General features: G+C 44.5%; 1 protein-coding gene across 2 annotated transcripts; it reads right to left on the bottom strand.

Annotated features, from left to right (window-relative positions):
- Positions 1 to 28,160: 28,160 nt before the first annotated feature.
- Positions 28,161 to 140,104, bottom strand: BRINP1 (BMP/retinoic acid inducible neural specific 1). Of its 2 annotated transcripts, none has more exons than XM_079962057.1 (8): positions 139,645 to 140,104; positions 98,943 to 99,210; positions 66,407 to 66,597; positions 58,258 to 58,427; positions 54,920 to 55,025; positions 44,825 to 45,061; positions 43,595 to 43,817; positions 28,161 to 29,840 (listed from the first exon to the last, which is right to left on the bottom strand). In XM_079962057.1, the coding sequence occupies exons 2-8, from the start codon at positions 99,158 to 99,160 to the stop codon at positions 28,700 to 28,702; spliced, it is 2,286 nt and encodes a 761-aa protein (XP_079818183.1). In that variant the 5' UTR covers positions 99,161 to 99,210; positions 139,645 to 140,104; the 3' UTR covers positions 28,161 to 28,699. The 2 variants fall into 2 exon arrangements, with proteins under 2 accessions (XP_079818183.1, XP_079818184.1); XM_079962058.1 differs by lacking the exon at positions 139,645 to 140,104 and adding an exon at positions 136,255 to 136,337.
- Positions 140,105 to 144,179: the final 4,075 nt, after the last annotated feature.

Genomic DNA, 144,179 nt, shown 5'->3' with positions numbered 1-144,179 from the left:
GGATCTGCACCCCAGAACTATGCAAGGCGAGCTATAGGGTTCCTGTCTCTGGAGAGATTGGCCAACATTATCAGATCAATCCAGGACATGGTCTAGTACACAAGAGCAAAATTTGAATGGCCTGGAGGGCTACTTTTGTGCAGGGTGCCAAGGAACAGGGTGGGCGGGGGAGGATCTTATCTACTAGTATTTCTTCCTCACACCACAGCTTTGCTTCTGATCCTCAACATAGTGGAGGATGATCCTCCATGCTGATTAGCAGAAGAGGAGAGGATAAATATAGCCCAAAGGAGGTGGAGCTGCTTATCTTAATTTGTCTGACAGTTTAAGATTCATATGCTAGCATTTACCTAATCAAGCAAAATATCTTGTTCAAATACCAACAGAAGCTGGTAAAAGGCACTCCTAGCCACCAAGGATACCTGCACATCTAGCAACAGAGCTAGATGCAGGAGCACCCTGCAAATTATGCCTTTGCTCCATCAGAGAGTAAAGTTCCCAGACTTGAGAACTACTAACCAATAGTCATGGTCCTTAATCATAAACTAATGATGGAGTCTCTGAGACTGTGCATCTATTAAAGAGTGCAACCTACAGGCTCACTTTAGTCTTATCATCTCTTCTAGTTTCAAAGATAATCAAACTTGGGCAGCAAATATTTCAGCTGACATCACTTCTTTTCTGCTCTCTACCGATCACCCCCCCCCCCCCACACACACATGTGTAAACCAATTTGTCTCTGGTGGTGCATAATACCAGGCTAGAAGTGTGTACTGTCCCTTTTCATTGCCAGAGGTCATGGAGTCCTGTGGCTCAAAGACATTCTGAGGGGAAACAAATGAGCACAAACATGATAAATTGCTGGGAAGACACTTTGTTGTGACAAGTAGAAAAGAGGAGATAATGAATTCTAGGTGAAGAGGAATCAAAGGGTGGTGTATGCTTTATCTGGTTTAACTTTCTTCAGCAGCATTTTAAGGGAGAGGAACACATTAAGTGTTAGGAACATAGGAAGTTATCATATACTGAGTCATACCGTTTCTCCATCAGACTAGAAATTGCCTACACTGGCTGGCAGTAGTTCCACAGGATTTCAGGCAGGGGTCTCTCCCAGCCCTGCTTGGAGATCCAGAGATTGAACCTGGAACTTTCTGCATATAAAGCAGATTCTCTGCCCCTGAGCTGTAGTCCATCCCAAGTGTTACATGATGTGAGAGCCACCATTGCTTTCTGCAATTAACTAACTCCCCAGTGTAAATAGGCCAGAGGAGAAATACTCAAGCAGTATCAGATTTGGGGGTGTTTGGTCCCCATTTAAAAAGATGTCAATCACCAAGTTCAAGAAATGAACACATTGATTCCGCAGCACTCATTTTGGAGTAACATCCTTGGATGAGGAAAACAGTGCCCAACCTGTTGATAATAGAATAAATGATGCAAAGAGGGAATTGCAGCCCAAGATAGGAAGAGAGGAGGTAAGGGAACACTTAGCTACTTTAAATTATTTCAAATCTCCGGGGCCTTTTGAGTTGCACCAAGGGTACTAAAGGAGCTTGTGAATGTAATTTCAGAGTCTCTGTCTTTGGGAATTCTTAGAGAAGAGGTAAAGTCACTGCAGATAAATGTTGTCCCCATCTTCAAAAGGGGAGGGGAGACCAGGTAATTACCAACTGGTGAGTTTGAAGTTGATACCAGGAAAGATCCAAAATAGATAATTAAACAGTCGGTCTGTGAGCACTTAGAAAAGGGTGCTGTGATTACTACGACCCAGCAAAGGTTTCTCAAAAACAAGTCTGCCACTATCAGATAAGATATGTTTCACTGCTGCTGGACCCAAAGTATCAGTTAGAATCTTGGGATGTGTGAAGACAGAAATGTATGTGTCCTTGACCATCTTCCTGGGCCAAGCGAGCACCAACAGGATTTCAGTCATTTCCCTAGATGGATGGGTGACACAGCTGAGAAGCTCTGCTGTGGGAGACTGATAAGACCTGGGCAATTTGGGGGCATCACTCATTCTTCAAAGTCAAGAAGTCTCAGGTGTCAACTGACCTTGAAAAATAACTTGACAAGCAGTGCACACCTGTTCAGGACTTGTAAGTCGGGCATACTCCTGAGTAAGTTGGTGTGGGGTTTCAGCATGAGACCCCCCATGACAAAAAATAAAGCCATGTATGGCTCTCATGCACCTTGTTGAAGCTAAGCAGGGCTGGGTCTAGTCAGAACCTGGAAGAGAGTCCACTTGGGAACCCCCATTTGCAGTATCTTGAGTTCCATGAAGGAAGAAAGGCTAGGTGTACACTTTAAAAGGCTGTAATCAATGTAAATTGTACTTTCAATTTCATTGAAATTGGTGAACTAGATTAGTTATGTTAATTTCTATAGGTCTACTCTGAGTAGAACTTAATTGGATGCAACCTATAGATACATGCAGTGACTGTCTGCCTCTCAAAACAAATTCCATTTATGGACTCTCTGAGACTCCTGTGCCTTAAAAAAAAAAAAGGAGAATACAACATTGGTTAGGTTGATAGTCCATTTAATGCATAATGCTTCCCATGCCAATCTTCCTCCGCTAAGTGTCCTGTACACATTGACAGGTCAGCCTGGGAACTGATAAGCATTCCAGAAATGCATTAAAGAGGTGGTCATGGATAAATGCCTGCTTTTTCACCAATGATTTGAGTTTTCTGCATCGTACATACCAGAATCACATAAATATTGGTTCTACACACAGACACACACAAGGGACTAGGCCCTTTTGTACCTTAGCAACCCTAACTTTCAAGGATTTTAACGTTGATTCAAACAGAAATTCTCTTCAGTACCAGCAACTTCCTGATCATAGAAGGCTAACATGTCAGCCCTGCCTCTTCCCCAGGATATACCCAACTGACCTGCTGTGTGTTCTCCTCAAGTAATTTTGCCTGGCTGAAATGTGTTGGAGAAATGTGTAGTTGGAATATAGCCTCTTGTACATAGGAAAGAGTCACATCCAGTGTTCCACTCACTTTTTTTCTGTGGCCCTTCTCATCACTGGCACATGGCCCCTAAAAGGTTGCTCATGAGGCAATTCGGCTCTGGAGCTGGAAAAGGATCCCCCTCCTGTAACATTGTTACAATGTACCGTTCACTTTTAAAATGCATTGAATGGAATAGCAGTACATAATAACAATAACTATGATGAAACGCTAATCAAAAGTGAAGGAAATCTCCTTCCATTAAGGGACTCTGAAGATGTACTTTGAAACAATGAAAGGAACCAATAAAAATAAGAAATGAAATTGAGGTCAGGGGCTCCTTGTAAATGAAAAGCAAATAAACGTCCTCGTAGATGTTGTCTCCATTCCAGACTTCATAGATTATTTCATTGTCATTGCTACCCCTTTGCAGAAAATGAAACACATTTAAGAGTAAAAGTCAGATGAATGGGATTACATTTGGCCTTGATTAAAGGTTCAGGGATTAATTAGTAATGTTTCAGAGTAGGATAGCAATTTTAAAAATGCTAGGATGAAAAATTAACTATTGGTCTTTGAAGGAAAATGTGCTTTTGTCAGCATGGTTGCTACCCCTGCCATCCCCCTGCCCCCCACCAGTTGGGAGTAGCTGGTTTAGAACCATTTTTCTTTTCTCTCTTCCCAGTTTCTGCTGCTTCTTCAACCCTAGCTGTACACTGCAACCTTCATCATGTGTCATGCCTCAGGATTCAGATCTCCTGCTAGCAGATAAGGCATCCAGTTTCATGGAAGATGGCAAAGAGGATAATTTCATGGATGCTGGTTTGGAAACCTTCCCAGGAGAAAGCCCCAAAGACTCCCACAAAAAAGGGGCCCCAGAGACTACTGATGTAACCTGATCTCGTTTTTTGACAGAATGACAAGCCTGGTAGATGAAGGGAACACAGTGGATGTAGCCTACCTTGATTTCAGCAAGGCATTTGACAAGGTGCCCCATGATATTCTTGTAAAGAAGCTGGTAAAATGTGGTCTTGACTATGCTACCACTCAGTGGATTTGTAACTGGCTGACTGACCGAACCCAAAGGGTGCTCATCAATGGTTCCTCTTCATCCTGGAGAAGAGTGACTAGTGCGGTGCCACAGGGTTCTGTCTTGGGCCCGGTCTTATTCAACATCTTTATCAACGACTTGGATGATGGACTCAAGGGCATCCTGATCAAATTTGCAGATGACACCAAACTGGGAGGGGTGGGTAACACCCCAGAGGACAGGATCATACTTCAAAACGACCTTGACAGATTAGAGAACTGGGCCAAAACAAACAAGAGGATTTTTAACAAGGAGAAATGTAAAGTATTGCACTTGGGCAAAAAAAAATGAGAGGCACAAATACAAGATGGGTGACACCTGGCTTGAGAGCAGTACATGTGAAAAGGATCTAGGAGTCTTGGTTGACCACAAACTTGACATGAGGCAACAGTGTGACATGGCAGCTAGAAAAGCCAATGCAATTCTGGGCTGCATCAATAGGAGTATAGCATCTAGATCAAGGGAAGTAATAGTGCCACTGTATTCTGCTCTGGTCAGACCTCACCTGGAGTACTGTGTCCAGTTCTGGGCACCACAGTTCAAGAAGGACACTGACAAACTGGAACGTGTCCAGAGGAGGGCAACCAAAATGGTCAAAGGCTTGGAAACGATGCCTTATGAGGAACGGCTAAAGGAGCTAGGCATGTTTAGCCTGGAGAAGAGGAGGTTAAGGGGTGATATGATAGCCATGTTCAAATATATAAAAGGATGTCACATAGAGGAGGGAGAAAGGTTGTTTTCTGCTGCTCCAGAGAAGCGGACATGGAGGAATGGATCCAAACTACAAGAAAGAAGATTCCACCTAAACATTAGGAAGAACTTCCTGACAGTAAGAGCTGTTCGACAGTGGAATTTGCTGCCAAGGAGTGTGGTGGAGTCTCCTTCTTTGGAGGTCTTTAAGCAGAGGCTTGACAACCATATGTCAGGAGTGCTCTGATGGTGTTTCCTGCTTGGCAGAGGGTTGGACTCGATGGCCCTTGTGGTCTCTTCCAACTCTATGATTCTATGATTTTATTCTATGATTCTATGTCTCCATCCTCTGTACCTGAGGAATTGTTCTGCCTACCTTCTGTGACTCAGAGAGAAAGCCCCTCAGAACCACAGGCAGCATGGAAATAACAGGCTCCCACTGTTTTGACATAGAATCATAGAATCATAGAAAGAGAATCAGAGAAAGTTCTTCCTAATGTTTAGGTGGAATCTTTTTTCTTGTAGTTTGGAACCATTGCTCCGTGTCCGCTTCTCTGGAGCAGCAGAAAACAACCTTTCTCCCTCCTCTATGTGACATGTTTAGGGGCAGCCCCCTTTATGTCCAAGCTGTCCAAGCAGTGGAGCTCAAGTTATCTACCTTACTTCAAGAGTCTCTAAATGTGAGCAGCCTGTTGCCTTCTTGATGTTGTTGGACTACAACTCCCATCATCCCATAGATTGTGCTAGCTGGGGATAATGGTAATCAGTGTCCAGCACAGGTTCCATGCTAAGCTCACAGTTGGCATCCAACTAATTACTGGAGCAATAATCCAAGCTCCCTTTTCTTTTATTTGGTTCACGCCCAGCCTGAACTTGTAACTAGTTCCACACATGATCTGTCCATGGTTCTGATTTCCTATTGAGGTTAGCCAGCACACTCTTGGGTGCCCACAACTGGGTCAGGGTATCATGATGCATGTTTCTCTTTCCTGAAATGTTTTATTGTGAAACCTCTGAGTGATATTTTGTCTTACCTCTTGCTTGCCATGAAAAAATGGTGCTTTGCACATCCCCTCCCCCACAAAGAGAACCCAAAGTTTCATAAGGAAACTATAATTTCTATTATGCTCTGCTCTTTCTCTTTAAAATATTGGATCATTGTGTATTCAGTGGAACTATTACTGCAGTAAAAATGCTTGGTTGTTTTGGTTTGTTTTAAGGAAAATGAAGTAGAAGTTAAACACAGGAATTTCATTCTCCCTTCCAGACCTCAGACCTAGGGCCAAATGCAGCCCTCTATGCCCTGCTATCTGTTCCTCAAGACTCTTCTCACCAATTACCACCCTTCATGTAAGGACCACAGAGTGGTTTACAATATAAAAACATAAAAAAATATGTAACGTTATGAAAAACAAAACAATGATCCCCTTCCCCAGTTTAAAAGGCCATAGATTATTTAATTAGACAAAGGCCTGGGAGAAGAATATTTTTCACTGGTGCATAAAGATATTCAATGAAGGTGCCAGGTGAGCTTCCCTATGGAAAGCATTCCGCAAATGGGGAGCCACCACAGAAAGGGCCTGTTTTCATATTGCCAACTTCTGGACCTTTCATAGAGGATGCACATGAAGAACGGCTTCAGAGGGTGATTTGCCGGGTCCATGTTCAATCATGTGAGGAGAGGCAGTCATTGAGTTATTGCAGTCCTGAGCTGTTTAAGTTTTATGGGTCAAAACCAGCCCTTTGAAATGGCAGCCAGTGCAGTCTAGCAAGTATTGGCATTATATGCTCAAACTGTCTTGCTCCGGTGAGCCACCTGGATGCTGAATTCTGCCCCAGCTGGATTACAAACTGTCTTCAGAGGCAGCACCATGAATAATGTGTTGCAGTAATCTAATTCTCACCAACCCTTCTCTTTTCCTCCTTGAATATTTTTGCTTGAATGGAATGTGTCCTTGATCTGATGCATCTTGCTCGTCATTGATGGAGGTGTGTATGTGTGTGTAAACCTTCAATTTATGCAGTACAAAAATAAGAGCCACATCAATTGATCACTTTGGTCTATGTCCCCTGCCATCACTGGTAATCTGGCCATGGGAGAATATGAACCTCAAGCTGAAACAGTTTTCCTGCCACTTACCCAAGAGGGGGAAAAAATTGGATTAGGCATCACTGGAGACATACTGGACATTTTGTGCGGTATTTACATGGTATCCCATAAAGTCATAATGAGACAGGGCATTAGACAGTATTTGGGTCCACACATCATTTGGTGGTTGGTTTTTGCTGGATGTTCAGATTCACACCACATAGGCAGCTTTCCTTTCCTTTCCTTTCCTTTCCTTTCCTTTCCTTTCCTTTCCTTTCCTTTCCTTTCCTTTCCTTTCCTTTCCCACCTTCAATTGGGTAATTAAAGCAGAGATCAAAAGCAAGAAAGGCATCTGATAGGTGAGGAACCTGAGTTGGGAAAACAATAACTTTGGAATAAAATAAATCCCAATAGCAATGCTCCCTTTAATGTTCAAATCTGGTCAAATCTGAAAAAAAGAATAATTATACATCCTGGTTGGTCATGACTTACTTAAAATCTATGGAAGTATATACCGGTAGTTCTTTAGGAATTTTCCATGAGGCTTTGCAATATTCTGATTGGTTTTTTCTCTCCACCTTCTATTTCATTCTCGGAGTACTTGGTGCAACCTATGGTTCACCTCATTATAGAGTTTTATCAGCATAGCAGTTTCCTTCATCCCCCTCTGCAGCCATGTTCTGACCTCAAAGGCACAATCTCAATGAGGCATATTCAGAAAAGTACAAGTCACGGAGTTCTCTCTCTTTTTCTTCCTTTCCCAAATGTGCAGCTGATTTTTATCATGTGTTATCTTAATTACACAGTTTAAGGGCATGCACAGAAAAAATCATTTCTGGGATTCTCATATTTGCTAATAGAACACTGAGGTAATATCAGAAGTAAAACCTATTTCCAATTCTTTTTTCGAATGTCACCCCCTCCACCTTCTGGTTCTAACCCATTCTGTGAAAATTAAAGAACAAGAGTGGTGGTGATCCCATCATTTTCTTTCCCCTGTTTACGTGCTAATGTCTTTTAAACCATTACTTAGCAATGGGGATTTCAAATAGAACTGCTATTAGTGAGGATGTAAAATGTATTATTTATGCTAGTCATCATACGCTCTTCATAGAATTCATTTCTTTAATCTATTCATCTAAAGCAGGGATGTTAAAAGTGTGAGATGTTTATGAACTACAGCTATCATCATCCCTGACCACTGGACATGTGCCTGAGGCTAATGGGACCTGGAGTTTAGCAATATCTGGTGGGTCCCAAGTTCCTTACCCCTGATCTGAAACAGGGGTAAGTAATCCCAGGCCTACCTCACATGCTTCTTGTGAGGATAAAATATGGAGGGGGAGAACTCTGTATGCCACTTGAACTCCTTGGAAGAAAAGTGGGGTAGAAAAATGATTAATTGAAGCTTGAACCATTTTATAAAAGGGGAAAAAATCTTTTAAACAAGTCAGTCTCAAAGTACCATCAAACTCCTTTCTTTCCATTTCAAAACAAATATGTAGGTTACAAAAATAAAGTATGAAAAAACATGGCCAGTCTTGGAGTGTTGTTAGGTGGGGGCAAATGCCAGGACCTGAGGGCAACAGAAAGCTTGTAAATAGTCTGTCAGAGATCACGAAGCACCTTTTGCTAGGCAATTCCTTTTGGGATAGAAGCTGGGCTCCTGGGAAGGTGAGAGCAGGGAGTTTTGTAACTCCAAGCATCATACATTTTGGCTTCTGGGAAAACAAAATTCAGTTTCACTCCCCGAATTTGGCAGCAAAGTGTGAATACATTGGAATCATGACTTCCAGACACCCAGAGGCTGGAGTTGCATTGTTTGCCTTTCTATTGTTGCAGCTTATCTCACTGTGTCATATGCCTGAAAATTGGAACCTTGCCTCCCCAGGATAACTTGCAGGAGGCAATGAAAGCTTGTACCTCTGTTGCCTTCTTCAGATTTCTTTTATAAAACAGTTCTGCCTGGAATAGCAAATGTGTGTGTGTGAGTGAGTGAGTGAGAGAGAGAGAGATCCATTATCTAATTCTTAACTAACATGAGGCATTATAAAATGAGGAAACCAAACAAGTGTAAAAAGCTATAAAATTCATAACCCTCAACAGTTCCTTCCCCTTTGAGCGCTGAGGCTTGTACCCCTAACCATCTATTCAACCATCAAACTAACTGCTTGGTATTGAATCTGCCTCCCAACACACTCAAAATAAATATTCCCATCTCAAATTCTGCATTCATGTATACTACTGAAAGTGTGGGAATGCATATGGAGAGTAGCAGGAAGTGCACTTCAATGTCATAAAGAGGCTCCATTTTGTTGCAAACCTGGGTTCACTTGTATGCTTTTATTCCAAACCTGATAAATTATTTTCTGTTTGAGATTTTTGTTACAAGGGAGCAGTTGCTGGCCAAAAAAGGTGCTCCTACTTAAAGTTTTATCCCAATCTTCTTCCAAGGAACACATGGTAGTATTCAAGCCATCCACTGGATTTCAACATCATAGCAACAATGCAAGGTGGCTGGACCGAGAGCTAATGCTTGGATGACTGTCACCCAGTCATCATTATGCCTGAGTGGTGATTTAAGCCCTGGTGCCCCCATTCCTAATCTCACTCTATCAACAATAAGGTTGGGTAAATGTTTCCAAACTGTTGTCCATGTTTCTTCATGGCCACATGACAGCTAAGGGTGAAGGCAAAGGCAAAGTGAATGTAGCAATTAATATTAATTTTTACCTTGCGACATTAAGAGAGGCCTATTTCTTGACTTAACAGTGATTATGGTATAAAATTTTGCAGCAATATTGGCAAGGAGACTTAAAGCAGTGCTGATAAATTTAATACATAAAGATCAAACAGGGATTTTATGCTTAAAACAACTGAGAGATAATGTAAGAAGTGTTGAATTCTTATTGAATATTTTGAAAAATTTAGTGACAAACAGCCCTGGTTTTTCTAGATGTTGAAAAAGCATTTGATAATGTTTCTGGAGCATTATGAAGAAGCTTATGGATATAATGGGATTTTGGAATGTGTTTTCAAGAGGGATGAATGTGATATACACAAAGCAATATGCCAATATTATAGTAAATGGGATTTTGTCAGAAAATGTATTATATCAAAAGGAACAAGACAAGGCTGCCCACTGTCACCATTATTGTTCATCTTAGTGTTAGAAGTGTTACATCTCTACATATTCAAGGAAAGTAATGAGATACAAAGTATCAAAGTGGGACAACAAACTTATAAATTAAGGACATTTGCAGATGATGTAGTTTTATTTGCTGAAAACCCATTGGAAAATGTGGTGAATGTGTTTGAGACAATAAAGCAGTTTGGCACTTTAGCAGGTTTTTATTTAATGATAAAACTAAAACGTTGGTAAAGGGGTGGGGGGGACGTACTGCCTAAGATGTTTTTGTTCCAAACTATGCTGATAATATGTAATCCTGGGTATTTCAAATGATGGCAAAAAGAATTGTCAAAGTTTATTTGGCAAGGGAAGAAACCAAGGATTAAATTTAAAATATTAACAGATGCTAAAGAAAGAGGAGGATTCTCACTTCCAAAACTAAAATTATATTATTAAGCAGCCTGCTTGACATATATAAAGGAATGGATGATATTAAAAAATGCCAGATTGTTGGATCTGGAAGTTTATGGCAGAAGATATGGATGGCATGCAGGGCTTTTTTTGTTGGAACTAACAGTAACTCAGTTCTGGCACTTCTCAGGTGTGCACCATTGCCATAATAAGAGAAAAAGGTAGGTGTTCATGGTGAGTTCCACCTCTTCTTTTTTAAGAAAAAGAGCACTGGGAATGCTTACCTGTGGCATGAAAAAAGTAAAGGTCCATAAATGTTTTTCAAATCATTGTGTAATGAGAGGTTTGTTCGGAGTATGGGCCAGGTATAAAAACGTACTTGAAAGAAAAATGCCATTGTGGCTTTCCCCCAGAGAAGCTTGTGCTCAAAAAGAAATAAATATGAAGGAGTAGTGGGAGACTTACAGAGATATATTAAGTTATACTGAAAGTGGATATAAACTTTAAAAATTAGAAAAAAACAAGATTGTAGTCAGGTTGGTTTCAGTATCATCAAGTAAATGAACTATTTAAGAACTATTTAAATGGTTTTATGGAACAATGATCTGATTTTGAAATGGGGCTGCTTGAGAATAATGAAAAATTCATTTCTAAAATGTATAAAATGTAAAGATGAATTGGTTCTGTTGGTTCTCTCTTTTTCTTTTCTATTTTTCTTGTTTTCTCTTTGTATTTTTATTAATCTGTATTGGAAACATTTAGAAAAAGGTTTGGGGACGTGAGGAGAGAGAAGTCCTTTATTTTGGACTGAGGACACACACAGGAAGGGGACAGTTGGAAGAGAGGGGTCCCTGTATGAAAAGCAGAGTAGAAAGGGTCTCCCAGTGTGAGAAACTGGGAGAAGACACAGGCTCCCAGGTGGGAGATGGGAATGTCTACATGTGGATGAAACACAGGATATATATGGTAAATATGGTAAAGGGTCTTACAGGTATTTTCTTTCTCTTTCTCTTCTCTTTTTTCTCTTGGTTTTTATTATCCTTGTTCTGTAGACTGGTCTGATTCTTACTGTATTTATGTCAAAATAACTTTCTGATGGTAAGAGCTATTCTACAGTGAACAGACTCCTTTAGGAGGTTGTAGACTCTCCTACTTTGGAGGTATTTAAGCAGAGGTTGGATGGTCATTTGTCATGGATACTTTAGTTGAGATTTTTGCATTGCAGGGTGTTGGATTAGATGACCCTTGACATCCTTTCCAACTCTACAATTCTATGATTCTATTATTTTAGGAGTGTGATGAATGTACTGTCATTCACCTTGTATTCTTCCTTTGGGTGGTGGTATGGATTCAATCCAGAATGACAGGGAAAGAATGAGCAATGAAAAGGTGATTGTCTTCCTCAAGAATTGAACTCCCCTCCCTCCAAGGGCAAGTTGCCCAAAGGTTCCTTCAAATCACCAATGAGAATTAGGTCTCTAATATTAAGAATATAAGAAGAGTCCTGCCAGATCATGGCCAAAGGCTCATGCAGTTCAACATTTTATTTTCATGGTGGCCAGCCAGAATCCTATGGGAAGCCCACAACTGGGACTTGAATGAAACATCACTATTTCCACTTCTGATACTCAGCAACTGGCAGTCAGGGGCATACTGTCTCTGGCTGTCAAGGGAGAAAAGTGTCATTGTGGCTATTAGCCATTGGTAGCCTTACTGAATTCTTTCATTACTGAAGTCTTATGTACTAAATGTTCTTATCTACACAACACAATTGTCCCTCTTTAGGTGTTTATGTTCACTATTCATCTTGCTTTTTCAGTTCTTTACTAGCTGGGCATGGGTGACACCCAGTATGATTGACTCTTTTCTCCTTTTGACTTGAGCTTGCTTTCATTTCACTTCCACACAGGACTCACGACACACCTCTCTCTTACATTGCTGGTTCTTCTGGATTTTCTGGATAATGACAGTTCCTCCTCTTTGTACATCTCTCTCTCTCTCTCTGTGTGTGTGTGTGTTTGTGTGTGTGTGTGTGCACGCACACACACACATGGCAATTGAAGATAACATCTTATGCATCTGGAAAAAAACAGGCTCTGACCCAGGAAAGCACATGTTATGCTTTCTGGTCCTTAAGGTTCCATCAGTCCCTTTTTACATTTGTACATCACTGATGTATTTCCACTTGAATACTTTGTTCAGCCTTTTTCAAGACTGAGCCATGGACAGCAGTCTAGGGTAAGCCAGATAATGGGAGCTCAATGTCATGTGTCATGCTATGACTCCAGAGACCAGTAGTGATCAAGACTCTGAGCCAGAGTCTCCAGAATCTCTTGCTTAGGATCTGGACATGTCCCAGCGTAGGTTTGGGGTTCTGACATATATTAGCTGCCAGAAGAACCTCCTGTATCTCCAGGGCTTATAGGAGCAGAGCCAGGAATCTCACAGGCGCCTTCCCTCTAGGAACCCAATGTCTCCCATGGGATCTCACTGGTCCAGTAGTGCAGGGGACATGTCAAGTGGGAGTCTATGGAGAAGAGAAAGCATGTCCATCTTCAAGCCTGAGGGTTAGCTCTTTAAGAATCTGACAGTATCAAAAAGTGGGTGGAGCCCAGCAGTGGTAGTCTAGGGGCAAAGGCATAAAAAAGTATTTCTCAGTCTTTGTTCTAGCAAGCTATTCACTCTGTGGTTCTGTGGTCCTGAAGTGGCTGAGCTGGCATCAGACCAGAACAAGACATTTCATATGAAAACTCTCCTCTTACTAGACTGAATGGTGTGTTCCAGAGATCTGTATGGTATAGTAGTTACCTAAAATACTCTTATGAGGCGAAAGCATAGCAATATACTGATCCCATGTTTAGGTGCTTATGATGGACTAGGGACATATTGACATTTTGGAATTGTCTTCAATATCCTGAGAGTATCTGCTGCAGCTTAGTAATGATGATACAGAAGTTGCTGAGGCGCACAGCTGAAGCAAGGTAAGGAAGTCTTTTTGTACTGGACAACTTGAAGCAGACAAAATACCCTAAACTGTACATAAGCCCATCAGAAGCTAAAAGTCCAACCAATTCCCCCACTGTGTCACCAGCCACTTCATTTCCCAGAAGGTAGAAGACGCAACAAGAGGATCTTTGATCTTGGACCTGGTCCTCACCGACAGAGAGGAACTGATGGACAAAGGGGAAGTACTCAGAAACTTGGGAGGAAGTGATCATGTCCTCCTGGGAAGGGAAAGCTGAGAGTAGTCAGGCAGGCACTCTGGACTTTAAGAAGACCAGTTTCAAAAAGCTTAAGGAGCTACTAGGTAAGATCCTATGGTCAGAAATACTTAAAAAGAAGGGAGTCCAAGAAGAATGGGAGTTTTTAAAATGAGAAATATGGAAGGCCCAAATGCAGATATTTCCAACAAGAAAGAAAGGAGTGTGGTGGAGTCTCCTTCTTTGGAGGTCTTTAAGCAGAGGCTTGACAACCATATGTCAGGAGTGCTCTGATGGTGCTTCCTGCTTGGCAGGGAGTTGGACTCGATGGCCCTTGTGGTCTCTTCCAACTCTATGATTCTATGATTCTATGAAAAGTGTGGGGCATCTAGGGAAACTGGTGTGGCTGCATAAGCTTACAGAAGAGCAGAGATTTTAGACTGTCATGTATAAGAAATTGAAGATTCCTGAATTGCAGGTGGTTGAACTAGAACCCTTGGTGTGTGTTTAAAATCTACAACTCTATAATTCTATGATTTTCAGAGTATGTCCCCTGCAGGCAACATGCTGGCCAAGCAAACCCTGCTGAGGCTGCCTGCCTCCCCTCTTCCCCCACCCAACACCCATCTGCCCTGCTTTTTGGCAGCCCTTGATTGCTCTGTATGGGCACCTGGGGCAATCCATGGTTATCTCAACTCAATCCTGTAAAATCTTGGGTCAACCCAAACTGGCCTAATTTGGTCATATTTTTATGCATGAATGGAATAGAGTGATGGAAAGATCACAATGGCGTTATAATTTTGTCATCCTTGTTCAGAACATTAGTGAATTGGGGTTTCTAGCCAGCTAAGTTATATTCAGAAGAGTTCCATTGGAATTAATGGACCTAAGCTGGTAACGTGTATTAATTTCCATGGGTCTACTCTGAGAATGACTAGCATTGAATACAACCTTTGTGTCTCTTTACTGTCTCTCCCCATGAAGTCCCGCATTCATTTAAACCAGTGGCACATTGGACCAGGAGGAGTCAGGGTCAAAAAAGAAATCAGAACCAAAGCGAAACTGAGAAGTAGAATATGATGCAAGAAATCAGATGAAGAGACCAAGTTTTCTTCTTCATGACTAAGAACATTTACCACATCCAGGGAAGCCCCAGGCTGTTTCAGCAGGTTGCATGTGGCACATTTGCCATGGTTGGGTAGATTTCCTTTGTCAAATTCCCAGATGGTTCTATCAGTTGTCTGTGCCCTGTGTTTCACTCTTTCCAATTTCTGGTTCAATTAGGCAAAATAAATATGTATAGATGTATGTACAGTTTGCCATTATGTCAAGACCTGTTAGGTCCCTTCACTCTAAAAAGGTAAAGGTACCCCTGCCTGTACGGGCCAGTCTTGACAGACTCTGGGGTTGTGCGCCCATCTCACTTAAGAGGCCAGGGGCCAGCACTGTCCGGAGACACTTCCGGGTCACGTGGCCAGCGTGACATCGCTGCTCTGGCCAGAGCCAGAGCCAGAGCCGCACACGGAAACGCCGTTTACCTTCCCGCTGGTAAGCGGTCCCTATTTATCTACTTGCACCCGGAGGTGCTTTCGAACTGCTAGGTTGGCAGGCGCTGGGACCGAGCAGCGGGAGCGCACCCCGCCGCAGGGATTCGAACCGCCGACCTTTCGATCGGCAAGCCCTAGGCGCTGAGGCTTTAACCCACAGCGCCACCTGCGTCCTTCACTCTATTTGCATCTATTTACCATTTCTTTATCATCATTGAGTTCACACACTTTCATAAAACACTGCAAAAAATAGCAACCATGATGCCATTACACACTTTTTTCCCATGATGTTATATTGGGGTGTGTGCCATGACTGTGGAATCAGATTCCCAATCTTCAGGAAAATGAAGTAAAGGAATTCCAGAAGTGGAATGGCATACAGACATCACCCTTCGGCTGTGTGCCTCAACAACTTCTGCACCATCATTACTAAGATGCAACCGATACTCTCAGGATATTGAAGACATTTTCAAAATGTCCTGACTCACCTATCACAGAGGCTCCAGTAAGACCAGAGTAGCTTCCTCTCTATCTGAGTGGAAGACTTATTGAGTAGACTGAGCTACTTTCACTGAAAAGGCACCTCCCTGTTGTGGGTGGGGTGAGCAACTGGGATGCAGCTGCTTGCTACTTGATCTCAGTTTGATTGCTGCTGAGGCAAAATCAAAGCTCTGTTTTCCTGAGCTGTGCAACAGGTCCAGTCTGGTGTCATTGCTTTCATAATAATCTCTACATGGGGAAAACACTACATAGAATATTGATGCAATTGAACGAACACATCATTCGAGGGTAGCAATCATAGTTAGTGTGTGTGTGTGTGTGTGTGTGTGTGTGTGTGTGTGTGAATGTATGCACGCAGTGTTTATTCAGGTGGGTGGGCACACTGTTAATATAGAGAAGAGGAAAATGAAAAACCCACCAACAGTCTCTGTCCAGACTTCAGAACAGGAATCCTAATGCATTGGTTCCCCATCATAAACCAGAGCATGTAATTCATAGCTACAACTTCTCTCCCTCTCTCTCCCCACCCCACCATATAACCTCCTGTCATCTAATGATGCATTTATTCTTGTATTTTCTTGATCTCTTTATTGGACAACACGTTGACTGTAGGAGAAAACTGGTAGATATTTTTAATCTGTATGTGTATAAAACTCAAAATGCCAATCAAGTAAGTGAAATATGCAAGTCTCTCCATAACCACCACTTTCACCACCACTCTCCTCCAAAAAATAAGATGAATTAATTTTAGGTTCTGCATTTAAACCTCACTTTGCTAAACTCTTGCACTGATTGTTTTCTTATGCAACCTTCACCATCCCCTTTAGCTTCCCCCTTCTTCCCATCTGGGGACATAAAATAGTAATTACCACATAATTGCAAAAATTAAATTAAATTCCCAGCCTTCCCTTATTTGACCTTCAATGCACTGTGCCCTTCTGGTGATGTTCCAGTAGGCCAGTGATGCCTTCACACAAGCATAGTGGAACATAGTGGAGTGGGTGTTGTTGCTTTTTAATCAGAAATACCAGAGGTTGGATCTTATGTGGTCTTTGGCAGTGCAAGGGTTGTTTCAAACCTCACCTTTGCATGATACACCTGAAAGGAAAGATGTCTTGCCAAATATTCTACCACTTCTTGCAAAACCAAGAAAACAGGTATCACTTCCTCCCTATTAGAGTATTGAGTGATGTGGTCACTTGTACAAGCTTCCACAGTAAGACATTTGTGGTGGAGAGGGGGCCCCGAATGTTGCCCTTAGGATTCTCCCTAGGCCACATCACTTTCCCTAGGCTTCACCTCCCACCAGGTCTTCTCTGATCCCTCCTTTTTTGCCTGGATGGAATATGTCAATAAACTGTATGATACCTCTTGCTTGCCTGAACAGAGAATGGAGAGTGTGTGCATAGAAACATCCGATTTTTTAATAGATAGAAAGTAGCCAACTCTACAAAAATGAGAGTCTCATCAGTTGCTCCATCCACACACTGCCTCTGGTCCCCACTGCTAATAGCAGGTGGTTCTTGGAAGCTTTTTCACTAAGTAATGTGGCCCTAAACCTGAAAAATGTTCCCTACCCTTGATTCTTGGAATGTTCTGCTGGCTGTTGGCTTTCTGCTCATTGTGTTCGGGTTTTTCTTTTTACTCAATCCACTGATGGAAAATTAAAATGAATTCTTCATGTAATCTTATTAAGGTCATACATATTGGAGAAGGAAAGCTCTTGTGCCTTGTGGCAATACTCATTCATGAGAAAGGCTTTGGAAGTAAACCCTGAGGGAAAATGCATATCTTCTGCCTTGTGGGACACCTTCAGGAGAAGAAAAACCCTACACAAATCCAGAGTGGAGTCCCTAAGATGATCAGTGAGGCCAAAAAGGAGGTTTTGTCATCTGGGCAGCCCAAGACCTTCATGCCCAGACTTGCCCCCACTCTCCCCGAAAGGTTACTCTGGCGCTCCTAAAGCAGCAAAGACAAAGCAAGAAGCAGTAGTTACGAGTTACTGGTCTCTACAGACACAGCAGGGGCTGTGATTCTCCAGTGGTTTGACTTCACCCAGGGGATCATGCTCCATTGTCTCTGAAAATGGTCAACAACATGAATATATCCTCATACCACAGCTGCATTGACCTGGAAAACGAGGAAAAGGAAATAATCAAAAGGAAATACATTTCGGATTATTTCTTTCCCTCAGCTTCTCCAGTATATACAAGAACCATCTTCTTCACTGAAGTTCTGGAGCTCATATTCATACAAGGCTATGAACCATTTTCAGGGAATAATGGAATATCTACTTTCTCCTAGAGAGAGGAGAAAACCAATCAGCACATCTCAAAGTATGAAGGAAATATCTTGGTCACTGGCATCTCCTGGTTAAAAGGAAAAGAAATGGCATAAATCAGGCCTTATTTCTTAGGCAGTGTCTGCTTTGGACAGCTGCAATTATTAACCACCAAAATTTCATTTACACGCAACTTTCATATTCTTACAGCAAGGGTCACTGACTAGCTACCACCCATTAGACACAGATGAAGTCTCTGCCTACTGTGAACTAGACGCAACTTCCTCCTTTTTTTTTAAAAAAAAGTACAGAATGTTTTAATAGAACATTTGATATTAATATGTATCTGGTTAAAGAAGAGATAAAACTTCAACTGTATTTAGAGATATTTACTATATTTATAGGTGGTTATGGGGGAGACTGTGGAAAGGAAGGTCTGTTGCTGACCTTTCTTTGCCCATGTATGTCAGGGATGAGGAACCTGTGGATCTCTAGATATTGTTGGACTACAATTCCCATTAGTTCTAGCTGGCTCTGGTCAGTCATAAGGGATGATGATAGTTGCAATCCAACAGTTTCTGGAGGATCATGGGTTCCCTATTCCCAATATATATATGGGCATGCATTACCTATGATGGATAGCTCAGTTGGTAAAGTATGAGACTTAATCTCAGATTCATGGGTTCAAGACCAACCGATAAAAAAAAAATTAAAAAAAAATCCTGCATTGCAGGAGATTGGACTAGATGATTCTTGTAGTCTCTTCTAACTCTATAATTCTATGATTCTTTGTCAGGCATAGGCAAACATGGCCCTCCAGATGTTTTGGGACTACAACTGCCATCATCCCTGACCACTGGTCCTGTTATCTAGGGGTGATGGGAGTTGTAGTCTCAAAACTTCTGGAGGCCCAAGTTTGCTTATGCCTGCTCTATGTGCTCTAGAATGTACATCTACCAGTCTTCCACTCAGAGATCTAAACTACTAAATCAGAGATGAGGAACCTCTGACCCTCTAGAAGTTATTGCAGATACTCAAAGTGTCCCTGTTTTCCATGGACTTGCTGCAGAGGGAAATAAGGGGCAGATTGGGCTCATCAGCTTGGAAGGTAGCAAATCTAGAAGGAAAACTCTGATCCTAAACTACTGCTGCCTTGTGGGATATTGTGCCCAGTGCTTTCCCCCCTAAAAAAAAATGTTTAGGGGTACTCTTATTTTCCTACTCATATTGAAATACTGCCCCTCAATTAGGCCAAACTTAGATTCACAAAATGTTTAGGGGTATGCGTACCCCCCAAAAAGAAAGCACTGGGTAAGCCAGTACTGGTTCCAGTACTGATTCTTGTGGTACTCACTCTTATTTTTATTTTTTGCATGCCTTCAACATTCCCCAGGGGTGGTCGTGGTCATAATTAGATGAGTGTGTCCCAGGGCTGCTGAGTATTTGCTGGATCCTCAACCTCATTGTCCCCACTCCCCCTCTAATGAGTGTCAGGTCCCATCTGTACCACCATTTAAACAGCACATTTCAACAGACTTTAAAAAGTCACTATCCTCAGAGAGCCACAGTTCCCAAAGTAGTTTTATATTCAATATCTCTTCCCAGGGATCTAACAACTCTCAGCATCTTTGACGAACTACAGTTCCAATGGTTGTCATTTGTTTTTGTTTTTTTAGGGAAGTTAGGACTGTTCAAAGTGTAATGCTACGGCTTTAAATGTAGTGGGAAGAATATAGGGGTGTCTCAATAGTGGGGGAGAAGAAAAAGGGAATTCAGAAAGAACAGCCTCCCAATTTTCTATGCAGACTGCAGTTCACTGTGTGACAAATTATTTTTCTTTTCCTCCACTCTCCTCTTTCTCTCTTACACACAGAGTACTCTGTTATTTCTATGCATCTTTAGCCACTTGGAGAACAGGTAGGCTCTAAATGCAATACACAAAATGATGTGGTTTTGGTTTGTTTTCCAGCCTTGCATCAAAATATCAAAAGCCTTCTACAAAGTAACTCAGAGCAGGTTTTTGCAGTGTGACTATCCCTGTTATGTGGAACATCATACCTGCTGAGATACGACAGGCACCCAATATTTGAAGTTTCTGCAAACAATTGAAGACATGTTTGTTTCAACAAGCTTTTCCAGCTGGATGAAAAGGCATTTGCCTTTGGTGTTTACTCTGTATTGTTTTTTTAAAAACTGTATTTAGCTGGGTTTTTTGGGAGGCAGGTAGCACTTAAAAAACTGTTTTAGTTGTTTTTATGAACGATTGTGAAAAGTGGTGTATCAATTAATGAAGTGCATTAAAAATAAAAGCAAAAATTGAAAACAAACAAACTTTGTTTGTGAGCCATTCTGGAACTTTTTAGGGAAGTTCATGTTTTCTTGTAAAAAATTAAATGGAAATGTTGAATAGTAGCCAACTAATTTCTAATCAGAGTAGATCTGCTCAAATTAATGGGCCAAAGTTAGGTATGTCCATTATTTTCAATGGGTCTCCTTTGGGTAGGACTAATACTGCCTTCCACTCATGGTTGCCATCATTACAAAGAATGCCCAGAACATTTTCAGTTTGAGAACATAATCCTTTAAGTGATTCTTCCAGAATCTAATTTGCAAGTTTCAAAAATCTAGTTTTACCTGCAACAGATATATTCATGCTATTTTCATCCTGAGATTTGGGTATGATGTTCGTAGTAATTTGACCTTTCTTAAAGAAAAACACTGTTATTTTCTGTGGCACCACATAACATTGCTGACTCATGCTTAGTTCCCCCCCCCCTCTATTTTGCTCTTTCTACATTGTTTAAGGTTGGAAGGGAGAACGTATTTTTTTCAGGGGGGGGGAGCATAATAAATGCCTCCCTGACTCACGAGGTCACATTTACTCTATGTATTTAAAATAAAAATAAGTAAAGGTGTTCCAAGTGGAAAAGAGAAGCATAAATTCAAGAAAAGAGGTGGGTACCACCAAAGAAAACATCTTAACTGTCAGAGTTCAGCCTCTTCTTTCAAAGTATATCCTGGAACATGATGTCAATCACATTATGCCTTGTAAAAATGCACTACAGTGAAGTGAGTGCTCTCATGCCCAGGTCCTGCTGTCAGGCTTCTCACAGGCATCTGGTAGTCCACTGTGAGAGCAGGATACTGAACTAGATAGGCCTTTGGTTTCACCCAACAAGGCTCTTCTTACATTCTTATAGAAGTGCCCAATGAAAGCCCTTCTGGCTTAGACCAAAGGCATGTCCTTCTCAGCATCTTGATTTCAAGAGTGACCAGCAACATAATTCCAGGGAGCCCACAAAGAAGGCAGTAAAGAAAAGAAAACAAGAAGAGTCCTTCTGTATCAGACCAAAGGTCTGCCTAGTTGTCCCTCCTGCACCTTACAATAGCCACTCATATGTTTTTGAGAAGCCCACAAGCAGGCAATGAAAGCAATCGAAGAATCCCAGTCAGACACTCAGTGGGTACATATTTCTTTCTTTCTTTTTCCTTGTAAGGAGGAAGAGCAGCAAAAGCACTAGGGGAGTGTGACCCTTGAAAGAAATTATGGTCTGGAGTGGCAATTTCTGCTGCAAAAATACTGACAAGCAGTATTGTATGGGGAATGTGGGAATTACTAGAAATGGAAGAATTACTAGTATGGAAGACATCAGGGAAATCAGTCAATGTGTGCTCACTTTACATCCTGTTGAAAATAAGTTGCACTCCCTCCCCAACTCTTAAAAAACAGGTCCCAATAAACTAAACCTTAAAAAAACACAAAATCATTTTCTACCTAGTCCCTGCATTGGGAATGGTTCCTATTTATGCTGATAACACTCATCCTGGGTCAGTAATCAGTGGTCTCCCTGGAAAACCAACTTCAGAGTGAATTTTTGAATAAAGTAAAAATACTGTTGATGTATGGCAATCTTCAGCAAAATCATTATGTAGAAAGAGTTAGATGTGAGCTAGGTTAGCTGAAATTGGGTCCCACTGAAATCAAGTGGAGCAAGTACATGGGGAAAGGCCATAGTTCAGTGGCACAGCCAGCATCTTCAGGTAGGGTTGGCAATGTCCTTTGCCTGAAACCCTGGAGAGCCCTTCCAGTCAGTGTAGACAATACTGATGGACTTTAGATGGACCAAAGGCCCGATGTGGTATAAATAGCTTCCTTTGTTTCTATTGCTCCAATGAGCCATATATCATGCTAGAGTAGTTGTTTTGCATGCAGAACATTCTGAGTTCAGTACCTGGCATCTCCAGGTAGGTTGAAGAATTTCCCCTGCCTGAAACCAAAGCTAAGTGAAGAGCCACAGGGCAGTGAAAGAGCACCTGCTTTGCATGCAGAAGGCCTGAAGCTCAACACTTGGGCTCTCCAGATAGGGATGGAAAAGATTACCTGCCTGAAACCCTGGAGAGCTGCTGCTAGCCAGTGTTGATAATATTGAGCTACATAGGCCAGTAGCTCGGTATAAGGCAACTGCCTGTTTTCCTATGTTAACTGGCACCTACTAAAGACATGAAGACAGGAGTGCCTGGCGTGCTCTGGTCCATGGGGTCACAAAGAGTCGGATATGACTAAACAACAACAACACTAAAGACATTCCTTTATCAACAGGTCTTTTAAGAGAAAATCTTTATCCTAGTCCGCATCTGCATTGGTTTTGAAATTTTTTATATAAGTTTTAATTGTTGATGTTTTTAGTAGGAACCTAGGAAGCTGCCTTATACCAAGGTAGACCAGTATTATCTGCACTGATGGACAGTGGCTCTCCAGGATTTCTGATGCAGGTCCCTCATAGCCTGGAGATGCCATTGGGGATTGAACTGAGACCTTCTGCTTGTAAGGCAGATGTTCAGCCCTTCTCTTGCATTATTGTTAATCATTCAGGGGCTTTCATGGGAAGCAGCTCAGAGAAAATGAAATGAATACATTTGTGGGTTCAGGTCTTCATATTTTTGGCCTTGTTATTTGGCAACGCTATAGTTGCTATAGTCCCCTTTGCCCCTGCATGGGGCAGCGATGCCAAGAGAGTCTCTTCCCAATGATATTGTATGAGGGCTAATTAATGGCCTCTCGTTTCCACAGCAACCTCATGCTTTGCTCTTAGGCTTCCTCCAAGTGGCAATTCAATTGCTTCTACTACCCTAGCATCCATGTATTTCTTAATAAAGCAAGCTGATGCAACTTGCTTGCTCCCACATCAGACTGGCAAAGATAGTAATTGAATTAAGAAAATATTGAGTGGAGGGTAGAGAGGAGGTTTAAGCAGGCTTGAAGCATGTCCTGTTTCCTCTCGGCTTAATATGAGCCTTGCATTCCCCTCCCCATCTCCTCCTTCCCACTGCCTGAAGCAGGAAAGAAGCAGGACATTTCATCTTCTGTTCCTCTGAAGAGTTTATTTTCCTCTGATTTTATCCCACTAGGGATATTTGTGGTAATAATTCATTAAACAAGAAAAGACAGCACCAGAGAGCAATGTAAGAAGTGGTCTTGCCCAGGATATCAATGATGGCCTTAAAAGAAATATTGATAAGTTCTCTGGGACTGCAGAACAACTTTTTCAGACTGAGGGCCACATTCCCTTCTGAGCAACCTTCTAGGGGTCAGTGGTGGTTGGGGGCAGAGGCAAAACTAGTTGGGGCAACAAATGCAAATGTTACCTTTGTGTTAGGTTAGTTTGTACATATGTTCCTCAGGCAAGCAAGAAACATTATGAGAGTTCAAGGGCACATTCCAGTCAGACAAAAACACCCAACGCTTGCACAAAGCACGGCCAGTAAGGGATGTGGCCACGGAGGGTATGTGGCCGAGGGAAGAGTTCCAAATGTTGCATTCGATGCTCAGGCCTGAGGTACCCCATCCTTGCTCTAAGGTGTGCTGACCAGACAAAATATGATTGGGCCAACTTCTTTAAAAACAACAACCAGCTACAGTGGTACCTTGCGTTAAGAACTTAATTCATTCTGGAGGTCCGTTCTTAACATGAAACTGTTCTTAACTTGAGGTACCACTTTAGCTAATGGGGCCTCCCCCTGCCGCCGCGCAATTTTCTGTTCTCATCCTGAAGCAAAGTTCTTAACCTGACGTACTATTTCTGAGTTAGCGGAGTCTGTAACCTGAAGTGTCTGTAACCCGAGGTACCACTGCATATCCATTCAGAACCCTTTCACCTCCCTCTATCGTGTTAGTCACCTCTTGGCAACCCAGAGACCCCCTCAACCCAGCAGCATCAGGAATGCAGCACACGTTCACTATCTGAAAGACTGTATTCCCTCATATGAACCTGCCTGGGTTTTGAGATCTTCAGGGAAGGCCCTTCTCTCAGTCCTTCCACCCTCACAGGCACACTTGGTGGGGACGTGGGAGAGAGCCTTCTTGGTGGTTGCTCCTAGACTTTGTCACTCCCTCCCTAAAGAAACCAGACTGGCTCCCTCCTTGCTGTCCTTCTACCAGGAGGTGAAGACTTTCTTGTTGCAACAAGCTTTGAAGAACTGACTGTTTGAATGAAAGGGCTGGTGCTGTGCTGTTTTTATTGTAATTATCTCTATCTTTTAAGCTATCTCTCTCTCTCTCTCTCTCTCTCTCTCGTTTTAATTCTATTGCTGTTTTAATGATGGTTTTTTCTATGCTTTATCTGTAAGTCGCATTGAGTCCTGTCAGGAAAAAAGGCAAGGTATAAATACATAAAAACAACAACAACAACAACAACAACAACAACAACAACAACAATCCCTTTGACAGCTTTGACAGCTACAAATTTGACAAGACCTTTGGCCTCCCATGCTCCCCTTTCTATATCAGTGGGCAGCTGTGAGCAGTCATTTAGAATTAAATGCCCTGGAACACTCATTGTAGCATTGCTCTAGGGTAGCCTCCACCCTCCTTGCGTACTTCAGATGTTTTGGACTGCAACTCCCAGGACTATAATGGATGGGACTGAAATGAGTTTTTGTCCCAAAAACATGGAGGTCACCATGTTGGTGAAAGCTGAGATAGTGAAGAATATAAGATGGCAGCTTGCAACTGCAAGGCATCTGGGCCAAGAATCCACATTGGTGGACATTAGATAGGCCAGAGATGGGGAACCTTCCTCAGTTCAAGGGCCAGAAACCAAATGCACACCACTCTCCATTCAGGCAAGCAAAAGGTATTAACACAGTTCAAGGATACATTCCAGCCAGGTAGGATTGCTATAGGGTGCAAAGCAGGGACATTGAAGGGCATGGCTTGGACAGGGGATTGGGGGGGGGGTGCATTTGGGACCCAGGTCTAAGGTTTCCTGCCACTGAAGTAGGAAGTGGGAATTTGCAGAGGCTGCTTCTGCAATTTTCACCTGTCCTTCAGCTGCCAGTTGTGTGGGATCTTTTATGATCCTCAGGCAGGAGTGGTCCTAATGCATAGTGAAACTGGTGGGCAACAGCCAATCTGTTACTCTTGCTTCTCCTAGTCACTCTCACTGTTGCCACATGACGTGCCTGATGTTGGTGCTACCCTACATCCTAGCCCCCCAAATGTGGCCTGATTATTTGGGTCTGCCACCATTTCTTAGACTGGTCCCATCTCAAGAGTTATAGGTGTGAATTATGTCTGTGGGGAGGCTGAATAAAGACGCAGATGGAATGACTTAAGGACCTTTCTCCTTTCCGAGTTGAAGCACAATGCTAACACCCCACCCCAAAGTCTTATCAAGAATCTAGAAAGCCTTGTGTTGCTCTTCTGTTTCTGTACTTCAAAGTGTGGTCATTCTGCTGCACAGGGACTGTGCTAAGATGGCACCACTGACCCCCTAGCAGAATAATATTATCTCCCTTACTTGACCAGGGTACCAAAGTTTTGCATGCTCCCACACTCCCCAGCAGCCACACATTCAGTGTTAATGAGAAAATCTGTGTGGGTGTCCATGAATTCACTTTTCACGAGAAAGGGCTATGTGCACATACAGCTGAATATGATACAGCTCTTTGAGAACATAGGAGACTTCCTTGTATAGCCGCAGACCATTGGTCCATCTAACTCAGTAATTACTTCCCTTACTGGCAGTGGCTCTTGAGTGTTTCAGAGACTGTTTTCTTCTAGATCTTCCTGGAGATTTCCGGGATTGAACCTGGGATGTTATGCAGGGTATATATATGTTCCACTACTGAGCCATGTGGTTCTCATGAGCATAAACACTGACCCATGATGCACAATCCCTCTCTCTCTCTCTCTCTCTCTCTCTCTCTCTCTCTCTCTCTCACACACACACACACACACACACACATTATGGGCATGTATATAATGATTTGTATATAGGATTCTTTTCCATTAAAGTGGTGAACATGCACTCCTCAGTACAGCTAGTATGTGTGTTGACTAGCAGGTGAGATCCTGACCACCCCCCATAAATGTTAAGTGACTTTATATGAACACCACTCCAGTCACTACTGTTCCTGCTAGCCAAAATTCTTCCAACCTCAAACCTGGTAAGTCCCCATCGCCACCACACATAAACACATTACAACAGCATCTTTTGCGTAAGCTGGACCAAACTGATCTTCCTCTGGCAAATGATGAAGAGGGGAGAAAGTTCACATGAAGGGATTCTCTACAGATTAATCCTAGTGATGAACCAGTCCCCTCACCTCCACCACCAGCGGCATGGTTCGGAAAAGAGCCAGCAATTACAAGCAGTCACTGGGGAAACGTGAAAAAGAAAAGAAAGACAAAAACTTCATTTCCTCCCCTCTCCCAACAGTTTTAAATTAGTTTCCACACCTAGACAGAAGGAAAAAAGGTGGAAGAGAAAGAATCATAGAATTGCAGAATTGGAAGAGGTCCCTGGGGTCATCTAGGAAGGAAGGAAGGATTTAGGAAGGAAGGATCACCACCTTTTGGGCACTTGAGCACATATGCAAACATGAAAAACTGTCACACACCCCATAACCTATTTTATTGGTCAGAACATTATGCTTCTTTCAAGCCTGCTTTCAGTGAGGGAGAGGTGGTGGCAGAGGCCATGTGGGCTCTACAGAAGGTCTTTGAGGGCACACGTGCAGCTGCTGGTGCCATGTCGTCAACCCGTCATTACTGCTTGCTTACACCATCCCACTGACTTCAAATAAATCCCTCTAAACTCAATAGCCTTAATTCTAAGTAGATGTGCATATAACTGCACTACATGGTTGCCATCCTCCATGTACTTACATGGAAATAAATGTGCCAAGCACCATGAAACATCCATAGGATTTCTTCTTTTCTGGAACTGCCTCCCTCTGCCTATTTACTTCGGATAAAGTCCCCCCACCCACCCCCTGATGATAGGGAGATTCACCTTAGAGTAAATATTCAGAGGACTCAGATGTTGAAGAAAAATGCATTCACGTTGAATTCCAGGCTGTAGAACAGTGGCAGGGAATGTGTGGCCTTCTCGATGAGGAAACTCTGGCCCGGCGACGGTGAAGACAGCCCCCCAAGCCCCTCTATCTGGCCCTTGGGATCCACCCCAGACCACACACCCTCTCTAGATTCACCCTGTTTGGGTGTTTTTGTCTTACTGGGATGCTCTGTTGATGCCTGGCTTTCTTGAGGAGAGAGAGAGAGAGAAAAAGAGAGGGAGGGAGAGGGAGTGTGTATGTACTGTACACATACTAGCTTGCTGTATGAAGGCAAAAACTTCATTCTCATTGCTTTGCCTGCTTTTGTCTCTGTGCTCATCCACCACTATCATGTGGCTCTCAGAAGGTTGCCCCAAAGGCAGAGGCAGAGCTAGCTGCTCTGGTACCTGGAGCCACCCACACCCAGGGACGGGGCTAGCATCCTGGGGGGGGGGTGCCGCCTGCAGTGAGCGGCGAGTGTCCCGGGGCGGTGCCACCCACAGCAAGTGGCAAGCGATGTGGCACGGCGAGGTCACCCCTCCTCAGGGATGAAACCCAGGGCGGACCGCACCCACTGCCACTGCCAAAAAGGGAATGTGACTCTTGGGGTGAAAAGGATTCTTCACCTCTGGACTACAACTCCTGTGATCCCTGATCATTGGCCATATTGGCTGGGACTGACAATAGTTGGAGTCTGACAACATCTGGAAGGCCAGAGGTCTCCTCATCCGTGATGAAAAATAACTTCTGAAAGATATTATCACTGTGGTTTGTAGCACATCCAGGCATTACTGGCTGGGTAAACCCTTAATTCCAAACCATAAAATTATACCCTTTGGCAATGCAAATCAGAGTAGTAGTCATGGTCGTCGTCAAACTCATCTTAGAGTAGTGGGGGAAATGACTGAGAATAAAGCTTCCGTAACACTTCACAAAAGAAATTTCTTTTATCTTTGGCCATTAGCTCCCATTAGGAGAAATGGCAACTCTTGGTACATTTACACAGAATTCTCTCTTTCTCACTCTGGTTTTCTTTCTTTTTGGCACCTGCATAGCTGAAATCTTTACAATTAAGTACAGGGAATCTCAAAAAAGCCGTTTCTGCATGTTCTGTAATTCCCTCCCCCATCCCATATTGTTTACTCCCAATCCCACCGAGCAACACCTCAGCAGATTTTCACGTTCTGACCCTTTTTAATGATTACAGGAATAACTAAACATGCCCGGCAGTTTTACATATTTGCTTGAATGGTTTTCTTTCAGTATTCCAATAAACAAAGACCTTTCCATCACTCTCTCTCTCTCTCTCTCTCTCTCGTATATTAATTACATTTTACATTTTTTTTATTTGTTTAAATCTCTTTCTTTTAACTTCTTTTTTAATGTTGGGTTGGGGGTTTTGTGTTTGTTTTTTACAGCAAAAAGGTGAGTCTGGTAGTACCTAAGTACATAAAGTCTTGGTTAGCAGAGCTTGGCAGTCATCTGGTCAGATTGCTTGAGGATTTCGGTGTTGTACAGATCCAGTGCGTGATTCACACGGATGATCTCACTGTTGGTCAGTTTCAGACGGTGCTTGAGCATACAGGAGAACAGATCCAGCTGGGGCTTCCCTGGTGCTACAGGAGGTGCCAGTCTGTTGATTCGGTCCCGTATATCCAAAAGCAAGAGCATGACGGAGGAGGAGGAGTAGAACTGCCCGCCTTGTGTGTAAGACTGGTTGACCTGTTGCACTGCACTGCGCAAGAGGTCAGCATTGAAGCGCAAGCTGTATCCAAACACCTGAATGTCTGAGATCTTGATGTAGAACTGACGCTTGTTGGGATCAGAGAGGTCCACGGGCCCTTGGCCAGTCTCATTGCGCATCAGGGAGGGCAGCCGAGTCCGGCTGCGTAGGTAGATGTGGACAGTCTCAAAAAAGGTTTTCCACCTGTTCCCAAGCAGCAGGGTCCAGTTATAGCACTGGCTGTTTTGCAAGCGGATTTTCTCCCAGCGTGGGTAGCCAAATTCTCCAAAGGGCATGTTCCAGCCTTCGGAATGACTTCCACTAAATGGGTTAACGTAGACAAAGAACATGGGGTCCAGGCTGCTGTTGCGCATTTGGCAGATGCGCATGGAGATCCCAATCACCATGTGAATGAAGTCCATCCTGTTCTTGTTGCTCTTCAAGGTGAGGGACATGCGCTTGCGCCACCTTGGGTCAAAGAAGGTGTCCAGGCGGATCTCATTGCTGATGAAGGTGGTGTGCACATACAGGCGGGAGTCCATCTTCTGCAAGAGGTACTTCAGCTCCAGGTCCTGGAAGTCCAAGTCCGTCTCAAAGCTGATGAACTGCTCACTGCGCTCTGAGTCCACATTCTGAGGCTCACATCGACCCCGTGAGAGACGGTAGCCCTTGTTGCATGAGCCACAGAGGGATATGTTGGCCAGGCTGCACATGGCACAGCTGTTGTTGCCTCCAATGATGCACGGGATTGGTCGCTGGCACAGGCTGGTGCTTCCATGGCAGACACAGCTCCTCTGACTTTCCAGGAAGGTTCCCCAGAACCCGTTCTCATTGCAGTAGAGCAGGGACTGAACCCGGGACAGCCATTGCTGTATTGTCCTATAAGGGAGAAAGACAGGGGCATGAACTCCAAATTTCTAAAGGCAGCTGTCTAGGGTATCATTTTAACTCAATGCCACAAAGTAGAGGTGAGAGAAATGAAGTAGCTAAGTGGAAGTTGTCAATAGGCAAGGAGTTCCAAAGTGTAGATCCTGCCACATTAAAATACTGATTTCTTACAAGTGCAGAGTAACAACAACAACAACAGTTTATTACTTATACCCCACCCATCTGGCTGGGTTTCCCAAGCCACTCTGGGCAGCTTCCAACATGAGATTAAAAATACATTAAAACATCAATCATTTTTTAAAAAAATAAATCAATCCCTAAACAGCGCTGAGTATTATGTGACTGTTCTGCACTGGGTTGTGTTTAATCCATCAAAGCTCTACTCAGAGTAGACCCATCAGAGTAAGTCATGCCATCAATTTCAATGGCTATACTCTAAAATAGGTATAACACTGGCAACCAACCCATTCACATTCTCTGTGCCCTGCATAATTTCACAAATATTCTCTCTCTCTCTCTCTCTCTCTCTCTCTCTCTCTCTCTCACACACACACACACACACACACACACACCATTCCCCTTTAAACCAGATAACCCATGAAAATGGATTATCGGGGAAAGATTCTGCAACTACCAGCACTACCCATAGTTTCCCTTGCTACAGTTAGAAGCAAGACACTGAGTGCAACCAACCTGTGTGCCAGTAAAATCTTTCAAGAACAATCATACATAAATGTATGCATTTAGTCTACCACCCACCTCACAGATAAGTATATCTTTATTCTGCCTGTCTGACTGCCAGCCAGTGTGGTGTAGTGTTCAGCATGACCATTGGGGAGACCCTCATTCACAGAATCACAGAACTGTAGAGCTGGCAGGGAGCTCTAGGGTCATCTAGCCCAGCCCCCTGCAATGCAGGAATAACTGAAGAGATGGCCATTCAACCTCTGTTTAAAAACCTCCAATGAAGGAGAACACCATTTGGATATAATACTCATCGGCCTACATCTGGAGGGCCATGTCAAGTTTGCCACCCCTGCTTCAGAACTTCAACCTCCTGTCGTTGAATCCCAACCAGATTACAGCCAGCTAGCCCTCTTTTGATGGGATGAACAAGTGGACCACCCTGAACAGAGCAGTCACAGTTTTCCAGGACTTCTTAATTCTACCATCATTTCCTCCTGTTCAAAGTACTCTTTCCAACTCCCCCCTCTTCCCTGGCTGTGCTAATGAATGCCTCATTGTTTCCCCAAAGGCTGAGAGTTCTCAGCAGCTCAGCAGCGACAAGACCCTTACTAATGAGAAATTAGGATGCCATCCCTGCAGATTGGGAGGAGTGATTACAGACGGAGGTTCTGAGAGACGGATTAGTAGGATTCACGGCACCTGCCTAGCTTGACCCCAGAATAATCATTAGGTTGTGTGCTGTATCAAAGGCAGATTTAAAAATGACACAATAGTGCAGAAGAGCAAGGCAAATTGAGGGAGGGAGATGGGAAGGGGGAGGAATCGGGGTGGTAAGACATGGAGTTGGCGTGGGAGGATGGGAAATGGATGGGCATGTATAATTTAAAGAAGACTGGAAACAAGAGGCAGAGAAACGCAGAGACACCAGAACCCCTCAAGATGATGAGGGAGAATGAGGGCTTGGAATGATAAGACTAGATATGTAATTAAAAGATCATTCAACCCAACCTCCAATGCAGGAATCAGAGAATTGTATAGTTTGAAGGGGTCCAATGGATAATGTAGTCCAACCCCCTGAAATGTTTCCTCTCTCCCTCCTCTGCCTCTCATATCATCTGAAACATAACAAGACTTGGATGTGGGTGTGAAGGGTGGGGTGTCTTGAAAACCCCACATGGGACCCTTCTTCTGGCTGACCCAGTGGAGAAGGAAGATAGGACTTATTTATTCATTTGCTGAAATTTATATGCCATCTTTCCACCACAAGGTGTTCAAGGCAGCTAACAACCATTATACTCTATCTGTCTGTCTGTCTGTCTGTCTGTCTATCTATCTATCTATCTATCTATCTATCTATCTATCTATCTATCCATCCATCCATCCATCTATCTATCTATCTATCATCTATCACATCTATCTATCTATTATATACCAAGGAAAGTAAAAGTATCCCAACACAATCTCCTCCTCACCTACCAGTTTACTAAATTATAGATTGCATTTCTATCCCACCTTTTTCTTCAAGGACCTCAAGGTGGCATGCAGTGTTTTCCCCCCTCCCCATTTAATCCCCACAACAGCCCTGTGAGATAGAGGTTAGGCAGAGAGGCAGTGACAGGCCCAAGGGCACCAAGTGGGGAATGGCTGAGTGGGGAATTTGAACCCTGGTCTTCCAGGTTCTAGTCTGACACTCTAACCACTGCACCACATTGGCTCTCAAGCTTGCTCTGGATATGTTGCTACTGTTGCCTGACTTCTCTCTTCATCTTCATATTCACCTTCATCTTCATATACATCTTACAAGCTCTTCCCCTGCCCTGCTTCCTCCAACACCTGTCCTATTTGCAAGGAAAGCTTTCACTCATGAGGTGGGGAATCCTTCTTTTCTACTGGGGGCTGCATTGCTTAAGGGAAGAATGGCTACATTTTCTGGCCCAGTGGGTCAGATTTTTATTTTCTTTCCCCACCTTTGGCCAACTTTGATGGGTGAGCAGGGCCCTATGGGGAAAGCACTGGTGAAGTAGCACCCAACAAGCTTGATCCCTTAACTCACTTAGAAATGAGCAGAGGGTTCGTTCCTGATGGCTGAACTCACCAGCAAGTTCTTCACAGTGTATGGGCTAGGGAATTTGCTTCATGGGCCAACTTGGATCTTCTGGTAGGACCCATCCATGGCTTAGGGCAGGAGCAACATACTCAATAGTTGGTAGGGCTAGAGTCAAAAGTGGGCAGGGCTTCAGCTAAATGTGGATAGGGCCAGAGAAGGTTTCACAAAATCAAAGAAATGTAGAGTTGAAATGGACCATGAAGGTCATCTATGAAGGAATCTTCTGCCCATGGTGGGAATTGGACATACAACCCAGAGATTAAGAATCTCATGCTTGACCAACTGAGCTATCCCAGAAGGAATCCCCCCACCCATCATCCTCTTTTCTCTACAATCCTTTCTTTCTTTCTTTCTTTCTTTCTTTCTTTCTTTCTTTCTTTCTTTCTTTCTTTCTCCCTTCCTCCCTTCCAACCCTCATCTCTCTCTGACAGCCATCGCCCCAGTTTTCCCCCTGTTTGCCACATTAAATTAATTAATAATTCCATACCCTACAACTGTCCCTATTTTCCAGGAACAGTCCCAGAACTACACAAGCCATCCCAGCTTCTAATTTGATTCCATTAAGTCCCTCTTTTCCCCACCAGTGCTGTCACCACTGAACTCAGGGAGGAGGATGAGCTGGCACTTGTCCTGGTGGCAGTGGTGACTGAGAGTATAGTATAGGCCATGAGAAATTAGGCCACAAGCCAGATCTACACCCTCTGCTCCTAGATAGGGGGAGTATTGCAAAGTCTAGTGGCTGTAGCCTGATGTTTCTCCCCTCCTAGGTGTGATAGAGAGAGACACAGTCACTCACTGCCTCAACAGTCAGACTGTTGTTGCCTCAGCAGCTGACAAATGAGTCAGTTCTGCACCCACTAGCCTGGACCTAATTTTCTTTTTCCCATAGCTTCCTGCACAGTGGGGCTACCCATCAGCATTTGCTCTTCCAGGCAGAACCAATTTGCACATTTCATTCTGTGCAGATATAATACATATTCAGCAACATGGAGGTGCACAGGGAACATGAGGCACTTCCGTCCACTGCCCCTCCTGCCAGTGATACAGCCCAAAGCTGCCTGAAAAGGAAGACCAGAAGGAAGGAGAAAATGGAGAGAAAGAGAGTGGGGAGTAAGGAGAAAATGAATCAGCAGTTATGTGCTTCCAGAGGGTTTTGGAAGTGTGAAAGGACTTTTATCACATGTCTCACTTGTGTTGAAGCTGCTAGAGTCTATCACCCCCTCTCCCTCTCCTGCGAGATAGAAGGAAGCCAATGCACTGGATGGGGGGGGGTGCGGACAGAGGCACTGAAATCTATAAATATTGTTCTCACAGAACAAGCCCAGCAACAAAGCCACATCAACAATGGCTAACACTGCAGAACTCACCTTCTTAGTCTCTGCCAAGGACAGCTCCACATTTTTGCTGAAGGCAAGGATGCATTTCAGAAAACACAGAATCTTTTGGCATTTAAAAAGCTAACCTGACATAATGCATTCTGAGAATGCACCTCCGAAGATGGAAGATAGGGAATGGGATCCAATTTATACAGAGCCCTTCTATGGAATCAGAGAAGCTCAGCAAATGACAGGCAAAGCACAGGGGCTACACAATCTGTTAGCCTTTAAGGAGCTGCAATACTCCACCTCCCTGTATTTGATACAGTAGACCAAAGGTTTTCAACCTTTTTGAGCCCACGGCTCTCTTGACCAACTGCATTCTTTCTCCAGCACCCCTGTGGGGCTCAGGGGCCCAGTTATGTCACCCTTGCCTGCAGAGCTGGCAGCCCCTCACTCTTTTTTAAACACCCTCCCTTGTGGAGTGCTCCCTCAGCCTCCTCTCCTCTTCCCTCTCTGAGCTGGTATCTGAGCTGCTCTCCCCCGCCCTGCCCCAAAGAGAGGTGCCCCCTCACACTGCCCCACAGGGGCCTGGGACTTGTCTGTCCATTCCCAACAGCAAGAGCTGGTGGACTGGCTGGCTGGGCTCCTTCGCCCACTTACTTGCTTGCTTACTCTGAGGCCGCCTCAGCTCTTGGCAACCAGCACCCCCTGGCCAGCCACAGAGGCACCATTCAGCTGTAGAAGTCTTTGGGAGGCAGAGATGCGTGAAGACATCAGAGGAAGGAGGGAAGGAAAGAGGAACAGATGCCAGTGCTGCCCACGGCACCCATGACCATCATTCAAGGTACCCCACGGCACACTGGTTGAAAACCATTGCAATAGACCAACAGAATTACCCTCTGAGGATATTTCATGGAGGCGGCGGCGATTCTCTCAGAGATTTTGATTGCTTTATATTTCCATGTCAAAATCAGCACAACTACACCCCAATCTGAAGAAGAAAGGCCATATACCACTGGAGCGGCCAAAGCGAATATAATTGAGAGTTGTGTAGCAACACTGACAAAAAGGGGAGGGAGACTCACAGCTGTCCCCCTCAAAACAAAAACTCTCTTAAACTCTTTCTTTCGCCAGTTAGGTGCACATTCATAGAGGTGCTTTCTGAATATATTCTACGCAGGCAGACTGGCATATGAAACTACGGGACTATGCAAAGATGGCTGGATTGACTGGGAAAACTAGAAATCAGGAGGATCAAAACTTCAATAGAGAATGGGACAGATTTAGATTGTATTTAAAAGAACACGAGGCTCTTTTACTGCAAATGTGACTAACCATTTTCAGCATGAGGGCCAAACTTAAGGGTGAACAGCTCTCTAATGACTAGCAATGGGTTGGGCCAAGGTGTCCAACACACACTCACTCATGTGTGTTAGAGGATACACACACACTCACCACACACAGAGTGAAAATACACAGGCACACACACACACACATTCAGACAGATACATACAGATGTACACATATTCAGGCACCCCATTCATCACCTACAAATCACCAGAGGTGTATGCGTTTGGTGCAAGGGAGGGGGGAGGGAAGTCTTCCCCATCACAGCAATGGGCTAGGAGGAGAGGATGCTCCCTTCCGTCCTCCCCTCCCCTCCCCACATCACAGCATAGCCCACCACAGTGATGGAGTAAAAGAAAGACCTGTGCTTTGTTTTCTGAGCCTCTATGGTTTTCTACTAATGGTTGTGTGCCAGGGTGAGAAGTACTTTTCCAATGTAATAAATGTGTGAGTTAACAGAAGGTTGGCAGGTCACTAGAAGGGGTTTCATGGGCTGGATAGATAACCCAGGAGGCCGATACAGTGGGTATTGATGAACCAGGTTCAGAACCAGCAGGGACCTACTTCTCTCAAGGTTATGAAGCAAAATGTACTCAGCTAAGCAATTTCTGTGAGATGAGCCAGCCTGGCTGTTCCAGTCTTTTAGCGTTTTTAGCCAGTAAGTGAAGCCAGAACTGTGATTGATGAATGAGTTGTTTTGACACTGGGCAAAAGGAATCCCTGGGGTCCTAAACAGCTGCTGTTTTCCCCTCCCCTTTTAGGTGCTTCTGTCTCATTTTCTACTCCTTGGAAACTGTGTTCTTCTTTTCCCCATCTAGCAACCAGGACACATCCTTCCTGTGGTGGGTTTCCCTGAGATCAGGTACTCCCTAGAAATTATTTTCTGCAAATACTACTGCATGATAAGTATGGGTGGATGTTAAAGAACCCCCCCCCCAAAAAAAAAAAAGTAGCACATGGGCTTTCATACTTTGCAAGTGGGTTGGAGGGCTCAATGCACATACAGTGTATTCAGCCAATAAAACCATTTTTGTACCCCGGGGGCTAGATCTGGACCTCAGGCCACTGATTCACCACCCCTGTGCTACAGGCAGCATTCTCCAGAAATAGCTGTGTTAAAATTCCAAGTGTTCCAATATCTGGAACACTTACAACAGTGATCTTCTCCACTTGGTTTGAAAAAAACCTAAGGAGAGTCCTGCTGGATCTGACCAAAGGTCCATCTAGACCAGCATCTTCGCTTCTCACAGCGGCAAACCAGATGCCTCTGGGAATCTCACTGCCTTGGCTCCCACCCAAAATGTGCAGACAGAAGCTCTTACTTGTATTTATTCAGCCAAGTAACAGTACAGACTTGGCAGCAGACACAGCACCCATGAGTCATGATTCAGGAGCAATGCAAGAAGTTCAGAAATGGATGGAAATGCCAAAGGTACCCCCACCATGTTCCCTTCTATACTCATCAAGCTTTCAATGATTGCTCACTTGCAAGACTCTTGTGTTTGAAGGAATGCTGAGATTGCAAGTGCACACTCCGCTGGAGCAGAAGGTCCGCTCCCATCTGTGAAGGTGTTGCCTGGTTCTAAGCCACAAGGATGCATCTAAGACACATTTTCACAGCACTTTGCTTTTTTTAAAAAAAATGAAAATTCATCAGAATTTTAGTGCAAATTTCGCTTCCGGGTTGGCGCCATCGCCAAATGGCGGACTCCCTCCGAGCTCCGGAGGGAGCCTGCTCGGCAGGGGCTGGGTTCTACCGCGCCGGCGACGCGGGGACCCTCAAAAACCATGGGCGTTGAAACCCATGGGCATGGTGACTCGGCGGGCACCGTTTGCGTCCCCCCCGACCCGCGAAGGAGCCTTTTTAAAGGCTGCGGAGCGGGTGACGGGGGGGTGGTGCTGTGAGTCCTCCGCTTCCCCTGCCGAGCGAAGCCGCATGCCATTCGACGGAGAGCGCTGACTTCTTCCATTGAAAATTTGGACTTTAAAAGAATAACCCGTGAGTAATTGGAACTTGGATTAAAAAAGGGGAAAAATTCTTTTTAAATTCGGAGCGAGCGGGGGAGGTGCAAAAAGCAAGTCAGCCTCCCCCCTGTTGTAGAGGAGCAAAAGCAAAGGATTTGACAACTAAGATCGAGTGCAACCTTTTTTTGATAAAATTATTAACTTCGCGATGGAAAATTATAAGACTGGGCTGGAGGAGAAAAGTGGAATGTGAATTAAAAGGCAACCCCCCCCCGGAAACCCCGGGAGCGATCCGTAAGAGCGCCGGGAGAGGAGAAATAGAAGTTTTGACAGCTGTCAAAGGAGCTGTCAAAGCGGAAGAACAAAAAGAGAACTTTGTTACGAGGACTTTGCTGGTCACATTTGTTACAAATTGGATATAAATTGTTTAAAACAAGGAATAATAAGTTACTTTGACTGTTGGGTGTGATCGGGAAGGAAACTGAGCTACTATAATCCCTCTAGAGGAGCTGTGGGACACTACAAGTATTGTTGGCATCAAATTTGAATAGGACTTTTTATCTCCTGGGAAACTGCAGAAATGGAACACTATTTTGTCTACAGAGGTCTACACACTAAAGGAGACAATAGATTTATCTACTGAAGAATGGAAGGGACTTGACGTAATGTTTTGTTCCTGAATAACAAAGCCTCTGCAGAGGAATTAGAAGCTTTTTGGAATTAGAACATTTGTGCAGGAGAGCAGGAAAAAAAAAAAAAAGAGGAGTAGAGAGAACAACAAGAACAACAAGAATAACAAGAACTGGACAAAGTTGGAAGATAGACTCCTTCCAAGATTGGACATGTGAAATCAAAGATGACCAAAAGACGGCAAATACTAATAAAAAGACGGCAAAGCGGACTGGTGAAGGACTGTGGTTTAGATGTGGGAGCTCCAGGATGACAGTAGATATTGACGGACATTGGGAATGCAACCGGGAAAGGGGGGAGGGAAATTTGGAATCCAAAGGGTGTTAAATTACATTTTATTCTTTTTTCTATTTTTCTGTTTATTTTAATCTGTATTGCATACTAAAGAGGGGAACTCGTGGAAGGGAACAGGTCGATTTTAGGGGATGGGAAAATATTTTTTAAATTGGGTTAATGATAAATAATTTAAAATTTGGGGTAAGAATTTGTTGAATCTATTTGAAAGAATTGGAATACAAGAGGGGGAGGGGAGGGGAAGTCCTGGAAGGATGCCAATGAAAATTAGGTTTTAAATTTGGATGTTTTTCTTTTTCTGTTATATTTGAAAATCTTTAATAAATATTATTAAAAAAAAAAAGAATTTTAGTGCAAATTTCTCCTGTAGTGCAAATTTTTCTGTATGTAAATTTTGATGGATTTACACATTTTTGCATGCAGTGAGCTTCCATATTGCACTCACTTTACTTATGCAATTACAACCTTTCATGGGGGGGGGGGATAAAATAAAAAATGGAGATGTGGGGAAACCCACCACCCACTTCTCTCAATTTATTTATTTTTTCCTCACCCATGCACCCAGCAGTTTTCCTCACTTAGTAGGCTTCACTTAGTAGGTGGTAGAGGAAGAAAAAGATGTAGGAAACTGGTGCTTTGGTGGAGTGCCCAGACGCCCCTGCTCAGCGCCTAGCTGCTGAGGGGTAAAATGAATGGACACAACTGTCTGGTATTTGAAATGGCCACAACTTTACTGATTTCAGATATACGAAGCCTTGGCATATGCATTGGGTGTGTATTCCCCTCAGCCCCTCCCCTGCTGGAGGACTGACGCACAACAGGGTCTATGTGGAGGTGGATGCATCACAAAATGCAAGTTTATGTGGATGGCCCCCAAACGCTCAGGTAAGCTCTATGGCCCGCTAGCCCTAACAACTGGCTTTTTGGACAGAGACTTCCCTCCAGATCCCTCTAATGGGGTACCCTGTTAACGTCACCATTAACAGGCGGTGGGTGAGTCACCACTTCACCACACCCCAATTGGATGAAAGACTATAGGATTCTGCCCAAGGCCTAAATTGCCAAAGTTGTGACTAATGCTATAGGGAAGGCAAAACCTGAAGAGCAGGGAAAATTCCTTCCTGGCTCTGAATACAGCACCCATCAAAAGACCACAGCAAAGCCTGGCTAGCCGAAAAGAAATAGTTAGAGCAGTAATCAACTATTAATGAAGGGAGAGGAAAGGTGGGTGACTCTCCCGGCCAACCAAATGCTGTGCTGATTGGTTACATCCCCAACCTGCCATGTATTGGCTCATTTGAAGGATGGGTTTGACGGGAACCCATGAGCCTCTGTGGTGGCCAGAGGGGATGGGGAAACATTCAAAAATCGCACTGTGTGTCATGTGAGAGAGGAGGCATCGCACTGGGCCGCAACCGACAAGATGGTAAACGGCCATTCTACATGCGATCCTAGCTGAATCCCACAAATATTTCAATATATCGTTTTGAACATCTGATCTGACTTTGCAGAAGCTCCTCTTCAACATCATATTGCCGTTTGCCGTATTTCATCCGCCTGCATCAGCTACTCTCGCATTCTCACAAAACGAAAAAAGCAAAGCAAAACAAAACCCAAAGCACAACAGGCCCATAAATCTTCAGTCAAGCTCAGAGCTCTTAAATCTATTACTCCCCTCCACCCTGCAAAGTTAGCAGCCTTCCCTGAGGCAAACTATGCATCAGCCTGCCCATTCAGAAATCACACAAACAGGTCAGCAAAAAGAGAGAGAGAGAGAGAGAGAGAGAGAGAGAGAGAGAGAAGAAAATGAATCCAGCATTTGATTCAATTTCCATTTGAGTCACTTTTAATTTTATTTTTTTAATTAACTTCATTTGCTCTGCTTGTTTGGCAAACAAAATCTATAGATAAAAAAACAAAAAGTGAAACTGGGAGGGAGTATAGATTTTTAAAAATCTGGATTCACACCTTCCTGCACCATTAAAATTGGCTGAACACAACTTTCCCTTTCAGCATTCAGCTCTATTCTGCTTCATTTCCGGAAGGGCAGTTGAGTGTCAGCACGTTCCTTTAGGCTATAATTGAATATAGAACATGCTATTTCTATTAGACCTTTGTGAATGGGACAGAGAGTGTCACGCTGTTAATATAACCACTCCATCTTTTCAAAGTCAGCGGCACATATTAAATGCTGCTGTCTCGGTCGGGGCATTCACACAGTCAAAATTGCCCCAGTATGGGGCCATATTGGGTCTAATTTTGTGCAAGGTATATTCTAGTAAACTCATGTCAGATGTGTGGCAAAGACAGAGGCTGAACAGTAGACCGTGAAGCTGAGTCTGGATATCTGTTGAAGAAAACACACTAACTTTCCCCCCTAAGTTGCTGTCATAATCTGAAACCTAGGCCACTTGAAAAACTGCCTCCTGTTCTAACTGGACTCAGCTTGCCTGCTTCCTAAAGATAGGGGAGAAAATTGGTTCACATTTTAATGTGAACCAAACTAATCATCACTCCCTGAAATCAATGTGTCAACTTTCTAGGCTTGTGGGCAAATTTGGATTTTTGACTGAGTGCAATGGAACCACCATACTCTGGTCACTTGAAGGAAAACAAAGAGAGAGAAAGAGGGTCATGGCACTTCCACTCACTTTCAACTTAGTTAACTTTGAACAACTCCCAAAATGAATAATAATGAAAATCCTATTAGAAACACGAAGGATGCAGAGAGCGTTTGATAATCACGCTATTTAGCTGTATTTCCTTTATTGCAGGGAGTTGGACTAGATGACCCTTTGATTACAATTCTATGCTTCTACAATTTTACGAGTGAGAGCCAGGTGGGAACCAGGACAGTGAGATTCCCAGAGGCCTCTGGTTGGGCACTGTGAAACATGAAAATGCTGGGCTAAATGGACCTTTGGTCTGATCCAGCAGGGCTCTTCTTAGGTTCTTATCACATCAAGTGGAGATGATTGCTGTTGTAACTGTCCCAGATATTGCTGGCTTTGAATACAGTGGTACCTCAGGTTAAGTACTTAATTCATTCCGGAGGTCCGTTCTTAACCTGAAACTGTTCTTAACCTGAGACACCACTTTAGCTAATGGGGCCTCCTGCTGCTGCTGCACTGCCGGAGCATGATTTCTGTTCTCATCCTGAAGCAAAGTTCTTAACCCGAGGTACTATTTCTGGGTTAACGGAGTCTGTAACCTGAAGCATATGTAACCTGAAGCATATGTAACCCGAAGTACCACTGTACAGCTATTTCTGGAGAACAGATTCTTCAGCTATGCCATTCAGTTATTTTAAATACCAGTTACCAGGGATTTCTGGTGGGTTCATGCCCAGTTTACAGGCCACTGTGAGAATAGAACACTGGACTGGATGGGTCATTGGCCTGATCCAGAAGGCTCTTCTTATGTGTCTGCTTCCTGGACCAGATGCCTCCCTACCCCTGGCACAGAAAGATAATGGACACACACACACACATGCACCACACACTTTGCTTTATCAAATGCTGTGGATAAAATTGAGAAAAAGTAGAATACTTCTGAGCACACAGAGCTAAAAGAGGAAGTGGGAAAGGGGTCACTTTTCTGTCTTCCTTTCCCAACTTTATTTACTTCTCCAGAGAGAAAGAGAAAGGAGGCAGAGGCCACATGGGCACCAAGGGCAATCCAGGATTGATGACCTTTGTATGTGTCAAAATTTGCACATCTCCAATTTTGCAGTACAGTCCTCCTACCAACAAAATGGGACAAGGAGAAGCCACTCATCTATAATGCTGACCAAATACCCAGGAGTCTCTTGTATTCATGTACACGAGTAGAGGATAGACAAACCTGTCATTTATCCCCTATCCATTTTTAATTTTTCAAATCTTTTGTACCATTTGCCCCATTTATGAATCAGTTTGCAATTTTTCTTTAAAAATGCATGAAAATTCATAGGCACTTGCATACACATTGCTCCTATTCCACACATTGTCGCAAACAATTCCCCCTAACATAATGCATTTTTGCAGTATTATTTCCAGTAGTGTATACATATTGTGTGCAATTATCTCTAATCTGTACAGTTTTGTACAGACTGATTTCTTGCCCTGTGGACAAGGATTCACAAATATCATTTTGGATTACTAGACAAACCACAATTTTCCCCTCAAAGGAAGATTAGGCAAATCTTACAATTTCAGTTTCTCTCCATTTCTCATTTTTAAGTTCATTTTACCACAAATCCGCATCACTTTCTGAGGGTTTTTTTTTTAAGTCCTCATGAAAATGTATAATTTTGGTGTGAATTTCTCCTAATGCATACATTTTTATACAGTTTTGCATAATCTATGCATTTTTGCAAAGCATTTTCCTTACATAAATCTTTCTTTCTTTCTTATGTTAGTTTCACTAATAGATGCACAGTTTAACCCAGTGTATGCATTTCTGTGTACAGGTAACTCTCATCTTACTCAAGCATTTGGTTCTGGGGGTCCAAACATACAAGAAAAAACACATAAAGCCAGGAGCCCAGGGAAGGCAGATCTCACAGACCTCACAGTTTCTCAGGGCCCTTTCACCATCACCCCAAATCCCAGTAAGCACTTGCCCAACTTTGGAAAGGTGACAGGAGAGCTCTAGGACCCTGACAGAACCCTTGAGCCTCATTTCCAAAGCAGTGGGCATTGCTTATCAACTTTTGGGAATGTGGCAAGAGGGCTCTGAGATGCTGCCAGAGTCCCAGCTTTGTGCAGGTGTATGGAGAATATAAATGGAGAGTGGGTTTCCACAGTTCTCCACCCACCCACCCATTTACTTACTTACTTACTTACTTACTTACTTACTTACTTACTTACTTACCCACCCTCCCTCTACACACCTGCACAAAGCTGTGATCATGTAAGTAAAGTAAGTGAAAATGAAAGTTACCTGTTCATTACTTGGCTGGTGAACAGCACTGCAAAATTTTGAGAACTGTGAATTTAAAAGCATGGCATTGTTTCAGTTCATGTACTGTTTTGCAAAGTGAGTATTACATAGGTTCATGCTTAAATGCAAAGTGAATTGAATTTGTCTCCCTTATGCTCAAGTAAGCATAGAGGGCTATAGAGAAAGCTGGAGTCTTGCCTAATTTGCACCAATGCTCAGATGAGGAAAGAAAGAGCAGTTGTCTCTCCTGCTACTTTTGTTTACTGAAATCTCTGAGCAAATAAAAAAAAAAGATGTGCACCCTTCTTACACAGAAAGTGATATACAATAAGCATGTTGAACTCTTAATGTATGGACCAAACACTCTCTGAATACAGTATATCACCCCTTATATAAATAAGGATGACCAGTACCTTTCTCGCGGCAGCTGGTGGTTAGGGTTGTGCCGGCAACGGATACTGAGGCCGAAAAGCTTGCGGGCAGTGCGCTGGATCTTCTGGCGTTGGGTCTCCATGGAACTCTGCAGGAGTTTGTACTGGTTCTGAAGGTCCCAGTCATTCCCCCAGTGCTGGTGGATACTTCCAATGGTCAGGAAATGGTTGTTAGGTAGCCTCTTCATGAAAGATTTAAATTCGTCTGTGAAATACACAAAGACACATATAAAGCCAAGAACAGAGAAAGGGCAGAGTTGTTCTTGTTCTTGTTTTTTTTATGCCCTCTTTAATTTTCTACTATTTTTTATAGTTTGCCAAACTTTGGGGAGAATATGAAATTATTGGTAGAGCCCATATATTGCATGTGTGAGGTCCCAGGTTCAGTTCCTGGCATTTCCAGTTAAAACAGAGGCAGGAAATCTACCGCTTGGAACTTTCCCCAGGCTACATCCCCTACTATCCTCACCTCGTACCCTCCTTTAGTATTTTGACCTGCTCCCTGCCCAAGAACTCTGATAATGCTTCTTGCTTGCCTGGATGGATGGATGGTGTGGGTGTGGGTGTGGGTGGGTGTGTGGGTGGTATACGAAGGTAAATCTCACATTTCCCCCCAAGCCTGGTTTTGCCAGTGGCACTGCCAATCACTAGTATATAACTCCCCAGAGGTTTGCCCCAGAGCAGAATGTGGCCCTCAAGTTGAAAACAAGGTCCCCCATCCATGAGTTTAAATGATCAGGAACCAGGTGAGGGAAGATATCTCTGCCTGAAACCAGAGAATGGGAAGCCAACATGACACCCTCCAGATGCCATTGGACTACAAGTCCCACATCCAGCATTGCCAGTGGCCATGGCTGATGGGATTTGTCATCTAACAGCATCTGGAAGGCCATAGGTTCCCCATCTTTCCTTTAGTATGTGCAGAATACATTTCCTAGACCAGGATTGGGGACACTGTGGCCATCCAGATTTCCACTCATATCAACCCCTTAGAGCATTGCAGGTCAGGGATGATAGGAGTTGTAGTTCAACAGCATTTGGAGGGCACCATGTTGGGTACTCATGGCCTTATTGATTGTATCTGCCCAAGATAAACTGCTGTCAGTTGGAGCAGATGATACACAGCCAGCTGGGCAGATATCTGGGCCTGGTATAGGGTAGTTTTAGTATGTAATTCCTTTGAAAACCACCTTCTCCTTTCCTCTTCATTACCTGAATTCTCCAGGTCTTTGTAGGCTTCTGTCCAAGATTTTGCCATGTTGGCCAAGGTGTATTCCATGATCTGAATGTCGGTGATGGGACAGTTGCACTGTGGGAATTCTTCTGCACACTGACATCCACACTGGCTGTCTCGGCATATATATTCTCCCTCTCCATTGCACATTATGTAGCTCAATGCTGACTGCACAAATTTCTCTTGTAAATACTGAGGAAAGATTAGCTGGAGGCCTATTGAAAATAATTGAGCGTAAGAAAAGAGACAGTAAAAATTCAAGGTCCAAGTCAACCCTCAACATTCTGAATATCCTGGAAGCTGTACACCCAGCAGGTTTTCCTCCCTTACCAGGCTTTGGGAAGAGAGAAAGAGGGTCACACAGCATCCAAGAGCCCCCACACGACCTCCCCAGACCCCAGTAAGCATCCCTCTGCCTTGCAGCCACATGCGTGTTTCAGGGGCTCCTGACTTTCTGCAATTTCCCTTGTGTGTGTGGAGCCCTAGAACAGAACCTTTGCAAAAATGCCTTGAGTTCCTTGGCAGAAGGGCTGGATGAAAAATGTTAAGCAGGGGTAGGAACACCTCTTGCTTGGGGGGTGAATGTGGTATGCCTGCCTTCTCCCTCTGGCCCTCAGGAGTCTTCCCAGGCCACATATTTTCTCCCTAGGCCACAACCCTCACTGGCCCTTCTTCACACTTCCTGAAGTATTTTGTTTTCCTGGCTGGAATATGCCCTCAGACCAGCTCAGAACATGCCTCTTGCTTGTCTGGATGGAGGACATAGAGTTGGGTGTGAGTGTGTGTAGGAACTAGCTTACTTTACAAAGGCAACACTTACATTTCTTGATCCAGCCACTTTTCCCTCTGATGCCCTGGGATGTGGCCCCTAGCATGCTCCACAAAAGGGAATGTGGCCCTCAGGCTGAAAATGGTTCCCCACTGCTGATGCAGACGATGAAATACTAGCCTGCGACTATGAAGGGAAAATGCCACCTGCATTCATGGACTTTGCTTTCAACATTCACTGGCATATGAATGAATGGAGAAGTGAAAGAAAATGCCCTGGTTTTGTCAGCATTGTTTTCATAGACTCACAGAATCATGGGCATGGGGCTGGGGCTAGGAGGGGACTAGCTCCAGGTGCACATTGAAAGGACGCAAACAAGGCGCTCCCACACAGGGATCCCTGTTCCTCCCCACCTGGCCAGCATGTCCCCAGCCCCAACGTTGGCTGGCTGGGCTCCCTCCTACATGGGCAGGCAGGTGGTACAGCATGGCTCTGCTTAGCTCCAGTGGTGAGAACTGGGCTGGCGTGGCAGGCTCTGTGAACTCTACACACTCCACCCAGTGCACACCTGCTTGGTAGTGTCAGCATTAAGGGTTGGACTGGCATGGTGGGTTCCGTTTGCCCTTCGTGCCCTGCCCAGCACACACCCCGGGTGCTGGGAAATGCTGCAATGCCACTGGATATATTTGTAGAACTGGAAGGGACCCCAAGAGTCATCTAGTCCAACCCCCTGAAATGCAGGAATCTCAGCTAAAGCATCCATGACAAATGGCCATCCAACCTCTGCTTCAAAACTTTGAAGGAAGGAGAGTTCACCACCTCTTGTGGGTGTCTGTTCCACTCCCTAACAGCTCTTGCTGTTCTTCATGATGTTTCGCCGGCATCTCCTTTCTTGTAACTTGAATCCATGGGTTAAAATACTACCCTCCAGGGCAGGAGAAAACAGGCATTCTCCATCTTCCACGGGACATGTGGGTCAAGGAATAAGAATACAAGGTGGTGCTTCCAAGGTCTCTATGTGGAGCCTAAATCCCCTTGTCTGGCCCAAGGCTTGTACAGGCCTACACACACAATGCATATATTTCCATTAGCTTTCTTTAGATCAAATTCTGCAGCTTTCTATTTGTGAGCCAGAGGCTCCAGGAGGAATCCCAGCTGTTTCCTCACACCTGATCAGTTCTGCTTGTCAGACTCACGTCAGTTTCTGGCAGCATGGGAAGCAGTACAGAAAGTGAATCCTTTATGATAATTCCCTTGCCCAGATTTGTCTGGCCTCATCGTCAAAATCTGGGGTTTTCAGGCTGGCAGATTTAAAAGGAGTCTGAGACACCAACAAGCCCCAGTGAACTACAGGCATACAGAAGGTGGGCTGGTCAGTCACCCATCCTGTTTGTGGTTCTGCATGCCACTTTTCTAAAGCTGCCAGCCCACCAGAGGAGAGGGGAAAAGAAGTCAGGATTCACAAGATGGAGCTGGGCAAAAAGGAGAGGACAGTTGTGGGTGCATCCTAGAGTTTGAGTCCTGTCCCTGGGAGGGGTTACTTTAGTGACCTAGAGAGGTTGGCAAAAACCTTAACCGGAAAAGGCTCAGCCAAAATCCACCCCACCCCTGGCCAGGCAAAATTCACAGCCATGTTTGCTGTCTGTGAACAGTCCACTTCCCCTTTTTTTTTTTTAATTTTCATGAGGGCAGGCAGGCTGTGAATGGGACTTATGTGTTCATCCCACTTACTGATTAATGTGCTGGACTGGGAAACCAGTATCAAATCCCCACTTGGCCAGAAAATGAACTGAGTGGCCTTGGGCCTGTCACCATCTCACCTGCTTTCACAGGGTCATTGCAATGATAAAATAGAGAGAGGGAGAACTGGGTAGCTTGAGTTTTCTAGAGGAAAGGTGGGATTATAACTTAGTAAATAAATGTCCAGCTCCTGCTGGGTACCCCATTATCTTACCCAGAAGAAGAGCAGGCATGTTTGCCTTCAGTCTGATTTGGCTCCATTATGATTCTGTGTAGCTGCTAGTCATTATTTCTCAGTCTTGCAGAGTTGCTGCTAGGACAAAGTGGAGCAACTCGCTCCTCTGCATGCCAGCAATAATTTGGCCTCCATGCTGCCTGAAGCCAAATCAGAGTGAGGGCAATAGTTCGCCCCCTCAATCTAGCATCTTGGGTGGGTGGGTAGGGGGGAGAGATGAAAAGAAGACAAAAGTAGGTAAAAACTGAGCAGAAAGGGCACCCAACAAGAATAGGGACCATGGCTACTGTAAGTGCAGCCAGGACACAAATAGCCAGTGAAGAAGGGGGTTAAAAAGGATGAAAGGAGCACAATTTTAAAATAAATACGTAAATAAAATGCCTTATATAGTACTCATATATAGTACTATATGCTATGTAGTGAGGATAAGAAAGGCTGAGGTTCAAATCCTGACTGCAAGGCAGTAGAGGCTGGGCCATATGGCAAATGGGGCACTGCCCTATCAATCACAGTCTGCCCTCTGCCAGCACTTCCCTCTCGCCTGCCTGCCTTCCTACCTAACAACCTGTGTAGGAGGGTCGCTCTGACTGACAGCCTCCTCTTCCTTAGTCTCAGTGTTGCCCCACGCAGAATTCAGCAGGTAGGAATTCTAACCCTAGCATTTCCAACCAACACCAGCCACCACTGCACCAGGGGTGATACTTTCTCACACAAACCTACCTTACAGGGTTGTTATGAGGATAAAAATGGGATGGCTCTATGAGCTCTTCAGATGGAGAGCCAGATGTAGATAATTATGATCTCTCCAATAGCAAGTTCTGGTGATGAGTGCCACCAGGAATGCGGGCACCAAAGAACAGGAGGGAGGTATCAGCACAGTTGGTTTAACTGTAGTGTTTGAAGAAGTTATAGAAAACAACAAGATCTTCAGACTGGAGAATCTGTGGCTAGCTGGCTGGAACCCTGAACAGAAGCACTCTGATAAGGAGGTGAGAAAATGCTGCAACATTTTGTTGCAGGACCCACTTGTTCATATTGGTCATAATGATTCATAGAAAACAGGCCACTCTCTTCTGGGCTGCCTGTCCAGATTAGAACTCCTTGCCCAATGGCAGTGAATCACCCAGTTTTGTCTGACCCAATTTTCAAGCAAGAGGGGAGCAGTGGCAGCTGTCAGAGAGGATAAACATAGCACTGCAGTCAATAGGAATGATATATGGGACACAGCAGGAAAGGGGAGGGCCGTGGCAGCAGATTCAGGTCACGATCTTTTTCCTTTTTTCCTCATAAGAAAAGGACATGTCTAGCGCCTGCAGATCCTACTGAATTGAGCTGGGAGTTATAATCCTTAAGTAGTTTCCATCTCTTCTCTCTCTCCCCATCTCCCTCCTTCCCTACACCCCCCTCCACATTTTGAGAACTTATAGATTCAGCATCAGCAAAACAACACTAGGCAAGTTAGCTTAGAAAGGCACCTCAAGGAAGCAGCATAACAGGGTGAGCTAGCATGCTAACCACCCAATGTCACTGGACTCTAACTCGTATCATCACTGACCATTTGCCATGCTGGCTGGGGCTGATGGAAGACACTGTGGTACAATGGTTAGAGTGCTGGACTAAGACCTGGAAGAGCAGGGTTCAAATCTGCACTTAGCCATGAAACTCCCTGGGTAACCTCAAACCAGTCACCACCTCTCAGCCTAACCTGCCTCACAGGATTGTCACAAAGAATAAAATAGGGAGTGGGAGAACCATGTGTACAACCCCGATTTCCTTGGAGGAATGGTGGGATATAAATGTAATAATACTAATGCTTATAGTACAAGAACAATACCATTGCCTTTAAAACATGGACAAAATCTCTGAGTGTAACACTTCTTTGTAGCATTTGACACTATGCAACAGGAGCATAAAGGAAGAGGCAGTCCTCAAGCTGGTTAATGAAACCTGTAATATACTATAGAATGCCCAAAGAGTTTCTATTTTTCCAAATATTCCCCACAGATTCAGTTGAGACTTTGAGTCATGGGGGCAAGGTCTGGGACCTAGTAGATTAGGGTACATTAGGATCTTGGTTGTGTCAGGAAGGATTTCAGCAGCGCCTAATAGGGGGAATTAAAGAACCTTTTAATGAGGGTGAAAGAGGAGAGCGAAAAATATGGTCTGAAGCTCAGCATCAAAACCTAAGATCATGGCCACTGGTCCCATCACCTCCTGGCAAACAGAAGGGGAAGAAATGGAGGCAGTGAGAGATTTTACTTTCTTGGGCTCCATGATCACTGCAGATGGTGACAGCAGTCACAAAATTAAAAGACGCCTGCTTCTTGGGAGAAAAGCAATGACAAACCTAGACAGCATCTTAAAAAGCAGAGACATCACCTTGCTGACAAAGGTCCATATAGTTAAAGCTATGGTTTTCCCAGTAGTGATGTATGGAAATGAGAGCTGGACCATAAAGAAGGCTGATCACCGAAGGATTGATGCTTTTGAATTATGGTGTGGGAGGAGACTCTTGAGAGTCCCATGGACTGCAAGAAGATCAAACCTCTCCATTCTGAAGGAAATCAGCCCTGAGTGCTCACTGGAAGGACAGATCCTGAAGCTGAGGCTCCAATACTTTGGCCACTTCTTGAAAAGAGAAGACTCCCTAAAAGACCCTGATGTTGGGAAAGAGAAGGGGACAACAGAGGACGAGATGGTTGGACAGTGTTCTCGAAGCTATGAACATGAGTTTGACCAAACTGTGGGAGGCAGTGGAAGACAAGAGTGCCTGGCGTGCTCTGGTCCATGGGGTCACGAAGAGTCAGACACGATTAAATGAATCAGCAACAACAATAGTGGCACCTGGGTGCCATGCACTCTGGTATCAACCCCCCCCCCCCCCCGCAGGCTCAAATAAGACTCAGAAGGAAAGGACGAATCATGTGGGGAGCCATTGTCTGCCCCCCCCCCCACTCCAGGAGCTTCCAGGCTAGAGGGCAAAGCGTTGTCAAAATCCTACAATCCAGAAAGCATTTTAACAATCCATTTTAACAATATCAGAGCCAGCTGCTACAGAATCAGGCAATGACCCTTTGAGAAACAACAAGGGCAGGGTTAACATCAGGTCCAGACCAGCTAACCTTTACAAGGCCTAAGAGTGGCGCTGAGATAACTGTCCTTCGGCGAGTTCCTAGCCAGCATGTGCCAGTGATTTGTTCAGGGTCCTGAAAGGCCAGGGTTTGGGGCCTTTTGTGATCCTGCCTAATCTATCTTGACTTTACCCTAAAAGAGGTGACTCTGCTCCTCGGGACAGAACATTGCCCTTCTAGCAAGTGCCACTGCTTCAACCCAATTTTGCTAGAATTTAAGCTGTGAGTTTGGTGTCTCTGGATGGACTGGAGGGTGTGAAGAATGGCAAATACTCCAAAGCCCAACAAAAACTGCCCCATTTGACTCAAACACATCACCATGAAATCTAACTGCTCCCCACTGAGACCCAGAGAAGGTCAAGCCTTCAGATCTAACCCTGAAACCTGACAACCCAATTGATGGTATCATACGACCACATTGCTCTTTAGTAATAAAAAAAGGAATCAAAACTGGCAGTCTTGATTCACAGTGTAATCCAAACAAGGGCTGAGTGGGTTGCTGCTGTAGTCATTCATACTATCATTCATCCTCTCTTTATTCTTAACATACTTGCTATGGCTAACTGCCATGATTGCAACCACTACAGTTATGATTTCAGATGCTAGTGGACAGCAGCTCCAGCCAGACCAAGCTAATGGCTGGGATGAGTGAAAGTGTAGTCTAACAACATCGGGGGATACACAGTTTCTTCCTACTTGAAATTAGCCTTTGGTCTGATTCCACAAGACTCTTTTTAGCTTTTTCGTCTTCATTTAATTTTTCCCTCAGTTTATAACCTACCTGCACATAGAAAACTAAGATATCACAAAGATGACTAAGCTACAATCCTTTCCCTTGATGAGCAAGATGGGAAGTTTTTGAGTTAAGAGAATTGTCCAAGAGTCTAATCTCCCTCCCTACATTCAAAAGTGGGAGGGCTAGCATCTCCAGCTAAGGATCTCAGGAGCAGAGATGGGTTGGGAAAGGCCATTGCCAGAGATCACCAAGGAGCCACTGCAACACAGAACAGAAAGGGAGCATAAGAAGACCTCTACTGGGTCAGAACAAAGGCCCATCTACTCCAACATTCTTTTATGATAACGGCCAAACTGATTCCTCCCAGAAGCCAAGTGCAACAACCCCCCTCCCTCATTTGTGTTTCTCATGCTGCCTCCAAAAGTGGAGGGAGAACATAAACCACAATGGCTAGCAGCAACTGATAGCCTTATCCTCCATGAATTTGTTGAATCCTATTGGAGATGACTATGATTAAGCAGTATATAAATTGTTGAAATCGTCATCATCAACAACAACTTTGGTAACCAGCACTACATCCTGAAGAAGTGAATTGCATAGTTTAATTCAGTGCTGTGCAAAGACAATAGCAGGCAATGTTGGGAGTGAGGGGGGAAGAGTGTGCTTAACATGACAAAGATCCCATGCCGAACTCCTGGTTAAGGCATCAGGACTGAAAAAGGTTTCAGAATGTCATTGTTAGCAGCACTAGTCAAGATGGGCCAGTGGTGTAACTCAGTTATCAGATAGCTTTGTATGAGCAAGACTAGAAGTGGTTACTTAGCAGGGAGAATAGGATGGGTGCCTTACAATATATCTGCGACCTTTAAAACTACGCTTTAGCCTTACCCTCCTCCTCTCTCTCTCTCCCCCACTACAATCGAGAAGGTGGCTCTCAGAATAATTAGCTAAGATTTTTGACTTTCTTCTCCAGCTGCTTTGCAAGAGCTCATTAAGCATTATTTACAGGGCCACAGGTAATGTGTCTCCTCTGATCTGATTAGCAGCCAAGCACAAACCACTGTCACGAATCAGTAATCTGTTGTGGCTTGAAGGACAGTTTAGGGGAAAGAGCAACGTCTCCAAGATACCACTTACTGTCCTGAGTTGCAAGAGTCTGTAAGGAAGAGGAAAGGAGGAGAAAGGATCATCACAACCAGAATGACATCACGTTGGTCAATCTAGCACAGCTGTAGGGACATAGGAAGCTGCTAGCAAGGGTAGGATCTATCTAGACCAGTCCACACTATATGTATCCTCTATATGTTGTTGGGCTCCAGCTCCCATCATCCCCAGTCAACATAATAACAATAATAACAATAATTTATTATTTTTATCTCACCCATCTGGCTGGGTCTCCCCAGCCACTCTGGGAGGCTTCCAACAAAGATTAAAAATACATTAAAATGTCACACATTAAAAACTTCCCTAAACAGGGCTGCCTTCTGATGTATTCTAAATGTCAGGTAGTTGTTTATCTCTTTGACATCTGATGGCAGGGCGTTCCACAGGGCAGGCGCCACTACTGAGAAGGCCCTCTGCCTCGTTCCCTGTAGCTTTGCTTCTTGCAGTGAGGGAACCACCAGAAGGCCCTTGGCGCTGGTCCTCAGTGTCTGGGCAGAATGATGGGGGTGGCGACGCTCCTTCAGGTATACTGGGAGTTTAATGGCCAGAGATGATGGGAGTTGCCATGCAGTAGTACTACAGGGAGTCAGTCTTGTTTAGACTGACTGACAGTAGCTCTTCAGGACTGCAGGCAGGGATCTCTTCAAGCCCTACCTGTTCTTTCACCTGAAACATTCTGCATGTAAACCACTGAGCTTCATCCCTTTCTCCTGCTGCTCTAGGGAGCAATAGTCTCCCAGGATCTCAAATAAAATTCCTTCTCAGCTCTAACATATGTGGCAGGGATGGCAACCATTGGCAAGGGATCTTTTATAGTAGATTCATTAAGGCTTTAGCCAATCTGTGCTTCAGCGTATCTGTGGTCACAATTGGAAGATGGCATCAGAGTTGGGCTACAGTTCCCATAATCCTGAGCTATTAGCTATGCTTGCTGGGGTTGAAAGGAGATGGAACCCAACAACAGCTGGAAGGCCACAGGAGCCCCACTCATGACTTTAAATCACCACCATCCTCATTGTATGCTTCATTGTATTGCTTTTTCACACACCCTCCCCATAATCTCATTGACTGAGTCAACCAGACTCAGTTAAATTATTTTGCAGAGAGTACCCTCGGATATAAAACGCCACATTGGATGCTTCTGGCTTTGGAATGCTTCTGGCTAGAACCTCTGGATGCTTCTGGCTAGAACTTTTGGCTGGGAATCTTATCATTATTATAGTTCAGGACAGAGAACCTGTACCCTCCAGGTTGTTGGATGCAAAATCCCATCATCCCTGACCATTGGCAATGCTGGCTTGGACTCCAGGGCAAAGCAGGGCAGGCAGATCATTGCACATCAAGGTCCTATGCCACCATCTTATGTCAACCCTTGCCAAAATGCAAGAGTTTCCATGGACTCTTGCTGCTGGGGAACCAGCCAGTGGCACTTCCATCAGCCTACATGTTAGGCAGGTGGAAGGAGGAGCTCCACATTAGTGAAGTGATGGTGGCATCATTTCAAAGACAGAGGCCAGCAGAACTGGATGGAAGGGCACCTTGGCTCAATCCACCACCACCACCCAAGCCCAGCACAAATATAGTTTTGACTGCACCCTAAACCAAACATTTCAAAGTAAGATCATGTTAGGTGTCAGTTGTCCCACTGCCTTTGCATTCCTTGACTGCTGAGAAGAATGATTCCATCCACAGCTTTCCTTATATTATCACAAGTAAAAGGACAAGAAACATGCATCAGCAAAGAAAGAGAAGGAAAAACAGAATATGGCTGGGCTTTAAGGTTCCTAGTTTAGATTATTTGGGTTCACAGAATGTATGAGTAGGGTGTATGATGAAGTAGTATTGTTCTGAGGGCCAGTGTTGGGGGGGGGGCAGAAGCAAAACAAAGGTTGCATAAGCACCATACATTTGAAATACACACATCCGAGTCATCGGAACTATAGTTTACCACTCAAAGCCACAATTCCCAGCACCCTTGGCAAATTACAGTTCCCGTGAACTTTTTTTTTAAGGGGTGCCTTATATGTATAGGGTATATGTAGTCAAAGTTTTAAAAAAGAAACATAAAATATCACAGATTTTCCACCTAAGTCCCCCCTGAAAAATGTGGTGAATACCTGCAAAAATATCACTGAAATTGCCCTTTTACTCCATGTGAACAGGGCAGTGAATTCAGGGTGGGGAATTTTCATTCAATGCTACAAAACTTCAGGAAAAGTCATGGAACATCCTAGAGAGGGAATGGAATGGAGATCAGAGGAACTGACGCCAGTAAGTCCAACTCCTTTCTCCCCTTACCTTGTAAGTGGAGTTTGCTCTCAGCGCTTTGCAGAAGGACAGAACTCACAGAGTCCAGATTGTCGTAACTGTTACAGCCCAATGGGCCTGTCCGTGTTTCGGTTACCTAATGCAGCAGAGATTTTAAAAAGAAAGCAAGCAAAATCATTTCCTTTGCCAACAGTATGTAAAGACTAGGGAATGGTATGTAAGTAGAGCCTGTTGGATCAGAACAAAAGGCCCATATGGTCTACCACTCTGTTCTCATGATGGCCAAATGCATATCTAATGGAAGTCCTCATGCATTACTTGAGGGTAAGAGTTGTCTCTGCATTTGTGATTCCAAGAAACTGGTATTCAGAGGCATTTAGTGCCTCCAGTTGTGAAGGGAGAGCCTTGCCATGGTGGCTTGTACCCATCAATATTTTTTTTTTACTCAAAGAATTTGCCTTATCTTCTTTTAAAGCCTGCCAAGATGGTGGCCATCACTGCCATGTGTAGGAGAGAGAACCACAATTTAACTCTGCCCTCTGTAAAGTTCTTTCGTTTAAGAGTCCTTTCTAAATTTCACAAAATTCATTCAGCTCATGTTATATGGGAGGGAGGGGGGGAAATTCTGTTCACTTTCTACACACCATGAATTTCTCTATGAGGGGGTCATGTTTCCAGAATCCCCTGGGGAATTCCTCTTCCCCATTGCTTCCACACTTGAGGAGGAGCTTAAAGTGACGAGAGTAGTCAGAACAGCTGTTGAGGAGGAACCCTCAAAGTTTGCCTAGGCAGCTAGCTAGCGGAGAGTGTTGTATAGCACTTGCATGTTGGGAGCCAATGTAACTGGGTGCTTTGCCAACAAAGAATTAAAACCCAGTCATTTGTCCTTGTTGGTCCAGGTGTGGGTTGGTCTGGGTGTGGGTTGGGATGCTCACAGGGTTGTTGTGGGGAATAAATGAGAAGGCAGAGAACCATGTGCACCACCTTGAACTTCTCGGAGAAAAGGTAGGATATAAATGCAAAAAAAATTGCAAAGAAACTTCCAGTGGTGGGGTTTTTTTTGGGGGGAGGGGATTGCAGCCTGTAATAGCTTAATTAGACCTTTGCTTGGGGAATGTGACTTCTTTTCTCCCCGCCCCCCTGCTCCATTCATCCAGTATCAGTAGATTGCTTTCACAGATTGAAAAGGTCTTTGTCTGAAGGCCCATTTCTGCTTCTTTTGTCAGCGCCCCTCCGCTGCTACTCTCCCGTGCCTTGTTCTGCATCCCTGACCACCTGTATCTGGAAAAGTATTGTCCAGTCCTATTGTCAGCTCTTGTTGCTGATACACCTGAGAGCCTGTGAAAAGACTTCCAAGCTAAATTGTGCAGCATAAAAGGCTGGACAGAAACAACAGTTACCATTGTGTGAGCTCCTTTCTCTCTGTGTGTGTGCAAAGACACTCCTCTCCATCTCCTATTGCTTCAGCAGCTTCTGTGGTGATTTGCCTGGTTGGGTTTTGTGAGGTGTGCTGAACTTGACATACACGGAAGCTGCAGGGACTGGTTCATTAGGGCAGATAGGGCACTGCCAACTAGTCCACGCCTGCCTGCCTGCCTGCTTACAACCAAACCAGGGGGGTAGGGTGGCACCTCCTTGTCCTCCTAAATCCCTTGTGGAACTCAGCAAGAAAGAGGATGGGAACAAAAGTTGAATTAGTTTGACTGTCTATCAGTGACTCTGGTTCCACCAACTGTTGGCCTTCCTGCCTTCAGCTCTTCCATACCCAATGTGCAACAGCCAGTGGGGGTTTTTCTGGGGGTACTCAAGGGTATGCATTACCAGCACATTTTTTAAAAAGGCTAAAAGTGTGGCCTGAAATGCAGTAATCACAGCTGAATTCCTGGCAGATGGCCACCCAACCTGTTTTAAAACGTCCAATAAATAAGAGCCCATCATTTTCCATTCCACTGCCGAGCAGCTCTAACTGTCAGCAAGTTCTTCCGAATGTATAGTTAGAATTTCCTTTCTTATCATTTGAATCCATTGGTCTGAGTCGTGCCTTCTGGAGCAAGAGAAAACAAGCCTGCTCCATCTTCAGTGTGACAGCCCTTCAGATATTTGAAGATGACTATCATATCCCCTCTCAATCTCCTCTCCTCCAGGCTATACATACCCAACTCCTCAACCATTCTTCATAAGGCTTTGTTTCCTTCTGAGAAGAAAACTGTTGGCTTAACTTTTGTGGGTTTGGGCACCTGTATCTGCAGGGACTGATTTTGAGGAGGAAGCAAAGTGCTTTAGAAACAGAAAGAAAAGAAAATGGGTGTTGTGTTCTAATTGGTGGTGATAGTGGCAACAGTTCCTTTTATTCTTATTCTTATTTTTGCCTTGCCTGTGGTGGTGGGTGGAGCTTCTCAAGACTGCTACCTACTCCTTCCAAATGTTTTGGACTGATGCGGCACAGCAACACTTTGGAAGAACAGCATTTGGAACAAACACATCACCACCACCACCACCAGCAGCAGCAACAAAGGAGTGGGCATCTTCCACCCTCCTCATCCTAACACTTTCATTGGTCAACACTGCCTTTTTGTTTATTATGCACAATAAACCCTTTCCCTCAATTTCTCATTTTTCCAATCTCAAGTTCAGCTATTTACATTTCTGCACCAGTTCCCAATTCTTTATATATGAAAAGTCCTCTTGACATTTCATCAGCAACATAACATGTACTGACCTGGACCCTGAACATTATCTAAAGCCCTTCTTAATGCCTCCTCCACGTGAAGGTGACAACATGAGAACAAGCCTTTTCTGTGGTGGCTTCCTCTTTGTGGAATGCTGTCCCTAGGGGGGCTCACCTGGCTTCTAAAGTTAGCCTTTGGCTAATTAAATAATCTATGGCTTTAAAAAAAAATGGGAAGGTTGTTTTGTTGCTGCTGCAGCGGTTGTTCTATATATTTTGTGTTTCTGTACAGTGAACTGCCCTGTGATCTTTGGATAAAGGGTGGTATATAAATTTAATTAATAAAAAATCATGCACATTTCTCCTTGTATTCAAATTATAATGTATATGCACACTTTCTAATAGTCAATACATTTTTTTTGCACACACTATTTAGTTAGGGAAGTGCACCACAAATTTAAGAGAAGAAATAATTTCAAAGGATGTATGTGTTTAAAATCATTTATCGTTTGAGGAAGAGAAAATCAAGTAGTTTCAGCTTTAAAGGCAAACTGAATCAAAATTCTCCCCAATCCTTACCTGCAACAAAATGCCTCCTAAATGCTGTGATGTTGTTCCTTTCCATCACAATATCAGTACCCTCACTCTCTTTAAATCCAGTTTCCTCAGGCTCAGTGAACACATGCAACCAAAGCCATACCTTGATTGCTCCGGTAGAGATCTGGATCTCATGAAGGCGCCTCATAGTTCCATCCCGGTCCAAGAAATAGGAGGAGGCGAGCTGGTGAAGGGACTCGACACTTTGGGAGGCATTGCCTGACTTTCGATCGAGTCGGCTTTTATCCATGTACATGGTCAAAGCCTCCTCTCCTAGCAGGGAAAAGAAGAAAGCATGAATGCGAGGAAGAGGAAGAAGAGGGGGAGGAGGAGGAGGAATAAGAAAGGAGGAGGAAGGAGAAGGAAGAGATTGGTGAGAAGGAGAAGAATCACAGTGATGATAAGGAGCAGGTGTAAAAGTGTTGCCACATCACTGACACCCAAAGTATGAAAAAGAACCATAAGGAAAGCTTCACATCTCAGTGCAAGCCTGCCATTTTACATTCTCTTCATCGATGTTGTTTTAAACCATAAGCAACAAAATCATCATTTCGAACACTAGGAAGAATCTAGGGTGATGTGGAAAGTGCATGGGATTTTGTGAAACCTGACAAAGGACACATGGAGGATCTCTGCTTCTATTTAAAAAGTAAAGGCTTCTAGTACTTATATGTGCTTGACAACATTGACACAGTGTCTGCAAAACAATAGCACAATTAGGGCTAGGAGTGTTGTCTTGGCAATACGCACACACACCACACACACACAGATTTTTTCCAAACTTAAGTTATACATATGCACGCCTATTTCCTCATATAGTTCTGATGTCAAGTGTACCCCAAACCATCCCAGGTCAGATCAGGGCTACTCTGAAGCATCAAATCAGGTCCTAAATCAAATGGGGGGGGGGGCGACATGCACAGAGCTACTATGGAGTAGCAGTCACTGGGATGAAAGAAGTGGTGTCACAATTGTGAGCATGCCCATTTTCACCTGCAAAAAGCATGGGTGGATATGTTCGAGGAAGGGAGGAAAAGAGCAACACATCACCTCCCTGGAAAGAGCCAGCAACAGTAATCAAGAAGGGTTAATAGATTTTTTCTGCATTATTAAGTCCTAATTTCTCATTTATTAAGCAGACGCAGTGTTCAAAGTCATCTTCCCTTCAGGGCATTCCCTGAAAATTAGCTTTCAGCTCTGCCCACTCCATCCTCAAGCAGATGCAGTCCAAGGAACTGCCTAGCACATTCTCTCTTTACTTCTACTTCTTCTTTTGTACAGAAACAAAAAGAGGGCAGGGTCTTTTACTGGCACTGGGACAAAGGGATTGGCACTGGGACAGATCAGAATTAGGCTGGGAGGGCCAGACATGCTGCAACAAATGAGACCTCCCTAATCTTGTTGAACACTTTCCGCTTCTGGGAAACCTTTGTTGCTGCCAATGAAGAGGTTTCCTTGATATGCAAGTAGCAGCCTCAGAGAGGTGATATTTGCCATGACCATGGAACTTAAAGAACAATTCGAAGACTTCTGCAATTAAGAGCTAGTGTTTTAAAATGCTTCCAGGTGTCCTGTTTATTGAACTTTCATCCACTCAAGGAGATTAGATGGTGTTGGCGATTTAATTACTTTTCTTTCTTATCTGTATACAATGAGGCTGGATGATGTAGCATCAAAGCAAGTGTTGTCCCACACTTCTCAGTGCATTTTCCGGCTGCTCTCCTTATCCCCAGAAGTCTAATCTTTCGGGAAAGTATGGTTGTTGCACAAGACCTCCCAATCACCTATAATTGTGCAACTTGGATTTGTGATTAAATCCCATTTTGTGATTAAATCCCACTTGAAAATAGCAACAGGCTGGAAGAGACACAAGTGTGGTTGTTTTTCCTTCTCCCTCCCAATCTCCCCTTCCTTTTCTGTCATGTCTTTTAGAGCATGAGCCTAAATGCTGCAACCATATTATTACTGATTCTTCTAAGCTACTAAGGGAGTCTTATTTTGGCTGAAAAACGACCCTCTACACACACACATCCATGGTCCCGTGGTTGCTCAGGCTTCCCCTCAGCCACTATCTGCACAAGGAAAGAAAAAAGCACATTAATTGCATCCACACAATTAACACAAGCTCTAATTTAGTCCATTGGTCTACATCAGGGACTGGACTGGGTGTTTCCAGAACTCAGGTGTTAAGCAGGTGGCAACAGAGGATAAGACTATGGCTGTGCACATTTCTACATTCCTTGATTTTCTGATTAGGTTTGAGCCCCACCAGAAGAATCAGGCTTACCATCAAGTTATGACATGCATACACAAAGATGCTGTCACAAATCAAACACTGGAGGGTTATCTCAGCTCATATCCCCCCCCCCCCGAAAATACCATACCATAGTAACAAACAATAACAATACACCCCACCGCCTCTGCCCATAGTTTAAAGGTCCTAGATTATTTAGTTAGCCAAAGGTCTGGGTTTTATAGGTCAAAACAAGCACTTTGAATTGGGCCTGGAACCTAATTAGCAGACAGTGCTGTCAGGCCAGGACTGGATTTTATATGCTCTTTATTGTCCTGGTGAGCAACCAGGCTGCTGAATTCTGCATCATCTCAAGTTTCTGGACAGTCTTTATAGGCAGTCCTACATGCAACATGTTGCAGTAATCTAACCTAGAGCTGTTAGACTTGCATAGGCATCTGGTCTACTCATGTAACAGAATGAGATGCTGGAGTCCTGATATGGAGAATGTGAATATATAAGACAGAGAAGGGGAAGCTGTGCTATTCTTTAACTACAACTCCTGTCATCCTATTCTGCCTTAGTCAGACCACACCTGGAATACTTTGGGCACCACAATTTAAGAAGGATGTTGACAAGTTGGAATGGGTGCAGAGGAGGGCAACCAAGATGATCAAGGTTTTGAACACTAAGCCTTATGAGGAGTGCTCGAAGGAGCTGAGTATGTTACCTGGAAAAGAGGAGACTGTGAGGAGATATGATAGTCAACTTCAACTATATTAAGGGCTGTCACATGGAGGAGGGAGCTTGTTTTCTCCTGCTCTGGAGGGTAGGACTCGAACCAATGGCTTCAAGTTTCAAGAAATGGGATTCCGTCTAAACATTCGGGAAAACTTTCTGACAGTAAGAGCTGTTCAGCAATGGCACAGACTCCTATGACAGGTGGTGGATTCTCTTTCCTTGGAGGTTTTTAAAGAGAGGATGGATGGCCATCTGTCATGGACTCTTTAGCTGAAATTCCTGCATTGCGGGGGGTTGGACTAGATGTCCCTTGGGGTCCCTTCCAACTCTAAGATTCTATGATCCCTGACCGTTGACCATGCTTCCTGTGGCTGCTTAGAGTTAGAGTCCAACGATATCTGAAGCATATTAGAATGGGCAAAAGTGCTCTTGAAAGTGTATCACTTTTGCATTCTGCCTTTCCACCCCAATTTTATCTGGTTATCAAGATAGACAGATGACTCCCTGCTTCAGAAACCAGTTTAGGGCAAGCTATTTCACTGATGAGTTTCAGAGAGATGAGATGTCATTCATAGGTAATGGTGTGTTGATCTGCAGGTCCTCAGTGATCCTTAGTGTGATAAATTAGATCTGAACTAAAACTCACCCCCAGGTTGAGCTCAGTGGTAGAGCCTCACTATCTCTGGGAAGGGCTGTCCTGAAATCTTAGAGACCCTCTGTCAGCCAGTGTAGACAATACCAAGCTAGATGGACCAATGGTATGACTCATAAGGCCGTTTCTTACGTTCCTATATTTGTACTTTTGCAAATCTTGGTATTTCCACTAGTCAGAGGATACCACCCTCTTCCACCTGAATGTTACTGTTTTGGTCGCAACTGTGGACACCATTTTGATGCAAAGGCAGCAAAACATTGAGAGATTACTCACTGTAGAGCTTAGAGGCTTAGTTCTTATCTCTGAGGGAACTGTCTTTTCGGTAGCACTTAAGAACACTAGAAGATCTCTGTTGGATCAGACCTAAGGACTGTCTCAGGTGTGGTGGCCTTTTTCAGCCCAAGGCCCACATTTCCTCCAGGGCAAGTTTACTGACAGTGGTGGGTGGGACCACAGACAAAAAGTAGGTGGAACAAATAATGCACCTACATTTGGCTAGTTCTCTCTCTCCACCCCCCACCCCCACCCCACCCCGACAAGCAAGAACACATCCCAGGCAGGGGAAAATGCTCAAGAAGGCTACAAAGTAGGGTTGGCGGCCAGTGTGGCCTAGGAAAAGGGGGTGTGGTCTGGGGAAGTCCCAAAGGACAGACAGAAAGGCTTAGAGGGCTGTATTTGGCCCCTGTTCCCCACCACGTCCTATCTGTCCATCCCACAGTGGACAGCCAGATGCCTTTGGGAAGCCCCCCCAAGCAGGACACAAGCACAATGGTTGCCTCCCTCTTATAATTCTCAGCAGCCAGTACTCAGAAACATGGAGACACTGTATAGTCATCATTGCTAGTAGCTACTGAATTTGTGAGTTTGCTTAATCCCCTTTTAAAACTGTACTATGGGATTTGCTTTAAGGTGTGTGAATAAGTACTTCCTTTTACCTGTCTTGTTCTCTTACTATTCCACTTCATTGGATGACTTTGTTTCTAGCATTATGTGAAAGGGAGAAAATCCTCTACGCCTATCCACTTTCTCCACCCCATGCAAACTTTATACACCAGTTCCCCTCCCTTCATCTTTATACACGTCTCCCCACCTTAATCGCCTTTCTTCTGAGCTAAAATGCCCCAAATGTCATAACGTTTATTCATAAGAGAGTTGATCAGTTGTACTATTGTACTCCAGTGGTGAACAAAAGTGTATTCGGTTTTCCAAGTGTGGTTGCATCATGCAACATGTGGTTGCATGCAGGTGAGGATTTCTATGATGCTATGCTCTTCCAGATCCACCCCCCTCACCCCTCCACACACACACACACACAAAGAATCCACACAGAAAAGTTTCATGTTGGGTAAAAGTGTTCAAAGTCTGCACTTCTCTTTGAACTGATGAACAGTAATAATACGTTGGGGCTATATAGTGTTTACAAAAAATAATTACTCACTGAGTATATTCCAGCATCCCAAACAACACCCCCCCCGCCCCTGCCACCAAAAACCCCCACTCTGTACATAGAAAGCCAATAGGTCAGTGAACATGCTAGGTGTGAACCTTTATCATGGGCAAATGGTTTTCAATTTCCAAGAGTTTCTTTATTCATCACATTATATCCAACCTTTCATCCAAGATGGCACACATGGCTCAACCCCCATTTTATCCTCAGAACGACCCTATGAAGTAGGTTAGGCTGAGTGGTTCAAGGTCAACCAGTGAGCTCCCCAACCAAGCAGGGACTTGAACCTGGATCTCCCTGGTCTGAGCACAGAACCAGCATAGCACAATGGTCCGTACACCAATGAGGGCAATGAGACACAGAGGAGCACTCAACCACCCAACTCCCCATGTACACCCTAACAAAGGATGGCACAAGACTTATGACTTGAGAAAGAAAGAATAATGTGCACACTTAGGGCTTCATTAGTACCCATCAGCACTAAGAAGCTGGCACTGAAATGCCTTCTAGTGTTGTGGTTTTCAAGCTCTTTGGGGGTAAGTACGTTGTCTGCATTATCCCAATGAGAAAGAGGAACTATCAAATGTCAAGAGATGATAGGTTGTATGAATATTCTGGCTGAATTGGGGAAGTAAGTGTGTGTGTGTGTGTGTGTGTGTGTGTGTGAACCTGAAGTCTCCAAATAGGAAAATACTTCTGCTCATAAACAATGCATGCTCCCCAGAGGGTCCCTTTGCCTCATCCTCCTCTTTACTGCCATCAAGACGAATCTTTCATTCCTCTTGCGCCTTTCCCTGGCGGCTCTCCCTCCCCATGCGCTCTGTGCTGGGGGCTGATGGAACGCTTAGCTCCGCTGTCCATCGCCAGCTCTCGTTACAAGCCTGTGCATATTTTAAAGTGTTGTGTCATAAAATCAGGAGCACGAACAAGCCAAGGTGAATAATTCACCATCGTGCCTGAACAAAATTAAAAGTATATTTCACCGTCAAAAGGTCTGTGTTATTTGGAATTTCCAGGGAGATAAAAAGAAAGAGAAAAAAAGGAAAAGGAAAGAAAATTGGATGGTTGTAGGAGGTGAAATGAAGAAGCAAACCCTAGTCCCTCCCTCATGTAAATTCAAGGCACGCAGTCAGATCATCTGCTTGTTTGTTCAGAAAAGTGCCACTGTGTTCAATGCAGTTTAATCTCAGGCAAGTGTGAACTGAATTGAAGCCTGAAGCAACAATCTAAACAATAGGGATAGGGAACCTCAGGCTTCTCTGTTTACCCCTCAGGACTCTCCACAGGCCAAACCTGCTTCCCACAGGTGCTTTTGCATGGCTGGAATGTGCCCTTGTGCAGCAATAGTGCCTCTTGCTTGCATGAATGGAGAGGGGTGTTTCTATGTGTGAAGAAACCTCTGGGTTTTGCATGGCTGGAATACAACTTCATGTTCAAAGTTAAGAGTCAGATTCATTGTTCTGCTTGTTTCTGCATCTGCCCTTGCCAACAGCAGCATGAGGGCTCCTCAAAAGGCTGCACATATGTGAATATGGCCCTCAGTCTAAGCAAGGTTCCCCAGCCTTGTTATACATGTTTACCTGGAAGTAAGTCTCATTGAACTCAACAGAGTTTACTTCTGAGTAGATGTGCACAGGATGAGCTGGCTGGAGTGAGACAAACCACTTAAGAGCATAAGAACAACCTGCTTGATCAGGTCACCTAGTGAAGCATATTGTTCCCACAATGACCACACAGATGCCTGTGGGAAGTCAACAAGCAAGACTTGAGCACATGGGCCCTTTCCTCTTCTGTAGTTTGCAGCAATTGGTATTCAGAAGTATCAATATCTCTCAGCAAAGCGGCACATCAATCAATAGCCTTCTCTTCCATGAATCCATCTAATCTCTTTTAAAGCCATTTGAGTTGGTGGCTACCAGTATCTCCTGCAGAAGTGAGTTCCACAGTTTAACTATCCTCTGAGTGATGAAGTACTTTCTTTCTGCCTGTCCTGAATCTTCCAGAATCCAGTGTTATAAGAGAAGCAGAAAAACTTTTCTTTGCCCACTTTCTCCATGCCATGCATAATTTTAAAAAAAACTTCTAGCATGTCACTTCTAACCCACATTTTCTCCAAATGAAAAGCCTTGTAGGACACTGCAGAATTCCCATGGTGCTGAGCAGAAGCCTCCTATAACTGCTTGCTGCAAATTGCCCTGGGAGTGGAAAAAGAAGCACAGTGATCCCAACACCCACCTCCCTGAGATGCTCCAGAAGGATACTGTGGTCAACAACATCAAAAGCCATTGAGAAATTGATAATGAGCAGGGTTATACTCTCACCTCTCTCTCTCTCTCTCTCTCTCTCTCTCTCTGTCTCTCAATAAATGTCACTAACAAGGGTGACAAAGACAACTAATTGGGGATGCAATGGTGACAGAGAAGTAGGCTTGCTTTGCTGCCAACACTGCCACGTGGTAGACACGGTGAAGCAGCCTCACTCATGTTTGTCAGGTTTAGACAGGGTCCTATACCACCTGCACTCTACTACCAACCCTCCTGCTTCATGGCATGCTGGTCACAGGAATATCAAGGAGACCCATGTGCTCCACAGCAATGATGAGTGCACTCAGGAGCAGTTGTGTAAATGACTCCACACATTTTACCATTCCACAGTGAGACAAGAGACTCAACAAGAGTGTCTGCCATGTCAGCTGAAAAATCCCCCAGAGCATTCAGGATTCCACCAATCTTCTAGGGCAGACCAACTCAGTGGGTCCCCCACCATTGAATATGTGGTTTTTCAAAACAAACAAACAAACAAACAAACAACAGTATTCTCATAAAAATTAATCATAAGTGCAGTTTTCCCTGCTTAAGGACACATTTGTGTATAAAGTTTTGACTACTATATACATTTTTATTTTTTTTGCTAGTAACATTCCTTTCTGTTTGTTATTTTCACTAATTATACACACTTTCCTTTAATAGATTGGTTGGAAAACTGAGCTGCAAAGCCTGGAGCAGTGTGAATTTCACAGGATACCTGTGTTTTGTTTTGTGCATATGTTGAGGAAATGCAAAATCAGCTAAGTTCACTTTGGAATGCAAACACAACCAATATCCTCCCCCATCCTTACTCACCAACCTCCTACCCCAAACCCTTGTGGGAAAGGTACAAACCTCACTGCCACCTACCTCCCAAAGTAGCAGAGATGAGTATGTGTGTGCCGTACTTTTTGATGATGGTATCAATGAACTGCTGTGTTGTGGGCCTCCTGCCCAGCAGGCGGATGCTCCTCTGGAACTCAGGCATCAGGGGGACGGGATTGCGGAGCAGGTCTCTCCGCTCGATGGCTGTGTTCCTCACCTTCCAACGGGCAAATTCCCTAAGCGACAACACAGGAACACAACAAAGGTGAGGTTCCAAGTCCAGGCAGGAAAGGCAGACCACTGGGGAAATGGCTTGTGGAGGAACACAAAGGGGAAATATTGTGCAACTTCACCGCATCTTACACCACTGGAGAGATACAGAGGCACATTTCCAGGGCTAGAGCTAAAAGGTTTGAGGGCTGGAGAAAGGGGAGGCAAAAGAAGGAGAGGAGGAGAGGAGAAGGAAAGATATTATTTTGATATGTATTGATTCATCCCATAGTAAGAACTAGACATCCCCTAGATGTGGAGGAAACCATTCACTTGACAGAATGAAACTGAACATTGCTCAAGGGGTGAGAGGATGAATCTAGGATTTTTCAACCAAGGAATGTGAGTTTTCTGAGCAGTGCTCTGTGCCTGTATTTCAGGGACTACACTTGATCCAAGGAACCTGCAGTTCTCCAAATGTTGTTGGACTCCAACACCCATCAGCCACTAGCCAGCATAGCCAATGGTTATGGATGATGGGGGTTGGAGTCGAGACACACTGAAAATTATGGACATGATTAACTTAGGCCCTGTAGTTTCAATGGGTCTACTTGGAGTAGAATAAAGTTGGCTACACCTCCCCCCCAAATATATATATATATATATATCTGGATGACCACAGGTTCCCTATCCATGGACTATACCATTTCACAATCTTTGAGAAACAGCTTTCAAGTTTGTTTGTATAGCTCTGTCTGAGTATTGATTAGTGTTTCATGGGTGAACTGACTGGTCACAGATGAACAAAATCTCATTCCAGACTATAGGTTGGACAAGAACTTTCCAAGGAAACAACATTAGATTTGTGATACCCCAAAACATTTGCAAGCTGGGCAAATTGTATCCTGAACCAGACCCATACGGATTTTGATAACTTAACCACTGGCAATAGGCAGGCGTCACAAGGGAATTCACATAAAGTCCATGATAGTGATATGAATCCCAGTGCCCTTATTCTGCAGCAGCGAATCCCAAGTTTTGCAAGAAGGTCATACCTTCCTGAGTCCTCTGAATGAAGACGGACAAGTGAACTAATCTATAGATGGTATCCCAAGGCACAGAGTGGGCAACATCACTTTTTCATTTGTCTTTCACCTAATGACAACCCTGTCAAGTAGGTCTTAGTTATCCTCATTTTTAGAGTGGCCACTTGCCCAAAGCCCTTCAGTGACACAATGGCTTGTTGCCCATCTAGACTGAGTTCCATATTCTATCCTCTCTGCCTATTATCTAAACTGACAGATTTATTTTTAGAGAAGTTAAAATATTTGGGAAGATTAATGCTGAATCAACCATTACAAACTGTATATAAAAATAATCAGTGTCGCTTGAAATGCCTATTCAAATCACAGTTCACTGCCATCTCCCTGCTCCCAGTACTTCAGCTATGTGTTTTGGTGTCAATAATAATTCAAAAATATACAAGGCTACATTTTATATATGTGTGTGTTCTGCCCCTAACAAAGGAATAATAGCATCCATTCATACATGTGCTGCAGACAGGTGTGTTAAGTACTGTGGGTTGTATCTGTTAGTCCTACTAGGAAAACACCCTTTGAAATCAATATACATGATCAATTTACTTCTATTAATTTCATTGGGTCCACTTTCAGAAGCACTAACAATGAACACAAACTTATATATTTTCCTAAAAGGAAGTGAGCGAGCCCAGCCAGCACCTCAAAAGCCAGCTGAGTCCCTCCTTCCTCTGATTAGACCACTCCAGTGAAGTAAAGTCAATTCCACATACAAATTTTAAACAAAACGAACACAGGAAATCTAAACAAGGCTGCACACTTCTGACTATGCATGTTAATTTGAATGATGATTCCATGAAAGTCAATCTGTTTGACTTCACAGAAAATATTTTAATTTTCTCTTTCAAAACTTCAGCATCTGAGATAAAGCTTCCCACTTCCCAAAAATGCACACTGGCCCTTCTCTGCCCTTCCCCAGTTGTTTTCATTTCCCAGTACCACTCCTCCTCCTCTGCTCCCCCTCCACTCCCTCAAAAAGGAAAAAATAACCCGCCTAAATTCATGTGGTTCTTCCTTTGGGTGCTGGGAAAAAAGTAGCCACTTCAATTCACCCTAGAGGCATAAAATAGCACACTTTTTCTTTCTGTTACATATAAACATTTTACCGAGCCGTACCTTCTGTCCATCTAGAGCAGAAGCTTTCGACCTTTTTGAGTCCACAGCTCCCTTGACCAACTACATTTTTTCTGCAGCTCCCCTGTGGGGCTCAGGAGCCCAGTTATGTCATCCCTTGCCTGCAGAGCTGGCAGCCCCTCACCCTTTTTTGAACACCCACTCAGCCTCCTCTCCTTGGGAGTCCTCCGGGTAGCTGCTGCTGCTACCCCTGGACTTGTCTGTCCATTCCCAGCAGCAAGGGCTGGGGGATTGGCAGGCTGGGCTCCCTCGCCCGCTTGCTTGCTTGCTTACTCCGAGGCCGCCTGAGCTCCTGGCAACCAGCACCCCCTGGCCAGCTGCAGAGGTACCGTTTGCCTGTGGAGCTTGTAGCCAGGGCTGCTGCAAAAAACAGCTGTGCGAGCCTTTTGGAGGCAGAGACATGAGAGGGCATCAGAAGAAGGAGGGAAGGAAAGAGGGACAGAGGACAATGTTGCCCACGGCACCCATGACCATCTTTCAAGGTACCCCATGGTGCCATGGCACACTGGTTGAATCCTGCTCAGTGATGCTGAACCTGGGACCTTCTGCATGCAAAGCAGGTTGCCCAACACATGAGTTACAACCCTTTCCCTAAGGTTGGGCATTTGCTGTGGATGGCAAGGAAAATCTGACTACAAATAAAAAATATGCTGCCACAGCAAGTAAATGCAAATTGATTGTGACATGGCAAATATTTCACTGTTTTGCTTTGTCAGCATGCCCAGAAATAAGTGCAACAACAAGGAAGCAGGAGTTTGGGGGAGCAATTAGGTTTCGTGGGGAGTTTCCAGAAACTATCCCACCTTAGCATTGATTCGTACTCCAGCAAGATGGTCAGGAACACCTGGCCCTTCTGAAGCCAATCAAAAAAGGAACTAAACAGCCACACGGATCCAAGTTAAAACTGGATAGCTGCTGATTCCTTATATTATTACATGGGAGGTGGAAAAGGGTAATGAATGGAATTGTGTATATTTAACCTGGAAAAGAGGAGACTGAGAGGAGATATTATAGTCATCTTCAAATATCTTAAGGGCTGTCCCATGGAATATGGAGCAAGCTCGTTTTCTCTTGCTTTGGAGGGTGGGACTCAAACCAAAGGATTCAAGTTACAAGAAAGCAGATTCTGACTAAACTTCAGGAAGAACATTCTGATGGTAATAGCTCTTTGAAAGTGTAACGGGTCTCCCATGAGAGTTGATGGACTCTCCCTCCTTGGAGGTTTTTAAGCAGAGGTTGGATGGCCATCTGTCATGTATGATCTCCCCACTACAGCTCAGTTAGATGAGTAAGGTGCTGATAAAACCAAGGTCACAGGTTTGATCCCCATATGGGACAGCTGCATATTGCCGCATTGCAGGGTGCTGGACTAGATGACCCTCTGGCGCCTTCCAACTCTACAGTGCTGCAGTTCTATGAATGTTTATAATGCATCATGGCTGGGTTGCCCATTTCCACTGATACTGGAACTGTGTGGCTTGGATTTAATTCTAGGTTCAGGGTAGGGAAGATTTTCCAGCCTGAGGGCCACATTCCCTACTTGGCAAGCTTCCAGCGGAGACATGCCAGGGATGGGTGGGGGCAGAGGCAAAAGAATGGGAAGCCAAATACTGTAACTTTTACCTTTTTCACAGTAAGCTACCTTCTACACTCACACATCCCTATCTGTCCGTATGAAGCAGGGTTGGTGAGGCGCGTCGCATGGAGGAAGCCCCAGGGGCCGGACAGTAAGTCCCAGAGGGTGGATCTGTTCCACTCCATCAGGTATGAGATTTCCCTTCCTTGCTCTAGGGAAAGGTTGCTGAGTCAAGAAAATGGTAATCCAACCAGGTTACAAAAGATAGACAAGGGGTGGTCTAAGAAGGGGTTTCACCAGCAACATCCAGAAAAGCTAAGAATTTGATAACTGCCATGCTGCTCAGGCCCACCCTGCTGCACTCACGAGGTACATCCTGGTAACCCTTAAGTGAAAGGACTTTCCTAGACAGCAGTGCCAGCAACAGGCTTAGGCATGATTCTACTCAGTAGATACTCAGTAGTATCTAGGAAGATGGTTCTGGGAGTGGAGGGTTAAATTGGCCATTGGTCCCAACCATGCTGATAGACAGGTCCTTGTTGTTCATCCTCACCCTTTGAATCAGAGGCATGAAACCTGCGACCCTCCAAACGTTGCTCAACTCCAACTCCCATCAGCCCCAAATGTGCATGGATGATGGGAGTTGGAGCTGAATAATTTCTGGTGGGCCACAGGCTTCCCATTACTGGAGTACTGGGCAATATGAATAACCAGGGTAATACTGCCACTCTATTCTGCCTTAGTCAAACCCCACCAGGAATACTGTGCAGGGGAGGGTGACCAAAATGATTAAGAGTCTGGCAGCCAAGCCTTATGGGGAATAGTTGAGGGAGTTGGGTGTGTTTAGCCTGGAGAGGAGCCCAGCTCCTGCCCACCTAGCAGTTCGAAAGCACCCTTAAGTGCAAGTAGATAAATAGGTACCGCTTTATAGAGGGAAGGTAAACAGTGTTTCCGTGTGCTGCGCTGGTGCTGGCTCACCAGAGCAGCTTTGTCACGCTGGCCACGTGACCTGGAAGTGTCTTTGGACAGCGCTGGCCGCCGGTCTCTTAAGCAAGATGGGCGCGCAACCCCAGAGTCGGTCACGACTGGCCCGTACGGGCAGGGGTACCTTTATCTTTACCTTACCTAGCCTGGAGAACAGAATGAGAGGGGTTTGGCTAGATGACTCTTGGGGTTGCTTTCAACTCAACAATTCTATGGCAGCCCTAGCTAGAAATGTCAGGAATTTAACTGGGGTCTTCTTCATGCAAAACATATGTTCTAAGCACTAAGCTATGGCTCCTCTGCACTGATAATCCTTATCAGTGCTGGATTGGAGGGAGTAGAGTTATGGGTCTCTCAGCTTTAATATCTGGGGTGGGGGAAGCATCTACACATTGGTTTCTGGAGCCACCTGGGACTGCTTGCCTGCCTGAGGTGAAGAGAAGTTGCAAGAATTTGACCTTGTTTCTTGTCACAGCAAAAGGCAATGTATACTTTGCCCCAAGGCACTGCCACACTAATGAGCACACAATAAAGCCTGCACAGGTTTTTAAGAAGAACAGGGGGGAATGGTGGGTGCCACCAGGGACTGTTGGGATGCTCATTAGCAATATGCTCCCTCAAGGGGACAGAGAACTGGAGGGAAATGCTGCAGAGGAAGGATAAAGTTCAAAGCCTGGGGGGCATGGAGTTTGCCCTCTGGGGAACAGGAGACTCCAAGGGCACGGGAGCATCTAACATAAGTGACGAGTCCACGAAGGAAAGGCCGTCAGAGAAAATTAAATACTCCATCTTCCAACCACCGCACAGGCCAGAGGGCATGAAGGGGGAAAGAAATTAGATCAGCGTGAAACCTTGGGGTTGTTGCTTGATACCACGAAAAATAAAGGAATTAAATACAACAATTGAAGAAAAATCCGAAGTGTGTTGAAAGAGAAATTCAGAGCTGGAGTATGCAAACCCCAGGAAAACTAGGCTGAAGCCAGATCTTTGACTACAAGCTCTTCTGGGGGGGGGCTGGGGCTGGGGGGCTGTCTTTTGCTACTGAGTTGAGTTAGGTGGGTTAAGAAGAATGGCATCGTGGCCCCCATTGCTACCCCTCCCTGTTTATTATTCAGCTTCCCCAGCATCACCCAAGAGGTACCATCTGCTCTGTGCCACCCACAGCCTGATCTGTCAGCCGGTGGCTTTTTCGACACATGCTCACGTCAATGTTTTTCTATTCCTAGCATTGCCTCCTTTGCTGCTGGGTCAGCCTCCTACTTGCGTGATTTACTGCATTTAACACTGCAGTGGCTAGATTTCTTTCTTTCAGCTTCTGAAGCAACCAGGAGAAATGAGGAAGCCTGAAGGGTTGGAGGGAGTCCTTTGCACAGAACAAAATGCCCTACTTGAAAAGCCACTTCCATGTAGAACATTGTGAAAATTGGGCATGTAGCCCATACAAAGGAATGCCAGTGTGGTGCCTGTGGACAGAACAGTGTCCTTGAGAACTTCTCCAAGCATATACGAAGTCTCTGAGCCTGCCTACGAACACAATGCACTCAACTCACTCACTGCCCCACTTGTCATTGTTTCCTTTTTCTCCCTTAAGAAGTACATAGAGCTGGAGGAGGAAGATGGAAGAGCAACACCCTTCCGTACTTCCTCTTTCAGCTTTATGTGCTTTTCAAGGTTCAGATTAATTTGGCTGGATCCAACTTTTACCCAGATTCCATGGGAAAATGAGGTGAAGGGTGGTGTGTGGGTGGGTGTGCGCTTTCTCTCTTTCTGTTTGTGCTACTGATCTGGCGTAGAGAATGGAGACTCAAATGGAGAAGTGACCTAAGAGACTTATTCAAAAATCTAAATGGGACCAAGGACTTAGAAAGGTCAGGGACTTGCTGACCAAGTTTCCTGGATGTGTGTCTGTTAGACATGAAGTGTGGCTTGAATTTAAACAATTTAGCTATCAGTAGAATCACTGAGTTGGAAATTAACTCAAAGGCCATCTAGCCCAACCTCCTGCTTATGCAGGAAATCCTGTAGGAAATTTGCTACACGGCATCCCATTCTAGGCAGGCTTATCATTCAGGGACATAAGAAGACCTCTCCTGAATAAGACCCAAATGTTAATCTAGCCCAGCACTCTGCCTCCTGCATTGCCAATCCAGATGCTTCTGGCATGCCTATGAACATCAAGGGGACAGTCCTGCCCTGCAAAATGTAGCAAGCCAGCCCTTCTCTGTTTGGGGCATCTTCTGCTCATGCTGCTGAGTGGGGCCCTGGTCTTCTGCCACAGAGTCCTGCCCTAACAGCATCACTGAGCAGCAGCTGGAGCAGGGAAGAAGATGTAGCAGCTCCTAACTTGTAGTGGTCTGATCCCATTCTGGCTCTGGGCCATCTTCCTGACAGGTGATTTCTCTTGCCTTACTTTACTTGCACAATAAAATCATCTCAGCAGCAAATAATTAGGTCTGACTCATAAAAGGAGGCCAGGCTGTCTGAGCAGACAACACTAGAGTCAATGTCACACTTGTTTGGTTGTTTTTTCGTCGTCCTTCCCCCCCCCCCCCATTTCTTTCTTTCTTTCTTTTTTAATACAGAGCTGGAATAATCCACTTACTAAGAGCTGGCTGAAGGTCACGCCAAACCTATCTCCTCTTAGAAGCAATTTACTACCTGATCAGCATTTCCAAAACTTTCATCTCATCCCCTTGTTCTCTCCTCCTTCTCTCCACAAAAAAACAACCATCACCACCACCTCCTCCTGCTGCATTTTTGGCATCAGATGTAAAATTGTTCCACAACATTCTTAAGTGAATCAGAGATAGGTATGACAAAGTGAGTCCTTTCAGGAGTACTGTAGCAGGTACTAGTAGGTGCACTGGTGCTTGTGGGAACCATGTTGGTGATCCCTAATACGCCAGATACAAAGCTTATGTGTGGTCTCTGCATTCAACTTACTTATTCTTTTAAATCATTTATATTCCCCCCCCCCCCCGTGCCAGTACCCACAAGGGGTCTACAAGGTGGCTATCATTGATATAAAACAATTTTAAAGCACAATCAATTGGCAATACGACAACTCGTATAAAAAATAAATAAACAGAAACCAATAAGGCCACAAATAATGAGAAAACTGCCGCAGTGGCAGCAACAGAAACAGCAGCAGAGACCTCTAAAACAGAAATAAATCACTAAGGCTGCAAGCCTAGGCACATTTACTGCGGAGTAAGTCTCACTGAACTCAGTGGGGCTTAATTCCATGGTAATCAGAGGGTGCTTTGACGTAGCAGCATATTTACCCTAATTAAAATGGAGCAGAGCAATACTGGCTGCATTTAGCTACAGTTTTCATTTATTATTATTTTACCATTTTTACACCCCTCTCTTTAGTAAAAAGGGTCTCAATGCAACTTACAAAATCTAGTGCTGGAGATGATCTCTGCCTTCAGGCTCACAATCAAAAAAGACATGGCACACAAGGAAGAAAGAGGAGGACAGAAGAGGGAAAAGCAAGCTCAGCACAAGTTCTTAAAGTTACGATTTCTAACACTGCAGCTGATGCCAGCAGTTGCTCTGGCTGCCTTGTATTTGATAAAGAACAACCCTGTTCACTCAGATCAAAGCTGGCGACAATGTCCAAGTCAGAAGTACATTCTTACCACACATTCTCCCCCCCACCCCCGGACTATGAAGATCATGATTTGGCTAAAATAGGGGTCAATGGGTGGATTTTGTGGGTCCTTTCCCTTCATGATTTGTGTACTGGTATTTACTTCCTCAAGGGACGTGGGTGGCGCTGTGGTCTAAACCACAGAGCCTAGGGCTTGCCAATCAGTATATCTGAAGGAGCGTCTCCTCCCCCATCGTTCTGCCCGGACACTGAGGTCCAGCTCCGAGGGCCTTCTGGCGGTTCCCTCACTGCGAGAGGCCAAGTTACAGGGAACCAGGCAGAGGGCCTTCTCGGTAGTGGCGCCCACCCTGTGGAATGCCCTCCCATCAGATGTCAAAGCGATAAACAACTACCTGACATTCAGAAGACATCTGAAGGCAGCCCTGTTCAGGGAAGTTTTTAATATGTGACATTTTAGTGTATTTTTCATCTTTGTTGGAAGCCGCCCAGAGTGGCTGGGGAAACCCAGCCAGATGGGCGGGGTACAAATAATAAATTATTATTATTATTATTATAATCAGAAGGTCGGCGGTTCAAATCCCCATGACGGGGTGAGTTCCCATTGTTCGGTCCCATCTCCTGCCCACCTAGCAGATTGAAAGCACGTCAAAGTGCAAGTAGATAAATAGGTAGCACTCCAGCGGGAAGGTAAACGGTGTTTCCATGCGCTGCTCTGGTTTCGCCAGGAGCAGCTTAGTCATGTTGGCCACATGACCCAGAAAAAACTGTCTGAGGACAAACGCCAGCTCCCTTGGCCAGTAAAGTGAGATGAGCGCCACAACCCCAGTGTCATCCACGACCGGACCTAACGGTCAGGGGTACCTTTACCTTTTTATTTACTTCCTCACCCAAATTCTAATTATGTGGGAGTCTAGGTCACATCTCCATAGCAGTGAGTTTCACAATCTCATGGCTGTTATGAAGGATTGTGCTATGTCAAGTGACCTACCTCACCTGACTATTTCAGAATGTAGGATTTGTTCCTTGCAAGGGAGGTGGTGGAAATGCTTCAATGCTCTCTGGCTCCTACTTGCCTCATTTGCATGCAACACTAAGCCAAGCCCAGGAATATCTTCATTCCCCTGGTTATTAGTTTTACTAATAAAGCTAGCACTTCTGCCCCAGTTTCTAATGTTGTTGTTTTTAATGCTGCAGTACCTGTTGCATTATGAAACTGCTTTTTAAATCAATATACTACCATGTCACACTAAATTTTGAATGGTGGGAAAGAACTGTATGCCAGGATACCAGTCCAGATTTCATCACATGAAGTTACAATACAAAACTCCCATTATTTTCTTGGTTGCAAACACATATTTCCCCCTCTGGAAACAACATGGAAAAGAGCACTTCCACTAGACAGTGGCTTTTACGTTGTGTGAAAGATCACATAAAACGTGGAAATGTCAGGAAAACAGAATAATGCACTGTTGGAATGCAGCCTTAAGTTGGGATCCAATCCTTGATACTTTAGTGGGGACATCTGATTTTGAACAAAGAAGTATGACAGTGTAAATAAGAATTTTAATCCTCATCATCCAGAGTTGTCAACGACGTCCAGGGTGGCCAACTGAGAGTTCTGAATTGACATAATGTTTTGCTTTGCTTATTTGCTTGTGCATATTTCCCTTTGGAGGAAGACAGGGAGAAGCCACAGCACAGAATTAAAACGTAAAATAAAAATAAAATACAGGAAATCTAAATAAGGTCCCCTTGTTAGCCTAATCCTGCAAAGCTATAACGAGGAACCCAGTTTATTATAAACAAAAGACTTTCAATCAGCTATATATTTTAACTGACTGTACTGGCAAACACCGTTTTTATAATCTACTACCCTCCATGGCTGGTACTTTAAAACAGTAATTTAGAACATAAAGCCTTGCCCTTGAAGAGCCTAGGGATCCTCTTACTTCATTGCTCAGTGCCCAATCACACAACCTCCTCACCTCTATCAGAGGCTGCCTGCCTCTCCAGCTCACTGATGATATGAAGAACGATGCCCTGAACAACATGCTCCTTCACAAAACCACAGACACGCCTACTCGGTCACATGGAAAGCTAACACCCTCCTCCCCAATATGGTAGGTTTCTGTGTGCGAGGCTGTGTGCGTGTTAAGGAACGTCAATCATGTGGACTTCAAGAGTGGATCCTTGTTTAACTTGCAGATACCACCACCACTGATGACATTGGTGGTGCCATTTGGGTTACATAAATAACATCACTCACAGCCTGCAAAATAGAAAGAATGATTCCTCCTGTGGGTTTCGCATGACCCTCCTTGAAGTGGTGATACTGCAGTGGTGCCATAATGCTTTCACCAGATCTAAGGCCTCATAAACCCACACAGCAGATCACAGGATTCTGCTGTTTTGTTCTACACTGGTTTCATGTCTCAGTGCCATCATTCTCCTCCCACCATGGAAGGGCAGCTGCTTCCTGTATTTAAAGCCTACGGGTTTGCTGAACAACGAGACACGTGCAGTTGCTCGCTCATCTACTATGCCAAAACCCTCTGACTAACTTATCTTCTTATGCCGTTTAGTGTTTCATCCCCACCTGCACCTTGAACTTATTAGAACCCCTCTTTTCACTTTCTACCAGCTGTAAGATTAAAAGAAGCAGCACCAAGTATCCCCTGGATCAGGGTTGCCAACATTTTGGGGATCGTTGGCACATTTGTACTGGACAAGAGCCAATAAACTGCCGCTTGATCCAGACAAGGCTGAGGCCAGATGGATGGGGTGTGGTCTACTCTGAATGGGGTTACATCCAAGGGTTCTAAAGGAGCTTACGGATGTAATCTCAGAGCCTTCAACTGGTTACCCATATGCCATCAGCCAGGCTCAGGGTTTTTGTGTTGAGAAACAAAGCCCTGAACCAGGTACATTAAAGAGCACCTGAGCCCTTCATCCCAGCACAATGTCAGAGATCATCCAGAACAGTGCTGTTAGTTGTCTCCCATGTTACAGAAGCCTGGCTGGCCTCAGCTAGTAGTTGAGCATTTTGAGTCACCAGTTGCATGCTTTGGGAAAACTCTCCCAGCAGAGAGATTCAGCAGACACCTTTGCTTTTGCGTTCCAGAGTCTCTTGAAGGCTCTTTTATGCTGACAAGCCTTTGCAGTTGTTTAACTTTAACTTTTTAAATTAATCAGTCACAATTATGATTGTCTGCATGTTATTTTAATGATTTTTTATGTTTTAACATTGTATACCACCCTGATTTTTTAATGATATGGCCATATAGAAATACTTTTATAAATAAATAAAGTCAGGGGCACAAACTCAGAAATCCCTTCTACTTGGAGTGACCTGCATCCCTTTCTCTCATTTAAGCCTCCAGAATAAAACTCAGAGTGACAGCTGTAGATTGTCTATACACACACTATTGGCATGGCACAATGACACTGCAGAGGCAGCATGGCTCTGAATAGCAGTTGTGGGAATTGCAGGAGTGTTTTCGTGCTCAGCTTCTGCTTGCAGGCTTCTCATTTGGGCATCTGGTTGGCCACTGTGAAGACAGGATGCTGGACTAGAAGGGTCTGTGGCTCTATAAGTTATTAGAGTGGAACCTCTACTCGCGACCACAATCCGTTCCGGAGGCCCGTCCTTATGGCAAACAGGTCGCTGGGAGAGGCGCCGTTTTGCGCAGGTGCGGACAGTGATTGCCCGCTTCTGCGCATGCGCAAACGGCAATCGCCGCTCCTGCGCATGCGTGAATGGTGGCAAATCCACTGGTTACTTCTAGGTTTGCCATGGTCACAACTTGGAACGTCCGCGAGTAGAAGCAGTTGTAAGTAGATGTTCTACTGTATATATCACCCATGGGACACATCTCATTTTCTGTGCTCGCTTCATCTCCAGTCATCTATATTAAATATTTATCTGATGAAACAAACTCAGTATTGCTTGCACATTTTCCCATTACGAGCCTTTATCAAGATACTTCCAAAAGATATTCCCCCTTGGGCCAACTTGACCTGTAAGTATCAGAGCCAGAAACTTCCAACAGAATTACACCTCCTCCCTCCCTCCCCTTTGCCGCTCCCCTCCCCCATGACCTTTTCCTCTCTACATAATAAGATTCTGATATGCTGGAATTTACAGGGTCATAAACATCTTTTATTGAGTGGGGAAGAAGCTGAGTAATTTGGCAGTGCTTCTTCTAATAATAATAAAAAACTTTGGGGTGGGGGATGAGATGATGTTTGACACCAGTAAAGAACTAGAAGAAGCCAACATGTTCATAAGCAGATGATAAAGGATTCCTGACCATTAGGTCCAGTCGTGGCCGACTCTGGGATTGCGGCGCTCATCTTGCTTTATTGGCCGAGGGAGCCATGTGGCCAGCATGACTAAGCCGCTTCTGGTGAACCAGAGCAGCGCACGGAAACGCTGTTTACCTTCCCGCCTTAGTGGTACCTATTTATCTACTTGCACTTTTATGTGCTTTTGAACTACTAGGTGGGCAGGAGCTGGGACTGAGCAACGGGAGCTCACCCCGTCGCAGGGATTTGAACCACCGACCTTCTGATCGGCAAGTCCTAGGCTCTGTGGTTTAACCCGCAACGCCACCCGCATCCCAAGCAGATGATGGTTTCAGATTATAGCTGAGGACAGATGCTGGTGAGAAATGGAGGCTGGTCCAGTAGAGACAACAGGGAAGTGCCCACAGATTGTAGCTGCCCTCACTTGCCTGCCTTCTTAACTTACAACCTGGCTTTGGCCTACAATGCCTGCATACTTAGCACAACCAGTTCAGGAGCTGTTCCTGGCAGCCAGCTTCCTTCTCCTTAGCTTCAGTGTTCCCTTTGTAGAACTCAGCAGAGAGGAGGATAGGGCAAAACTGGAATGAGTTGGTGCTGCCTTTGTCTCTGGTTCTGCCCATCCATGGCCTCCCTGCTTTCTGTCCTACAAGTCCCAATGGGCCCCAACTACCTGGTAGGTAGGTATGTAGATATTGCTGTATTCTGATGAACAGCATAATGTTCACATCACAGATAATGGGGTTGTATTCAACCAAGTTTTACTGAGAGTAGATCCAGTAGGATTAATAATGCTGTATTAGGCACATTCATTAATTTCACTGGGCCTCAGTAGGCCTAGCATTAGATATAACTTGATGCAAGCCTACTATTATGTTTTAAATATATCTCTGTCCCATTCATAAATGAACACGTATCTGCAAATATTTGATGAAGAAAACAGTTCATGAAAGCCAGAGATATTCTCTCTCTCTCCCTCTCCCTCTCCGTGTGTGTATGTCTGTGCGCGCACGCATTTAAAAAATAAATCACCCTTTTTTTTCTTTCCTTTTTTAAAATGGCAAATGCAGACTGACGGATTGCAGCTCAGAAGTGGCTCCAACATTCCTTCCTAGCTGAAAAATGTAGAGCTCTTTTAAAATCAAATAAAAGATGTCATGCACAGAGAAGAATATCCACGTGGGCACCTGGGGGGCCAGCAGTAGTGGAATGACAGACATGCTGTGTAATCCTTTATCCCTCCACACTTCTCTGTCTCTTGAGAAACATCTAAGGCATATGAAGTCCTAAAGCCAAAGGAAAAGGAGGAGCTGGTAGATGTAGAAACAAATCTTGTTTACTCCTATTGTTTTATGTGTGACCAGTTTGGTGCTCTTCAGTCAATTACCTGTCCTGTGACACTTCCTTCATCCACCCTGTCCCTTAGCCAGTTTCTCATACATATGTCTCCACTCTCATCCACAATATATACTCCCTCTTTGCACATTTCTAGTTTAGTGCTTGTTTTCAGTGTCTATTTTTGCAAACTGCCTTCTCTCTCATCACTGAAGTTAGCTTTTCTCGGAGCATTGTCTTCACCTTCACCTGCCTTCTCTCTTCCCAATGTTTTTAGTTTCCTTTCTCTCCCTGGTCTTCTCAGTCTGCCCCACAAAGTCACCCCTGCCCTTACTCTCTGCGTGAGAGAGGTTTTAATCCCTGACAACTGACAAGGTTCCCTTCCCTCACATACTCGGAGCTCCAAGCATCTCATCTGCTTCTTACCGAGCAGCTGAAATGTTTGTGGACATACCATGCCTTCACACCAGTGTATTCAGTTGGTATCGGAGGCAACCCCACCACTATAAGAAGCATACAATAACAGGGCAGACTCCAGTAATGTAAATATGTTTTGATTTCTTGGTTTTCAGAGTCTCTCCCCACTACTCCATTTCTGATCCTGAAGGGATTTATCCAAGCAGCAAGAATGACTCCTTTGTGGAGTTGGCCTTGCTGCAGCTTTCTGTCAATATTTTATTGCAAATGACTATGTCAGCGCAAAGTTCTGTGAAGCGAGATGTATGTGAAATAGTCTCCGAGCACCACAGAAACTGACTCATGGCTTAGAAGTCGAAACATGCTTCTGAGTAAACTAAAAAGGAGCACCAAATACTGCCTGCTGTGGAAGTTGTGGAAACATTAGTGTTATATTTAAAATAATTAGCAACTCTCCCACCTCTTGAACACAAAGATGCTCAAAATGTCCATCAATAGGATTAAGATACAAAACTAGGAGATAAAGGACCTAGTTACAGCTAGCATGCACCAAACTCAAATAAAAACAGATTTTTTGGTCTAAAGCCTGCATCCATCACAGGCAATCATTCAGGGGGCAGAGGCAAAATGTGAGTGGACCACGAACAAAAGTAGGCAGAATGGATGTGACTGTTACCTTTGTACACTAGGTACTCCAGCTGTGCAAAAGTCAGAGGTTTCTACTCTCTCTTTCTCTATTTCCTCTCTATCCTCCATCCAAGCAAGAGACACCGTCAAGAATTTAAGGATGCATTACAGGCAAGATCACTCCAAGTCATTTGCAAGATGGACCATTGAAATCACCATTCTGAAGGTGCAAATAGATTCCCAACACCAGAGCAACTATTAGGTTTTGCAAGGCATTGCAGTGGTAGATCCCAGACACAAAGCTCTTCCACCATGAAGGAAGGAAGGAAGGAAGGAAGGAAGGAAGGAAGGAAGGAAGGAAGGAAGGAGATCCACTGAAAATGTTAGCTGTATAAAGATCCACACAAATGTTTACCACATAGCAGATGTGGAGAATTGTATGTTTTTGGACCAGCTCCTATCAGCCACAGCCAGCATGGAGAGTGGTCAGTGGTGATGGGAGTTGCCCTAAAGCCCTAAACAGCCCTGGCCCTGTATACCTGAAGGAGCGTCTCTACCTCCATCATCAAGCCCAGACACTGAGGTCCAGCTCTGATGGCCTTCTGGTGGTTCCCTCGCTGGAAGAAGTGAAGTTACAGAGAACTGGGAAGAGGCTTGGTAGTGGTACTCACCCTGTGGAACGCCCGCCCATCAGACATCAAATAGATAAACAACTATATGACTTTTAGAAGACATCTGTATAGGAATTTCTTTTATGTTTGATCTTTTATTGTGTTTTTCTATTTTCCTGGAAGTCACCCAGAGTGGCTGGGGCAACGTAAGAGCAATTACAGAAGGGAAGCAAATGATTTACTGGTTACCTGATCCCTCGTTCAAAGTCTGTGCTACCTGAAATCCAGTTGTTAACTACACTTCAATCCATTTACATGGCTGGCAACCTAGGAAGCTGTATTATACCAATTCAGACCAATGGGTCCATCCGGCATAGCACAGTCTACACTGACTGGTGGTGGCTCAGAAAAGGTTCACTCCCAGCTCTTCCTGGAGCTGCCAGGGATTTGTTTATTCATTTGATTTCTTGTGGTCTCTGTAAGGTCCCTGGGCAGCTTGCAACAATTACAGATACCCCAGGAGCTTCTGCATACAAGACAGTTGCTCTACCACTGAGCGATGGCCCCTTACCCTAACTGTGAATTAGGGAAGCTTTCTTTAAAATGTGGACAGGGCAAGATTCTCCTCCATCCCTAAATGTGTGGCAACATGGTTCTTATAGCATCGTTCTCACGTCACACCAAGGTCTGACCCACGCCAGTCTCTTGAGGGTGAGCTCTTCTTAGAGAGGCATGTGGGTGGTTCTCTATAGAGGGACGTGGGTGGCTTCCTGTCTTCAGAAACAGTGAGTGAAGAAGGGGAGGATAACAGAGCTTCCAGAAATAGCAAACACTTTAATAGGTAGAGCCAGAACTCCTTGTGCTTGAGAAAAAAAGTTAATTCCTAGCTTCAAACACAATGACTCCTATTCTTTACATAACTGCTTCAGCGGGAGGCTGCAAGCCACCCATTTGGAGAAAGAAAAAGCCGAATTAAAATTAAAATTGAGTAATGGCTTCGGCTTGGCTTGTTAGAACCTTAAATTATGCCCTATGGAGCCTCCCGGCTTCCAGGAGTGAGCTAGCAGATTTACAACATGGAGATCTTTAAAAATGTTTCCCAGGGACAAAGCTGTTCCAGCATCGAGCACTGAAGAGACCCACCTGAGACACCCTGGAGAGGCCTGACAGGGTGAAAAAGATTAGAAAATATCAGAATGGAAACAAGACATGTACAATTTCTGCCCTTCCCCCCTTCCAGTAACTGCTGTATTGAGGGAGAACGCAGTAGGTAGAATTTCCCTGCAGTGATACAAAAAGTTTCTGTTCTTAGAAGTTTGGAATTACAGGAACCATCCAACATGCGCATGATCAGCATATGTACGACCACTGAAATGAGTGCCATTTTTGGCATAGAAAGGGGGCAGGGTAGGGGCAGAACAGGGCAGAACAGATTTGTGTGTCCCATGTATGCGTGTGGCTGCAGGGAATGGAACCCCTGCATAATCTGGGATTCCCCTGCACGCCCAAACCGTGCTTACAGTACCAAACAAGACTAAGATTTCCTGAAGGGCAGGATTGGGGAACCTTCTTCAGCCATGGCAAAAGCAAAGGGCCACATTTTCTTCTGGGCGACCTTCCAAGACCACATGCCAGAGGAAGGCAGGACCACAGGCAAAACGTGTGGGGTAACAAATGCAAATGTTACTTTTGTACAGGAAGCTGATTTCTGCACACACTCACACACCCTTCTCTATCCTCCATCCTGACATACAAGAAGCATTGATTGGATTTCATGGACATGTTCCAGGCAGACAGAAGCATTTTGTGTGTGTGTAACAGGGCCAGTGAGGAGTGTGGCTTGAGGAGAAAGAACGTGGCTGGGGAAGAGTTCAGAAGCCCTGGAGGGTTGCATTCATGCCATTGCCCTAGGTTGGTCTGATAACATGCAGATATATGGAACCATTAGTACTCATGTATCAACATAATTAGTTACTGTATATGAAAACTTGCAGAATGTATGCCTTTTATGCTCACTGAGACAGCTCTTAAATACAGACTCAGGTCCAGAAATTGTTGTCTGAGATTTGATTTTGATTTCCCCCTTCCCTCCTTGCCCCTTGTGTGTTGAGGTTGATTTCAGACTGTAAACCTGTGGGGAGGGAGTGTCTTGTCTTGATTTTACGTAAGCCACTCTGGGAGCCTGCTTGGCTGTGTGTGCGCGCGCGCATGAGTGTGCAATTTCTTTCTGTGAAGTGGTTTTTTGTTTTTTGTTGTTTTTTTTGCAATGTTACCACCATTTTGCATCTTTCTCAGTGCCTCGGACCTACTATAACACTGTTAGGTGGAAAACGGCAGTCATCTCCAAGTGGACTTCTTTTTTTCTTAGGGTAGGGGTGAGACCAACAATGTAAGGAGAATCTCCCAAATCTGGCAATGGCTCGTCAAGTCCATCATCCTGTTCTCACAGTCACCAACCAGCTGCCCTGGTGGGAAGCCCACAATCATGACCAGACCACAGCAATGCTCGAACCAGTCGTGATTCACAACAACTGGTATTCAGGAGCATACTACTTCTCATAGTGGATACAGGAAACAGGCACCAAGGCAAATAACCCTTGCTCACCTTGGCCCCTCTGAATTTCCCTAACCCTCTTTTAAAGGCATCCAAGTTTTGGGGTTTGTGATTTCAATAGTTTAACTATGAAGTATGAAGAAGTACTTCATTTTGTCTGTCCTGACACTTTGTACATTCAAATTCATTGGGTGTCCACAAGTTCTAGTATTTTCGGATTCCCTCTCTCCCTCTCTCAAAAAACCACCACAGAAAATATGTGTACAGTGGTACCTTGGGATGCGAACGGGACCCGTTCTGGAGCCCTGTTCGCATCCTGAACAGAATGTAAGATGTGACAGTGTGTCTGCATGTGCAAGGGTCGTGTTTCGCTGCTTCTGTGCATGTGCGTGACGTCATTTTGACCATCTGTGCATGCGCAAATGGCAAAACCCAGAAGTAACACACTCCGTTACTTCTGGGTCACCATGGAGTGCCACCCGAAAGCGCTCAACCTGAAGCGTATTTATCTCGAGGCATGACTGTAATCTCTTGAAACACACTAACATATTTGAGTGACTTATGGGATGTCTTTTTGAAGTGACTGCTGTGAGGTTGTGTAGAAAAGTGCTTTTGTTGACAGCTATAAATTGTTGTGCTGATGCCCTGATTTAATAATAAATTCATATATACTTTCTTTGTTTCTTTCATTGCTTCTTTTTCTTATTTCTTATTTCTTATTTAATTCTTTGATCTCCAGCATGCATTTCATTATTTGTGTTTGCAAATGTGATTTGCTATTTAGTTTTGAACCTTTTTAAATTTTGGCGTTGACCTTTACCCATTACCAGTAATGGCTTGAACTATGCTGACTTGTAAGAGGCATTTCTCTGTGTTTTGAAGAAGAAGAAGAATTCACAGAGCATATGCTTTGCATGAAGAAGTTTCCAGTTTCAATCTCCAGCATTTCTAGTCTGGGCTGGGAATGTCCCTTGCCTGAAACCCTGGAGAGCCACTGCCAGTCAGGGTGGACAATACTGGGTCAATCAATGGTCAGTATCAGGAAGCTTCCTTTGATCCCTTTAATTCTGGTAGGCAGCCCACACCCCCAGTCTCCACTTTAAAGAGTCTTACTCGGATCATCCTTTCCCACCTGTTGCCCCCCCCTTTGTTCTCAAGATGCAGATACATGAAAGGACATCCCCTATGCCCACTGATGTATTATGCAAGGCATCCAGCAAGGATGTTCCCTCAACATCAGAAGGAATAGCAGTTGCAGCTACATGATGCAACTCACTGGCTTGCATTCAGTCCTAGGATGTGAGTTCTCTGCCAAAGTACAAGGCGAAAAGCACAAGGCAAAAAAGAGTAAGGGAACAATCTCTTAAAATGTTTCACAAAAGCCTGTGAACAATAGACTTTAAGGAATCCATGCAGCAAGCTTCTGCAAGGTCTCCTTCCTTACACACTGTACATAAATTGATTTCAGAATCCTACACTCAGGCTGCCTCCCAGTACAGTGGTACCTTGGTTTAAGAACAGCCCTGTTTATGAACTATTCAGTTTATGAACTCCGCAAAACTGGAAGTACAGTGGACGCTCGGGTTGTGAACATGATCCGTGCAGGATGCATGTTTGCAACCCACAGCGGTGCGTCTGCACACGCACAGGTTGCGATTCGGTGCTTCTGCGCATGCGCAACCACCGAAACCTGGAAGTAACCCGTTCTGGTACTTCCAGGTTTTGGAGGTCCGTAACCTGAAAAAACGTAACCTGAAGTGTCTGTAACCCAGGGTATGACTGTAGTGTCCCAGTTTGCAAACTTTACCTCATTCTACAAATGGGAGCCAAATGGTGGAAGGGCACCGGGAGAGGGAGGCCTCATTAAGGAAAGCGCGCCTCAGTTTAAGAGCAGCTTTGGCTTAAGAATGGACTTCCGGAACGGATTAAGTTTGTAAACCGAGGTACCACTGTGCACGCTTGGTTGGCATGTATAATACAGACTATGGAAATGTTGTTATTTCCATGCCCTGCTGAGCTGATTTGCTGTCATTTTGCCAACAAGCAACTCCTTTCATCTTCCACTCTTTCATCTGCCCGATCAATGTTAGCAAAAACTCTCATCTTTTAGAAAGTGTGTGCACAAACACACACACACAGAGAGAGAGAGAGAGAGAGAGAGAGAGAGAGAGAGAGAGAGAGAGAGAGTCACCACCTTGTGTTGATCCATTGAAGGTGTAAATCAGGCATAGGCAAACTTGGCTCTCCAGATGTTTTGGGACTACAACTCCCATGATCCCCAGCTAAAAGGACCAGTGGTCAGGGATGATGGGAATTGTAGTCCCAGAACATCTGGAGGGCTGAGTTTGCCTATGTCTGGTGTAAATGAAACAATGCACTGAAAAGTTGTTAGTTTCCACCAGTCATGAAAAGAAAAAAAGTCAGTCAACATCAAGGGTAGTGGCACTGTGGCCAAACGGCTCCTAAAATTGAATGTTGGTTCTCACCAGATGGTTCTCCAGACTTTTCTGTATTTTAGGTGTGCAATCTGCAATAATTGTTTCTGCAGCCTAAGTACTACAAAACCCATGTTGCTGAATACATCTTGAAATACATCTTGAAAGGCCCTCTGACATCACTAGCAACTGGACTCTGTGACTCTAACAATTTGGACTAGGTGGGGCGGTCCTTCAGAGGCCTCCACTACCTGCTACGGCAGATTGGTCGTTCTGAGGTTTCTGTCTGGTGAAACCTCTTTCATGCTAACCTAGGTGGGGAGCCCATGTGGCACCTTCCAGATGTAGCTGAACTATAACTCCCATTATCCCTGATTACTGTCCCTTTAATTTAATATATATGTGTGTGCGGGCAGGCGGGTGTGATGATGTGCATAATTTATAGATATGTAATTTTGTAGAAGACAAGACTACAAATAAAATATAACAAACACATGAGATACCCCCCCCCCCCCGGATTTCAGAGGTAAGTAAAAACATAAAACAAAAGCCACTGATCAGTCTGGTTATTGGTGCAGCAATGAAACTGCAAACACATTTACAAAGCTAAGCAGGGTCCAATATGGTTTCAGGGGGTTGAACTAGGTGGCCTTCAGACACCTTACAATTCTACGAGTCTATGATTCTGTTCTTTCTCTTTTCACAAAGTCCACAGTGTGTAGCACAGAGTTCGCAAGATATTGGTGACTGAGCTCTGATGTCAAGTCTTTTAGCTATTAAGAGCTCCATAAACTCGCATACCTTGTTTGTGTCTTTGGAGATGCTGTTCCCTCGTTTGTTTATTTAATAAAGTCAAACCAGACTGCATAAAATGTTCTTTTATTGATATCCTCCTGTGTTAAACAGTTTTTGCTTTAGCTTTTCTGACATGGCCAGAAACTAGACTTTCTCGTGGCAAATTTCCACATGGCTTTATTCATGCATTTCCAAAGACACGTGAAGGTCAACGTAGCTACAATTAGCAAGTGGCCAATTAGTTATTTTTCTTTGCAATCTAAAATTTTGCCATTGTCTGTGGTGGCCAGGACAGGTGGTATGAGATCATATTGGCTACCGCTGATCTAGACAATTCATATTGGGATAAGGCTGCAGGTTCAAATGGGCAAGCTGTTTATGAATCTGCATTGATTAGCTCATCCCGAGTCTCACCACTCTATACCAGAGAGCAGGCTCAGTGCCTCTTCTCCTCCCTGGAGTCCGTGTCTGGCTAGCTGAGTGGGGTCATGACAAGGCTGACAAAAGATCCAAAGAAACTACAGCAGTGGTAGCTCAAAGGGGCAAGATACAAAAAGCAATAGCTACTGGTCTCCTGACCTGCCCTCCTTTACTCTGGTTCAAAATAGCCTGTATAAGTGAACGAAAGTAGCATGTGTTCCAAAATAGTTTCGCGGCATTGATGCTTCTGGGGCCCTGGATTAATTCCCCTGCAGGGGTGCAATCTAAAGTGCTGGCAGGCTGCATGGCCCTCACTACTTTGTAAAGCTGATAAAGTTCTTCCAAGGGTCACAGAAATGGCACCAGAGCATGCAGGTTCTCAAATGGATGTCCTGCAAAATGCATGCATATTCATAAGGTCATATGAAGAGCCCTGTTGGATCCCATCAAATGCCAACCTAGTGTAGAATCCTTTTTCCCATAATATTCAACCATAAGCTTATCGGAAGCCCATAAGCAGGACATGAGTGCAATAGCCCTCTGGGATTCCACAGTGCCTGGGATTTAGATATATTCTGCCTCTCATTAGATACTAGGGGTGTTCACAGCCCCCATGACTTGACTCATATCTGTGTGGGGTTCAAAACACACACAATCTTATCTGTTTGGGTCTCTCTGTGCTGTGTTTCAGCTTCTGAGCTCTTTGTACAGTGAATACCTGAGTTTTCCCAGTTACTGTAATGGAGAATATAAAAATGGCTATGACTTTCCTGACTTTTTCACCAAAGAGGATGAAATCTATGGGTATATGAGCCCTTACAGAGTGAATTGAGCCCTGCCAAATTGCAGACAAATAGCTTCAGGGGCTTTTTGTGGTAAAAATAAAAGGGATTTACTTTCTTCCATAATAAAGGAGAGAATAGGTGTGTCTTTATTACCTTAAAATAATTAAATGGTTGAATGAAGTTTATTATTACTTGCATATTTTTATTTATATATATAGGCCTCTGATAGCTTTGTAGTATGAGGCCATCTAGAATGCTGCCTGCAGAATTCTGAATAGTTCCATTGGCTTTGTTTTGGCAAACCAACATGGCATGTTTGGTTTTTTTATTATTATCTAGAGCTCTTCAGCGCTCTGCAAGCAACTTTTTGCACAGCTTCACTCCTTGCAAAGCTCATAGAGAGAAATAGAGATAAATGGTAAGCCGACAACTTACGTGCATTTAAATTGGGGAATGGAAGGGGGCGGGCATCGGGAAAAAAAGACTTTGGCAATCCCACCCACTATTGAACCCAATGTGTTTTGACCATATGTGATATTGGCTTTAGGCCTGATCCCAGGAACATAATCCCCACATAAATTGTGGGCTTACTGTATTGAAAAACAGTAAGAGCTGACACAAAACTTTGTGGGGCCTCGATCCAATTTGCGATGGGTGGGTATTGACACTGTGCTTCAGTGCAGGATTGTGGGAGACTCTGAATCACCCCATCAACTTGTCATTCAGCCCACATGTGAGACAAATGGGGCAGAGTACTAGACCCACTTCTTAAAGCCATGTATTTAAGATTGTTATATCCTGTTTTAAAGTCATCCAAGACAGTGTTCATGACTATGACCACATTCTTTGGATTCGGAATCGAAAGGTTCTGAATGATAAGCAGTGAGTTTTAATGAGGTACATGCTTTATCCATATGTTGGGGGGGGGAGGTTAAATGGTGTGGGGTTTTTTCAAGACAGGTAGTCCACATGGAAATGGGAATGAATGGACATGCAGGCACAGGCAAAGGGGCATAAAGTACATCAAGACTGAGCCATCTATACCCATGGATCAGTTACACCTTTAGAACAAGTAATCCAAGTGTGAAGGGATTTAGAAGTATCCCTGGTCTGAGAAACTTACCTGCAAATCCAGTTTGGGCAGAAATGCCAATTAGAAAGCATTTTTTCCCCTCTCGCTTTGAGCCTTCTCACTCTAACAAAGCTGGTTGGCTTGTACTTTATGTACGTCACGTAATGCCAACAACACCATTTTATCTCTGAGGGCTTCCAGTGTAAATGACATGATTTTAACACACTGTGTCCATGTTCCCTCACAACAAGGCACTCCAGGGAAATCACAACTAAACAAGGTACACTGTGGCAATTAGTGACTGGATGTGGCAGTTGGGAGGGGGTGAAACAGCTTCTTCATTTCAAACCTACTGAGAACAGCTTAAAGCAAAGAGTGACTCACAAAATGGAAAGTAAAATTTAAAAAAAGAAACACAACCAATAAGCTTAAACTGATTAGAAATTAGGTGTGATTTATGAGAAAATGCATCATATGTGTGAGACAATGAATGCATTTGGGCCATTATATGCTGGCTTCTCAAGCTGAGATAGGACAATGGCCTTTTTTTGTCCATGCATACAGCCCCTTTTCTCCTCTCTTTTGCAGCATGAACATGCAGACCATAAACCTCTGATTCATCTTTGTTTCCCATTTTTCAGAAAAAGGAAACTATAGCCAGCAACTTCAGAATAAGGCACTATGACTTGGTGATGGCTGAAGCAAGGCAGGACCATGGCTTGAAGATGTTTAAAGATCCTGCCTTGTTCCAAATATGGTAGCTATAGTTTCCCTGTTTGGAAACTGTGGTTAACTAGAGGCTTCTGTTCAGAGTCATGGTGATGTCTACCGCCAAAGAAAGGCCCAAGCAGGATGAAAATAGCAGGCCCTGGATTACAGAAAAGAGGGGATAAAACGCAAGGAGATTTTAGGACCTTGTACAAGGACTGAGGCAGCCTTGCAAGGGCTGTCAGAAACCATACAGTTGACACGTTAATTTAAAATGGGCATGGAGTCATAGAATTGTAAAGTAGCACAGGACCTGAAAGGTGATCTAGCCCAACTCCCTGCAATGCAGGGATCAAATCAGTGTCTAAGCAGTGTCATGGAGCAACTGACAGAGCTTTGTGGTTTGGTCTAGGCTCTAGGGAATCAAGATGGAAGTGGGGTGTCCATGAAAACAGACAGTTTCCATGTTCTCACGTTCTCACAGTGGCCAACCAGAAGCCTATGGGGAGACCCAGGGGGATAGCATGGGTGCTGCTAGTGGGGCCGTGGGCCTGGGCATGGATTTGTGAGGGGACGTGAAGCAGGCACCCTGGCAGGGGCTCCCACAGTGCCTGGCCTGGTGTTCCTCTCCCAGCCTCAGAGGAAGCGGGATGGAGTAGGGTCACGACGGCAGCAGGGCTGGGTAGCTAATGCTACACGGCTGGGTAGCCACAATACTATCATTGCTGTATTAATAACCTGCCCTTCATCCTAAGAACCCCGGGCAGGTTACAACACATATCACATTGGTGTACAAGACAAACACACACAAAAAAAAACATTTAAAAAATCACCTGTAAAACAATAAAAAAAAAAAATTCCAAAATGGCACTACAGTGGTACCTCAGGTTACATACGCTTCAGGTTACAGACTCCGCTAACCCAGAAATAGTGCTTCAGGTTAAGAACTTTGCTTCAGGATGAGAACAGAAATCGTGCTCCGGCGGCGCGGCGGCAGCAGGAGGCCCCATTAGCGAAAGTGGTGCTTCAGGTTAAGAGCAGTTTTGGGTTAAGTACGGACCTCCAGAACAAATTAAGTACTTAACCCGAGGTACCACTGTACTTTCAATATTTGCAGATGAAGCACAAGAACTTAGGAACAGAGACTTAATTCTGCTTCTTGTAACTGCAGCACATTTTGCTGTTGCTAGGCGCTGTAGGACACTGAACATATATGAAGTATGATACGCTTATGTTTGGGATTTAATTTTGATGGAAAAGTTGACAGAAAAGTACAAGAAAAGAAGACAACACAATCATCTGCAAAGACGTGTTCTACTTCCACTTCATCTACAAACTACACAAAACACAAGGAAACCTGTGAAACAACACTTTTTAAGTCATCAGCTATTGAAGTAAGGTTATATTTTATTTAATACTAATACAACTGGATGTAGTTGGGGTTGTTACGGTGGGGACAGGGGGGAACTTTAATTGAATGTATGCTTTTTCCTGTATTCAATATATATAACATAGAATAACAATTAATAAAATTATTTAAAGTGAAGTGCCTGCTGAATTTCTGATGGAAAGCCAGGAACCCACCACTCCCTGCTCTCCATTTATTACTTTATACCCCACCTGCACAGGTTTTCCTCACTTACCAGACTTTGGGAAGAGAGCGAGAGTTCTGACAATGTCCCACAGTGGCGTAGCGTGGGGGGGCAGGGGGGGGCAGCCGCACTGGGTGCAACATTTGGGGGGGGCGTGCTCGCACTCGCAGCTCTCTGACCCTACCTGGCTCACTCACTCTCTCTCACTGCAGTGCTGGCTGTGCGAATCCGATCCGAGCTGCCGGGTCGCCGCCCACTGTGGAGGGGGAGGGTGCCAGGCGTGCGTTGCGGTGCGGAGCGGAGAGAGAGCGAGGGAGGGACTATCTGGGGGAGGGACAGTGCAGCAGCCACCCAGCGCAGCGCTCAGCGCGGGAGAGAACCACACCTGACCAGCCCAGGCAGCAGCAAGAAGAAGCTGGCAGCGGCGGCAGGTTAGGGGTTAGGGGCGCAAATTATTTGCCTTGGCCCGGGTTAGGGGGCACAAATTTCTTGCCTTGCCCCGGGTTAGGGGGCGCAAATTTCTTGCCTTGACAAATTTCTTGCTGACAACCCACGCTACGCCGCTGGTGTCCCAGAGCCATTGTGTCACCTTCCCAAGGCCAAGCAAGCATGGCAGCACCCTCTTTAACAGACTTTTGGAGGGAGGCGTGACAGCACTAGAATCCTCCTAGAGGTCAGTAAGGAAGGCACCTTCTGGCTTACCAGGGTCTGGGAAGGCCCCAGGGTCTCAGGGTCCCCCTTGCAACCAGCAGTGGTGGTTTCAGGGGCTCCTGGCTTTGCAAGGTTTTGCCTTTGCATGTGGTCCTCACATAAGTGGCAGGTACACTGTGACTGATTTGGCAAAATGCCCAGAGAACCTCTCTTATGCAGTATCCATCAAATGTGGTGGTGGTGTTAGTAATAATAGGTCTTTGTTCTGATCCAGCTGGGCTGTTTCTAACGTCGTGTGGCAAGCATTCATTTTCCACCCATAAAAATCATTTACACCTCTTTCCAGTCATATTTGTAACTCACAAAACATGTCAATTTAGTGCATGAACATCCGTCATAAATATGGGAAAGTATGACATAACTGTTTTCTGATATTAATAAATGTATTCCATTTACCCACAAAAATGTCTCTCTTATTTTCTTTTTTTTTCCCTTTTTTTGATCAATGTACCATGAAATGGCACATTTTTACTGTGAAATAAGCAATTTTTAACCATGGAGGGGGGAACCTTTAAAGAAATAATTATAACTAAACCAACCCTAACAGTTATTTAGTCAGCCAATTATAAGAGGAAATAATCTTTCCAGATGGAGCCCACAAATGTTTGCTTCATCTATATTTAGAGTTATGTAGCCTCTGTGCATGTTGTTGATTTTTTTTAATTTTTTTCATTTATTTATAATAAAAATTCCTACTCTGCAATTTCCTCTCGAAATGAAGATGTCCATTACCATCTTTGTACGTGACCGGCAAGGGGAATATTCACGTTCACTTCCACAATGCAGTCAACTGCAGAGCTTGCTATCACTAAGATTCCACAACTTCCACCTTCTAGAACGTTGGGTCCAGAGCCTAGAAACCAAGTCCTAGGAGGTTTGGTTTAAAAAAACTGGGTGTGTTAAAACAAGAGGAAAGATTAAGAGGAGACATAGCAATCCTGCCATTTCAGCGTAATTTTCTGGAGGGCAGGGTTATCCCCATGTAGAAGAGCCTAATACTGTAAGCGCTTGCTAGATCAGGTCAAAGGCCCATCTTGTCCAGGACTTTGTTCTCAGTGGCCAACTAGATGCCTATGGGAAGTTCACAAGCAGGACCTGAGTGCAACAGCACTCTCCTCACCAGCAATTCCCAACAACTCCCTGCCTACTGAGATCAAGCAGGTGCCTTCAATGTACTCTTTTTGGCACTTGCTAAAAACCTTCTTGTTTAGACAAGCCTACCCAGACGCAGGTGGTGCTGTGGGTTAAACCACTGAGCCTCTTGGGCTTGCCGATCAGAAGGTCGGCAGTTTGAATCCTCGCGACAGGGTGAGCTCCCGTTGCTTAGTCCCTGCTCCTGCCAACCTAGCAGTTCGAAAGCACGTCACAGTGCAAGTAGATAAATAGGTACCACTCTGGTGGGAAGGTAAACGGCGTTTCTGTGTGCTGCTCTGGTTTGCCAGAAGCGGTTTAGTCATGCTGGCCACATGACCCAGAAGCTGTACGCCGGCTCCCTCAGCCAATAAAGCAAGATAAGCGCTGCAACCCCAGAGTTGTCCGCGACTGGACCTAATGGTCAGGGGTCCCTTTACCTTTTACCTTAACCTTTTACCCAGACGCTAAGAAACTGAGGTGATTTTGATCAGTTTTACTATTCTTAACATTCGCATGTTTGAAAGTACATTTGCAATTTTTCCCTTTATTGTACCGTTTTATCTTTTGTAAACCTTTTTTTAAAAAAATGATCAAGCAGTGTATAAATTTTATGAAATAAATAAAATAAACAAGCAGCGCCATTCTGCCTCCAGCAATACTGATGAATATGTTGAATCCTCTTTTAAATCCCTTCAATTTGAGGGTTGTTACTACATTCTGGGAGCAAATTCTACAATTCACTTATATGCTTTGTCAAAATTGTGGGAGAATCTGAAGCCAAAATCGCAAATGCACGGTTGCTAGAGAATTACAGACAGGGGACTGTCTGATGTTATATCCTCTAAACCTTTATAGCAGAAGGAGGAAAAATAGAAAACTTAATCATCTTCCTGTCACAGCTAGGCCTGGGCAATATATCAACATATCACCCAGGACCAGTACGAGGGGCACACTGTGATGACAGTTTCACTCAGTGGTATATCATGGGTGAAACTTCCTTCTGAGTCCCTCTTCTACCAGTGCCAAGAGCGAAACAAGATGTAGCCGGGTGCTGGAGGCAAGGGGACTCAGAAGGCAGCGGTTCCACCAGCGATATACCGCTGAGTGAAGCCACCATCATCTGTCCTCATATTGGCAGAGGGAGAAACAAGCTACATCAGTGAGGTGCTGATATAGTTTGTTCCTCCCTCTGCCTCTTTAGACTGCTTGGCCGAGGGGCGCACCATTGCCCTCACCTCAGCCAAGCAGTTTTACAGAGCCCTCAACCTGCCACCAGCTCGCACGAACCAGCGCTGGGGTGGGGGCTCTGTTGAGGTGCTCCTCCTCCCCGGTTGAGAGAGCCCTGGCTGCTCAGCTGGGGAGGCGTGGGCTCTGTCACACTTCTCCCTTGAGCCTTGCTTCAGCCTTGCCAGGGGGGTCGGGCTTAGGCAGGCGGTGCACCAACAGCGTCAGGCCACCCTGCCTTGTGGACTTCACCCCGGGAGGGTGGGCTGCGTCTTTCTACCCAGGGTGAATGACCATCCCAGGAGGAAAGAGCCAGCGCACCTGCATGGACAAAGGAAATGCTTGGCCTGTCTTCAGGGGGTGGGGTGGGGTGAGCGAGCGAGGTTGCTCACACCACCACCACCACCACCACCCCCGAGCCAGCAAAAGCAGAGGGAGCCTCAGGAAGGAACCCCAGCATCCCTGCCACTCATGTAAAACTACTGAGAAAACTTTACTTTTGAGACTTTCTGTTGAAACCTTTGCATAACCATTGTGCTACTGGCCTATCTTGAACACATGGCTTAACATTCTGCACCACTAGTCTGTTACATTGTATTTATGAATTCTAATAGATTTATTTCTACCTTTTGAATGATAGCATTATTTTATTACATATGCTTTAACAGTTATTAGCCTACGCGTTGTGTCTATATTTCTGTGATTGGTTCTCATTGCAACACAGGGGTTTGTTTTTGGCACTCGTGTGCGAGTGGCAAGGACACCAGGGCTCACTCAGCTGGGGACAGGAGCTTTTCCACACACACACACACACCCCAGCCCGCAAGGCGCTGGGGTGAAAGTGCCTCAGCTCCGGCGGTGAGAGCTGAGGCACTTTCACCCCAGCGCCTTGCGGGCAGGGGCTGATGCAGTTTCTTTCAACATCGTGGTTTATCGCCAAACTGCAATGTTTGGTTGGTGATAAATCACGATGTTGCAAACCCAAAATCATCCAGCCCTCATCACAGAACATGCTCCTTACCTTTAATGGGTTAGGTTGCCTGTAGGGTCTTCTCCACAGAGTTACACACCATTTTGAACTGGACAATGGTCTTTTGTAACTTTAAGAACTATTGCCTCACTGATTCGCATCAGTGTAGCTCCTTATTCCTGGCAGGACTTGTATGTGAGTAAACTTTACTTTTTTCTTGTTTACAACTGATTTCTTTGTTAAAAGGGAAAGAGAGAAGGGAGATGATCCACGTCTACCTAAGCATCTTTGAATATCATAGTTGTTCGAGGTTATACAACCTTGTCTCTAAAAGCTTCTAAAGGTAAGCTATGCACAGATGGTGATTTTAAAAACTGCTGAAATAGGTATTTGCATTCTTACACAAGTAAGAATCTCTTGTATTATGAGGGAGGGACTTTTTCCCATACACTGTCTCCACACAATGAATAATTTTAAACACTTCTTTCATGCCCCTCTTACCTGCCTTTTCTCTAAACTAAAAAGCTTCAAATTCTTTCCATTATGAAAGAATCCAATACACAGAGAAAGAATTGCAGGGAGGAGGATCGTAATTCAGACCTCACATCACTGGCATAAAAAATATTTCATACCACCCAAAACAGCATGGAATTAACACCAACTCCCGTGGATGTATGGGACGCAGGTGGCGCTGTGGGTTAAAGCCTCAGCGCCTAGGACTTGCCGATCGAAAGGTCGGCGGTTCGAATCCCTGCGGCGGGGTGCGCTCCCGCTGCTCGGTCCCAGCGCCTGCCAACCTAGCAGTTCGAAAGCACCTCCGGGTGCAAGTAGATAAATAGGGACCGCTTACCAGCGGGAAGGTAAACGGCGTTTCCGTGTGCGGCTCTGGCTCGCCAGATGCAGCTTTGTCACGCTGGCCACGTGACCTGGAAGTGTCTCCGGACAGCGCTGGCCCCTGGCCTCTTAAGTGAGATGGGCGCACAACCCCAGAGTCTTTACCTTTTTTACCCGTGGATGTAACATGCCTTCTGAAAGCAATCCTCTTCCATTCTCCGTGTCTGACACAAGGTTCAAGACCCCCAAGTTCTCCATAAAATATCACATTATAAACCAATGAATAGAAAGTGATTCTATAGCCTTATTTGCCTTGTCCATTGATATATGTTGACCTCAGGTTGCTTGGCTATTTATTTATTTACTTGCTTAGATAGCTTACTTATTTACTTATTTGACCACTTACACCTAGCAAAGTTTGAGGTGGCTTCCAGTTTATATCTCAACAAAATTAAAGCCAACCCTAACAATAAAAGTAAACAATCAGCAGTAAATGTGGTGAGAAGAGTATCATCATTTTTAATAAAAAACCAAAACAGAAATAGCAGACTAAAACCACATCACCAGAGGCTCTGGTTTAACTCACACCCACCCACCCTGGGAGCCTTTATTAAAGCAAGATTTTTTGGGGGGGCTCTCTTTGCACAAAAGACCTCTCTCCTGTCCTTGCCAACCACTTCTATGGCCAAGCAGTTTTTCCAGCTGATCCAAGAGAAATCTGCCATCCTGAATTTGATCTAATTCTCTCCTTTAGGGCAGCAGAGCACAAAGAACCACAGAATTGTGGGGTTAGAATGAACCCCATGGTTCATCTATTCCAGCCCCCTGCGGTGCAGATGTCTTTGCCCTCTTCCATAGAGGTGTTCAGATGCTACAAGTGTACAGTCCACGTATCCATGTACACAGATAGCCGAGATACACGCTTCTAATCCACATGTATCCTTCAATGAATATACAGATGATGAATCTGTACACAATAGCTAAGCTGTGCAAATCAACAAGTGTCCAGTCTTTCACATGTGTAGAGAATAGCTGTAAATGTTTCCCCTTTCCCTTATTCCAAATAGGATTCCTCGCAAGAAAAGGAAAAAATTGACAGCTATGGTGTAGAGACAGCTTGTTCCTGTGTTCAGTGCAACACACAAACAAGCCTCATGTGACAGTCCTTCAAGAATAGTGAGCGTGGCGGGGGATGGAACTCTCACTTCTCACAACTGGGAAGCTACAGCCCTCTCAATGCAGCTAAAGACTGCATTAGCCATTTTTGCAGCTGCCATGCTGCCAGTCATATCCTGCAATTCTGAGCTCCTTTTCACAAGCCAGGCATCACCCGTCCTCTAGTTTGCAGCTGCCTATCATCCATGTAACACTCAAAAGACATCAAAGGGAAGCTATTGGTTTAATGGAAAGCACCCCCAAACAAAAGATTCCTCCTTACCTGTATATTTTATACCGGGTTGTAAATCCCTGACGATGTCTTTCCACAAAGGATAAGTAGCTCCGCGAGTGGTGGAAGGGCCCTCTGTCTGAAATAAGCCAATCAAATTCCTTGGAGACATGTTGGTTGGTCACAGCGGGTTGCTGGTGGGAGGGCTGTACTGTTATATGGTCCCATATAAAGAGGAAGTAGAGGAACTCAGCAAGCCTCCAGTTCATGCTTTTCTGTCTGCCTTTTTCCTCTCATTCTTGCTCCATTCTGTGGAGTCCTGTGTAGGGAGGGGAAAGAGGGAGTAGAGGAAAGGTGGGTAGGGAAGAAAGGAAAGAGAAAAACAGGGGCAAAGAAGAGCGGTTTCAGTGCTTGTTTTTAAATTACCAATAGGATATTTGCCTACAGTTTCCACTTGCGTTCATCCAAAAGTATTCAGGAACTCACACCCAAACACTTTCCATTGCTGATTCCATTTCATTTTGCCTTCTGTATATGCTAGCCTGACTGTGCTCATTGGAAAACAAAGAGAAAGTTTGTGCTTTCAGCTAAAGGTGTTTCGTAAAGATAGACAGATTCAGAGTTTCATTAAAATGCATAATTGTCCTTATAACAGCACATCAGTAGTGGGGAAACGAACCTCAAAAGCTACAGCAAATGGAATGGCAGACTGTGTGTGACATGAGGCCTTGATGTTCATGCACGTGCACTGATGTACATCTGATCTTCAAGGCACAATGTCTCTGTCTCTTCCTTGGAGACTGCATTCTTGTGCATAATAACTCAGTATGTTCAAGGGGTTAAAAGGTAAAGGGACCCCTGACTGTTAGGTCCAATCGTGACCGACTCTGGGGTTGCGGCACTCATCTCGCTTTACTGGCCGAGGGAGCCGGCGTACAGCTTCCGGGTCATGTAGCCAGCATGACTAAGCCACTTCTGGCGAACCAGAGCAGCGCACGGAAACGCTGTTTACCTTCCCACCGGAACGGTACCTATTTATCTACTTGCACTTTGACGTGCTTTCGAACTGCTAAGTGGGCAGGAGCAGGGACCAAGCAATGGGAGCTCACCCCATTGCGGGGATTCAAACTGCCAACCTTCTGATCGGCATGTCCTAGGCTCTGTGGTTTAACCCACAGCGCCACCCGCGTCCCATTCAAGGGGTTACTCCCCAGCAAAGTGTTCTCCAAAGTGTTCTCTACAAGACTGCCTCACCCCACATGACTGGATCAACCAGTGAAATTGCTACTACTACAGGTGCCACATAATGCCAGTTCCGCATTGGTAAGAACCTGATTGTTTAGTGTGGCAGTGACTACAACTTTGGAACTCCTTGCCTATTGAGATCAAGAAGCCACCTTCAGTGTTCTCTTTTTGGTGCCTGCTAAAAGCATTCTTCTTTAAACAAGCCTACCCAGATGCTTAGAAAGTTGAGGTGATTTTAATCCTTTTCAGTAATTTAACTTCCGTATGTTTTATAGTAGGGTTGTGATTTTTTTTGTTTTACTTTTTTTCTTTTCTTTTTTATAATCAAGCAGTATATCATTTTTATGAAATAAATAAACAAACTCTGGGTCCCAGGATGTAGTTGGACTGCACGCCCCATCACCCCAGGCAGCTTAGCCAATGGTCAGGGATGATGGGAGTGGTGGTACAACAAAATATGCAGTGGCTAGGCTACCTAAATGCCAGGTGTTCTCTCTGTTGTCCAGTAAGGGCATTAAGATCAACAAATAGGCCCTAGTTAGCCTTACAGAGGCATGATGCTTATCAGCTTCTTCACTGGTAATGCGGGTGTTGCAGAATGTGCTCCTTGCTGAAATGTGAGAGGCCCCCATCCTCACTGCCATTCGTCTTGCCCTGTTTACACACAAGCAGTTTCTTGACCTCTTAACACAAGAATTTTGTTTTAATTGCACAGCAGCTTTAATGGGATCGTTTTGTTGCTCATTTCAACACTGGTGGTTTGCATTTTAATGTTTTAATCATAGAATTGTAGAGTTGGAAGGGACACTGAGGATCATCTAATCTAGGAGTCACCAACCTAAGGCCCATGGGCTAGAAGTGGCCCACAGAGGTCGTTTGACCAGCCCACGTCACCCCTGAACCAAGCCACCTGCTCTCACGCTGCACTAAACCGGCGCAGCGCAACGCAGGGACTCACTTCTGCGGTGCCGAGAATTGCATCTGTGCATGTGTAATGGTGGGATCTCCGTGGGACCGATCCAGCCCAGGTAAGATAAACCTTGCCGACCCCTGATCTAATCCAACCCCTCTGCAATGCAGCACCCATTACTTAAGCATCTAAAACTTAGGCATCTGCTTAAAAAACCTCCAATGATGGAGAGTCCACCACCTTCCTAGGGACTCCGTTCCACAGTCAAACAGCTCTTACTGTCAGAAAGATCTTCCTGAGAGTTCAAAGAATAGAATCATAGAGTTGTTAGGGAACACCAAGGGTCATCTAGTCCAACCCCTACAATGGTGGAATCTCAGCTAAAGCATCCATGACTGATGGCCATCCAACCTCTGCTTTGAAACCTCCAAAGAAGGAGAGTCCACAATCTCTCGTGGGAGTCTCTTCCACTGCCAAACAGCTCTTAATGTCAGAATGTTTTTCCGTATATTTAGTCGGAATCCCCTTTCATGTAACTTGAAATTATTGGTTTCAGTCCTACCCTCCAGAGCATGAGAAAACAAGCTCGTTCCCTCTTCCATGTGACAGCCCTTCAGGTTTCTGAAACTGGTCGTCATATCTCCTTTCAGTCTCCTCTTTTCCAGGCTAAACATACCCGGCTCCTTCAACTGATTGTGATAAGGCTTAGTTTTCAGTTAGATCGTTTCATTTTAAAATGCAGACTGAACATAATTCTGCTCCATCCTGATACTGAATTGGAATCTCATTTCTTGTTACATGAAGCCATTGGTTCGGGTCCTATCACCCAGAGGAGAAAACAAGCTTGCTCCATCTTCCATGTGACAGCCCTTTAGATATTTAAAAATTATCATATCTCCTCACAGTCTCCTCTTCTCCAGCCTAAACATACCCAGCTCCCTCAACCGCTCCTCAAAATGTTTGGTTCGAGACCCTTGATCATCTTGGTCACCCTCCCCTGCACACGTTCCAGCTTCTCAATATCCTTCCTAAATTGTGGCACCCAGATTTGGACACAGTACTCCAGGTGTGGTTTGACCAAGGGAGAATAGAGTGGTACTAAGAAGTGGACATTATACTTAAATTGATGCAGCCTAGAATTGTTAGCTATTGACTTACATTAAACTTCTTTTCACAAGCCAGGTTCCCCCGTCTTCTGGGGTTGTTTTATTCCTTGCATTTTAATTATGTTGTATTTTTCATTCTGTGTTTTAACAATGTTGTGCAACTGTTGCTTTTTTCTGTTTAGAAAGTAGGTATCAAGCAATATATACTTTACTTCTACTACCACCAGTGCTTTTATTCAAGAAAATAGGTGCCAGAACTCACCATGAAGTTGTTACGGTAAGTCAGCAGGTAACTCGAGCCAGATTCCAATGCCCCTGATTATTTTACCCTGCAAGTAAAACAAACGTGCCCCCACCTCTCTAATTTTCTTAGATTCAGGCGGATGGCTAGGACAGCTTGGAAGGGCCCTTGCACAATCGTGTGTGTGAATGCAACAGTAGATGCTTAGCTGGAAAGCTTAAAGCCCACCATTACTACACAGGAGAAAGACTGAAGAAACACAAATTAGCCCCACCCCAGTGATGGCTAGGAGTGGCTAGCTGCTAGGTGGAGTCATAGACCTTTAAAAAAGTGTAGACTTGCACATGCTGCCCAGATTCTGTTATGAATTCAAATGTTTGATTTGGGCTTCTGAGAAGTACATAAAGGCAAGAAGAGGGCAGGGGGAGCACCAGCCTACAACGGCACCCACCTGAAGGGTGCTCGAACTGCGCTCCAATGCGCTCTGACTGAAAAAAGCACCGACTACCACTATGAATAATATTAGTAATAATGGCAGTTCCTTTACAAAAATATCTGAGGGCACAGGTTGGGGAAGCCTGTACTACAGCAGTATTCTTTAACTTTGGGTTGCAGCACATCTCTCACACTCTCTCTATAGTTTTAGATGGTTAGTTAAAATGCATCTTTTTTTGGCAATGTTTAGAAGAGAGACTTGATTGAGGCTACTAGTAATTTTCCTCTACTGCTTTGTTATGTGTTCTTTATAGGATTCTGTTATGAATTTTATGTGATCACTTTAAGACACTTGAAGAATCAAAGTGGTGACTTCCAAAGTTGACAAGAAATGATATCAGAAAGTATATAGAAACTGTCAGAGGCACATGAATCTAATGAAATGTCCAAGGTTTTATGATTGGAATGAGCATAGAACTCAGAATCATTCTGAAGGGAGTGGGCATGCTAACTGTAAGCTAGCCCTGCACTGAGCAATTAAGAAACAAAATGCAATTAAGCATCGTCAGAAGTAATTAAATAAGTTGAGTAATTAAGCTTGTGATCTGTGGGCTATATCACCTGCACAAATGGATTTTTGTCATAAAATGACTATAATAGAGAATGGGACTTGGAGGGAGGGAGAAGATGAAGATGAGGTTACTCCTCATCTTCAAAAAGGGGGGAGGGAGAGAAGACCCAGGTAACTACCAACTGGTAAGCTTGAAACGTTACCAGGAAACAGATAATACCTAGAACAGATAATTCAACAGTTGGTCTGTGAGAATTTAGAAAAGGATTCTGTGATTACTAAGAGCCAGAATGGGTTTCTCAAAAATAAGTCATGCCAGAAGAATCTCATTTCTTTTTTTGATGAAGTTACAAGCTTGGTGGATCAGAGGAATGCTGTGTATCTTGATCAGTAAGGCTTTTGACAAAGTCCCCCATTATATTCTTGTAAGGAAGCTAAACTGTTAGGTGGATTTGTAGATGGTTGACTGACTGAACCCAAAGAGTACTCATTAACGGTTCCTCGTCATCCTGGAAAAAAGTGACAAGTGGGGTTCTGCAGGGTTCTGTCCAGAGCCTGTTGTTCAACACCTTTAGAAATTACTTGGATGAAAGAATTTAGGGGATGCTCATCAAATTTGCAGATGGCACCAAACTGGGAGGGATAGCTAATGCTACAAAAGACAGAATCAGAATTCAAAATGACCTTAACAGATTGGAGAACTGGGCCCAAGCTAACATTATTAATTTCAGTAGGGACAAATGTAAGGTCTGCACTTAGGTAGGAAGAACCAGATGCACAAATAGAAGATGGGGGACACCTGGCTTACTAGTAGGACATGTGAAAAAGATCTAGGGGTCTTGGTGGACCACAGGCTTAACATTAACAACAGTGTGATCTAGCAGCAAAAAAAGGTGATGCTATCCTAGGCTGTATCCTCAGAAATATAGTGTCTAGATCAAGGGAAGTAATAGTACCACTCTATTCTGCCTTGAACAGACCACAGCTGGAATACTGTGTCCAATTCTGGGCACCACAATCTAAGAAGGATGTTGACAAGCTGGAATATGTTCAGGAGGAGGGCAACCAAGATGATCAAGTGTCTGGAAACCAAGACTTATATGAAGTGCTTGAAGGAGTTGGGTGTGTAGCCTGGAAAAGAGGAGACTGAGAGGAGATATGATAGCCATCTTCAAATACCTGAAGGGCTGTCACATGGAAGATGGAGCAAGCTTGTTTTATCCTGCTCTGGAGGGTAAGACTTGAACCAGTGGCTTCAAGTTACAAGAAAGGAGATTCTGTTTAAACGTACGGAAAACCTTTCTGACAGTAAGAGCTGTTTGGCAGTGGAACGGTCTCCACCAGGAGGTTGTGGACTCTTCTTCTTTGGAGATGTTAAAGCAGAGGTTGGACGGCTGGCTGTCATGGATGCTTTAGTTTCGCAGGATACCCAGAACCAAAAAGGTCCCTATCTCAGAGGTCTCAATTCTATTGCAGTTTTTGAAAACAGGTAAGAAACAGCAGCAGTTATTTCCAAGCTGTTGTTTCTTATCTTTTCCATTCCCTTGTGCAAACGAGTGAGCACCCTGCCCCCAGCTCTCTGTGCATGCATGCCAAAGAATGGAGGAGTTGGGTGTGTGTGAAGATGACCACAATTAATGGCTGGTTTGCAAGTCAAGTCAGTATTGCTGGATTCCTGATCATGGCTTGAGGTCATCTGCATATACAAGGACACAAAATGCCATCACATGGCTTTCTACCTATCTACATACTGACGGGGGCAGCTTACTCCTCAGAAGAACGGCCTCATTACGGGCTAAACTTCATGTGGTGGAGAGGCATACAGTGGTACCTTGGGTTAAGAACTTAATTCATTCTGGAGGTCTGTTCTTAACCTGAAACTGTTCTTAACCTGAAGCACCACTTTAGCTAATGGGGCCTCCCGCTGCCGCTGCACCGCCAGAGCACGATTTCTGTTCTTATCCTGAAGCAAAGTTCTTAACCCGAGGTAGTATTTCTGGGTTAGCGGAGTCTGTAACCTGAAGTGTATGTAACCTGAGATACCACTGTAATCAAATTGTTGTCATTGCATCTGGTTTAGCCCTGAGTAGGTGAATGACTGTCAGTCAGTGTAGTCCACTCATGTTCTACAATCAAAGAGGGAGATAAGTTGATAGTAAAGAGAACTCATGGGAACTCAGGCCTGGGGGACAAATGTATATAAGGGCATTGGAACTCTCCATAGACCATGCCACTCCCTCCCATGCCCCTCCCCCACCCCACCTGTTGGTTTATCCAAACAAGGTAGGATCAGAAACCATGGATTGATCTTCAGTTCTTCGGGTGAACTAAAGTTTAAATTAACCCTGTTCAGATGAACAATGCAGTGTGTTTCATTTCAAATGGAAGTGAATGCTTCTGATTTCCTTGCAACTATACCAGAGGAGAAGCCTTGAGGGAGGGGGTGCACAAGCTTGAGACTTGTGCATGTAATACTAAACTATGGTTTAGCATTATATCCAAGCCCTTAGTGGGTTACTGAAATGGCTATTGAATTACTGATCCAGGCCTGAGATTCCCACCTTTGCATTAAGTTTTAAAACACCAGGTCAGTGGTCCTCCACATAAAATGCCCCCTTTTAGAGGGTCATTACGAAGCTTCATATTCCAGGCTTGCCCTTGGCTTCTAACATCAGACATAGATGTCTATTCCCCTTCAAACAAGATATTCTCTCACTTTCCCAGCCTCACATAACCTGTTCTTGCTAGATTTGGGGGAATCAGAGATTATAAAACTCGATAATGAAACAAGCTGCCTCTCACTTCACGTTCACACACAATTAGTCTATGTACGATTGTTCTTATTTTCATGTCCCACATTTCATAAGACACCCCCACCCCCGCAATGCACAAAAGAAGAAGAAGGTCACAGCTTCCTGTGGCTTTCACTGGAGAGAAACAGCTAACGAGTTGCTCTTGGTAGACCACTTTGCTGCAGCTCTACTACCTGCCTTCAGGGCTACATAACATTCTGAAAGGTAAAGAATTGAACAGTGAGTCAGCTGAAGAGATGGCATTGAGGGAAGAATATAAGGTGGTCTGAAAGGAGGCTCTAACATCAGCTGAACCTCTCACTCTGAGACTTACATCCAGTTCATCAGGTCCTATGGGCTGACCCAGACTGGATGTTATGCTTAAACCAGTGTGGTGCCTGCCAGAGGCTGTTGAACTCCAACTCCCTTCAGCCTCACTTAGCAAGGCCAATGGTCAGCAATGATCAGAATTGGAGTCTGACAATATCTAAAGAGCACCACATTGACCAGCATGCTAAACCATTGTTAAAAATGATGAGAATGAACCACAGCAAGCATCAGGGTCGCACACTTCCCCCCTCCAATATAATTGTGAGGAGGAAATTGGAATTTTTTGCTCCCATTTTTGAATAATCACAGTTTCTTCCACCATCTGAACTCAGCAAACTGTGGTTAATGTAAATATAGTTTTATTCGAAACAAGCCAACTTTGAAGCTGGCTGCGAAGCTGGCTTGTTTAAACACAAAGGTGCCATTGACCACGGTTCAGGGTGGGTATGGAGAACCTGTGGCATTCCAGATGTTGCTAGATTCCAAGTCGCATCGGCCCTAGCCAACATAGTCAATGGTCAAAGATTATGGGAACAGAACTGCCACAGCATCCAGAAGGCCACAGCTTCCCCAACAGAAGCTGAAGGATAGGGATTGGCTGAATTCACCCAATGAGCTTTATGGCTTAACAGAAAGCTTTGCAGCCAAACAGAGATTTGAGCCTGCACTTCCTCAACAAATTTTAACACTTCCAAATGATTGCATCAGCTGGTTACATATACATATACATACACATATACATATACATATACATATACATATACATATACATACATACATACATACACACACACACACACACACATACTACCACCACCAAAGCTCTTTGTGTGCTACAAGCAGTGTAAATTATTCAACCAGCAAGAACCTATTACATCAAAAATCACTTTTAACATGAGGGAAAGCTATCTGGCCTGGAGAACAGATGTGTTCCTTCTCAGGTACTTTCAAACTTCAGAGGGGTATCCTAACCTTGAATTCTGCTCTGACATATATCAGACACAAATATTAAGTGTGGAATGTGTTTTGGAGTTTCTCTCATCAATCAAGCTTGCTTTCTGTTGTTTTTTTCTGTGTTAATCCAGATATCAGAATGTTCTTTCTCTCTCTGTGACAAGAAGAAATTGCAGTCTCTACTAGTTGCCTTTGCAAAATGTGTAACAGGATACAGGGTTGAGGAGGGGCAAGGTGCAAGGCAGAAGTGGAAAAGATGGAATTTGTATCGATTCTTGGCGCATGCAGAGAAATATGCCCTCCAAGAGCCAGGACAGGTATATTGTACTTCTGTGAAACACTGAAGTTGTTAGGGGCAATTCAGCTGCAATCAATGTCCCCCAAATGCTGGAGTCTGCAAGCAAGTTTGAAAATAACAGAAGACAAGAGAGCCATTGCCACTTTAAATTAAAGTGTGCCATTTAATGCGTGCATGTGTATGCGTGCACACAGGAGTTAATGAAGCACAGGGGGCTAAATAATGGTGGCATTGTGTCAGCAGGAGGGAATGAGTCCAATTTTTCAAAGGCAACTGGTGACCAAAAATGATTGCTTTGAACACCCATAGTAAACATGACTTTTATTATGTAGTTTTGTTATATTGCTGGTTTTTGCGTAACAAATAAATAGGGTATGCGGGGGGAGGGGGGAGATGGATTGAAACCATCGTGTGAAGCAAGGGGCTCTTAATACTTTGCTCCATAGGTCTGGAATAATAGCAATAATAACATTGTTATAGTTATAGTTATTTTATTTATACCCCGTCCATCTGGCTGCGTTTGCCCAGCCACTCCGGGCAGCTCACAGCATATATCGAAACATACTAAAACATCAAACATTAAAAACCTCCCAATACAGGGCTGCCTTCAGATGTCTTCTAAAAGTTGTGTAGTTCTTTATCCCCTTGACATCTGAAGAAGGGATGGTGCCATTACCGAGAAGACCCTCTGCCTGGTTCCTTGTAACTTTGCCTCCAGTGAGGGAACCGCCAGAAGGCCCTCGGCGCTGGACCTCAGTGTCTGGGTTGAATGATGGGGGTGGAGATGCTCCTTCAGGTATACTGGGCCGAGGCTGTTTAGGGCTTTCAAGATCAAAACCAACACTTTGAATTGTGCTCGTAAACACACTGGGAACAAATTAAGATTTTTTAGGACTGGTGTTATATGGTCTCGGCAGCCACTCCCAGTCACCAGTCAAGCTGCTGCATTCTGGATTAGTTGTAGTTTCTGGGTCACCTTCAAAGGCACTGCAGTAGCCCAAGTGATCCATCCTCCAACTGCCTCCAGACACTCACACAGGACCTTCACTGCCTTCACTGGTTCTGATTTGAAGGAGAGGTAGAGCTAGGTATCATCTGCATACTGGTGAACGTCCAGCCCAATCCCCCTGATGATCTCTCCCAGCAGCTTCATGTAGATGTTGAAAAGCATGGGGGAGAGGACAGAACCCTGAGGCACCCGCAAATGAGAGCCCAGGGGTCTGAACACTCAAACTAAATATGACATAATAGGCATCACTGAAACCTGGTGGGATAAGTCCCACAACTGGAATGTAATAATGGAGGGATGCAATCCATTTCAGAGAAACAGACCAGACAAGAAAGGAGGAGGAGTGGCGTTATATGTCAGGGATGTGTATACCTGTGAAGAGATCCAAGATTTAGAACCTCAAAGCCAAAGTGAGAGCATTTGGGTCAAAATTAAGGGAGAGAAGAATAACAGTGACCTCATTGTGGGAGTTTACTATAGATCCCCAAGCGAAACGGAGGACATAGATGATGCCTTCCTGGAACAGATGGCCAAGCATGCAAAAGGAAGGGAGATAGTAGTAATGGGGGACTTCAATTACCCGGATATTTGTTGGATGTCAAACTCAGCCAAGAGCATAAGGTCAAACAGATTCCTCACTGGCCTTGCAGACAACTTCATTGTCCAGAAAGTGGGAGAAGCAACAAGAGGAACAGCCATTTTAGATCTGGTCCTAACCAAAGTTGATGACCTGGTTAGTGGGGTAGAAGTGGAAGGATCATTAGGCGCAAATGATCATGCTCTTCTGAAGTTTACTATACAGTGGAAAGGAGCAGCCAAGCATACTAGGACTCAATTTCTTGACTTTAAGAAAGCTGACTTCATAAAACTTAGGGAAGTGCTGGGTGAGATCCCATGGACAGTAATACTAAAAGGAAAGGGAGTTCATGATGGCTGGGAGTTTGTTAAGAGGGAGATAGTAAAAGCACAACTTCAGGCAATACCAATGAGACGGAAACATGGAAGGTGCCTAAAGAAGCCAGGGTGGCTATCTAAAGAACTTTTAACTGAGTTAAGATTAAAAAAGGATGTGTACAAAAAATGGAAAAGGGGGGAACCCACCAAAGAGGAATTCAAACAAATAGCCAGCACGTGTAGACACAAAGTCAGAAAAGCTAAAGCACAGAATGAACTCAGGCTTGCTAGAGAGGTTAAAAGCAACAAAAAAGGCTTTTATGGGTATGTTCGTAGCAAAAGGAAGAACAAAGAAACAGTGGGGTCACTCAGAGGAGAAGATGGTGAAATGCAAACAGGGGACACAGAAAGGGCTGAACTCCTCAATGCCTTCTTTGCCTCAGTCTTCTCCGATAAAGAAAACAATGCCCGACCTGAAGAATTTGGAGCAAATGATTCAGCAGAGGAAACACAGCCCAGAATAACTAAGGAGATAGTACAAGAATACTTGGCTAGTTTAGATGTATTCAAGTCTCCAGGGCCAGATGAACTGCATCCAAGAGTATTAAAAGAACTGGCAGATGTGATCTCAGAACCACTGGCAGTCATCTTTCAGAATTCCTGGAGAACAGGCGAAGTCCCGGCAGACTGGAGGAGGGCAAATGTTGTCCCTATTTTCAAAAAGGGGAAAAGAGAGGACCCAAATAATTACTGCCCAGTCAGTCTGACATCAATACCAGGGAAGATTCTGGAGCAGATCATTAAGCATACAGTCTGTGAGCACCTAGAAAGGAATGCTGTGCTCACCAATAGTCAGCATGGATTTCTGAAAAATAAGTCATGTCAGCCTAACCTGATCTAGTTTTTTGACAGAATTACAAGCCTGGTGGATGAAGGGAACACAGTGGATGTAGCCTACCTTGATTTCAGCAAGGCATTTGACAAGGTGCCCCATGATATTCTTGTAAAGAAGCTGGTAAAATGCGGTCTTGACTATGCTACCACTCAGTGGATTTGTAACTGGCTGACTGACCGAACCCAAAGGGTGCTCATCAATGGTTCCTCTTCATCCTGGAGAAGAGTGACTAGTGGGGTGCCACAGGGTTCTGTCTTGGGCCCAGTCTTATTCAACATCTTTATCAACGACTTGGATGATGGACTCATGGGCATCCTGATCAAATTTGCAGATGACACCAAACTGGGAGGGGTGGCTAATACCCCAGAGGACAGGATCACACTTCAAAGCGACCTTGACAGATTAGAGAACTGGGCCAAAACAAACAAGATGAATTTTAACAGGGAGAAATGTAAAGTATTGCACTTGGGCAAAAAAAAATGAGAGGCACAAATACAAGATGGCTGACACCTGGCTTGAGAGCAGTACATGTGAAAAGGATCTAGGAGTCTTGGTTGACCACAAACTTGACATGAGCCAACAGTGTGACGCGGCAGCTAAAAAAGCCAATGCAATTCTGGGCTGCATAAATAGGAGTATAGCATCTAGATCAAGGGAAGTAATAGTGCCACTGTATTCTGCTCTGGTCAGACCTCACCTGGAGTACTGTGTCCAGTTCTGGGCACCACAGTTCAAGAAGGACACTGACAAACTGGAACGTGTCCAGAGGAGGGCAACCAAACTGGTCAAAGGCCTGGAAACGATGCCTTATGAGGAACGGCTAAGGGAGCTGGGCATGTTTAGCCTGGAGAAGAGGAGGTTAAGGGGTGATATGATAGCCATGTTCAAATATATAAAAGGATGTCACATAGAGGAGGGAGAAAGGTTGTTTTCTCCTGCTCCAGAGAAGCGGACACGGAGCAATGGATCTAAACTACAAGAAAGAAGATTCCACCTAAACATTAGGAAGAACTTCCTGACAGTAAGAGCTGTTCAACAGTGGAATTTGCTGCCAAGGAGTGTGGTGGAGTCTCCTTCTTTGGAGGTCTTTAAGCAGAGGCTTGACAACCATATGTCAGGAGTGCTCTGATGGTGTTTCCTGCTTGGCAGGGGGTTGGACTCCATGGCCCTTGTGGTCTCTTCCAGCTCTATGATTCTATGATTCTAAGATTCATCCCCCACCACCAATTTCTGAACACGGTCCAGGAGGAAGGAGCGAACTACTGTATAACACTGCCCCCGGCTCCCTGCCCCTCTAGGTGGTCCAGAAGGGTGTTACGGTCGATGGTATCAAAAGCTGCTGAGAGATCCAGCAGAACTAGGAAACAGATCTCACCTTTGTCCCTAGCCCGCCAGAGATCATCAACCAGTGCGACCAAGGCAGTTTCAGTCCCATGATGAGGCCTGAATCCTGACTGGAATGGATCCAAGTGGTCCGCATCCTCCAGGCATGCCTGGAGTTGTTCAGCGACCAGCTGCTCAATCATTTTGCCCAAGAATGGAAGATTTGAAACTGGGCAATTGTTGCCATATCGGCTGGGTCCAAAGATGGTATTTTAAGAAACAGTTTAATAACCACTTCTTTAAATAGGTCTGGGAACCTCCCTCACAGAGGGAGGCATTCACCACCCCATGGAGCCCATTGCCCAGCCCTTCCCAGCTCGCTTTTATTATCCAGGATGGGCAAGGATCAAGGAGACAAGTGACTAGTTTCATTCGTCCAAGCAGCTTGTCCACATCCTTGGAGTTAACAGATTGGAATTGATTCCATGCAACTTGACCAGACAGGACTCTAGCACTCTCCCAGCCCGGCCCCACTACCATGGTGAAATCTACTTCTTTCCAAATCTGAGTGACTATCTGCAAGAATTCATTGCAGGAGATCTTGGGGTGTTCATCAGGCCCAGATGACGAAGCTGGTTCCGTTAGATTGCAAACAACTGAAAGAGTCTCCTGTTGCTGTTTTCTGCAGATGCAGTTAGGCAGCGAAGAAGGTCCTCTTCGCCATCCCTATCACCACTTGGTAGGCTCAACGTTGAGCTCTAACCTGTGTCCGATCTGATTCAAAATGAGTTTTCCTTCACCGATGCTCTAGCCATCTCAGCAATTGTTTCATCACTCTCAGCTCCCAGGAAAACCATGGGGCTGTCTGGGCTCCATGCAACTGGAGAGGGCACTTTGAAGTCAGATAGTCAATAGCCCTGGTTAACTCTGCATTCCAGTGGGCCACCAGGGAATCAGCTGAAAGGCCATCAACATGGGATAAAACATCTCCTATCACTCTCTGGAAACCATTTGGATCCATTGTAGCAGTGCGGACCATCCGAATTGGTCCCACCTCCCAGTGGAGGGGAAGGGTCACAGAGAAGTCCAGTTGCACCAGGAAGTGATCCAACCATGGCACTTCTTTTGTTTCACTTTTCCTTAGTGTCAGATCACCCACATCCATAAAGGTGAACACCAGATCGAAGGCATGTCTGTGGCTATGTGTTGGGCCAAACTTATTCAGGGACAGCCCCATGGAGGCCATGCTTTCCACGAAGTCCCAAGAGGCTCCTTGTAAGGTCTTGACAGAATGTATGTTAAAATCTAGGGTTTCAGAGGACATATTCTCACCCCTACCTGGAGATGCTAGGGATTGAACATGAGATCTTCTGCATCCTAAGCAAATGCTATACCACTGAGCTATGGCCCTTCCATGTAGCTGATAATGGCTGAAAACACCAGTGCACTGGTGTTAAAGGTTGCACTGGAGAGAGTTTGATCACACACCCCTTCCTACTTTCTTGCAGAAAACATTCACACTTAAGTTCACTCCTAGGAACTCCTAGTGAACACAGGTCTTTGTCTAAATATTGAATTGAGGCAATGCTGAACAGCGATAAAGTTATCCAGCTTCGGAATACACCTGGGAGAAACATTGCTTTTATACAGGTGATCCATAATGCTGGCATGAAATCAAAGAATGCATATTTCAGCACCATCCATTCTTGATAAGGAAGATCATTCATCACCATCAAAAGTGGAAGGAAGGGCGTAGCAGCAAGATGAGACTCCGAGGTCTTCATTACAACCCCATTAGGGGTTGGGAAACCTTCCTCAGCCCAAGGAGCCACATTTCCTCATTGGCAAACTTCAGGGGGTGGCATATGGTGGATGTGGCGGAAGGTAGAAAGTGGGTAGGGTTCTCCCCTTCACACAACAAGCTACATTACAGAAAATCAGAGCTTTACACACACACAAGCTTCCATCAAGGCAAATAAAAGGCATTATCGCAGTTCAGTAATACATCCTACCTGGCTGAAGTACTCAAGGAAGGTGTGGAGCAGGGCCAGAGGGGGTGTGGCTTGGGTAGGGGGCATGACCTTAGGGGAGGGTCACAAGGGACAGACAGAAATGCCCGGGGGGGGCTGAATACCCTCCTCACTCCTCATTTATCTTTTCCTGCATCTTTTTCCTGCTTATCAATTCTCTGCCCAAGCAACAATTTTTCCTGTTGAAAGTGAGCAGGTAACTCCAGCCGCATCTTGGACCTAGGCGTTAATTCATCAGCAAGCACTGCACAACAAGCCAGATGGCAGAGTATTCCCTGCCAGCATGCAAGGCCTGCTCTGCCGTGGGCATCTGCAACCCGTCTCATTGAATATGCACAGTTGCCTCTGATTTTGCTGGAGATGCCCTAACACAGAAGACCCATCCAGATGAATTAAACTCTCTGGAGAATCGGGCATGTCCACATTCGAGACATCTGACAAGGAGCTGTCAAGAAATACCCATTCTTTTGTCTTACATTTAACTGAAAATGAGGTGCAATTCCCTCAAAGCTCTGGGACAACTCCCACAGTGCCATGGGAAGTATATTCCTTTTCAAACTCCCACTGACAACTTAAAGCTCATGTGTTTCCCATGTTGCAATGAACATGGGGGAGGGGAAGAATTCCGCAATATACAGGGCTTGATTGGTTGGTCTTGCAGGATAGTTCTCTCTCTCCGTCCCCAACCCCCCCCCCCCACCTCACACATATATCTAAGGAAAAAGATAGTTACCATCTTGGTTTTTTAATCAGTGGAGGGCAGGTTGTTGTCTTCTGTGGGAAATTGTAGGTGTGGGTTTACTATAGTAGTGACCCTTGGTAGTAGAATTGGGATGTGCCAAACACACTCTACTTCCGTTTGTGAAATATTACACTGAGGTGGACATACATCAGACTGTTGATTGCTCTTCCCCACTTTCAGTGGCCAAAATAAGAGTTATACTAAGGGCCCCTGAACCAGCTCTTAGTAAGATGTAAACTGGTGTGTGAAACCACAGTAAACTATGTGACTGCTCCTCAGTTTCCCTTCCTCTTCTCTCCACCATCAGAAGAAAATCACACCAAAGGGTACATTGCATAATGTGCTCTCTCTCTCTCTCTCTCTCGCTCTCTCTCTCGCTCTCTCTCTCTCTCTCTCTCTCTCTCTCTCTCTCTCTCTCTGTGTGTGTCCTTTCCTTATCTGTTTCTCTCTACAAATGAATGAGAGATGTGGAAAAGGATCCTTCTTTCACACTTGCCCTCCAGCACGGCCCTCCTCTGTATAATTCTAGCAATTCGCACATGTACTGCCCCTTATCGCAGATTCCCACATGCCTACCACATTTCCTTCCCTGGTCCCATACCCTATAAGCATTGGTGTCACTCATTCTTATCTCTGTATGTCTGTCTTGTCAACGGAGGTGGTGTTCATACCTCTTCCCCCACCCCAGACCCAGGGACACATCCTCTCTTCCTTCCCTCCCCTTTCTTGCTTCTCTAAGTGTCTGATTATTCCATCTCTGAAGCTCCCACCTTCTCTACAGCTGTTTCCCCTTTTATCCTCTTCCATCTGTTCAGAGCTGAAACTCCATGTTCGCTTAGCCTTTATAGTTCTCTACCCTTAACTATCTTTTTGACTGGTTTTTGTTTGTTGGGTTTTGTTTTGTTTTTTGCTAACCATTGCAGACACTGTCTTTATCTGGATCTAAAAGCATGGCTGTGCCAAAATGATGCAAAATGACTAGGAACTCATTTGCACTCCCCTCTCTTCCGACCCCTCCCGCAAACCTCAGTGGTGCTGCCTTGTTTTTGTTAATCTTTCGGCTTCATTAGAAAGTGGGGGGGGGAATCTTACTGGTGTTTTGCCATCTGGAGGGAAAGGCAGGTAAAACTGAGGGAGTTGGCAGCAGATTCAGGACAGACCAAGAGAAAAGAAAAGAGATGACTTCTTCAAACAACACAGAACTAATGTACAGAAGGGGTTGCAATGTGGCGCCTATGGGGCACTTGAGTTCTTTTCTGCAATGCCTGCCCGTCCTCTGAGACACCTCCACTCACTGCCCTCCCGGGTCATAAAGCGGTGAGGACTGTTACATTTTTCCCCTCCCTTGAGTAGTACACAGGGCTGGAGGAGAAAGTTGGAAGAATGGCACTCTTTCCCTCTTCCCTCTTTATCTCTACGTGTTTTTCAAGGCTTGTATTAACTCTGCTGGATCTGAGCTTTATTCAGATGGCTTGGAAGAGTGAAGTGTGTGAGTGCACACCTTCTCCTTCCATGACTTTGGTGGTGGAGGCAGAGGGGTGGCCAGATGGGGTGGGCTCAGCCGAAAAATCCAAATGTGAACCCTTAAAAAGATTGGTGAACCCTGACTTGTGGAATGCACTGCCCGTGGCAATGGGCACTAAGTAAGGTGGCTTTCAAATACAAATTCATGTCTAAATGGAGCCTCCATATTCAGGGACAGTGTACCCCTGAATGCATGCTATTGGTAAAGCACAGAAGGAAGGGAAGGTTATTGCCTGCTTGTGGGCAATCTTTGGGAAGACCTTTTCAATTAGAGACACTACACTTACAATTTGCATTTGAGAGTTAGAACGGGGGTGGGGGTGGGGTGTCTCTATGGCCACACTGGAGTCATTTGCCCATGATGCCAAGTTGCCCTCCCATCTCATTTCTGCACACCATAGGCAAGCAGAATATGGAATGCATTGTCAGAAGATGTTGTGTTGGCCACTGAGTAAGATGGCTTTAGGTTATGTCAAGGCTATGAGGGATGGGATAGGATCTATCTGCTGATGCTACTCACAAAGATGAAATGGACCCTTCTGATTCTGAATACAAGTTACTGATGAAGAACAGACGAAAAACTTTTTTGTTTAGGCAGATTTTTTTGTTTCATTTGATGCTCCTACTTCATCTGCTATGCCTATCTCTGTTTTTATTATATTATATATATTTGGGGTGCTACTGTACTTTATGGTTCAGAAGGGGTGTAACTTAGGGCTTATCCACAGTTCCTCTTCTCCTACTGCTTTCCCCCCGGGAAAACTGTTCTTGGAAGTCAGTCTGATCAAACAGCAATTCAGGTTTTCCCCGGATTGACATTTGTCCTAACTTAGAGCTAAAGATCAGGTTTTTCCTTGGAGGCGGGGAAACAGGGCAAGGGAAAAACTGGTTGGGCTCGTGCTTTCTAGGCGTGAGACAAGCAGAAGTGTGGGTGAGCCTTTTGTGGCAATGATCTACTTTGAATGCAAAAGGTCACAGGTCCGACATTTTCAGACAGGGCAAGGGCTGCCCTCTGCATCAAAACCCGGAGAGCTGCTGTCATTCAGCATAGACTGTACTGAACTAAATCACCCAATAATATTTAAAAAGTCACTTATCCTCACAGCAAATAATTCCAAAGTTGCCAGGAACAGAAAAAATTAGCTATCAAGTGCCTGGAGGAGCCAGGAATGTTTTAAAATTAATCCAGCAAGTTAATAAAGAGAGGGTCAGACACACCTCACCAAGGAGAGGATTCCATAAACAGGATGCCACCACCAAGAAGGCCAGTGCAAACCAAGTAGCACCCAGTGGCAACATCACCAACAGAGAACCTAACTAGTTTAGAAACCTGATGCTCAACTAGTTTAGAAACCCGCTGATCATAGGGCCTGATATGATTGGTAGTTTCCCACCAGAAATCTGCTTTTTATAAACCTGACATTTAGAGACCCGATGAAACTTGTCAATTTTTAGGCCTGAGATGGTTGATACTATAGAAAGTGTTCTTTTATGTACGTAAGTTCCAAGTCATTTTAGGCTTTGTATGCTGGTACGCCTAGTGCTACAGTTGGCATTAATTCTTCCAAGTGTCGATAAGCACTAGAAGGGCAGGTTTTTTATAAAAAAAAAATAACAGCTTTATACAAACAAACAAACCCTGTGAAGCAGAGGTCTTGCAATGGTTAACTAATGAAGAGCCAGTGATGGAAAATCCCAGAAAATGCCCTGAAACAACCTGATCTCGTTTACTGAAAGGCTACAGTAAGGGGAAGGGTCATAGCTCAGGGTCAATGCACCTGCCTCGCACAAAGAACGGGCCATGCTCAATCTCAGCATCTCCAGGTAAGGCTAGAAGTATCCCCTGCCTGAAACCCAGGAGAGCCACTGGCAATCAGTATGTAGACAATACTGAACTAGATAAACTGATGATCTTTCATTGCTTTTATTTATTTATTAAATTTGTTAGTCACTTTGTCTTGTCCAGAGCAATTCTGTGTTCCACCCACACTGTAGTGCTACTACCAGGTTTCCCCACACTGTATTATACTTTTGGGGGACCCTTCTGATTGTACTTTTAGCATCAGGGTTTTCCAACAGATTCCTAGAGTTAGAAGGCACCAAAGGCACTGCAGTTTTGATGTAAATTAAGACAATTCATTCATCAGCATCCATCAGCAATCCATGCAATCTTTACTTCACTGTTCCTGCATGTGGGTAGCTGGAGTGCCTTCAGTATGAATAGCTCCAGAGAAGATATACAAGTGAACTGAGACCAAGCAGATACACAATGCAGGTAAGATGTCTGTATATAGAGTACTGTACGTGCAGTAGAGGGAAGAACAGCAGCAGCCACCAAAAAGTCATCCATAGCAAATATGAGACATTAGCTAATATATTTATTTTGAGGTGTTGGAATCTCTCAGTAGAAGGCAGCTTCTTATGTTCCTATGTATGACGAAATAGCAAAAGAAACCCCAAAACCCCACACTGCTTGGTTTAAGAGATGCAAATGAAATTATGTGGAAGAACACTGAACAAGTGATAGACATTATAGGTTTTTAAACAGAGGTTGGATTAGATTTTTATCTGTGATTTCTGCTCTGTGGGGGGTTGGATAAGATGACCTCTGGGCTGCCTCCCACCTCTACAGTACTATGATTCTAAAAAGACTCAAGCATGTGTCTAGGTATTGAGAAAAAGCCCATACTTGATAACCTTGTGAAAGGCAGGTGCATTGATACTTGAAAGGAGAATGTCCTTTCTTGCTGTGCATTGCTTGCTGGAGCCATAGCAATAAGAACTTGATTTGAGAACAATGGTAAGAATATAGTGCAGATGGTGGTCGGAAATGTAAAAAGAATGTGCCAGCCAGATAAAATACCTTTCTTCACATTCAGAGGAGCTTCAAAGGAATGTGAAGGAAACAATCTGGAACAACAAAGGATTGTGCAAGGACAATGACTATCTGTAGCTGGGCTGAATTTGACCACATTTCCAATATCCTGGAAGTGAGCTAGGTTGGGCAAAATTGAACATGGGGAGGCAAGTTGGGAGTTGGGCTAAATTGTGCCATTGTCCAAATAATCTACAGAGGGCAGAGCTAGCACCCTACTTCCCTCTGATGTGGTAGTGGGGTGTGGTCATGCTGGGCTGGCATGGATGGCATGGGACACAGGTGGTGCTGTGGGCTAAACCACTGAACCCCTTGGGCTTGCCGATCAGAAGGTCGGTGGTTTGAATCTGCTTGACAATGGTGAGCTCCTGTTGCTCTGTTCCAGCTTCTGCCAGTTTGAAAGCACACTAGTGCAAGTATATAAATAGGTACCGCTGCTGTGGGAAGGTAAACAGCCTTTCCATGTGCTCCGGCACTTGTCACAGTGTCCCATGGCGCCAGAAGCAGTTTAGTTATGCTGGCCACGCTAAGTCATGCTGGCGCCGCTCAAGCAAAAACATTCTTTTCCCCACATGAGGGAAGGCAAGGCGGTGGCTATTTACCTTTCCATGGCTCGCACCATGTAGCTAACAAGCAGCTTTCCCAGCAGGGCGCAGAACTACTTCAGAGTGCAGCCGCCCAGGTGCTCCCCACTTCCTCTGGCGGGGAGCATTGCTGCCACAGACACCGGCGGGTGTCACTCCTGAGGCGTCTCCGAGCCCATGCCGCCGCAACTGCCCTTCCTGAGGTCAGTCGCCGGCAGTTCCATGGTGGAAATCCGAACTGTGGCTCCTTTTCCCTCTTCCCCACACCGGAAGAAAAGATTGCTGCACGCGCAATGGACGGAGAAGGGGCTTGTCTCGAGCAGCTGCCCACCTCACTTTTGACCCCCAAGCCTGTCTGTCACAAAAACCATCACTCTCATGCGCTATGCCTGCTGCCTGGATTCTCGTACGATCCCTGGGCTGGATTTAGAAGGCAATTGGGCCTGATCCAACCCATGGGCCTTAGTTTGCCAACCCATGTCTAAGATGCTATTCAGTACATTAGGAGAGAGAGAGAGAGAGAGAGAGGACTTCCATCAGCAACTGAGTCCCAGGAGCTCGCAGAAGGGGATCCTCTTACATTCTGCAGTGCAACACATAGGAACCATTCCCCTTAATTAGAGAATGCAAAGTGGAATTAACTGACATGGAATCACTGAAGCCTTTATGGTCTTTACTTTTGTGGTGCTTTTATGACCTCCCACAGCTCAGAATCCTGCGGGACACCAGCTCCTTCCTAGTGGCTTCTTTTTGAAAAGGCTTTTTTGTGTTCTCATTTGCAAAGTGCTTGGCTCCCTTCCATCCTGCCCTCAAAGAATTCTGCCTTTCTCATCGCAATCCCCCACCCCTATCTATATTCCTCCCTCCAGGCTAAACAACACATATTTTTCCTCCTATCTTTTTTTTTTTTTACTTATTTAATTTGTGTTTGTAGAGCGACTCAATGGTATATTAGTATAATGTAATTACAACTTCTCTCTCTATTCTTTTTTTTCTTTTTAATGCTTTCAGTAACCAATAAGTGCCACATTTCTTGCTGCTCAGTCATCCTAAAGAGTGACAGTATTAGAGCAGGGACAGACTGGCCAAGGGTCTTCCTTTGCCAAACATAGCCATCTCTTTCAGGGTAGGGAACTGGATCCAAGATGGTTATTTATCTTGCTACTTGCAAGCCAATTTGGGTGGAATTCTACCTTGCTGTAAACCACACATGAGCTTTAAACCAGAGGACAAACATTGGATGGGATTAGCATAACATGTGAACTGGGAAATGATACAGAAGCCACAACCAGGCTAGCTTCTAAACTTTCTTCTCTTGAACTTTGAATGGGCTTTTATAAATGGCTAAACAAGCTACACGCACACACAGAGACTGAATGAACAAAACACAGAAATGTAGGAAGAGAATTGTTGAGATCATGGAATGCCCAGCAAGGCAATCAAGACAAGTAAGAAACCAATCAAGGCAAGTGGAAAATCAAAGGGATCATCTCAAGGGGGCTGAAGAAGAAAGTGGAAAGTTTATCACATGACATGGAGATGCAATTATTGTGTGGAAAATAGTGGTGCCATTTTACCTTGACATTTCTCTCCTTAGCTAAAGAAAATATCACAGGTAAAGATTTGCTTATTCTCTACATAGGAAGCTGCCTTGCATGATGTCAGACTATTTGACCATCTAGCTCACTTTATCCAGCAGCACCTGTTACCAGATAATTTTGGCAGCAGATGCCAGAGATTTGCATGCAAAGAAAATACCTTGCCACTGAGGTGTAGTCCCTCCCTAGTGATCCTGGACTGGGCAGGACCACCCATGTGACCAATACAGGAAGCGCTATCAGCATTCTAAATGGACTTCATTTGCCAACATCAAAAACAAGAATAAAACCTGATTGGCTACATAGCCCTGTCATAGCATCCTATCCTGTATGTGATCCCTAATTGTCTGGGATCACTTGAAAAGGAACAAAACAGGCAAAAGTAATATTAACCCTGGATATTTAGAGGTAGACATCATTCCCCATCTTTTGCCCCAACATTCATTCATGAATAATATTGAAGCCACACCTGTCTCCAGAATAAGATCCTTCCCTGTAGAAGTGCTTAATGATGTTTGCATTAATCTTGGAAGGTTGTCTGCTATTCTGAATGAGAAGGAAGAGAGAGACATTTGCAAAGAAAAGCCGGGGGGGGGGGTTGGAGGTAGAGATATGTTAAGATTTTGACCTATTGATTTGTACATTTGTACATTCATCTTCCATGTTATAACAATGAGATAATAATACCCCATAGAAATTATTCAATGCTTCTTTCCCTAAAGTTACTATTTTTCTCTGGGATTTTTGTTTAAGGAACCTCACAAGTAGGATTCAGTTCTTATGAGAAGCAGGTCACCTTCCAAACTATATGTTAAAAGCACATTTATATCACTTTAACATTCATTCATTCCCACTAAGAATCCTGGGAGCCACAGTTTACCTCTCAGGGAACTGCAAGTCCCAGCATCCTTAACAAGCATTTATCAAGATTGTGGGGGGCATGTTGTTAAAATAGTATGAGTGCTTTAAATTTATGGTGTGAGTATGACCTCAGGCCACAAAATGCATGGTGTGTAACCTGTTGGAAGAGAAGGCAGAGTTTAATGGTTTTATACTGGTTTGCCAGCAAATTTCCACCTGTGAGAAAAGGAGAAAAAAGTTAGTCATTTTGACAGGGATGTCCCCTATGACCATTATTGTTTATTTTAGTATGAGAGACCCTAGCTAGAAGTTTAAAATCTGATGAAGAAATAAAGGGAATAACATTAGGGTACAAAGCATATACACTTAAGGCATTAGCAGGCATTTGTGGTAACTGTGGAAGACCCTATGGTCCTGGAACTGATTTCTAAATTTGGATACGTTGAAGGCTTTAAAATAAAAAAAAAGCAAAACAAAAGTGCTGGTGAATAATGTGACTGACCAATATAAAATATAATTACAATTATTAACAGGATTAATGATTGAGAGAGAAAAAACTAAATATTTAGGAGTGTGGATAACAGCTAAGAATATAAATATTTTAAAAGATAACTATATGACGGCTTGGAGAGAAATAAAGAAAAATCTGGAGGTGTGGGGAAGGATGAACTTATCATTATTGGGAAGGATATCGGTAATTAAAATGAATGTGCTGCCAATAATGTTATTTTTATTTCAAGCAATACCTTTGGTCAGCAAGGTAGGACACTTCGGAGAATGGCAAAAAGACATTACAGTGGTACCTCGGGTTACGTACTTAATTCGTTCCGGAGGTCCGTTCTTAACCTGAAACTGTTCTTAACCTGAGGTACCACTTTAGCTAATGGGGCCTCCAGCTGCCACCGCGCCTCCAGAGCATGATTTCTGTTCTCATCCTGAAGCAAAGTTCTTAACCCAAGGTACTATTTCTGGGTTAGCGGAGTCTGTAACCTGAAGCATCTGTAACCTGAAGTGTCTGTAATCCGAGGTACCACTGTACCCAATTTGTCTGGCAGGGGAAGAAACCAAGAATAAAATATAAATTGCTGATACTCTAAAGAAAGAGGTGAGTTCTCCCTGCCAGATTTAAGTATATATTATGAGGTGTCCTGCCTATGCTGGCTAAAGGAATGAATATCTTTTTAAAAAATACTGATGTTTTAGATCCTGAAGGCCATGATAATAATGGCTGGCATGCATATTTGTGGTATGATAAAGTTAAAGTACATAGACCTTTCCTAAACCATATAGTAAGGAAAGTGTTTTATGAAGTATGGGGAAAATATAAAAAATTATTAGAACAAAAAAACACCATGGTGGCTTTCCCAGATATCTTTAAAAAAAAAATAAACATGAGAAATGATTGGGCAACTTATAAAGAAGTATTAATGGAGTAGAACACAAATTAAAATTAAAGAGGTTTGAAGATATAAGAGGACTATTAACTGATTGGTTACAATATCATCAGCTTAATGACATATTTAAGATGGACAAAAAGAAAGGCTTTTCTAACTAAACCTCTAATTTTGAAAAAGTGTTATTAGAAAATAAGACTTAATTGCTTTCTAAAATGTATAAATTAATATTAGAATGGCATACAAAAGATGAAGATGTCAAATCAGTTACGATACACTGGACCAGGGACTTTGGATATAATATACAACTTGCAGCATGGGAGAGGCTATGGAACTGGGATTTAAAGTTCACAGCATGTTATACTTTGAGAGAAAACTATATGAAAATGATGTATTAGTGGTATTTAACTCCTAGTAAATTAGCTAAAATGTACAAAACAAAGTCAAATACATGCTGGAAATGTAAGGAAAAGGAAGGCACCTTTTATCACATGTGGTGGACTTATAAAATAATAAAAGAATTCTGGGAAATGATATATAATGAACTGGGGAAAATGTTTAAAATAACCTTTTCTTTTTTTAAAAAAAACCCTGAAGCTTTCCTTTTAGGGATTTTAGGTGCCTAAATACCAATGGACCAGATGAGACTATTTATGTATGGGACAGCTGCTGCCCGGATGTTACTTGACCAGCGATGGAAAGAAGACATAATACCTGCCAGAGAAGAACAGCAGATTAAACTAATGAATTATCCTGAGATGGCAAAAATGACCGGAAGAATTAGAAACCAGGAAGACCAAAAATTTAATAAGGAATGGAGAAAATATATAACTTGCCTTAAAAAATCATTATAAACAATTGAAATTATTCCTGATTGTTCAAGTTACTTTCCATAAACTTGATCCATGTTGCCTTTACAACAGCCATATACAGTATATTAGTTACGAAAATAAAAGCTGGTCCCATTATTCCAACCGCTTTCACACTTGATCCTGATTTCCACTGGTATGTGTCACCCAAAAGCCTTCCCCCCCCCCCAATAAACACAGCCCTTGAGCTGAAAAAAGATAAAAAGTTCCCTGCCCCGGCTTATTGTTAAAAGCCACCCAGAGAACTTAATTGGCTGGAAGATGAAAACTACAAAACAAAGAAAAGATCCCATCATTTCCAACTGAATTGCTTCTTTGTTCTAATGTTAAGACTTCTATGTGCCATTTGGAGATTGATTGACTTATTTGTGGGATGGAAATAAGCCGTTCCCTCTTAAAGAAGAAGAAAAGTCTGAATGTTGTTTCTGTTTTCAGCCATGGAGGCTGCTTTCCCATAATCGAAAAAGGTTCTGATGGGGGGGGTGTGCAGCTGTGGCTGAGATGTCCCCTGAAACTCCCTGAGACAATTCAGGGAGACTTGAAACCCCCTTGGTTACCGTGGATCCCGATCCTGCCGCTGCTGAAGCAAGAAGGCTCCAAAACGGGCTGGAAGAGAATGGCGCTGGGTCTTCAAGCTCTCTGCCAGTGAGCCAGCCTCCGTATCTGCCATGGCAGGTGCAGATTCCCTTCTCAGTTTGGCTAACTGGAACTAAGTTAAAGATGTGGAGAAGATGTGGGGAACAAGCTGCTGACAAATTTGGCTGCTGGAACCAAGGTTGGTGATGAAGTTGATTCCTGCCGTAGAGAATTGGAAGAGGAGATGGGTAGCTCTCTATGGTTTTAAGGTTCCTTGTTTTTGTGGTTACCCTTAATGGAATAAATGCTTACAAAAGAGGACCCTAGAGTTTAAACTAACCTTAGCTTGATATACCTGGCTGTATTTAAGTAAAAGAGAATAAATACAGAATGAGTTATGAGGAAATTGCGTGTGCAAAGCTTGTGAAGTGAAGGAGGAGGGGAAGAGATTTATATTTTTTCTTCTTTGTGTCAAGGGATGATTACACACACCCCTCCAGAAGGAAGATATAATTTAGTTTGGAATATTGGAACTGACTGCAATAAATTTGGAATTGTGTTGGAAAGGGGTATGTGAAAAGGACACTGTGTGTGTGTTTATGTGTTGTGTTGTGTTGTGTTGTGTTGTGTTGTGTTGTGTTGTGCTGGTGGGAGGGTGGGCACACACTAAAAAGAGATATTACCCACCCTCACCCAGACTGAGGAGAAAAAAAGGAAAATGAGAAATTGGAAATAAAGACCACAGGTTTGAGTTGCTGGAGATGATTGCTTTTTCAAAAGGAAGAGAGATTTGAACTATGTTTGGAAATATAGCTGATTGCTAAACTGGCAAAGCAATGGTGGAGGGGAGGGGATCTTGCTAGTATTTTAAAGTTTTCAAGGAATAATGGTCTTCCTCCCCAATGGTCTTTGTGGGCCAGTCTCTACGATGATGTGTGTAGGGCTGTATAACGAGAGCCCTTCTTGCTTAGAGTTAATACCAGATGGCTGTCCTTGAGAAATAATCTTGCAACAGATAATAGAGTGCAAACACTGTGGAGACAACATGAATTGCAAAATATGGAACTGGATAGGAAGTGGACACTGGCTGTGAGGAGTGTAGATTGGAAAAGTGATGATGGGCAACTACTGAAAGGTGAAGGATGGAGGAGAAGACAGACACAGATGACAGCACACGCAAGAAGAAAAGAAAGAAAAATTAATATAAAATTATAAGTAATGATTTAAAGTGGATAGGCAACAGGATGTATAATCTCTTTTGTTCTTTAAGGAAATATGTTATTGTTATGTAAATATACAAGCAGGAATTGATAAATCGACAGATGATGGATAATGGGAAAAGGAAAAAAAATGTAAAAATTGTAAATCAAATATAAGGAATAAAATGTGAATTAGAAATAAATATGTAAAATCAAGCAGCTATGGGGGAAAGTTGGGAAGCATCTAGAACGAAGAGCAGGAAGTCATTTTTTGGAAAAACTGTATAAAATATAATGTAATTTGGTATTAATTTGTTAAAAATTTGCAAAACTAATAAATATTATTTGACAAAAGAAATAATAAAAGTCCCAGGGCAATATAAAAAGTAAAGAAAAATATGATAAAATGGCATAATTCAAAATAAATTTAACAGCCCTCTAAAAGATAATTAAGGTAAAGGTAAAGGGACCCCTGACCATTAGGTCCAGTTGTGACCGACTCTGGGGTTGTGGCGCTCATCTCACTTTATTGGCCGAGGGAGCCAGCGTACAGCTTCCGGGTCATGTGGCCAGCAGGACTAAGCCGCTTCTGGTGAACCAGAGCAGCACACGGAAATGTCGTTTACCTTCCTGCCGGAGCGGTACCTATTTATCTACTTGCACTTTGACGTGCTTTCGAACTGCTAGGTTGGCAGGATTTGGGACCGAGCAACGGGAGCTCACCCCGTTGCGGGGATTCTAACTGCCGACCTTCTGATCGGCAAGTCCTAGGCTCTGTGGTTTAACCCACAGCACCACCCATGTCCCAAAAGATAATTGGTGCTACTTAAATACCTGGGAAAGTAAAAAGAAACTCTTAGCCTGGTGCCAAAATGATGGCGAGGTTGCTGCCAAATGGACCTCTCTGGCAAAAGCATCTGATCAGACTAGCTTAGGGTGGTAGGGTAGTTCTCTCACACAGGGCACCAAGACGAGGAAGTACAAAACTGAGAAGGTTCATTTGGAGGGAACCAAATTTTGGGCTCACTCAGGGAGCCATGCTATGAAGGATTACCAAACTTTGCCCTGATTTGATAAATGGAGAAATGATATAGAGAAGACCCATTCTCTCCTCATCCCCCTCCAGACCTCCACCAGTGTGGTAATACGTGGGGAAGGGTTTCAGGGTTCATGCAGGGTTCCTGGAGGAAATAGTCCCTATATGTATAAGGCTTTAAAAGTCAAAAACAGCCCAGAAAGAAATGGTAGTCAGTGAACCTTATAAAGTCAGTTCCCTGAGGCAAAGGCTTTGGGACATTTCACATAGCGACCTGCGATCTCGATCCCATGTAATTTGTGGCCCGGTAGCAGCAGAAATCCAGTATGGGTACGATTTTCAGATACCCTCATATCTTAGGAACCTGTCTGTACCAACCTATCGGCGTTTATTTACCAAGGCCAGACTAAATGTATTTCCATCGGAAGTGCTAAATGGTAGACTGAGAGGTGTCCCTTATCAGAATAGGCTTTCCAGTAGCACCTTAAAGACCAACTAAGTTAGTTCTTGGTATGAGCTTTCGTGTGCATGCACACTTCTTCAGATACACGGAATGCACACGAAAGCTCATACCAAGAACTAACTTAGTTGGTCTTTAAGGTGCTACTGGAAGGAATTTTTTTTGTTTTGACTATGGCAGACCAACACGGCTACCTATCTGTAACTAGAATAGGCTTTGTTTATGTTCTCAGGACGTCGACTGCATGAAGCATATTTTACTGCATTGTGGGCAGTACGAGCAAACAAGGGACCAACTGATCAAATCCTTACTGGCAAATCTGCCGGGAAAATTTGAAGCCTCCCATATTAAATATCTTTTGGATGACAGGTCTAATGATATTACAATGGCCGTGGCAAAGTTTCTCTCGGAAGTTGAAAGAAACAAGGATCATCATGCTTGAGACAAGACAAAACAACCGCCTTGGTTCCTCCCTCTTTTGTGGTTGGCTGTCTTAACTGTATTTTGTTCTGAAATTGTTGGATGGGTCTTGGGATTGCAATAAAGATTTTATTTATTATTTGTTATAAAGTTAGTTGAGTTCATTACAGAAATAGTGGGATATAATATTATTATATTATATTAATTATTGCACTACATTATATCACTGGATAGTTTAAAAACAAACAAACCTCAAAGCAGTTTAGAAAAAAATAAAACAGTAAAATCAATAAGAATTTACAATCCTACTTTAAAACATACAAAAATTAAAATACTAAAGCAGATTAAAATTATTTCGACTTTCTGCCCCCAGCATTGCATTTAACAGCTTGCCAGTTGGCCACAGGTGGGAAGGAATTCAATACAGGCAGGTGAGGTTTGGAAGAAGGATAGATTGTTCACCCCCTTCCCTCACAGCCTATTTCACTTTCCTGTTGGCTACTTTGCTTCCTCCATGGCTGCACTGGATCACGTTGGACTGATTGATCCTTTGACTTCCTAGCCTGCTAAGAAGAGGATAGCTTGTGTTTCCCTCGCAAATGCAGAAAGATACTGCTGAGGCCACACTCTTTGTGGGGGCAGTCAAGTACCATGGTGCTTAAAAGTAGGGTTGCCATATTTTGAAGAGCAAAAAAGAGGACACACCCCATACCCTCAAACAACAACAATTATTATTTTATTATTTATACCCCACCCATCCCACTGGGTTGCCCCAGCCACTCCGGGCAGCTTCCAACATATATAAAAACATAACATTAAACATTAAAAAACTTCCCTATACAAGGCTGCCTTCAGATGTCTTCTAAAGGCATAATGGCAAAAATAAATACAATTCGATGGTCCAAGCCATATGGTGATCAAAGGAAAGGAGCTAAGCTTTTAGGGGGGAAATGGGGTGCCAGGTGCTTCAGCCATCTCCTCTACTCTTGTGCTCAACAAGTAAAAACATATTCTAGTACTAACACCTTGAACTTGGCCTGGTAGCAAATTGGCAAACACTGCAGACCTCAGAGCACAGGTGCAGACAAGACCTCACTCCCATCAGCATTCACGCTGCAGCATTCTGCACAAATTGCAGCTTCCAGATCAAGTGCATGGGAAGCCATGAATAGCTTGCCATGAAATACTATCCTCTTAGCAGGCAAGTAAATGGTTTCCCCAGCCAGCCACATTTTGTAGTTCAATTTGCACGGCTTGCAATATGGAATACAACATGATTGGAGAAATCCAAAACAATTTGCTGAAAAGGCAATACAAAAGCTGACTCTCACAATTAAGACAGGCAGCGACAGGCAACCAACAGGAGCAAGAAAACATCCATTAAATGCACAACAGGGGCAGGAAAACATCCATTAAAACAGTTTTAAGCTGGCACTGAAAAGGCAAATGAAGCTGTGCCAAACCGACATTTGTGGGGGAGGGTGCTGAGGGCTGGTCTAAGATATTTCACTGCCTGAGACGGAACAGGAAATTATATTTCCCTCCCCACTCAATCTTCGTAGTCCCCACCCAAAGGTTCATGGTAAAAGGTAAAGGTAAAGGTACCCCTGCCCGTACGGGCCAGTCTTGACAGACTCTGGGGTTGTGCGCCCATCTCACTTAAGAGGCCAGGGGCCAGCGCTGTCCGGAGACACTTCCGGGTCACGTGGCCAGCGTGACATCGCTGCTCTGGCCAGAGCCAGAGCCAGAGCCAGAGCCGCACACGGAAACGCCGTTTACCTTCCCGCTGGTAAGCGGTCCCTATTTATCTACTTGCACCCGGAGGTGCTTTCGAACTGCTAGGTTGGCAGGCGCTGGGACTGAGCAGCGGGAGCGCACCCCGCCGCAAGGATTCGAACCGCCGACCTTTCGATCGGCAAGCCCTAGGCGCTGAGGCTTTAACCCACAGTGCCACCTGCGTCCCCAAGGTTCATGGTAGGGATGGGCAAAACTTTAAATCTCTCATTTTTCCAATCTTAAATTCTGTTGCCCCCTTTCCCACATTGGTTTGCAGTAAATGAATAATAATAAAAAGCCTCATAAAAGCTGATGAGCATTTTAGTGAATTTCTCCTAATAATACACTGCTCAACGAAGCAGCTTTTCCTAATATAATGCATTTTTGCATATTATTTTCACAAATATAGGCATCTTTTTGCATTCACACTTTTACCCTCATATATGCATCCTTGTACACATTAATTGGGAGATGCGGGTGGCACTGTGGGTAAAACCTCAGTGCCTAGGACTTGCCGATCGTATGGTCGGCGGTTCGAATCCCCGCGGCGGGATGAGCTACCATCGTTCGGTCCCAGCTCCTGCCCACCTAGCAGTTCGAAAGCACTCTTAAGTGCAAGTAGATAAATAGGGACCACTTTATAGCGGGAAGGTAAACGGCGTTTCCGTGTGCTGCGCTGGTGCCGTCTTGCCAGAGCAGCTTCGTCACGCTGGCCACGTGACCTGGAAGTGTCTTCAGACGGCACCGGCTCACGGCCTCTAGAGCGAGATGAGCACGCAATCCCAGAGTTCGACACGACTGGCCCATACAGGCAGGGGTACCTTTACCTTTACCTTACACATTAATTGGCTGGAGCACAATTTGGGAAAGTGCTGCATTTCAGTCTGCATATTGCTTTGGAAAGTGCAGATTCCAGGGGGTTGCTTGAAACACAAACTGAATTGAATTTCCCATCCCTAGCGCACAGTATCTGAGACAAGTGCCTTCCCTGGGAGTAAACCACAACAATAATCAATTAAACAACTGACAGTTTGCTGTTGTTGCACACAGGGCTGGCCCTATTGTTAGAGTAAGATGACTGCCAGCATGGAGAAGTGGTTATGTCATTGGGGCCTGGGGAACAGGGGTTCAAATCTCAAGTCAGCCATGAAGCTCTCTTGGTGACTTTGGGGGCCTAGACATCATCTCTCACCCTGAATTACTTCATGGCATGGAGAGTGAGAGAGCCATGTATGCTCCCTTGAGCACCTGGGAGAAAAGGTGGAATATAAAAACAAAGATGTAAAAGCAAATAAATACAGATGTTTAGGGAGGTAGCAGTTCATGCTGTGCCTTCCACCCTCAGGACACTACCCCATCCCCAGTGTTGAAGGAAGATTCAATTGCCCAGCTTCTGTACATAGGATTGTGAGAGTGGCACCATCTTGTCTTTTTCCTCAGGCAACAAAATGTCTGGAGCAATTCCTGTTTTCAGGCAATGCCTGAATTCAGCTGCCTGAGGCAACTGCTTCATTCTGCCTAATGTAGTAGTAGCCACCAGCTCACATGATTTTAAAAGAGGGTTAGAAACATTCCAGGAGACCAAGGGTATTGATGACTACTGCCCATGGCAGCTATGCTACACTTTCACTGTCTGCAGCGACATTAGTTGCTATGAATTGCAGGTGAAGAAACTGTTGTGCTCAAGTCGTGTTTGTGGGCTTCCCATGAACATCCTGTTTGTCACTGTGATCACAGAGTGCTCCTCTACGTCAGCACCCACCTCTACGTCAGCACCCACCCTCCTCTACGTCAGCACCCACCTTAAGATACATGATGCATGCTTGGCACATTGCATTATGGAAACCAAGTGAGAAAATGCTCATAACCTCCATCCAAACATGTAAAAGGCATTATCAGAGTTCAAAGCCACATTTTAACAGGGTCCAGTGATGGGTGTGGCTGGGGAGAGTTCTGAGGGCCAGAAAGAAAGGCCTGGAGGGCCATATTGCATCCCCCTTCCAGGGCCAGAATTTTCTCACCCCTCCTTTAGCATGCCCCCCCCAGCTGCTATTTTTAGAAGAGTACAGGGAGAAGATAAATTAACTCAGTTTAGTGGAAATAACAGGTGGGGGTGGGGGTTTCATCAGCACCCTCAACCCTAACTCTTCCTCATCCTGATTTGAACATTGTATTTAATAGTGACAAAGAGGATTTGCTTTTTTTCAATTAAAAAAGAGAGAGAGAGAGAGATTAGAGGCAGGCGATTGTGACCTTTTGTGAGAGGGGAAATAAATAAATAAACAGAGATCCAGGGAAACCTACAGTTCTCCACTCTCAATTTATTTACTTTCCTCCACTTGTGCACCCAGAGGGTTTGCCTCACTTACCAGGGGAGGGAGTGGAAGGGCTCTGATAGTACCTCAAAACCCTCACACCACACCACTTTCAGGAGCCGTCTTCCCAAAGCCCAGTAAGCAAGGTGCCAGGCTTTGAGAAGGAGGCACAAGGGCTCTTGGCCAGAGCCATATCAATGCCTTCCCAAAGCTGGGTAATTAAGGTGATAGGCTTGGAGAAGGATGCTCTGGGATGCAACTGAGGTGCCAGGCTTTGGGAAGAAGGCACAGGGCTCTGAGGCAGTGGGCTTTGGGAAGGAGGAATGCTTCACTGCCAGCAGTGCCATCTTTAGGGTGGTGAAAGGAATTATTGTGAAAATAAGAAATATTTTGGGGGTAAGGAGGTGCCAGGTTGAGGCAGTGGGCTTTGGGAAGGAGACTCCAGGGTTTTGAGGTGCCAGGTTTCATTGCACAGTGCAGTCAATAGGGTGGTGAAATTTTTTGTCCTTGATTAGGGTGCCGTATTATCGAAGTTCACCCCTGCTGCCAGAGCCACCTCATTGCCTTCCCTCAGCCCATTAACTGAGGTGCTGGGATTTTGAAGTAGGTGTCAGGCTTTGTGAAATAGGTGCAAGAGCTAGGTAACTGAGGCACCACATTTTGGCAAGGAGGTGTGTGAGCTTTGAGGTGCCAGGCTCGCTGCGGACTTTGGGGTGATGCAATGAATTATTGTGAAAATAAGAAACATTTAGGGAGGGCACCAGATATTATCTTGAGGCACTGGGCTTTGGGCAGGAGCTGCAAGGGCTCTGAAGCCTGCTTCGGGAAGGAGGGCTCTGGGGCACCAGGCTTGGGGAAAGAGGCAAGAGGGCTCTGGGACACTGCCAGAGCCATTTCACTCTTCCCAGAGCAGTGTAATAGAGACACGGGGCTTTGGGAAGGAGGTTCAGGGGTTCTGGAATGGAAATGAGGCTCTGAGTTTTGCGAAGGAGGCGGTAGGGCTTTGGGGTGCCAGGCTTTGCAGCTGACAGCGTGTCTTTAGGGCAGAGCAAGTAATTATTGTGAAAATAAGAAATATTGGGAGGGAGGCACAAGAGCCGGATAACTGAGGTGCTAGGCTTCAGAAATGCGGCACAGCAGCTTTGAGGTGCTGGACATCATTGCCAAAAGCCTAATCTTTAGGAGATTATTTTTATCCTCAACCAGGGTACCATATTGCCGAAGTCTGTATCTGCTGCTGGAGCCACCTCACTGGTTCCTAAAGCCTAGTAACTGAGGCACTGTCCTTTGGGAAGGAGACACAAGGGCTCTAGGACATGCCACACTTTCAGAAGGAAGGGGGAGGGTTCCAAGGTGCAGGGTTTGGGGAAGGAGGCAGGAGGCAGGAGGATTCTGGGATGTTGCCAGAGCCCTATTACTGCCTTCCCATAACTTGATGCCTGAGGTGCTAGGCTTTGGGGAGTAATTGAGAGTGCTTTGGGACACTTTCAGGGCCATCTTGGCTGTGGATCACTATAGACAGCACTGTATTTATGGTGGAGGGTGGGCACAAGGGCCGGGTAAATGTGACAGGCACTGTGAACAAGGCACAAGAGCTCTCTCACTGCCTTCCCAAACCCTTTGGGAAGGAGGGCCTGGCATATGGGAAGAAGACACAAGGGCTATGGGACACTGCTGGAACCCCCATACCTTCCCAAGCCTGGCACCTCAGTTAGGCAGTTTTGGGGAGGAACAAGCTTCACACAGACCATCAGTAAGTCTATACTACCACACAAATGAAGCTTCCTCTTCTTTTTTTAAAAAAAGTCCTTGTTCACACAATGTCTAGTTTGCTTATGGAATTCACTGCTACAAGATGTGGTTTCAGCTGCAAACTTAGACTTCATTAAAAGGGGGAGTCTTGGGCAAATCCATGGAGGATAAGGTCTACTGAAGGCTATCCCTCTGAAGGCTAAGTGGAACCTTCAGCTTCAGAAGCAGTCTACCTCAAAACATCTGCTACTGCAGGAAAAACGGAGGAAGTGGTTTCCCCCACATGCCCTGCCTGTTAGTTTTTAATTCTTCCTGAAGGCATCTAATTGGCTGGTGTGGGGAACAGAGTGCTGGACTAGTTGGACCATTGATTTGATACAACAAGGTTATGGTTAGTAAAAGTGGTTAGGTAAGGTTGCCAAAGTGAAAATCTGGGCATAAAAGTTATTGAGCTTTTTGGGGGAGAGGGGACAAAATTGTTGGGCTTTTCTTTGGGAATCCTAAAGAAAATATATGGCAACCCTAGTTTATGCAAGTGTGCTTTAGCCATTACCAGTCTCTCTTCTCCCTCCCTCCCTCTCTCTCTCTGTGTGTGTGTGTGTGTTCGGCAGATCTAAACCAAATAGGAATTTAAATTGCTCTGGTATACAGCTGGCATCCGCAAATCTATAGGCGGGCCCCAGAAATGGTGTCAGAGCTCCCCCTTCTGGGAGACACAGTGTCTTCATGGGATGAGTTTTTCTAGAGACAAGGAGAACAGACAAGGGTGATTTGATTGTGTTGCCTGAAAGGTGCTTAAATATACCTGCATTTCATCAAAGGTTCCCATGTATAAAACCACATGTTTGAAACATGTTCATGCCCTTCCCCTGACAACCTTAACATATCAAGACTCAAATGTTATTTTATTTGTCGTTTCTGCATCCTCTCTCTTCTTCCAATTTACCACCTTTCTCCATCCTTGTCTCCGCTTTACCAAGACATTTTAAGATTATTCTGTCATCCCCTGATATTTCCCTCCCACTACACAAACAACCCCTCTTGCTTTGCATCGTGACATACCTAAACAACCCACACTGAGTCTGACAGCAGAACAGATTTTGAGATACATGTTAAAAAGCGACATTCAGGCATGAGTCTCCCACACACACGCACTCACTCTCTCTATCACACACATAACACACTATTTCACAGGCAGAGATGGTTCCCTAATTCAGCTTAATTATTATGACAGTTTTCCCACCTTCCCAGCTCACCCCCTAATGTTAATCCTAAACACCTGCAAATGTGCTTATCAAAAAAAGAGAGAGAACCTGACTTTGTATTAGCTGATGCCACAAATATTTCCAAGTTCTTAAATATGGAGTTGTTGGGGAAGGAAGGGGGTAGGATATACAGTGGGACCCCAGGGGCAGGGGAGTCAAAGCAAAGGCCATTCTCAGCAGTCCTCTCTTGGGGGACCAGCTTTTTCTCCCTGCAGGAATCACTGCAAAATAAGACATTTCATCAGGGCAGTTGTCTGGCCCTATTAAATGCTGCCTTAAAGGGATTATACAGTCTCTTAACTAGGCCCTGGAAAGAGAAGTGGGATAAACTTGGGAGCATTTTAATTTAGTACAATTGTCTTGCTGCCAATGAGGGTTGAGCTATGCAAGCAAGGAAGTGTTGGTTCTGATATCGCTAGGGAGATTCGGGCATTTTCCGGGGAATGTGCATCATCCATATTGCAAACCCATCCATGGTGCCACTCGTACACACCATCCCCTTATATCCCCCACTGGTTCCCTTCTATAAGCAGTAGTATCAACACCCACAAATGCACATGCTCAATGTTCACCCACCATTGTTGCCTTTACTCCCAGATGTTGCCCTAGAAAAAAAAGCATTGCCTTTTTTTCATACCCCAAACACATGAACATGAATGCATTAGAACTGATCTTCTCGCACAACCTCCATCACCCTCACAGATGCACTCACATTGCAGCCTCTTACTCACACACATGTTCTCACAGCAATAGCCCTCCTTCAACCCCCCCCCCCGCCCCCTTCATGCAGATGCCTCAATACCTCTGGACAGGCATCCTACCCTATTTCTGGAACCAGTTAAAATGAAGGTACAATCCCATGTGTCTCGTGAGCATGGAGCACACTGGCTGACAGCCATGCTCTGTTGCACACATTTTCAAAAGTGCAAACACAGCTGTCTCACAGGCTTCCTCACACACTCCAACACTCACTTGCTAGGCTCACAGGACCATACACAAGATCCTTTCTCGTCCACCACCCTTACAACACTCCCTCAGTGATTTTCCAAGGTTACATATCCCAATCCTGTGTATCCCAGCTTACCCAAGAGATAAGCACCCTTCTCTCTTTTGCAGGATCCTGTTTTCTTGCCTTTTTTTTTTCAAAATGAAGGAACTGCAGAGTCCTGAGGACATGAAAAGTGCAGTAAAAGGAAGATGAGGGAAAATGTGTGCAAAGCATTTTCTGCTGAGTGATTAAGGAGCTCTAGTGATGGATAACCCCCCACCCCACCCCCATCAATGGCTGGAGGAAAACATGGACAGTGCATCCTGCTAGTAGTAAGGGATGCGAGAGGTGAAAGCATATCTATTCATTTCTTAAGATTTGATCTGTACAGACAAGAGGGGCAGAGCTTGCCACAAAGTCCCTGGCAATGATGTCTGTGTATGTGGATGAATGACTGTGCATATCAGTTCAGGGCTGAGAGTAAGGGATACCCAATCAGGAGAGGGAGAATGTCACACCCTCCCAAAGAATTGTGTGTATGTGTCTGCTGCATGTGTTCTTGTTTGCATGCGTGGTGTGGGGGGAAGCGAAGACAGATCTCTCTTGTTTGGCCATTGTTATTTGTATGTGCAACAACACAGTGTGGAAGTTTTGGGTGTGCAAGAGATGAGAAGGGGAACCTGCGTGCGACTGAGTGCAGAATGAAGCATGCAAGTTGTGTGCAACTGGGGCTGTCTGTGCAAGGAAGGAAACTGGGTGGGGATACATGCCATGCTTTTTTTTTCTTTTTAAAAAAACACGTTTAGGGATACTCTCATTTTCACTCAAGAAAATCACCATTTTATAGTTCAAATTGGTGAAAATAAATACAGTAAATGGACAAAAGTACAAAGATTCAAAAAATGTTTAGGGGTATGTGTACCCCTGCATCCCCACAGGAAAGAAGCACTGGATACATGTGCATCCATAAAAAAAAATGTATTTTATGAGAGAGGAGAGAAGAGGAGAGCTTTCTTTGGACAATTTATGGAAATGGAAGGGGGACATGGTGAAACTTTGTGTGCAAGCAACCATAATGCAAAGTAATAAAGTCTGTGTAGCTCTCTCTCTGTGTATGTGTGTGTGTGCACACATGCACATTTGAAATACAGAGAGAAGCTGTCTGCAATACCTTAGCATGCTTGTGAATAGCAGGCAACATCTACGTGACCAGGTGGCATGTGTATCTGTGTGCATATAAAAGAAAAGGTGTTGATGGCAAAGTGTGTGTACGTAATACAAACGTGTGTGTGTGTGTGTGTGTGTGTGTGCCCATGCATGCCAGAATAGGCCACCAGTGGTGTGTGCCTGTGCAAGTCAGAGAGAGACACCAGCTATGCGTTATGAAAGGGAGACAAGCACCAATTCATGCGTTGTGTGAGACAAAAAGAAGACGACCTCTGTGAATAAATGTACTGCCTCGTGTGTGTGTGTGTGTGTGTGTGCGTGTGTACGTGCGTGCGTGTGCACACACACACACACTCATTAGTATCAGTCCATGTATGTGTTCATGTGTATAAAAGATAGTCCTGTGAGAGAGAGGGAAGCAGGCATGGTAAATTGGTGTATAGGACCATCAGCAGTGGGAAGGATGCTTGAATCTACCCAGAAATAGCTCTCACTCCCTCCAGAGTTCTTGCTAATCTCTTCTTCCTTTGCACCATCAGCCTACCTCTCTGTAACTCTTCTCAGACCAGCTTAACTCCTATTAAGAAAAGATTTCTCTCCTCTGGGTGGGACACGCTCCATCCCCCATCCTTTCCCCTACAGCTGTTATTTGGGGGTAGCGAATCTTTATACTGGAGTGGTTTGTCAATAGCCTTCTCATTATACTATGGCTTATGCATCAGAAGTAGCACTGAGCCTCTGTCCACAGAGAGAGAGAGAGAGAGAGAGAGAGAGAGAGGTGTGTGTGTGTGTGTGTGTGTGTGTGTGTGTGTATACATACTTCACCGCACCACCACTACCACGATGGACCACCTTCCCATTAAACCCCTGAATATATATTCTATGACCCTCCAGAGAATGGAGGAATGGCACAGTCTCCATCCATGCTGCATAAATTATTTAAAAGGCTGGCAAAGCTGAAGTTTAGCTTTCAGCTTGCTTCCACTTCCTAAGGTGCCCCCTCCCATCCTGGAGTGCTCCCCTTAGAGACTCCTTTCCCATGCATGCATGGCACCCTGCTGTTCCAATGGATAGATAAATAGATAAGAAGAGACCCACTGAATCAGACCCCAACATCCAGCTAGTCCAGCATCCTGCTTCCCACCGTGAACAGCTAGACAGACAGACCACTCTCCCCACATCTAATTTTAACACAATTCCTACCTAGTCTCCCCACATACCAGTGGGGCAGGGTGAGGAAGTAACCCCCCCCCCCCAGTCTGGAATTCAAAGCTTGGATTGTCACTCTGCAAACCAAACACAGCAGTCTATTAAGCAAAGAGGACATTGTCTCCTTGGGGACTCCCCCCCCCTCCAGGACTCTATTAGACTCTGTCCTGATCAATATATCTTGGCATAGACATCACGGGGGGATGGCGGCTGGACTGCGGTGGGGGCGCCGAGATTTTGCAAGCCCTCTCTTTCCATGCAGTTTGGTGAGATGCTACTTCAGCCTGAGCATAATGTGTGATTGCACTGCATGAAGCAGCTGTACGTGTACACACACACACACACACACACACACACGTCCACCAAACACGCATACTAGCCTTTCCCTCCTTGCCGGGAAGTTTCCTTCAAAAATTATGACCCGAGATCATGACAAATCATGACAGCCCAGCAGAAATAATTCTACAAGGGTGTGTGTAGAGGCTGAAAGAGTTTTACACTTATACACACGGACACACGGACACACGACAGATCTCGTCTGGGAATTGCACTACATACAGCCTGTGAGCGATTAGGCACCTGAACACACACGTACAGGTCTTGTCTATGTTGTGTTGTGTTGCGGTCCGGCACACGCAAGCCCAGAGTTTCTGCGCGATTTTGTACATCCAGTACATCCACCATTTAACCCTTTGCTTACTAAGTAGGGGGATACGAAACTGCAAAGCGAAGTGTATGGGAACTGAATCCCTCAGATTTTGGCTGAGTGAATAAGGAAAGATGAAATCCGGAGAAAGATTGGAGCGATGGAAGGATATATTTTTTTTTTGGCGGGGTGGGGGGGGAGGCAGCGCTGTTAAGGAGTGTGAGAGAGAATTCGGAAGAGAAGTCTGCCAGCCATAGAAGAAGAGCGCTGCTGCTGGATCAGACCATTTTAGTCCGGTTTCCCACAGTGACTACCAAGATAGAGAGGCTAGATAACGAGGAATGCCTACGGGAGTTCTAGAGGGCGGCCCCACGAGAACAAGCTGGCCGATGTTGCGGCTGTCTGTGTGGCTGTCTGGCTGAGCAGAGTCAAAATAATAATAGTAAAATGCCTTTTTCCCTTACCGGATGTTAGTGCCCCTCTCTAGCGGAGATCTGGTTTCTCATTCGGCTCGGCAGGAACTTGTGGTGCGAGCCCTTCTGGATCCAGAGCGCATAGTGGGCGATTCTCCGCTGATGCTGCAGGCGTAGGAAGACTGGGGCTTTAGCAGTCCTTTTCATGCTCAGACAGAGAATCCCTCTCCTCGCCCCGGATCCCAGGCATTAAAAGGCAGAGATGCAAAAAGGAAGAGGTGTGGGGAATAGATGAAAAAGAAAATCCGGATGTTATTCCTTCCCTCTCTCCCCCACCTTCTTTTACCTATCCTTCTCCAGTCCTCTTTCCTTGTGTTCTTTCTGTATGATTATTATTATCCTTAATCCCCTCCCTGCCTTCCTCTGATGGATCAGTTTGCAGCCACCGGGGGCGAAACGAAGGCGCAAAAAGCAGCACAGAGAGAGAAGGTGGGAGGGAGGGAGGGAGGCGACCGAAATGAGCAAAGGCTGGAGGAAAAGGCGGGGCCTCGGTGCCGTCAGGGGCGGAGCTCTCGGCCCGGCTGAAGAAAATGAATGGGTAGAGGGAGGGAGGAGGGCGGGGCCGAGAGCCTGGAAGGGGGCTGGTCCTAAGAAGTCTCTCACTCCCTCTATCATTGGGACGTGGGAGCGGGGGCTGCGTTTTGAAACAGGGATGTCGGGGAGGGCATAAAAAGAAGACAGGGGTGCTGGCCTGTGAGATATAGGGGGACCCACCCCTTGAGATGTGGCATGGGGTGGGGGGGAGGAGAGAGGTGTGCGCTTTTGAGGAGGAAGGGGAGGTTTAGAGCCTACTGAGGAGTGGGCTTCAAGAGTCGCTGGTGTGTCCGTGGACACGAATCGTTGGATTAGATTTGGGCGGGCGAAGGCGAAGCGACTAATTAGAGAAACCTGCTGGATATAGTAAGCATCACAGGAAATTGAGTGGGGGGGTCATCTGTTTCTCTCTCTTCGTTTTCCATTGTGTTTCTATAGTTCCCATTTCTATGCAGTTTGGCTTTCTGTTCTATTCCCTCTCTCTCGCTCCTCTCAGCTTGTCTGCCTCTTGCCCCCGTTTCATTCCCTATCTTTGTCTTACTAGGTCCTCTTTCTCCCTCCCTTTGTGTACAGTCTTTGTCTCCCTCCCCTAAAGTCCAACCACCCTGTTCTCTGCTCATAAATTCCCTCCAACAAGCCATCCATCCAGATATCTCTCTCTCTCTCTCTCTCTCTCTCTCTCACACACACACACACACACACACACGTCCTAGCTATCTCCAAGCAGCCTGATCATCCACTGGGTTCTCTTCCTATCAGCCTCTGTGAGGATTCTTCTACCTCCCTTGTTGCAGCCTTCTTTAAGGAGAAGGGCCATATCTCAGTGGAATGGCATCTGCTTTGCATGCAGAAGGTCCCAAGTTCACTCCCTGGCATCTGCAGTTAGGGCTGGGAAAGACTGTGCCTGAAACCCCCAGAGAGAACATAAGAAAAGCCTGCTGGATTGAGCCAATGGCCCATCTAGTTCACTCCCTGGCATCTGCAGTTAGGGCTGGGAAAGACTGTGCCTGAAACCCCCAGAGAGAACATAAGAAAAGCCTGCTGGATTGAGCCAATGGCCCATCTAGTCCAGCACCCTGTTCTCACCATGGCCAACCAAATGACCATGAGAAGCCCATGAGCAGAAGCTGAGCACAACAGCACTCTTTCCTCCTGTGGTTTCATAGCCATCAGGTTTAGTAGCCATTGAAAGCTGCTGCCAGTCATTGTCGGCTGGGTGGTTCAATTAGACAACTAGGTATAAGTCAGCTTTCTGTGTTCCTTTGTTCCTTCAGGGATGACACTTTCCTCACTGAGGCTCTGTTTGACTCAGGAAGGGAGATGTGAAGTGTTATGTTTTCTGCATGATCTTCCTCAGCTATGATGGGGGAGGTTAGTTAAAGGCATATACAATGGCAGAAAAGGAAATGTGAGTGACTGATTGAGAATAAAAATAATTGAGCTGGAGCTGGCCCTGCAAGGCTATCAACCTTCTGCACAATGAAGGAAGCCCAGGGCAAGAGCCTCACCATACAAGTGGCTGCCTAGCTCCAGTGACAGAGAGCCCACAATTTCTCTAGGTGCTTGGTTCCCGTGTTGAAATGCCTTAACCACCAAAAAGCATTTATTTATTTTACTGCCAAGTAACCTTATAAATAGGGTTATCTGGTTGAAACAAAAGTGGGGGTTGGAAAACATAAAACTAGACAAGACAAGCACATATAATTATAGTACAGCAGTAAAAGGTATCAAAGTAACAGAAACACAACCAAATCTACCTAGTTACAATTTAAGTTCATTAGCAGGATTTCTGTCACAGGCTCACTAGGTGGCTTTAAGCCAACCACTCTTTTTCAGTCTCAGTTTTCCCATCTGCAATATGGAGGGCTAATAATACTGACTTGCCTTAGAGATTTGTTCATTACAACTAGACAAATGAACATGAAGCAGTGTCATTACCTAGAATATGTCCTCCTTCTGCTCCTTCTGGAATCAGGATGTTCCATTTCTGGAAGCAGACAAAATGCCAGGGAAGGGTAGGGTGGAGGTGTGGTCGGGTTTATTTATATAAACGACCCCTGAAAGGGCCATGTAGGAGTTGTGATTAAGAATATAAAACAGGCCCTGCTGGATTGAACCAAAGGCCTACTCACCATTCTGTTTCCTACAGTGGCTAGCAAGATGCCTCTTGGAAGACCACAAACAGAACATGAGCACAACAGTATTCTCCCACTGTTGTTCCTCATCAACTAGTATTCAGAAGCATTCTGCCCACGATTTTGCAAGATTGATATCATGAGTGTGTAATCAACTTGTTGAAGCTAAGAAGATCTGGGTCTGATCATTGGTTGGATGTGTGACTTCTGGGAACTGGATGATCATTGCCTTGGGTTCCATGATGGAACAATGATGCATTATACATGTAAGCTCTTTTTGTTTCAGAAAGTAGCCCCATGTTTCCAGGAACTGAGACATAACTCAAATAGTTTTTGCACAAAAGAGGTCACCTAGCCCAGCCTCCTACTTAAGTGCTAGATCTGCAGTTCAGAATGACATATAGCTATCTAGCCTCTGCTTAAACACTTCCAGTAAAGGAGCATATGTTATGTCTTGAGGCAGACTGTTCCACATCCAAACAGTTTTTACCATTAGGAAGTTTCTCTAAATATTGTTTCCAAAATTTTATTCATCTGAACTTCTCACTGAAATTTGGAGTTCCAAATAACTCAGTAGCACTTTCAATGTGGAACAGAAGCATTCGAATTCCTCAGTTGTTCCATTACTTTTATATAGAACATATTTTATATGGATCAATGTACATATTGTGACTCCTTCCGTTCATTTGTGTCACCACCACCCTCCATATGCAGCATGAACACACTAGCTATGCAAATATGCTGATTGATAAAACACTGCAGAAAAGGAATCTTCAAATGTCTTGCTGATGTATGGGCACACTTGTGTGCAAAGTTGTGGTTAGGGTTTTGTGCAGTTAAAACATTCCATAAAAAAGAATCCCAATACAATCAAGAGCAGTTATTTATTTATATATGTATGCATTTATTTATTTAAACATTTTTATACCACCCAATCAGCTGTGTCCTCAGGGCGGTTCACATATTAAAATCAATTGTGTAAAATCAATCATATGTAGCATTCTATTAGCATTGCTTTTTTCACAGTGCTTCATAAATAATGTCAGGATTTGTGGGAAATTCAACTGTATTGACAGAACTGAATGCCACAGCAAACTCCACAGCTTGACTCTGAGCTCTGGTTGTGTATGCTCCAATTCTGCAATGAATGTTAGAAATTATTCTACTTAAACCTGAAATCAGGAGGAGTGAACACAGATGCAGAGGGAATGAGAGGAAGAAATGATTGGAAGGGGTGGAATCCTCTAATCCCAATTTGGATGCTTCTGCCGCCTGTTTTGCTGCCTCTTGTGGTTTTGTTATGTTATTTGTGGCTTTTATTGTTTATTGCTTATTGTCTTAATGAATGTTTTGCTGTTGTTTTATTCTGTTTTGATTACTCGCCATATGCTTTCATTAGCTGCTTTGCAGATCCCTGCAGGATGGAAAGGCGGGATATAAATGTTTCAAATAATGCATGAACTGTGCACATCAGTTATTTTTAATTCACTATCCCGTCTCTTGCATTTTCCTCATTTTAGATCCTAAGAAGGTTTTCTCCATGTTTGAGCTTTTTTAAGAGTAGGATGGTGAGAACACTTAAAAACATATCAGTACTGTAAAAACCAGTTCTGAAGGCTGAAGCAGGGTGAACTATAACCCAGGTAAGTCACTCAATGGGCATATGATGTACCTCTGTGCAACTCAAGAGCTTGCTCCCTGCTTTACCAAAACAATGTACAAAATAAAAGCCATTGTGACTGAAAACTTTGCACAGATGTATTGCAGCACCACGGACAGCTCTACAAGGCTCATTTCATTCTAGCCTTTCCAGCACATTGGAGAAGTCCCCGTCAAATTAATGCTTTGGGGCACGGA

The sequence above is a fragment of the Podarcis cretensis genome (genome assembly GCF_951804945.1).
Source record: "Podarcis cretensis genome assembly, chromosome: Z".
NCBI classification, from domain to species: Eukaryota; Metazoa; Chordata; class Lepidosauria; order Squamata; family Lacertidae; genus Podarcis; species Podarcis cretensis.
Note: the sequence above shows the minus strand (reverse complement) of the source record. Positions and strands in the feature narration are given on the sequence as shown.

Excerpts from the sequence above, each read along its gene's own strand:
- BRINP1 (XM_079962057.1), bottom strand. The coding sequence starts at position 99,160 with ATGAACTGGAGGCTTGCTGAGTTCCTCTACTTCCTCTTTATATGGGAC. Across the intron at positions 66,598-98,942 it reads ACCCGGTATAAAATATACAG|GGAATTTGCCCGTTGGAAGG; the intron begins GTAAGGAGGAAT and ends GTTGTCGCTTAG. Across the intron at positions 29,841-43,594 it reads CACCAGCTGCCGCGAGAAAG|GACAATACAGCAATGGCTGT; the intron begins GTACTGGTCATC and ends TCTCCCTTATAG.